Source organism: Nycticebus coucang, chromosome 3 (assembly GCF_027406575.1).
Source record: "Nycticebus coucang isolate mNycCou1 chromosome 3, mNycCou1.pri, whole genome shotgun sequence".
In the NCBI taxonomy this organism is placed as follows: domain Eukaryota; kingdom Metazoa; phylum Chordata; class Mammalia; order Primates; family Lorisidae; genus Nycticebus; species Nycticebus coucang.
This window is the reverse complement of record NC_069782.1, coordinates 107,002,848-107,147,026: the sequence shown is the minus strand read 5'-3', so window position 1 is coordinate 107,147,026 and position 144,179 is coordinate 107,002,848. Positions and strand designations below refer to the sequence as shown.

The window sequence follows — 144,179 nt, the reverse complement described above, 5'->3', positions numbered from 1 at the left end:
CAAAAGAAAAGTATAACATGTAAATCATTCTTCACCAATCTTTCTGCCACAAAATCCTGGAGAAAATTGAAAAAAATAACGAAGCCTACATGGACCAGGTGTGGTAGCTAATACCTATAACACTAGCACTCTGGGAGGCTGAAACGAGGATCCCTTAATCTCAGGAGTTTGAGACCAGCCTGAGCAAAGTGAGACCCTGTCTCTAATAAGAATGGAAAAATTAGGCAGGCCTGGTGGTATGCACCTGTAGTCCCAGCTATTCAGGAGGCTGAGGCAGGAGGATCATTTAAGTCCAGGAGTTTGAGTTTGCTGTCAGCGAGGCTAGGGATCTGACACTTAGCCTGGGTGATAAAGCGAGACTACCTAAATAAATAAAACAAGCATGTATGATCCCTAGAACCTAACCCTAACAATCTAACTTACTGGTAAATGTGTGTGTATACACACGTTCCTTACGGTCAGTCACTTCAAAACATGTACTCTGAATCATTAAGATAAATATATAAAGTATACTAACAGTTTCTCGTGAACTATTAGAACACATTTACCAATTAATTCCCAGTAAATGTTAATATCAGTGTTTCATAAACTGAAATACAAATGCAGGCTTCAAGTGGATAGGAACCTGTGTTGTTCACTACATTATTGTGACTCTCTAGAAACATGACTAGCAGACAGATGGTGCTCAAAAAATGTTTGCTGAATGAATGTTTTTAAAATACAGTCCACTATTCACCAGCCTTTAAGAGAAACTATTAAACTATGCCGTGATTGTCCTGTTTTATTCATTTAATTACCTGGATTTTGACAGAACATCCATGCAGGGCCTTGTGAGCTATACAAATAAGCCTTACATAAGGTCTTTCAGAAGACCTGAAGAACAAACCGCTTGGGGAAATAAGTCAAACAATGTAAGAGTTTGTCATCATACCAAGACTACCCGTCCCCTCCCTCCCGTCACACTCCCATAAAAATAATATGTTCGATATGCAAGAAGCACACCCTTCCCCCATCAGATTGCTGACGTTAACCATTCCCTGTGGATATATTCTTGACCACTGGGATGTTTAAAATTCTGATTCAGGAAGTTAGCACAAGCATTATGTGGGGAAAGAGGCTACTAAATCTCATAGAAGAGTCATAAGGAAAAAATTCCACTGCTGTGGCTCCTGGATGAAGCTACTGGGTAATAGAAAGGGTCCCCAAGCCCCTGTCTCTTGCTTCAACCCAAGCACTTCTACTACCTTGACCTGTGGTACAAGGCTCAGATGAAAGTGGACAATAGGAAACCATGGTGCATCAGCTGTGGCCAAGACTATAAACTTCTGTACACATATTTAGGAGCATGAAGAAAACCGGAGGTAGTGACAGTGGTCCAGCCCCTGAGTCTCCACCCTGAATCTCTGGACCCTAGGACTTCAGTGAGGGCACCAGAACCCTTAATTCTCTTAGTCACAGAATAGATCTGATAATAATAGCACTTCTTCCTACTTCACTATGATGTTAAAATGCTCGAATTATAACCAGTTCTATGAACAAATTTCAATAACCCCAGTATGTTTTTTTTTTACAATTCTCTCCCTTAACTACTTGGCCTTTTGAGTTTCCCAGAAATAGTGGATCTTCTGCAAGGCAAAGGAGCTGAGTCTCTGAAGGCCCCTGGGCAGGTTTTCTGATGCTAAGATACGTGGATCTTTCTTTGAAAGCCTATGATCTCTGTTAGTTGGAGAGATTTGAGGAAGCTCCTCCTGTTCTCCTAACACAACAAGACATCTTTTATATTAAAAATTCCTTTCTTTTGCAATCCTCGTCTTAATAATTGGATTTTTGTGTCATGAGCAACTGGACCAAAATATACCTATTTTGGTAAAATATGTTAAAACAAGTTCAAAGTTGGGAAAATACAATTCAAAGTAAATTATTTTCATTCTTTCATGTTCAATAGGTAACACATTAATCCACTTCTCTAAATTGATACATAACAAGATTATTTCTATATAGGGCTTGTGACTTTCTAATGATCCTCTGTTAATCATATCTTATTAATTCTTGCTACAATAAACAGTGAGGTAGTTAGAACAGAGCAGATCCTACTATTTAAAATAAGAAAAATAAATGAGAAAAGATGAAGAGGCTTATTCAAAATCAAATGCATCTCAGGTCACTAATAATGCAGCACTCTTCCTCTTAGCTCATCCTGCCTGTCTCACAAGGCGAAGCAAACAGCCTTCCTGAGAACATAAGTACAGTCTAACATTTACCACCCACGTGGCCTCCCACCGGCACTGTCAGGGAGGAAGGCAGAAACAGGACATGTGAGACAGCACAAATCCTGGTGCCAACTCAGCCCCAAATCCAATCTAGTACTTCCAAGAATTTCTAACCTACATGTTTCAGGTTAACAAAGAAGAGCTGAGTGTCAAATTTCTGGCACTAATACTATCAATTTAAGACAAACTATAAAGGAGGTTTTACTACAGCGTGATGATTTTTCTTATTTTTGAGATGGAATCTTTCTCTGTTGCCCTGGGTAAAGTGCCGTGGCATCATCACAGCTCACAGTAACCTCCAATTCTTGGGCTAAAGCAATCCTCTTGCCTCAGCCTCCCAAGCAGCTGGGACTACAGGAGCTTGCCACAACACCAGGCTAGTTTTTTCTATTTTTAGTAGAAACTCCTGCTCAGGCTTAAATTCCTGAGCTCAAGCAATCCCCCACCTCAGTGCTAGGATCACAGGTTTGAGCCGCTGTGCCTGGCCTATCACAGCATGATTTTATAATTGTGCTTGAAATGACAGCTATCACATTCTGTGAAACAAGGAGCCAAAAACTTAAAGGCAATGACCTTGTCTTAAATTCAAGACGTAAAATATTACACCAGATAAAGGTATCTATATGTCTACAAAGATAGCAGAGAAAGTTCCACAAAGAAACATTTAATCAAATGAGTGGAGAACAGGTCACCTTGATATACCAGATGGTCCTAGGGTGAGCTTGTTTCATGCAAAGTTAGCCATTTAAAGTCTCAAAGCGCAGAGAAACCAGAATAAATTAGCTCAAAAGAAACCGCTGCAGGCCAAAATGGTTAGCAGAATGCTCATGAGTTAAGACAGAAATAAAATCTAAAAGGAACCCACCCAGGATCCATTTAAAAATACAAAACTCAAAATTCGAATCACTTCCATTGAATAAGTTCCCTACAAATTATTTTCAAAAGGTGTTGCATAGATATTTGCTTCATAGCATGTACGACAATGCACAATTAAATCACAAAGTTCTGAAGTGAAGTGGAAATACAGGAGACCCTCTAAGTTGACCCCTTGAGGGACTGTAACAAACTATAGTCAACACACAGAAGTGGTCGCCATAAGGAACAAGGCCTACTGGACTGGTACGTACATGTGGTACATGTCTGGTCTATGAAAATTAGATCAGCTTAAGGAGGTGGTCAGTATCGGGAGGTGGTCAACTATGGAGGTTCTACTGTATTTTTAAGACCAGAGATGCCAAATGTTGATTAACAAGAATGTAAGAAGTGTAAAATAGGAGTTATTTAAATTACTTTTATAACCATATGCAACTTACTTAAAAAAGAGCTAGCCTTAAGACAACCATAGAATTATAAATTTTTACAGGATCATGTTACAAAACAGGCACACAGAAAGTGCTTTCTATCCAGTATCGTCAGTACATCTCAGTGGAAAGAATGAGAATATCGCCTACAATTACCCTGCTGCTCTCCCAGCGCCATCAAGTTCTCAGATCGGGTAGAAGGAATATAACAGTGCCAAGCCTCTGTCACCTCATTGATAGAGAATACTGCCTCCTTGGGCAGCGCCTGTGGCTCAAAGGAGTACGGTGCCAGCCCCATATGCCAGAGGTGGCTGGTTCAAACCCAGGCCTGGCCAAAAACAGCAAAAAAAAAAAAAAAAAAAAGAATACTGCCTCCTTGAGGACTGCTGGAGGGCACAAAACACTGTAAAAATGTATTTAAGTATATTACTATTTAAAGAAATCTACAAAGATACTACTGTCTTCTTTTTTTTAAACTACCGGAAAAAGGACAACAAAAATACCAAAATGGAATTCTATTCAAAAAGCATTTTCTGAGGAGTTAAAACATGCTCATTATTGTGCTTAGTGGGTATTAAACAAAATCAAGGGGATTCTTCTGTGTCCTTGACATGGAACATTGTCCTGGCTTATAGTAGATGCTCATGAAATACAGGCTGAACGAACTCCCTGAGACATGAATCCTGTTCTTGAGGCCACCCCATCGACATAGTGGGAGGGGAGGACTGTATTTCAGATAAAACATACTCCTTTCTATTTGAGCATGGACTATAACTTCAGCATTTATTTAATATAAATATAGTTGGAACTCTGGAAATTTGCAAAAAATAAGGAAGCCTTTATATAGAGTATCCTGGGATATTTTGGAAAAGCCATTCAGTTTGTCCCACATCCTAATCCTAGTATAATTTGTTCTGCCAACCAAATACCACCTATCACAGAATGAAACGGCAGTTGTCAAGCACCATGCAATGCTAAACTCATGCACTTAGATCACATAATGTTACCCATAATGAAGTACTACATCTTTTACTAATTTTTTTTCACATGAGACCTTCATCTCATACCCACTAGAATGGCTACCATAAACAAATGAACAAATACAAAAATTAGTAAGCATTTGGTAAGGATGTGGAGAAATTACTGTTGATTCAAATGTATTAAAATGGTGCACTTACTATAGAAAACAGCATGGAGATTCCTCAGAAAAATAAAGAATTGCCACATAACCTGACATTTCACTTCTAGGTAAATACTTAAAAGAACTGAAAGCGCCTCAAAGAGATATGTGTATACTCATGTTCACAGCAGCATCACTCCCAATAGCCAGAAAGTAGAAGCAACTCATCTATCCACTGTTGGATGAATGGACTAAATGTGCAGAGAGGTGTGCGTATATGTGCACACACTCACATAATAGGGCATTATTTTGGTTTTTTTGTTTTGTTTTTTGAGGCAGAGTCTTACTCTGTCACCCTGGGTGGCGTGGCATCATAGTTCACAGCAACCTCAAACTCTTGGGCTCTGGTGACCCTCTTGCTTCAGCCTCCCCAGTAGCTGGGACTACAGGCATCTGCCAAAAGACTCGGCTAATTTTTCTATTTTTAGTAGTGATGGGGTCTCGCTCTTGCTCAGGCTGGTTTTGAACTCATGAGCTCAGACAATCCACCTGCCTCGGCCTCACAGAGTACTAGGATTACAGGCATGAGCCACCGTGCTGGCCATTATTTAGTCTTAAAAAAGGAAAGAAATTCTGATACATGCTAAGCATGGGTGAACCCTGAATACATTATGCAAAGTGAAATAAGCCGGTTACAAAGGGAGAATTATTGTATGATTCCACTTACATGAAATACCTAGAGTAGTCAAATTTATAAAGATAAAGTAAATGGGGCTGCCAGGAAGCTGGGATCATAGATGGAAACGGGACATTATTGTGTGATGAGTACAGAGTGACAGTCATTAAGTCAGAGCCACATCGTTTTGCAAGATGAAGAGTTCTAACGATGAGGGTTGACACAGCAACGTGAATGTACTTAATGCCGCTGAACAGCACATTTTAAAATAGTTAAGATCGTGACCTTTATGTTACTTATTTAAAAAGTGCCTGCAAAACCTAATCCAAAATTATATTGTAAAAAAATGTACACTATCTTCAAGATCATTCCTGTGAGTCTATCACATTCACTGCATTCCAATGTGAGTTCTTGAAAAAAGTGAAAAAGGTGGCATTTGCTCCAGGGTGCTTAAAACTGCACATAGCCCCACAACCAATCTTACCCAAGATGGTAACTCTTTCAAGAAACTTTTCGTTAATAGCTAGAACAATTTTGAAAGACTATAATGCTTAGATGTTATAATTATAGAGTTACTACCAATTCAGGGTTGTCTGCAAAAGATAGGATGCCTATTACAATTAAATCTCAGATAAACAACGAATACATTTTTGGTACAAGTATGTCCCACATACCACATAGAATGCACTTACACCACTGAAAAAAAATTGTTTACCTGAGACAAATGGAACTAAGCATCCTGCACTTTTTTTGTGTGTGCTAAACATGGCATGCCCCAATTTCTTAATTTTATCCTGGGTAAAATTATATTTTATACATACCCACAAATACGAAAAGGAAAAGAACCACCCCCTTGTAGTTGAGCTAGATGTTAAGGATAAAAAGAGATTTCCCATTTCCCACTAAGAAGTTAGAAAGGCCCATCTATAAAAGCCTAAATAGGTAAACAAGAGTATTCTTAACTACAAATAAAGAAAACCCAAAATGTGTTACAAATGTTGAATTAAGAAATTAACACATGCAGAACAACAGTTGCTAAAAAATGATTCTTACCACCTTTGAACATCAAGAATGAAACAGTAAAATGACTTAAACATTTATGAAAATTAAAACTCAATCGCTGAAGAAATATCAAAGTCACAGACGCAAGATGGCTCATCGTTCAGAAATATTTCTAATGTATATATTTACACTTTACCACCTTGTCACTTTCCTGTTCCGCTTATAACCTAACTTGTCATACTCAAGCCATCTCCATCTCCTCCCCTCCCTACGCCCTCCTTTCCTTTCCACTGAGCATATAGGTAGACCAGGGACATCTCCAGAGCCTCAAAGAGCAGGTGCAGAGCCTGCAGATTTATACCGACTTGTAACGTACACAACCCTCAGCCCAGTAACTTGTATCAGTGTCCCTTATTCTGAAATGACCCTTAATTTTATTCCCTCCTACTTAGGACAATGCTTCTCTACCTTTGGCCTGGAGGGATTGTTAAAACACAGATTGCTGAGAACCCCTCAGTTTTGTGATACAGCATCTGGGTTAAAGCAAAAAAAAAAAAAAAAAAAAAAAAGAAAAAGAAAAGCATGCCTAGCAAATTTTCAGGTGACACTATACAATCCTGCTCAATATTTGACTTATTCCAAATAACCCCATTTCACCTCCTAAAAAAGAGAGAGAAGAAAGAAAATCAGAAGAGAACCAAAGTTCTCCCCCTCCTCCACAGCAGGATGGACTCGTCATAGGGGCTGGAAATAGCTTGTCAGATTAAGGGTCTAACTTTAAAAACCGGCCTGACCTCGCTCCCAATTACTCAGAGAAAATTAAGATTCTGAGTAGAGAAAGCGCCCTTGAAATGTACTTAGTTAGGAAGTAACTATTCATAGGACCAGGGACCACTAGAATGTGGCATTGATTATAGGGCTTAGGGACACAGCATTCCACGGAGGCCGACCAACGCCCAGGTACAAATAAGCACCAGCTCTAAAGATCTGGGGGGCCATTTTCACATCATTGGCATCAGGGGATGGGCTCTTCTTGCTGCCCGATGCCAAGAATTTCTTAATCATAGGGATATTACTCATTCCTGCTGGATAGAAGTGTAGAGAGAACACAGGGACCCTGTCTTCCCCCAAGGGGAAAAGAAAGGAGGTTCCACACGGGTGCACGTCAGCCAGACTCAGCTTATCATCATCAGGAAAGCTTTGTCCAAGATTCTTTAAAAACTCTTCAAACATAAGAAATGATGCTGTGGCACCTTTGGGGAGGGGGGGCAGCATGGGGACCATTTTTTGCTATGATTGGCTGGTTTTGAGAAAGGGGCTGAGTGGTCAGTCCTGTGTTGTTTCCATGGCAAACAGGTTTTTCTCCTTTAAGGCCCAGATTGAATGGCTTGTATCTGTGAGCCACAGGGCAGGGCACTGTCCTAGAACAGCTTCCTCTCAGCCACATCCACTCTTGGCAAATGTTGACACAGAAGCTGAGTGCTCAATAACTTGACAAACTCCTTTGTTCCAAAAGCCATTCTACAAAAGCATTCTAGTAGGCAGCCACTGACACTGATTTGTGGGCTTCATCTGCCTCTGATTATCCAGTGGTGTTTGTGGTTTCCCTGTCATAAGGAACACTCAATTGTTCAGACTGTACCCTATACACAGCAGTTGGGTGCTCTTGGGTCCCCAATCCCACTCCAACCCACTATAGTCTAGATTCCATTCTCGGGACTCCACTAGAACATTCTTATCAAAGTCATAACCGCCAGGCTTTCAGAGCCAATGGATGCCTTTCAGACCATACCTTAGCCTCTCAGCAGCCTTGGACGGGTGACATACTCCATCCTGAAGCCCTCCCTGTCTAGGTTTCCATTATACTTTCTGCTTTTCCTTGGCTCTCCTCACTTTCTTCAGTTGACTTCTCTTTCCCTCTGGACCTCTGAATGTTAGTGTTTCCTGGGGCTAAGTCACAGCCCTCTTTTATTCCCTCATTATAATTTTCCCCAGGTAATTTTAAACATGCCTAAGGTTATAAACACAATGGCTAGGCTCTGATCTCCCCTTCTAAAATATATAGAGGGTGCCAAAAAAAAAAAAAAAAAAAAAAAAAGTATTACACATTTAAGCAAGAAAAAAACATTAAAATTGTAATACTGAAGTCACATTTGACTTCTGCAATTATAAGTGCTCACAGGTGACTTGTATTAATGTTTGTCTTTTTGTCCTTTGTTATTGCTATATATCGAGTATTAAAATTTTTAATACAGATTTTTTTCTTTCTTAAAATGTGTATACATTTTTTGGCAGCCCCTTTGTATAGTTGTTTATTCAACACCTCCCATATCGTAACACCTTAACTTTCACATACCCAAAACCAACCTCCTAATTTTCCCTCCAAAGCCAGTTCTTCCACCCTCCCTCGCTGTATCCATAAATGACACCACCACCCTCAGAGTTGCTCAAACAAGAAACTTGAATGTCATTCTTGTTTCCTCCCTCTCCTTACACCTTGCTAAAGTACCAACACCTATAGATTTGAACCCGAACATTTAACCCAGATCCACCTCCTTCCTTTACCTCTACCTTAACCTGGTCCAGGCTACTACCTAAGCCCCTGAGTTACTGCAACAGGCCCCTCACTGCCTCCTGCTCCCATTGTTTCCTGCTCACTCGGAGCCAGAGTACCCCTTTCATAAAGCACCATGCCACTCCCTCGTTTCAAACCTTTCTGTGGCCTTCTTTTGTTGGCATAGGCCACTGCTTCGCCGCCCCCTTCCATTGAGTAACAGGGACATATTTACTGGGTACTCTTCATCCAACTAAAGTCAGAATGAGGGTCTGGCCAACCAGCTCTAAATGGGAGCGTTGTGTGGCACTTCTGGGAAGGCCACTGAAAGGGCCTGATCAGCTGGAGAAGGTCCCCATTTTGCCCTTGCAGGTTTCCTCCTCCTGGGCTGCAGCAAGGATGTGATAGCGGAAGCTGTGACAGCCAGGTTAGACCACAACATTGACAGCAGGCAATGGAATAATGAAACAAAAAACACTGAATCAATAATAAGCTGGGTTCCAAATTACCCTGGATTTCCCACCACGTGGCTCCTTTCCTAAATAAGAGAAATAAACATTTACCTTGACTAAACCACTCTTCTTTGGAGTTTTTCAGTTACATGCAGCTAAACCAAAGTGCAAATATACCAACTCTTTACAATCCACCAGGCTGTACGTGATCTGGCTCCTCTTACCTCCCCTATCCCTCACCCAGCTCTCTCTTCTGCTATATATCAGCCCCACTGGCTCCTCTGGATTTCTCCAACAGGCCAAGCACTTTCCCTCCTTGGGGCCTTTGTGTGGGCTCTTCCCTCTCCCCTCCCAGCCCTTCTGTGACTGGCTCTTACTTGTCCATGGGAGCTCAGCTTAAAGGTCCTCTCCTCTCAAAAGTCATTCCTAGCATCCTAATCGAAGGTGGGTCCTCCCAGTTACACTCTATCTAATTCAGCACGCCATTTGTTTTGCCATGGCCCTTTTTGTCTTTATACACATTTTTTTGTCATTGAACTTACAGGAGTACATGTCTAAGTGTTGTGTTCCCCTGTCTGGGCTGTAAGCCACAAGGCCACAAGTGTATGCCTGAGAGTCTCTTGTTAGCCCAGAATCCAGCTAGCCCTGGACACTGGAAATGCAGGAGTATGCTTTGTGAGGCTAAGTCATAAGACATTGAACCTCCCTCTCTCATATCATTCACTGGGACAGAATCCCACTGCCATGCCATGAGGATACACAAGCGGCCCAACGGAAGGGTTCACAGTGTAAACCTATAAAGAAGTCCACCTGGTGAGGAACTATAGCCTCCTGCCAAAGACCAGCACTAACTTGCCACACATACAAATGACTATCTCCCAGTAAAGTCTACAGACAACTGTGGTCCCAGCTGACATCTTGGCAGCACCCTCCTTAGAGATCATGAATTAGAAACGTCCAGCAGAGGTGCTCCTGGATTCCTAACCCATAGAAACTGTGAATCATGAATGTTTATTGCTCTAAGCTATTAAATGTTGGTGTACTTTGCTACTCAACAACAGACAACCATAATATGATAGAATAAAAAATATCTTGTCGGGTGGCGCCTGTGGCTCAAAGGAGTAGGGCGCTGGCCCCATATGCCAGACACAGCCTCAGCCAAAAACTGCAAAAAAAAAAAAAAAAAAAAAAAAAAAAATCTTGTCTCCATCCCCATTTTCTGGCACAGAGGTCCTAAAAAACCTATGAATTCCTGGATGAAAGGGGTGCTAGGTACATCTTATTTTGACATTTGATCTTTGACCCCAACTCCTGACACAGAGCCTCTAATCTCCTGGAACGTCCTGAGTGACAAGAGTATCTTCTGCTCTAAGGGGGTGACTTTTGGTGGGCCCCTCAATGGAGCCTGATCACCAGAAAGACCAACCCATGATAGAAGCTTGGGAAGATAAAAGAGAGATCCATGGGAAGAGGGGATGGGCTGGACATTGAGTTAGTAACTAGTCATGCCTAATAATCCCTAATAAACTACAGCATCTGGAGATTGATAATACATCTATGTGCTGGGATGGGGGTGTACCCCAAAACCATGAAGACAGAAGCTCCTATGCTCAAGATCCTTACATACCTCACTCTAGAACCTCTACAACTGCATGTTCATCTGTCCCTTTTTTATATCCTTTATTAATATAGCAAACCAGTAGATTGTGTTTCCCTGAGTTCTATGAGCCATCCTAGCAAATTAATCAAACCCAAAGAAGAGGATTGGGGAACCCTGATTTATAGCCAGTCAGTCAGAAACACAGGTGACAACCCACTACTTGCAATTGGTGTCTGAAGTAGGGAGAAGTCTTGTGAGACTGAGCACTGAGCCTACAGGACTTGACTCTCACTACAGGTAGACAGTGTCAGAATTGGATTGAACTATAGGACACCTAGTCAATGTCCACTGGAAAACTGGTTGCTAGCGGGGAGAAGTCCCCATACATTCTGGTCACAGGAGTGTATTAAGTGTTAACTATACAAGAAGAAAAAAAGTGTTTTTGTGATAAAACAACTAATACTACCTATACATTTCTGTCACTTCAATTTGGTAAAAAATGTCTTTGCACGTAGATAATGTCTAGCTATCTAAAACCTAGAAAACACAAAAGCATAAATGAGTTCATGTGATAGGATAATCAAATAATTGTTAAAATTTTAAAAACTTCTGTGGCAAGTGTGTATTTGCTCAAAAAAAGTTTGATTTTTTTTAAAGAAGGCAGGCGACGGAAGAAGGCAGGCGACGGAAGAAGGCAGGCGACGGAAGAAGGCAGGCGACGGAAGAAGGCAGGCGACGGAAGAAGGCAGGCGACGGAAGAAGGCAGGCGACGGAAGAAGGCAGGCGACGGAAGAAGGCAGGCGACGGAAGAAGGCAGGCGACGGAAGAAGGAGGGAGGAGGGAGAAGGAAGGAAGAAAAAAAGAAAAAAGAAGGAAGAAGGAAGGAGGAAGGAGGAAGAAGAAAGAAGTAGTAGTTCATGAGAGACTAAACTTTCCCATCCCCTCTTCCACAAGCTGTCAAAACCCAACACTGGGGTCTAACTTCAGAAAAGTTTTGGGATAGGGACCCATGTGTTCAGTGTCAAAGATTTTGAGGACAAAAGCATCTAATAAACTCTAGCCTTGTTTTGCTTGCTTCTCTATTGAAGCCCCTTCCTTCTGCACTGTTCAGGTTACACCCCTTTCTCTTCTCTCATGGGGCTACAAAGGCGGAAGGAGGAATACTCAGAGGACTATTCCTATTAGAAGCCGCAGTTAGAATTAGCATGCTGCAAAGGACCTGATGGCATAAGACACACTGCTTAGGTTGTTTCCACTGCTGAGGTACAGTCGAGTTCAGTTCACCAGGACAGGAAACAACACATGAGTTTGGGCCAAAGCCCTGTGGAGTCATATGTTCAGGAGGAGCCTTACTTCACTCTTAGTTCAAACCGCAGTCCATAGACCTAATGCTCAGACTATGAAAGTTTTTTTTTTTTTTTTAAGTTAAATTTTGTGGCTTCATTCCTATCATAATTTCCCCCTTATTATGGTAAAATTTACCACAGTGAAATAAAATATTTGATTTGATAACTTTTGATAAATGTGTATACCCATGAATAATGCCCGTATTAAGATACTAAAATTTTCTATGCCACAGAAATTTCTCTTGTGCCTCTTTCCAATGAATCTGACCTACGGAGGCCATCATTGTTGTGATTTATAACACCACAGCAATTACAATCTTTAAGAAATTAACATAAATAACATTCTGAATCATGTGGATGACCATGTCACAACAGAGCACTGTACTTAGTTTATGTTCACGATCCAGTTGATATGAGGTAGCAATAGTTCAAAAATTGGTGAGCTGATTACAAAAACAAAAAACAACAACAACAAAAAGATCAAGACCAAATGTGGTGGCTCACGCCTATAATCCCAGCACTTTGGGAAGCCCAGGTAGGAAGATCACTTGAGGCCAGGAGTTTGAGATCAGCCTGGGCAACATAGCAGGACTCTACCTCTAAAAAAAAAAAAAAATTATTTTTAATTAGCCAGGAACAGCAGTGTGCACCTGTAGTCCCAGCAACTTGGGATGCTGAGGCAGGAGGATACCTTGTGTCCAGGAGTTCAAAACCACAGCGAGTTATGATTGTGCCACTGTACTCAAACCAAAACTCTGTCTCTTAAAAAATACAAATAAAAATATCAAAAGCATAAACAATACAATAGTCCTGCTAGCATGGGCATATTGAACTAAAAACAACTCATGCCATAATGGCCAATACCACATTCGCATTGCAATGGCAATTTATTTGCAGTAGCATATCATTATCATTGTTTTGTTTGCATGGAATTTTAAAATCAGTTTTGGATTTTGCATTTGCCCAAGAGGTATGAGCATAAAGCATTCGGGTCAAGTTTTATGCTTTTACATATGTAAGAAACATGAAATAAAAATAATTTAAAACAACACAGTTAAGCTACAGTAATTATTTTTTCTTTTAAAAGGCATCCCCATTACTCAAGTTTGAAAAACATTCCTCTAATCTACGTCTCCAGCCTAAAAGGATCTAGCTATCTCCATCACAAGATACAAGAACTTAAGGGTTTGAAGTCATCACTAAATGTTTCCAGCCAGACTAGCATAATTTCTTCTATCCATCTTCCCAATCTTAAGCCCAATTTAACCCAATATACCCAAAAACATCCAATACCATTCCAGACCATGCAATCCTTCTCTAAATTTGTGCAGCAGACCCACAGATTTGTGTTTCTCTGAGAATTTTTGGCTTTACTTCAACATCTAAATTCTATAACACACACAAAATTAATGATCAATAAATATTTTTCAAATGAATACAAAGTAGTCCTGTAAAAATGAGAAGTCCCAGTGGAAAAACATAGCATATGAAATTTAGGTCCTCAATATCTAAAATTAGACAGGAATGGTGTCTACGTATAGGACAGAGGTTCTTAAACCATCATTCATAAAATACCTGGAATCATATACTAAATTTTGTTCAAAAATACACCCATTTTTGGCTCAGCGCCCGTAGTTTAGTGAGTAGGGCACCAGCCATGAGTTCAAGCCCTGCCTGGGCCTGCTAAACAATGACAACTCCAACCAAAAAATAGCCGGGCATTGTGGCGGGTGGCTATAGTCCCAGTTACTCGGGAGGCTGAGGCAAGAGAATTGCTTAAGCCCAAAGAGTTTGAGGATGCTGTGAGCTGTGATGCCATGGCATTCTACAGAGAGTGACATAGTGAGACTCTGTCTCAAAAAATAAAATAAATATGTGCATTTTTCTCAAGAGGGTTGATAGCTTTCTTCGGATTTCAAATGGAACTCTAGTGCCAAAAGATAGCATGAAGTCATAAAGAGATGTAAAGGTCAATTAGCCGTCATATTTCTCTACATATTTGGGGCAACAATTAAGAGTACAGCCAACAAAAAATTTGAAACATCAAGATAATTTGGGGGGGTGGGGGGGAGACAGATTCCACATTTGAAACAGTAACCTAAAAGTTAAATTGCACCATTTCTTTACCTATACACAGGTTAACCCCAAAAACAAGAATTTTTTTTTCTACATCTATTCATACACTAGATATTTTAAAACTTATAACTACCTCAGTGGGGTGCCTCATACCTATAATCTGAGCACTTCATAGCCTAGCCAAGGAAGGAAGATACCTTGAGCCCAGGAGTTTGAGACCACTTTGAGCAAGAGTGAGACCCTCTCTCTACTAAAAATAGAAAAATTGGCCAGGCATTGAGGCAAGCACCAATAGTCCCAGCTACTAGGGAGGCTGAGGCAGGAGGATTCCTTGAGTTTGAGATTGCTGTGAGCTAGACTCAGGCCATGACACTAACCTGGGCAATAGCATATGACCCTGTTTCAAAAAAAAAATTATGACTACTTCCAAACACAAGAGTTATTTAATTTTAAGGTAAAATAGTCAATACATAAAAATATGATAATAAAGCAAAAGTGGTGCTGTTACAATTTTAAAAAGAAAAATTTCAATTACTGGTTCTACTAAACCAAAGGTAAATAAATCTTTTAATTTGAAAATGTTTTGCTTTTTCCCAATAATATAGAATGAACTGAGAGAAACTGACTTAAAATGCTGTATGGGTCCACATGGGTAGGCCATTACTTTCACATACAAGCTTTATTCCACATTTCCTTCAATCACTATGGGTTTATGCTAATTATAAATTAAATTCCTTTACATGCACTTTCAGTAATGTTTTTCATGACACATAACTTTTGTTATGTAGAAGAATATTTGTAGAAGAATCCATTTCTGTTTCTACATTAATACTCATTAATGGTAAAACGTTAACATAAGTTCTAAACCTCAGGTTAAAATGGTCTCATAACAATCAATAAGGATCATTATTGATCATGTCATTGGTGTCAGGTTGGAAAAGAGACAACTACAGGGGGCACAAAATTTTAAGAACTAAAGACACCCAACTCTGATAAAAGCATGTAAAAGTTGGTTAACAGGCTCAAACATACAGTTAGGTAGAAAGAATAAATTCTAGTGTGCTTTAGCCCAGTAGGATAACTATAGTTAATGATTTATTGTATATTTTTCAAAACAGCTAGAAGATTTGAAATGTTCCAACATAAAGAAATGATGGTTGAAGTGTATCCTAAATACACTGATTATGCATTGCATGCATGTCTCAAAATATCACACGTACCTCATAAACATGTACAATTATCATGTGTTAGCTTTTTTAAGTCTTTTTTGTTTTTACGTATCTGAGGGTGGTGATGTTGCTATCATGTTTGTTAGTGGCTGAGAACAGTTCCCAGGGCAGAGAATGGTCAAGACCAGGGGCCCTCTATGTAAAGGTGAACTTCTCGCCCAGAGAAAACGCATCAGCAATATTCCCGAACAAATTAGAAGGAAGCAGCAGCAGCGTTCTAACCAACTTGTTTCCTCACCGAGCTGACTGATCCCAATTTAATGAGCCACACCCGCAGAGAAGCAGTCAAGTGGAGAAGGTAAGGAAAAAAAAAAAAACTGCATGTCTTTACAGCTGTACCGTGCAAAAACATGCCACTTTTTTCTAGATTTAAATCAGTACATGTTACTCTGCAGAGATATTAGCTTTATAATATATTACGTCACTCAAGTGTTTAAAATTTGCCAAGAGAAAAATTTTTGGTTGAGAGACTGTGATGACAATTTCTTTTATAAAACTGATTTTAAGTGTGTCATTTACTTTTTCTACTCAAAAAAGCCACTTACAACACGGCAACCTTACCGTTCTAGTTCTCAAAGAAATAAGTGTATTTAGAATATCTGAATGCCTGAGATTTGGAAATGTCTGTGGAAGTTTAAAATATTTATGAATGACGAAAGCATCAGGTTTTTCAGTGAAGCATTAAGTTTGGTCTCCAGAGAGTCTCAAATTCCAAGCTGTTTTTCAGAACCTCACCAAAAGACTGAATCCCAAACTAATTCTTTCTTGAAAACAAACAAACAAAAAAAAAGACACACACTACTAGCTTTTCCTTACATGATACTCTTTTCGAATGCCAGACCCTGCTAGATTTTCACTGGTTCTTTGTCACAGAAGCCTAAATTCCATCCTCACGGCCCCAAACCGCCCAGACCGCCCTACTTGCAGACAGAACTTTGCCAAACTAACTTAGTGAAGAAATGGAAATAAGGGTGTTATCTGTGAGCTGCTGGTTTCCGCCTCACAGATGGAGAGCAAATGATGTCAAACACAGGCTTAAAACAAACAAAAAAACACAACGTAACTTTAGTATCATTTTCTTACTCTCCATGTACATAAAAGCAATGATAAAAGCACTAAGAGATGGTTTGACTATTTCAAAACCCTAAGAGAAATTACATAGTAATGTTTAAGGTTGTACAATCCAACAAGAATATAAACTGATAAGGCTTTTGTGAAAATAGTTAGCTTAGTAAAATAGGACATCTCCTGCTGACTGTTAAAACTGGCTTTCACAAAGGAAAAAAATGGAAAAATAAAGGGTGACTTAAGAAAAAAATTAGTGTGCAAGATTTCAAAACATTGAGTCAGGAGAATAAAAATAAAGAGGGTTTGGAAATTTCAAAACCACAAAACCGTAAGTCAAAATAAAAGTATATTGTTTACAAGCAAAACACAAGGCTTATTATCTAGCTTACATACTAATAGGGATTTCTTTTCCTTAGAATTAATATAAAGTGCCTCAAAGTATTTATTCACTAGAATATACATCATATATCATTCCTAAATAAAGTCCACAAAAGCTATCATTGACAATAACAGACTACAGGTAAACATTTTATTCTGCTTTATTCGATATTGATGAAAGTTATTGTACTCATTTATAGATCACTGAATATGAAGAAAAGATTAAAGAGATGACTTAGGTTTTCAAAGTTTCAGAAACATAAAATGATTATTAGAAGTTGAATCAATACAGTTTTGTTAATTTTTTTGCAAGAATGTTGTGGGGGTCCAAAGAAGAAAATAAAGAAAAAAGCCAACCATGTGCTTAATCCAACGTTGGGATTTGGACATGGAAGTAGGTTAAATGGGAGGAGTCTAGGATTGGGTTTGGAAGGGTTCAATGGTTGATCACAGAGAACAGGTTGAACCGAAAAGCAAGGGTGGAGATCACAGAGTGAAGGGTATTGAGGACAAGAGAGATGAGACAGCTGATAAGCAGAATGCCCGGGTGGGGTCACTGCAAGGTCCTCAGCCCTGCGCACAGTTAAAGTGTGGTCTTTGGATCATATGATCGAGTGGGCAACAATCTGAATAAGTTCCACAGAATGCATGTATGATAAATTACCAAACATCATGTATGGACAGGGCAGGCAAAGAACCCAGTGTGGGACATGAAATAAATCAGTCATGTGTGCTTGGGGCCTGAGGATTAGAAACATGATGGCAGAAGAGGGTGGCGTTGAGGACCAGGGACAATGCCATGCAGTGGGTGCTAGCACAGCCCAGGGCCTCTGAGTCACATGAGGCAGAGGGGGACTGGAGAAGATGTCACTGTCGGGGACACACTTTCCCAGTTTTATACCAACCTCAGTTGTGCTTAACCTCAGTCTCCTAGGAAAGGCTATAAATACAAGTGTTCGCAAGAGGCCTCCTCCTCTCTACCTCTTCTTCCTCACACAGTTCTATTACCACGTACAGGTATATGTTTCCCAAATCTAGGTTTCTGGCCTACATTTCTTTTTAAACTCCAAACCACTGGGTGACTCCATTTAGATGTCTTGATGGTGCCCCAAACTCAGCATGACCAAAACTGAAATTATTTTTCACCATCGGCAAGACTCAGCAGGGAGCAGTGGGGAAAAGCCTAATCCCAGGGGCTCCGCCCCTTCCTGGACATGCGTTCTGCAGTAGGTTGTTAATCTACCTCAGTTTCCTCATCTATACAATGGAAGCAAACGGCAGTACCTACCTCACGAGGCCATTGTGAGAATTCAACAATGTAGTATATGTAGGGTACTCAGAACAGTGGCTGGCGCACAGAAAGTTCTTTATCTGGGGAATAACTTGTAATATTTCTCCTCCTCACCTGGCATTCCCTAACTCAGCGAAAGGCCCCAATGCCCAGTCAACAGTCGAAGAAGCCAGAACCTGGACATAATGTTCTGCTTCTCCTCAACTTTCCGACTCTTGCCAATTCTACTCCCTAAGTATCTCCTGAAGATGTTTGCTCCTCCCCATCCTCCCCATTTCTCCTAGTCTAGTTAGGCTATCATCATCTCGTTTCCAAACTGACATAGACATTTTATCTCCTCCTATCTATTTTTCAGATAATAAACTGAGTAGGAATCTAATCATGAGGCTACATTTCTTAAATTCCTTCAGTAGCTTCCCACTGCCTAAGTCCAAAACCATTAATATGACTGGCAAGGCCCTTCATCAGGTGCCTTTGCTAACATGTCCATGTCAATTCTTAACCGCCTTCCACATATGCATAGGTTGTACAACTTTTAGCTCCTGGAAAACACCATGATCTCTTGCACCTACTAGATTTTGCAAGTACTATTTTCTCTTCCTGGAAAACACTCTTCCTTTTCTTCACCTGGATAAATCCTAAGCATGCTTCATTCTCAGCTTAGAGTTCCAAGAAGCCTTCCCTTCCCACCCAGTCCCACCAGTTTTGGGTGCCCCTTCTATGTCCTCCAACAGGATCCTATGTGTCTACCCTCAGAGCAAATACTATGACCTCAGTAACGATGATGGCAGAAAAGGGAAGGAAGGGGAGAGAAGACAGGGACCTAGAAAATGCCCCTAACAGATAACTATTATCATTCCCATGTTCAAAATGAGAAAACAGAAGCTTAGAAAGATTAAATAACTTATGTAAGGTCAAGGTCACAAAGCCAGATTCTGGAAGCCACATTCCTAACACCAACCAGTGGAAGACACATGCAAGTCCAACTCAGATATCCCAAGTTCTAATCCTGATTTTGCCACTTAACTCCCGTCAATTTAAAATAACTTTTCTGAGCCTCATTCTTTACATCGGTTAAATGGTAATCACAATATGCATTTGTTAAGATTATTGATATAAGTGACAACCGAGAATTTCTGGGTCTTAGAAAACGCTCAATAAGTGCTGAAACTATCCAACAGTATCTGGGGACAGCTGTCAGCTTTGACCAAGCACAAGAATTTCTGGCAGGGATAGAGTAGTAAGAGGAGTCATATTAATGGTATCAAATTTGACAATGAATCGGGGGGCTGATTGCACCATCCCCCTCATCAAGTGACACAGTGTATAGTACTCTGTCCTCATCCCCCAAAGGGAAGCTGAACTAAAAATGGGATTCTGAATCTCAGTCCAAGATGTTTCACAAATGGGGTTTCATTTTAGAAACTTAAGAGTGTTCCTTTTTTTTAAATCTCCTCCTTAAAAGCCAGAAAGCTATGAAAAGTCTGTTTTGAATTTATAAAGGGCAAAGCCCACCTGGTGGCTCTCCTTTTATTTTTTCAAAGCTTTACACTCATTTCTTCATTTAGGTACCATAAGCATCAGTCTCATTTTCCCAACTAACATTGACCCCAGAGAATACAAGCAGCCAAGCCAGAACTACACACCGCGTCTTGAATTCTCGTGTCAATATGCCCGTTCATACATGACAATCCCGTAGAGGCATTTCTTTTAATTAAGAAAGGCAAGCAGGCAGGCTGAATTATGTCAGATAAACTTACTCTTTAAAAATCACGAAAATATCATTCTCTAGGAATACTTTTCAGCAATGTGGCCTTAATTTTTGTTTCTGTTTTTGTTGAGTGGACGCCAACCATCAGAACTGTATACCAAGTCATTGTGAAGGATTAAAATAAACGTGCAGTCATGGATGAAGCAAGCAAAGTATTAAATAAAGAGAAAACTAATAATCACTCTCTTGGAAGGGAGAGAAAAGCCGTTTGACATATATGATAATGCTTAATGTTGGTTAATACTCATCCTCTTTATTATACTATAATTCTCTTGGACACAGTATGGCCAGAACAAAAAAGCTCAAGTAAAAGGATGTGGGCACCGTTTCTAATGTCCCTTCCTCAATTATGAGAAAATGCTTGTTAACATTCTGGACTGAGAGTGTTTCAAATCATTTAGATTTTTCTTGGCAAGACTGTTGAAAGCCCTTATGGAGAAATGCAGCTGTTCCATTACTTAGAGAGGCCACAGCTGCCTTAAAAAGAACATAAAGGAAGATCTACCACTTTGAGGAATGGACATGCAAATCATAGTCGTAAGCATATTGTTTGTACTTTTTTTTAATGCAGAAATTCAGAGATGGGTGCTTTTCAGGCAGACCATCTAATCTGCTTATAATGCATAATAACCCAACACCCTTTCAAAAACCCACATAAAGACAAAATGGCCAACAATGTTTGATGTCAAAATGCTTTCATCTCCCTGGACAAAAGGCATTAGTCTTTGAAGCTTTAAAGTATAGTCAAATAATTAGCCTTTACTAAAGATCTGCAATTTGTTCATTACACAAAAATGACCCACACTAATGAAGAGAACATTGGCAAAACTTCAGCTAATCTCTAAAACATTATCGTCAATGCTTTTAAAGGACAATGTTGTTCAATATTGAAAATGGGAATGGAAAATAAGTACCTAGAATGATGACCTGGGAAATTAAAACAGGACTAGGCAAACTCTGAAGAGAGGCTGAGGATTCATTTACAGAAAGTGACAGTTGGAATGGAGAAAACCAGAGAGCCCTGTGCAGGAGAAATATAAAGAACAGAGGAAGATGTCACACTCACCAATTAATTGCATCTGCTCCAAACATACAAAAATGGGAAGCAACATATAAACAGAACAAACTTACAGAGCAACCCTAAAGTAGAGAAAAACATTCTTAATAAAAATTCTCATGAATTCTCCCCAAAATTAACCTATCAATTCAAATTGTTTCCAATTGATATAAAAATGGAATTTTTATGCAAATTAACAAACTGAAATTAAAAATTTTTAGCTAAGAATAGCTAAGATAATTTTGGATAAATATGTATGGGTACATGATTAGATGTCAAAGTGTTTATAGACCATAATGATTAATATGGTCTATATTTCAGGAAACTGAAATAGGGATAAACAGGCCAGTAGAATCAAATAAAACCCCCCAAGACATACCCAAATATATACAGACAGAAACTTGACATGTGACCCCAGTAAAAACTAAAATAAAGAACAAAAAAGGAACACCCAATAGAAAAAAAGATTATACATATGTAATTGAATCCCAACCTCATTCCATAAATATCTATTTCTAATGAATTAAGGATTAAAGCATCTAAAGAAAAACTAGAATATTTTTAGAAATAAAAGAATATATTTGCATTGTTCAAGTAAAAAAGAATCTATCAAGCCAGGCAAAAAAAGCACAACTCAAAATTTTTTTTTTTTTTTAAACAGTGGCAAGCTCTGTCACCCAGCCTAGAGTGCAGTGACACAGAGGCTCACAGCCGTAATCCTGGCACTTTTTTTTTTATTGTTGGGGATTCATTGAGGGTACAATAACCCAGGTTATACTGATTGCATTTATTAGGTAAAGTCCCTCTTGCAATCATGTCTGGCCCCAAGAAGGTGTGGCACACACCAAGGCCCCACTCCTCTCCCTCCTTCCCTCTCTCTGCTTTTCCTCCCCACACCCCCATGACCTTAATTGTCATTAATTGTCCTCATATCAAAATTGAGTACATAGGATTCATGCTTCTCCATTCTTGTGATGCTTTACTAAGAAGGCCAAGGTAGGAGGACTGGTTGAAGCCAGGAGTCTGAGATCAGTCTGTGCAACAGCAAGACCCTGTCTCCACAAAAAATAGAAAATAGCAGCGCATGGTGGTGTGCACCTGTACAAGCTCAGACGATGAAGTTTGCAAACTCATCTTAGAAAAAGTGCTACATACTTCATTGCTGAATGTCACTACAGTCACCTTTGAAGTACTCCCCTGGGGGAGCTATGCACTGACACTAGTGCCTAGTCCATGCTTCAAAGCAATTCTGGAACTCTTATTGGAATGGCCAGCAGAGCTGTTGTCAAAGACTGACAATTTAGTTCACGAACTTGTCCTAGAAAAGTGCTTTGAAGGGTAGACTAGGTGTTGGCATCAGTGCATAGCTTCCCAACAAGAGTCCTTGAAAGGTGACTACAATGATATTCAGCAGTGAGATATGCAACACTTTCTAGAATGAATTCACAAACTTCATTGTCTACCTCCAGAGTCCCAGTTACTTGGGAGGCTGAGGCAGGAGGATTGCTTAAGCCCAGGACTTTGAGGTTTTGCAGTAAACTATGATGACATCACTGCACTCTAGCCCAGGCAACAGAATGACACCCTATCTCAAAAAACAAAATGAACCAAAACAGAACAAAATTAAGTATTTCAACTTTATTTGAAATCATGGAAATATACCAAATAAAGCTGTAGTGAGATTTCACAACAAAAAATTGACAAAAATTTACAAACCTCATGATTTTAAATGGTAAAAGAATACAAAAAAATGTATTTTATACATACTTGGGCCATCCGGAATAGGAGTTAGGTGGTGATAAACTTAATGAATACCAATACTAAGGAGAAAAATCTGTCAATATGCTATAAAGTTAAAGATGTGTGTACCCTGAGATCCAGCAATTCTACTTACTCCTAGTTACATATTCTCGAAAAACTCAACTGCAAGTACCCAAGGAGAGACTTGTCAAGAGTATTCATTGTTATATATAAATGTATATGTTTTATATAAGAAATGTGTATAGTACTTACTATGTGTAAGTTCTTTATAAATATTAAGTCAATTATAATCCTTATAACAAGCTCACGAGTTAGACACTATTATCTATTCTTTATTTCAATTTTGGACCTAATGTACACAATACTAATCACTATCCTTTATTCATAATCTCCTCATAGATGCATGCGTGAACCACTCTTATTACTTTGTTAATTATGTTAATGATATAATAAGCACCCACAAACTTAGTATTCAACAGGAATATTAGGATCTTCACAGTAACCTACATGTACCTATACAGTCACCTGCCCATGATGATGTTTCAGTCAGTGACAGACCTCATATATAACAGTGGTCCGAAGACTGTAATACTGCATTCTCACTATACCTTTTCTAGGTTTATATGTGTTTAAATACACAAATACTTCCTGCCATGGTGTTACAACTGCCGGAAGTCTTCAGTCCAGTAACATGCTGTACAGCAATAATTTTCAACTGGTGTGCCAGGAGAGCTTCTTAGGTATGCCACGAAAATTTTCAAAGATCATTAATTATTTTCAAAAGAAGTTCAAAGCACGGTAAGCATATTCTTTATTTTTACTCTTTTTTTTTTAATCAACATAATTTAAGTGTACTGCGGAAGTTTGACTATAATTTCAAGTGTGCCATGAGATGAGAAAGGTTGGAAACATTGCTGTACAGGTTTGAAGCCCAGGTGCAAGAGCCCATGCCATGTATTTTAGGTATGTAGTAGGCTACCTCAGGTAGGTTCATGCGAGTACATTCTGTGCTGTTCATCTAGTGACACATTTCTCAGAACATGTCTTCATTGTTAAGCCACACATGACTATATATGTTCCAGCCCATCCCTTTTCACTAGTGTATGAATATTTATATTACAATCTAGGGAATGGCAGAAAATATTTGCAAACCACATACCTGATAAGGGATTAACCTCCAAAATAAATAAGAAATTCTTACAACTCAATAGTAAAAAAACTAATAACCTGATGTTAAAATAGGCTAAGGACATGAAGCCAGTCTTCTTCAAAGAAGTGATAGTCAAATCGTCAATGGTATATGAAAAAATGCTTATCAGTAATCAATATGGAAATTCGAAATCAAAACCACAATAAGATACCACCTCACATAAGATAGAAATGCTATTTTCACAAATAGCATTTGTGAAACACTTGTTGATGAGGGTATAAAGAAATTGGAACTCTTACACACTATTAGTTGGAACGTAAAACAGTACAGCAGCTATGGAAAACAGAAAAAAAAAAAAACCTACTACCATATGATCCAGTAATCCCACATGGGTGTTCACCCAAAATATCTGAAATCAAGATCTTGGAGAAATGTTAGCATCCCCATGTTCACTTCAGCACTCTTCACAATAGACAAGATAATAGAAATAATCTAAATGTCCACTGACAAAGACCATGTGGTATTTACATAGAATGGAATACCATGCAGCCTTTAAAAAATAAGGAAATTCTGGGCAGCACCTGTGGCTTAAAGCAGTGGGGCACTGGCCCCATATGCTGGAGGTGGTGGGTTCAGACCCAGCCCCAGCCAAAAAAACTGCAAATAAATAAAAAATAAGGAAATTCTGCAATATGCAACAGCCTTGGTGTGTGCCACACCTTCTGGGGGCAAGACATGATTGCAAGAGGGACCTTACCTAACAAATGCAATCAGTGTAACCTGGCTTATTGTACCCTCAAATCCCCAACGATAAATAAATAAGTTTAAAAATACAAAAATACAAAAATAGGGCGGCGCCTGTGGCTCAGTTGGTAAGGCGCCGGCCCCATATACCGAGGGTGGTGGGTTCAAACCCAGCCCCGGCCAAACTGCAACCAAAAAATAGCCGGGCGTTATGGCGGGCGCCTGTAGTCCCAGCTACTCGGGAGGCTGAGGCAAGAGAATCGCTTAGGCCCAGGAGTTGGAGGTTGCTGTGAGCTGGGTGAGGCCACAGCACTCTACCGAGGGCCATAAAAATGAGACTCTGTCTCTATAAAAAAAAAAAAAAAATTAAAAAATACAAAAATAAAAATAAATAAAATCTACCTAGAGCAGCAGTTCTCAATCTGTGGGTCGCAACCCCTCTGGAGTCGAATGACCCTTTCAGAGGGGTTGCCTTAATACATCCTGCCTATCAGATATTTACATTATGATTCAAAACAGTAGCAAAATTGCAGTTATGAAGGAGCAATGGAAATAATTTTACGGGGGCGGTGCCTGTGGCTCAAAGAGTAGGGCGTTGGCCCCATATACCGGAGGTGGCAGGTTCATACCCAGCCCTGGCCAAAAAAAAACTGCAAAAAAAGAAAATAATTTTATGGTTGGGGTGACCACCACATAAGGAACTGTATTAAAGGGTTGCGGCAAAAGGTTGAGAACCACTGGCCTAGAGGATCAATCTGTCTACTTGTACTGACAATACTCCCTCCAAAAATCTCGGGTGAAAATAACCAAAAGACAGTTAATACAGCCTACTAGTCATATATGACCTACTGCCTCCTTTCTTTTTTTTTCAATTTTCTTATATTTATTTTGTGCTTTCATATTATTTTTACTTGGGGGTCCATGTGGCACAGGTTACCATATACTTTTCAGTGTCTAGGGCCTGCAAAGGTCCCAGGCTGGCCCTGCGGAATCCTTTCCCCCAGAGAGTGGAGGAGAGTGGCACAGGGGCTGAAAGGACGCTTTCCGCACAGCGTCACCCTGACTTCCACAGATCTAGTTCTGCCCAGAGGCAGCAAACTGCAGGTGTCTACCAAGGGTGAAGAGTGAAAATAAAACAGCAGTGACAACTGTCTCAGCGCCCCTTATGTGCTGCTGAATGCTGATGCTGAGAGGCAGGCATGAGACCTCCTGTTTGCAGGTGGGGACTGATGCTAAGGAATGAAAAATGACTCACCTAGTCTACCGCCTCCTTTTATATGATTTAATGAAGATCAACACACTCCAAATCCTCCAGTAGCCGGGCAAGAAAACATAAATATGTGAAGGTTTTGTGCTACAGCATCAGTAGAGGCCGTTACTGAGAGTGTTTCTGCCCCCTTGAAAAGGCAAATTTTAATTTTGTTTAAATATTGTACCGAGCTATCACACAACCTTCAGGCTAAATCTGCCCATAGGCCACTATTTTACAACTCCTGGATTAAACCCATATCAACTGGCTTCAGCATCCAGCAGAACTGTACCAATAACTTCACCCAACAAGTCCATTTGTGTGTGTGTTCTTACTTCTTTTTAGTGGAGATAGAGTCCATTCATGGTGTCTGCCCACAGATCCTTGAGATCAAAGCCAATTCTCCTACACTCCATGGAAGAGCCTTCTAATCTTCTCCAACTCTTAACATGTATGGAAAATACTGGCCTGGGAGCTCTCGTCAACTTTGAGACGGAGAGGATCATTATTTCTGAAACCCACTCCCCATGCTGTGCATAGATTTGGAAATTCTACTCTGTGTGGTTTTAGTAAAACACCTCAAGTTGGCAGAGTATAATACTTGAAGAAGAGAGACTTTGGACTTGAATTGCCTGTGTTGAATCCTTGGTACTACCACTCAAGTGTGTGACTTTGGGCAAATTACTTAATCTTGCCATATCTCAGTTGCCCTATCTATAAAAGATAGAAAAAATAAAACCAGTATTAACTCCATCAAGGTCATTCCAAAGATTAAATAAAAGGACCAACATAAAGCACTTAGAAATGTATCAGGCATCCAGGAAACATTCACTAAATGCTTGCCATTTTTAACTTACTTAAATTACCAGTAGATCAAAAGAAAATTCTTAAAGAACACTTTGCCCTTTAGAGGGGTGACTCTGCTGCTCACAAAAGGTAAAGCAAAATGACCTTTCTTCCCAGGCAAAATATACGTTGGGCTCCTTGACCTTTCAATATAAAATGTCAATTACATCTCTGGCATGGCTAACCACTGCTTTTCTAACACAGCAGTACCAAATACAGTAACTGCATTTTAATCTCTAACCCTAAACCTACATCTGTTCTCTTTCAAGAGTCCAGGTGAGGTTTTTTAAATATTTAAAAATAAGGCAGTGGTTCTGAAACATTTTCTGCCAAAACATATGCACGCACACACAAACATGCACGACAAATTCATTTCCACCAGCAAAAGAGTTCATTCCTATCTCTTAAATAAATTGGGTTATTAAGAATAGATAGCCTCGGCTCTACTCACAACTAGCTAACTTCAAGCCATCAAGTAGGCTGACCAAAGTTATGTGAACCACATTATTAAAGATCCAGGTAAGCATTATTCAATAGAATTAAGACCCAGTGTGTGTTTTACTTTTCCTGACCACATATCATCTTGTGTAAAACATTCCTGTGAAGACATCATACACCCCTTAAGCAGTGTCCCTGCACAAGCAGTACTGGCCCAAGTTGTACTAAGCACAGCAGTCCTGCCTCTGCTGACCTCGAGCTGTTGGCATCTTTTTGTTAGAGGAGACCAAAACAGCCCAAGGTATTATCCCTTTTCTCACCAGCTGCCTCAAAGGAGGGTCTTCAAACTGTGTAACCCACAAGATTCAAGATGACAAACCTAAACATGGATATTTTTCTATACCTGCTAGGGTCTCAGTTTCCATTTCTACACTTTCCCAAAATGTGTAGGAGTTTCACACATTTTCTCATAATTCCTCCTTGCCTGATTTACAAAAAAAAAAAAAAAAAAAAAAAAAAAAAAGAAGGAAGCTTAGCCTCAGAATACAAAAGAAGAAAACTGAAATTTACCATGTTCAGTTTCATAAAGTACAATCAAAGAATCGAGAATCTAATGTGGGATTAACCAATTCTTTTGCAGTTCAGGTAATTTCCAATTCTCTGCTTTGAACAGAGGGAAAGGAGGGCCTAATCCAGGTGTCAGTTGACTGTTGAAAGTGATTTTTGATAACATATTGTTATGTGACTTTCGGCTTTTGGTATGGAAGCAGGTAAAAAAAATGGCACTGTTATAACAAAACTCTTTATTACAATATATTATTCGTGGGAACCGGAATTCTCATGATTACAGCTATAAAAACAGAATTGTTGCTGAACCCCATTTTATTCTGGTAATAATATTCAAATAAGATATAAAAATGTCTCACCTATCTCTAAATAATGCATCTCTAATGTTACTTTTTAAAAACATAATTAGAAAATCTTTTAATATATTTATGCTGCTTAGATTTTGTGCTAATAATTACAATGAGAACTTAATCTGCTTAAAATTTCTTAGCACTTTAAGCTGTATGGTCACAAAAAATTTTTAAATATTTTAAATTTATATACATTTTTATTACCCAGGAGTATAACACACTGATCAATTTTTTAAAACAATGTATATAATAGTGTATTTCCTTAAGAGGTAATTCCTTATAGAAAGAGGAAGGAAATATACATTTAAGGAGAAAAAAAGAAAAATCTTGCAGGTATCTTTTAAATGATGACCAGAGGTCTTAAATTATGTTATTTAAATATCATTGGATACATTTAAAAGAATGAAATAATAGGGTTTTTTTGTTTGTTTGTTTTGTGAGACAGAGTCTCTAGAGTACTATGGTATCATAGCTCACAGCTACCTCCAACTATTGGGCTTCTGCAATTCTCTTGCCTCAGCCTCCCAAGAAGCTGGGACTACAGGTGCCCACCACAATGTCCTGCTATTTTTTTGTTGCAGTTGTTTAGCTGGCCCAGGCCAGGTTCAAACCTGCCACCTTTGGTGTAGGTGGCTGGCGCCATAACCACTGCTCTACAAGCACCGAGCCAAGAGGATCATTTTAAAATAACAATCTTTAACATAAAAAGTATCATTGGGAAAAAAAAAAAAAAAGTATCATTGGAAACATTTAAAAGGAAATGGAAATTTCTTTTTCATAAATAGGAAATCATCATATACAATTTAAATTTAAGGTAAAATGTTAGATATCAACTAAAAACTGTGCAAACAGGCAAACTGATGTTTTCAGAATTCCTTTAGGGGCTATACTGACCTTTTAGGAGATATGAATATCACTCATATAAATATTGTACTCAAATGTTGACATCATCCACTGCCTGGTTTCTGTACCATTATCTCCCTTTCTGTCACCCACTCCTCCTAGTCAGATTTTGGGGGAAATTTTTATAGGGCTTTTTACTTTCTAAATATATATGCATTAAAAAATAATTTGAAATTAAGAAACTAAATACAAGACCAACTCCAAGGCAGGTGGATTACATGAGCTCAGGAGTTCGAAACTAGCCAGAACAAGAGAGAGAGACCTCATCCCTAAAGAAACACCTGGGCATTGTGGCAGTTACCTGTAGTCCCAGCTACTCAGGAGTCTGAGGCAAGAGGATCACTGGAGCCCAAGAGTTTAAGGTTGCTGTGAGCTATGATGCTACAGCCCTCTACCGAGGGTGACAAAGTAAAACTATCTCAAAGAATAAAGAAAAGAAACTACAAATACAGAAGACCTATAGATATTAATGTTATAATTATAATATGGAACTCAGAGCAATAATCTTCCATTTTCTCGCTTAATTTTCATGGTATGTCATGAATTTAAAATGTTCACAAAATTTTAGATGTCTAAAACTTCAGTGATATATAAAATATACTTAACAAATGTAGACTTGAACTGGAAACAGATAAACATGTCTTTTTTTTTGGTACAGACAGAGTCTCACCTTATCACCCTCGGTAGAGTGCCGTGGTGTCACACAGCTCACAGCAACCTCCAAATCCTTGGGCTTAGGCGATTCTCTTGACTCAGCCTCCCGAGTAGCTGGGACTACAGGCGCCCGCCACAACACCCGGCTATTTTTTGGTTGCAGTTTGGCCGGGGCCGGGTTGGAACCCGCCACCCTTGGCATATGGGGCCGGCGCCCTACCCGCTGAGCCACAGGCGCCGCCCTGATAAACTTGTCTTTATGAATTTATAGCAATCCCAATTAAAAATTTTTTTGTGGAGTTAGACAAGCCAGTGCTGAAGTTTGTTTGGAAGAACAAACTTGCAAGAAGCCAGGGAAAGCCTGCAAAAGAAAATGGGCTAGAAGTGGCCAGCTGTAATAACAGATAATAAAACAAAGTCTTTAATATTAAAACAGTCTGGCATTAATAGGCAGAACAAGCAAAATATAAAATCCAGAATTACTTCTAGTTATAAATGCAAATTTAGTATTTGATAAAGATATGTTCTCACTGCAAGGAGGTGGCATTTCAATAACTATGGAAGAATATAAAAGTAGCCCTATTCTTTCAGGGGGGTCCAGCCTGGGTTGGCTGCTGGCTGCATTCAGATTATCTGAGGACTATCTGGCTTATCTGTGGTACTGGATGTTATGAGACATATGCACAGACCTTTTCTTTTGCTAATCAGCTGTCCTTAGTGTTTGCGTATTTAACGTGTGGCCCGAGACAACTCTTACTTTTCCAATGTGCACAGAAAAGCAAAAGAGTCGGACACCCCTGCCTCATGCCATACACAAGATAAACACCAAATGAATCAGAAATTTAAAAGTAAAAAAATGAAACTGTAAAAATATTAGATGATCTCAGTGAATTCCTCTATAACCAAGAAATAGAGAAAACTTTCCTAATTATGATTCAAAAATCTAAAAACAAGAGCTAAATTAGTTACATGGCAAGAGGAATCACCAGAGTGAAATGACAAATCAAAAGGGAAAAAATATGTAACACACATGAAAGGAATCTGTTATATACAAACCATTTTTTTAAAATGGGGGGAACACCAACAATGGTATAGAAAAATGAGCTAGAGCAGTGGTTCTCAACCTTCCTAATGCCACAACCCTTTAATACAGTTCCTGTGGATTGCAACCCACAGGTTTAGAACCACTGGGCTAGAGAAATCAAGTTGACTGAAAAATAAGTGAAAATTGTTCTTAATTATATGAGAAAACACCATTCTGCCTAAGAGAAATGAAAATTAAAACTGCCAGAAATATTACTTTACTCATTAAGTCAGTAAAAATAACATTTGATGACATACTCTAAGGCTGTGAGAAAACAGGCGTTCTCATACATTGGTGAGAATGCAAAATAATACAGTCTCTGTGAAAGAATTTGGCAATACTTGGCAAAATGCCATATTCATTTGCCCTTTGACCCGACATTCCTCTCAAAAGTACACAGACAAAAATCACAAAAAGACATACATCAGCAAAAAAAAAAAAAAAAAAAAAAAAAATCTAGCAGATAATTTATGGCAGGACTATTTATAATAGCATAAAACTGGAAATAATCCAAATTATCATCAAGAAGTGACAAGCTAAATAAAAGTATGGTATAGTATATTCACACAATGACATTTTCTGCAGTTGTGACTTATCTCCAGGATATCTTAAGTATAAAAAGATGCAGTGGAAAGTATGTATAACATCTAAAATGCTGCCATTTTATCTAAAAAAGCAAGATGCAGGTATAAATATATAGCCTATTATATCAAGAACCATGTAAAGTTTAAACCATCGACTTTTTAAATGGTTAATTAAAGCAGAATGGAAGGAACATGGTAGAAAGAATAGACATAATTTATATAATTATAAATTTTAAAGCAGTTTTTTAAAACTAAGAATAAAAGGAAACAAATAGACTTAAGGGTGTGGCCAGCTGGAGACCTTGCCATACAGAGAGGGACTATGCCAAACAGCTTCAAAACACGGAATTTGTATATGCCAAGTGAGATACATGGAAAGGTGAGAATAATTGGGGAAAAAAATGTTTACAGTAATCAGATTATTAGTGGTAGTGTTAGTGAAAAGAAAGGAGAAAGTGGTACTGTAATTTTTTTAGATTATTGAGGGTACCTGGTATGACTAATCAAGAGCATTCTGATTATTTGATATTGATATTTGATATTCTCGTGTTGTCATTCCTCGGATCTTTGAGAAATAGGATTCGTGGTGAGGAAAAAAGGAGACACAGATATAGGACAGGAGAATAGTGATCTCACTCATTTGAAATCTTTCTATAGAACTATGCCAAAAGATGAGCAAACAGTAGATAGAAGGGATTTTCTCTTTACAGAAGCATCTCAACTAAGAAAATAAATCACAGCTTTAGAAAAGAATAAATTCTAGAATCTGAATAGCACCATTCTGCAATTTCTAAACTTTAGTGGATCTGTGACTTTTCAACAGTGGCTAAAATCACAAAGAGAGACAAGTGCAGTCATTATTTTGCCTTCACTTGGAAGAACATACCACAATGTACAAAGAAGTTTAAAAAAAATTTTCCAAGTTTCTGAATCTGATAGAGCTTCTAAACCCATACACCAATATACAGGAAACATGGAGAAAAAAAACAAATTCAATGACAATACTGGGATATAATCAACAGAGGACTCTAGTTCCTTTGACCGAAAAAAAAAAAAAAAAACTGTAAAATAAAAAATAAAAACAAGAGAAAGGGTAACCCACAGATTAAAAAGACTCAGGAGACATATCAACCAATCAATGTGTGAACATTTTTAGGACCCTTATTCAAACAAACAATTAAGAAATAATTAGCTGAGCATTGTGGTTGGCGGCTGAAGTCCTAGCTACTTGGGAGGCCGAGGCAAGATAATCGCTTAAGCCCAAGAGTTTGAGGTTGCTGTGAGCTGTGACACCAGGGCACTCTCCCCAGGGTGACATAGTGAGACGCTGTTTCCAAAAAAAAAAAAGAAATTTTATGATATTGGAATTTACCGAATATTTGATGAATTCCAAAAGGATCAAGGAATTATTAAAGGTTTAGGTGTGATGGAAGTTCAGGTTTAGTACAGGTTTAGGTACCGTGATTAGGATTTTTTTAATCTCTCAGAGATACGAGTGAAATATTTAGGGCTGTTACAAAGCCTTTGATTTGGTTTCACAATAACACAAGAGCAGTAAATGGGTGGGGTACAGATGAAACCAGATTGGTCATGTGTCTGGAATTCTTATGAGTGATGATAGGCAGATGGCAGTTCATTCTAGTACTCTGCTCAATTTTGTATATGCTAAAATTTTTTCACAATGAACAGCTAGCCAAAGCTTTCCGTTTCTAAGCCCAAATACAAAATTTATTTTAACACACATTTCTTGGATCGGAGTTCTCCAGAGCCGTGGTGCTACAGAATTTATAAAGAAAGAAAAAGTGTATGTTTTATTATGAAGTATTTCAAAAATACCAAAAAGTATAATAGAGCCAATGGCTATCTATCTGCCACCTAGTATAAAATATTAAGAATTATGTTTCCCCAACCCCACTCTGCCCACTTCCCCTACCCTCTCCCAAGGTAACCACTGTTCTGAGTAGCCAGTCTTCAAGAAAGCATTCCAACTAACTCCACCACCAGGTGTTCATGCCCTTGTGTGGGCCCCTCCCCTTGAATCAGGGCTGACCTGAACACTTGCTTTTGATTCATAAAATGTAGTGAAACTGATCCTGTGTGACTTCTTAGACCAGGTCATAAGAAGCCTTGGAACTTTCACTCAGGCCTCTGGGAACACTTGCTCCTCAGTTATTCCTGCTTGCAACCCAGCTGCCACGCCGTGACACACACAGACCACACGGAGATGTGCTCTCAACTCTTACACCTAACCGCCTCTCCAAAAGTTAATTCTAAATCACCGGAGAAGTATAAGCCTAATAATGCAGAGGTGGTATCAAAATCAAACCACAGACAATCAAGCCTCCAAGGAGTCTTAAAGTCACCGTATTTTTTTTTTATTTCACATCTCTAAGTTTTCTCTTTTTATACTATCTCAATTTAATACCAGCTAAAATAAAAACCATCAGCCCTCCATGGCATGTTAATCAATGCTTATTGATACTTAGCCTGCGTAAACACTAGTGATCAACATATGCTTACAGCAGGAAAGAAGTGTAGTATAATTACACAAAAAATAAGTCTCCAAGAAACAAAGCTTGTATACTAAAAGGACTTTATCTTGAAACTCAAAAGAGAAAAATAACCCCAGTAAAAGCAATAGATAATGGTGGTAAAGTTAGAGAAACCTAAAGAATTTTAATAACTTTGTCCTCCTGACCTTTTCCAACAAAGAAACTCTGTAAAAAGGAAGTACAAAAATCAAGAAAATAAGTGTGAATGAAAGAAGAATCCAGATGCATCAGTTAACATTCCACTCAGATTTCAAATTCTAATTCGGCCAGGGGTCAGCCAGTAATTTTCTAACACAATAATGTTATCCTAATAGACAATTGCAACATATTTTATTAATAGACCTCCTAGCAATCTCATTTAGGTGCAAACAATTGAAAAATAATCACTTTTTCAAGCTAGAACTATACCACATGTGCTATCTACAGTTTACCTAATGAACCCATAAAATCTTCAGAGTTGGTGGAATGAAAAATGTTAAGGCTCAGACTTTTAATTTTTATTGGAAAAACAAAAGCCAACTGATCTTTTCAAGGACAAAAAATAGTTATCCCAGAAAAGTTAGAAGAATGAATTAATTTAATGAATTAATCAAAATCCCCTGTGTCATTGTTTAATTAAACATCTTTAATGCTTATTTCTTCAATTAAGGTTGATATTTCTCAGAATTTGACCAGGTTAGATTTTTATAAGACAGAGTCTTTTACCTTGTCTGAGTTAAGCAAGACAAGAAGAATTCTTTCTCTAAAAACACCTTAGTTTCTTTCTAGACTTCAATGCCTGCTTTGATTTACGTCTATAGATGGGAACTCAAGTTATTTTACCTTTCTACAACCATTGACTTAAATAATGATATAATGATAACAAGTAGTTGCCACGCGATAGCGGTGGTCAGGCCTGTAATCCTAGCACTCTGGAGCTCAAGGGATCCTCCTGCCTTGAACCCATCTTCCCTAAAAATAGAAAAATTAGCCAGGCTTGTGGCATACACCTGTAGTCCCAGCTACTGGGGAGGCTGAGACAGGAGCATTTCATGAGCCCAGGAGTTTAAGGTTGCTGTGAGCTATGACGTCATATAGCACTCTGCCCAGGGCAACAGAGATGCTATCTCAAAAAAAATAAAAATAAATAGCACCCACTTGTCCAACACAGTGTAACAGGCACTGCATGATTTTTTACACAATATTCATATTTAATTCCCACAATGACCCTATGAAGTAGGCATGATATTATCCCTAATGTAGGAAGTGGGAAATTCAGTGTATAGGAAAACAGAGGTGCTGAGTTATAATGATACCAACTCGAGTGCTGTTTTCCAAAGTCTCTGTCCTTAATTAACCATGACACCAAGTTGTCTCTATAATTTATGATAAGATACCTTACTTAAAGCTCAAAGAACGGCATAGATGTGTTTCCCCCACATACACAAAATACGAAAATACAAAGAACATCAAAACATCTCGGAGTAAGAAGCATCACACACCTGTGACAAGAAAGAGCTACGACCAGTGCCGTTATTAAGGGTAATGAGTAAATCTCTAGTATCATTAGTACCGTTCCAGTTTTGTTTTTTACTAGAGGTTCTTATTTTCTGACCCCATAGGAGATTGAATGCTCACATGTTAGAGTTTAGTATATGATTTGTATATAAAATTGCAGGTATCTGTAGGTGAAAAGTTCGTTTTTTTCTATGGACTTCTCAAAATTGCCACAATTACTGCTATTGTTTCCAGTGGGCAAATTGTTCAAGTTTTTTAGACAATGAACAAATCAAACAATGCACAGAACACCTAATAATGAAAGCACAATAAGCTCTGGTCCGTAAACTAATTTGTACTTGATATTCACTGACATATTTTGAACATAGTTTGATTATATACTTGAAACCAATGCAAATAAAACTGATAGATACACAAACATTATCCCTGGCTTATGTTTCAAAGCTAAGGATAATATATAAATTTATATATGTAAATATTCTTCCACTATAAGTTCTACAAGTTCATAATCAATATTTAATGTAATGCCACTTTTATCCAAAAAAATAAAACCTACACTCTACCCCTAACCTTCCAGTAAGAATCAGTTTTATAAAATCACATCACATAAAATCTAATTTGAGACTACGGCGGTCCAAATACGAAATTATTAGCAAGCTACACAAAACTATTCACTTTTGAAACATATACCCTCAAATGTCAATATGAAACTCTACATTAAAATAGGAACACTTTTAACTATTCACCCAAAATCCCCAGTTTTCAAATTTCAGGATTTAGGAGACTGCTTGACCTTGAGTTAATGTAAACACAAGTATGGGGCAGGTATGTAAAAGTAAAGCCTCAATTCTAAACCTGCTAGTGATTGAAATCAATAATCATCAAGCAAAAACAGGCTGTGTTAATAGGACATGACAGAGTTGCAGGTGCCCTAACTTAGAACAGCCCGGAAAATTTTTCTGAAACTCAACAAAACACAGTTCTGATATACTTAGATAGGATTATAGAATTTAAAACACCAGTTTTTTAAAACTTCAAGTTGATTTTACAATTTCTATGCATACATTTTTTAAAAAGCTATCAATTTATGTTTTGTTATTTTATTTCCTAGTCCTAAACTCCAGCCCAGAAGTTTTATCATATTTACCTCTAACCTTGCCAAGCTACAGACCTTAGTCGTGTCCAGAATTCTAATAACCTCCCACAGTTTAATTTTCCATCTGCCTTCAAAGTTTCTCTGCTGCTATTACAGTGGAAAATCCAACCTGCCTACACAGAAATCCTCTCTTAAAGTAAAAACCCAAAAGAAGAATGCAATTCAAGCACGCCATGCTTTCTGATTGCCAGGGTTACCACACCAAAGGTGGGAAAAACAAAATCCATGGGAAGAATTGGTCAAAACAGAACTTCACAGGAGAAAAATATTTGAGATAAGCCCTGGAGAATGAGTAAGGTTTCAAATGGTAGAGTTAAATTTTTACCTCCAGGAGCCACAACAGTTTTTAGGATAAAGACTGAAGAGAAAGCCTCTCAGGTGCCCCACAGGTGAAGGGAGAAAGCAGCCATCTTGAAATAACTCAGAGCATTCCATTCTTCTTAATAAAGTGTGTCCCCAGGAGAAACTCATTTGCCAGAGCCTAACTGACTTTCGATTTACCAGATCCTAACCCACCTGGGGGAAAACAACCCCCAGTTCCAGCACCTTCTAGTGTTCCTAGAAAGATTGAGAAACACTTGTGGAGGTCACAGCCTGGGGGACAGGCATAGGAGACCTCATCAGTGTGGCCCTGCATGGTAACAGGAGATTGCAAGAGAACAAACTGGGAGCCTCAAATCCTATTTAAGACAGAGTCTCCCAGAAAACCCCAAGGCAACAGGGGAGACAAAAACAGACACAAAAGGAGATTTTAGCCCCTGACACCAAAGTGAACTCTATGGCGGGCGCCTGTAGTCCCAGCTACTCGGGAGGCTGAGGCAAGAGAATCGCTTCAGCCCAGGAGTTGGAGGTTGCTGTGAGCTGTGTGAGGCCACGGCACTCTACCGAGGGCCATAAAGTGAGACTCTGTCTCTACAAAAAATAAAAATAAAAAATAAAAAATAAAATAAAATAAATAAAAACAAAGCTATATCAAATGATAAATAAAACCTAATTTCTAGAAATATAAATACAAAAGCTCCCAAAAAAGACTTGACTTCAGTTTCTTTCACATGATTCATCATGCCTCACTATCAAAAACAAACAAACAAACAAAAAAAAACCTTGTTAGAAATACTAAGAGACATAGCAAGCATCAGCACCAGACTCAGATAGGATAGAGATGTTGGAATTATTAGACTGGGAATTTTTAAACAACTATAATGAATATACGAACAGTCCTATATCAGTCAGAGTTCTCCAAGAGAATATATCTAGATCTAGCCGACATTGAACAACTCTGGGAACAACTCTGGGATTAGGGGGCACCAACTCCCCCACAGTCAAAATTTCACATGTATCTTTTGACTCCCCCCCAAAATTAACTACTAATAGTCTTCTGTTGGCCAGAAGCTTTATCAGTAATGCAAACAGTTAATTAAAACATATTTTGTATGTTATATGTATCATGTACTGTACTTTTACAATAAAGAAAAGGAAATGTTATTAAGAAAATCTTGAAGGAAGGAAAATACATTGGTGGCACTGTACTGTATTTATCAATACTGTAAATGTCCATCATCTGTTTACAAAATCAATTGTCTGTCTGAAATGGTAGGTAACACAGCTGCAGACCTCAAGCTAAAGTACCTATCAAGCAACTCAGCTTTTTCTTGTAATGTCATGATTCTTCTTTGCTTCTTGGGAGTGTTGCTACTGGCACTTTGTATGGGTTCTATAATGTTATTCAAGGTTTATTGATGAAAATCACATGAGAACTACAAGACAGCACTGGGGGTGGAGGCTGGGGAATAATAGGAGGGAACATATGATTAGTTTGCATGATTTGCGTTTCTAAGGTAAAGTCCAAAGTCTGAGTTGTAGTTGAGTCCTTCACCCAGGAAGTGTGCCAGTTACCCCTGCATTGTACCTGATAGGTACAACTGAGCTCCCTTCCCTCACTTTCTTAAATTTAATTCTGTTTTTCTCTCATGTAAGCTGTAGTTGTTGATCTACTATTTTCAGACTAGTACTGAGAATATGAGATGCTTGCTTGTCCATTCTTGAGATAATTTACTTAGGAGAATATTATTCTCCAAATCCATCCAGGTAAATCCAAAATATGCAAAGGTATCTACCCACAAGGAAAAAAAAATTATTTTACTATAAAGACATTTGCACTTGATTGTTTATAGCACCGTAATTCACAATTGCAAAGATGTGGAAACAACCTAAGTGTCCATCAACCCATGAGTGGATTAAGAGATAGCTTTTTATTGGAATACATAGTTGACTGGAGAAGTGAATGGCTCGCATACAAATCATCAGTGCTACACAGCATTTTAAGCATTTGTAACACTTAAGCTCACTGCAATAGCAACGGGAGATGGCTATGAAATCATCACAGTATTACAGTATCACTACGGTTAATTTTAAGCAATTATAATTTATTCAGTAAAGATACTGCATCTTTTACTATAATATTTCCCTCAACTGTGAATGACACCAAGTATGATTCTGTGCTTATGTGCATAAATTTTGATAAATTTTAACATTTTATAATACATTCATTTATATTTTATGGTGGTAAATGATAAAAGAGACTAGTATCTACATATACAAGGTCAGACAATTAAGTTTGAACTCATCCTAGAAAAAGTTCTACATACCTCATTGTTGAATATGAGTATGGGTCATCTTCTAAATACTCCCCTCAGGAAGCTATGCACCAATGCAAGAGGCTAATCCTCCCCTCAGCAGTTTTTGAACTCTTTTTCTGGAATGGCCATCAGAGCTGTCATTATACAGCACAAAAAAACATACAATAATGAACACCACTCACAGCAAGACACCCCACATGTCTAAATGAACATAGCTGTGAGACACTGATATACCAACATAACAAAACCTTACCAAGTTGTTTGCATAGTGCTGCCAACATAGCACATGGTGACAAGTTCATGAATTTGTCAGGTCTCATACAGTAACTCATGAATTTGTCAGGCATTCCACAAAAAGAGTTCCAAACTGCTATGAAGGGTAGATTAGGCACTGGCATCAGTGCATAGCTTCCCGAGGGGAATACTTTGAAGGTGATTGCTGTAGTATTCAGCAGTGAGGTATGTGGGTACTTTTTCTAGGTTAAGTTCACAAACTTAACTGTCACACCTCATATTTTCTGTATTCATATATAACTTTCATATGTAAGTTTTATGATATTTCTAGGCTACACAATTCATCTATGAGTTTTTTCAAATTATCCAAAATCTCAAAGAAAAATTCCCAACATATTTACTTTTAAAAATCCACAAATGAGAGGACCCATATAGTTAATTCAAACCTGTGTTGTTCAATGATGTAGTTTAATAAGGAATTAGCTCATGGAATTATGGAGGTTAAGAAGTTCCACAATCCTTGTCAATGAGCTGGAGACCTGGGGAAAACCATGGTATCATTCAAAGACCAGAACACTGATGATGCAGATTCCAGTCCAACTCTAAAGTTCTGAGACCCAGGAGCACTGAGGGCTGGGGAAGATTGATGTTCCAGCTCAAATAGGCAGAAAGCAAATTTAACCTTCCTCTGCCTTTTTGTCTGACTCAAGCACTCAGTAATTGGATGATGTCCACCTAAATGGGGGAGGGCTACCTGATTTACTCAGTCTACTAACTCAAATGCTAACCTCTTCCAGAAAGATGCTCACTGACATGCCCAGAAATAATGTATAACTAGCTATCTGGGCATCCTATGGCTCAGTCAAGTTGACATATAACTATCACAGGCTCTAATTTAAAAAGTACACAACCTAAAAGAATAGATAGGTAATGTAAGCAGAGAGAAGAAAACTCTAAAAAAGAACCGAAGGAAATATTGAAAATCAAAAATATAACCAAAATGAAGAATGCCTTTAATGGGCTCAGCCACAGACTTAGACGTAGCTGAGAAAAGAAATTGGTGAGTTTCAAATTCTCAGTAAAAACTTCCAAAATAAAATGCAAAGAGCAAAAGGAATTTTTAAATATGGAACAGAATATTGAAAAACTATGAGACAATTACAAAAGATATCATATACATGTAATGGTAATGCCACATGAAGAAAGAGAGAAGGGAAAACAAGAAATAATTTGAGGAAATAATGGCTGCAAATTTTCAAAACTTAATGATAGACACCAAAGAACATATCCAGGAAGTTTGGAGAACACCAGCAGAATAAATACCATAAAATCTATACCTAGGCATATCATATTCAAACCACAAAAAATCAAAGATGATAAAAATCTTGAAAGAAGCTAGAAGAAATAAACATCTTACCTAAAAAGAAACAGATAACATTATATAAGATTTCTCTTCAGAAACTATGCAGCCAAGAAGGCAGTGGCATGAACTATTTAAAATATTGAAAGAAAAAAGCCCATCAACTTACAGTTCTGTTTCCAGCAAAATTATTCTTTACTAGGGAAGAGAAATAATGACTTTATCAGACAAACAAAAATTGAAGGAATCTATCACCAATAGATCTGCCAAGAAAGAAATGTTAAAAGAAGTTCTTCAGAGAAAAGGAAAATGATACAGGTATACAACTTAGATCTACATTAAGAAAGGTAGAGCATAAGAGAAGAATTAAATTAGGGAAAATAAAACCTTTTGCTTTTCTTATTCTTAACTGGTTTAACAGATAAAGAGTGTGTTTAATAACCCTGTTTTCAATAATAGTAACAATGTGATCAGTGATTCTAGCTTATTATTCAGTGATAATAGTTTATCCTGCTGGATTGGTAATTTCTTAGTAATCAATTTCTTATTAATTGATCCGTCAGGATAAATGCAATGAATGACATTGGTGTTATAAGGAATAAGAGAAAGGAAATGAACTTCTCTATTATAAGGCACTTCCCTTACCTATATAATGGTTTAGTGTTATTTGAAAGTAAACTTGGATTAGTTGTAAGTCAATACTGTAAACTCTAGGGAAAACATAAAACCTTTTAAAAATTATTTTTACATATACACGTATTTATTAGGTTTCCATTTTTTTGCCTTCACAAAATTTAAAAGGCTTAAAATTTAATAACAATAACAATGTTTCAGATAAGGCCTAGAAATAAAAACGTTGTAAAGAACCAACGAACATAAATACAATCAGAAAAGGAATCAGATAATTGCTACATAAAACAGTTTTTAGAGTTGTATAATTTATATATGTTAAGCAGAGATAAAATGGAATCATATAAAATGCTCAATTAATACTCAAGTCAAAGAATAAGGACAGCAAATAGAAAATAGTAAAAAATATGGTAGATATTAACCCAACTATATAATTATTTTAAACATAAAATGTTTACATTTACAAATTAAAAAAGTCTCTTTCATAATAAATACAAAAAGACCTAACTATATGTTGTCTACAGGAAAACCACTTTAAATATAAAGATACACATAGATTAAAAGTAAAGGAATGAAGAAAACATATACTATGCTAACATGAATCAAATGAAAACTGATATAGCTAAAGAGGAGCATTACATAATGATAAAAAAGGTCAAAATGTCAAGAAAACATAGCAACTATTTATGTGTATGTGTCTAACAAAAGAATGTCAAAATATGTGAAGCATGAACTAAAAGAATTATAAAAAGAAATACATGAATCCACTGTTACTATAGAGACATTACCAATTTTAAATTAATAACTAATAGATTCAACAAGCAGAAAATTAGTAAAGACATAGTTGAACTGAAGAGCTCCATCAAGCTACTGCGCCTAATTGACATTCATAGAATACTTCATCTAACAACAGCAGAATATATATTCTGCTCAAGCTCACCTGGAATATTCCCCAATATAGACCATTTTCTGAGCCACGAAACATAACTTAACAAATTTAACCAACAGAAATCATACAAAGTGTGTGCTCAGACCACAATGGAATTAAATTAGAAATCAGTAACAAAATGATAACTGGAAAATCTCAACATAATTGGACATTAAACAATACACTTGTAAATAATACATGAGCCAAAGAAGAAGTCTCAAGAGAAATTAAAAATATTTTGAACTAAATAAAAATAAAAATTTGTGGAATACAACAAAAGGAATGCTTAGAGAGAAATTTACAGCACTGGAGACATATTATAAAAGAACAAAGATCTAAAAATCAATAAAACACACTTCCACTTTAAGAAACTAGAAATACAGGCCAGACATAGTGGCTCCTGCCTGTAATCCTAGCACTCTGGGAGGCCAACAGTATATTGCTTGTGCTCAGAAGTTCAAGACCAGCCTGAGCAAGAGCAAGACCCTGTCTCTAAAACTAGCCAGGAGGTATGGTAGGTGCCTGTGGTCTCAACTATTTGGGAGGCTGAGTGAAGCAAAAGGATCTCTTGAGCCCAGGAGTTCGAGGTTGCTGTAAGTTATGACACCAAGGCACTCCACAAAGGGTGAAAAAGTAAGACTCTCAAAACAAACAAACAAACAAAAAAAACTGGCGGCACCTGTGGCTCAAAGGAGTAGGGTGCCATCCCCATATGTCAGAGGTGGTGGGTTCAAACACAGCCCTCGCCAGAAACTGCAAAAAAAAAATCTAGAAAAATAAGAGCAATATGAGTCTAAAGCAAGCAGAAGAGAACAATACAAACTAGAGCAGAAATCAACAAAATTGAAAATAAAAAAATCAATGAAATCAAAAGTAGGGTCTTTGCAAAGATCAATAGAATTTATAAAACCAGGCTAACCAAGAAAAAAGAAGCAGCAAGACACAAATTACTCTTATAAATGAAAGAAAGATTTGGCATGATCTGTTTTTTAAAATTGTCTTCTATTTTTATTTATAAAAATAAATATTCTCTATTTTTTTAGACTTTGGAAGTAAAAAAAGGAAGTTAACTGATGACTCAAATAAATAAATAAATTAATTAATTAATGAAAGAAAGGCCACTGCTACTGATCCCATGGACCTGAAAAGAATAATAAAAGAATATTATGAATAGCTATACACCTATAAATTTTATAACCTAGATAAAATGGATCACTTCCTAAAAGACACCTTGAAATTTACTACAACTCACAGAAGGAAAAATAGGTAATCTGAATAGTCCTTATCTATTAAAGAAATGGAATCAATAATTAATAATCTTCATAAACAGAAAGCATGAGTTCCAAATGCTTCACTGGTGACTTCCACCAAACATTTAATAAGGAGATAACAGCAATTTTGTATAACTTCTTTCAGAAAATAAGAGCAGAGGAAATACTTTTTAACTCATTCTATGAGGCAAGCATTACCCTAAACCAAAACTAGATAAAGAAATTACAAGAAAGAAAAACTATAAACCACTATTTTTCAAGAACAGAGACACAAAAATACTCAACAATATATTAGCAAGTCAAATCCACTAATGTATAAGAACAATCATACATCTTGGCCAAGTGAAATCTATTTTTACTAATTCAGCATTTGAAAATCAATTAATGAGATCCATCACATCAATAGGCTAAAGAAAAAAAAATCATATAATCTTGTCAATAGATACAGTAAAAGTATTTGACAAAATCAATCACTCAACTATGACAAAAACTCTCAGCAGACCAAAAGTAGAAGAGAACTTTCTAAACTTGATAAAGAAAATACTGAAGAACTAACAAAAAAAGCCTCTTAGAACTAATAAGCTATTATAGCATAGGAGGGTTGCAGAATACAAGATCAACTTAATTGCCTTTTTATGTACTGACAATAAGCAACTAAGTTTTGAGATTACATGTGCAACTCCAGTTATATTAGCAATGGAATGAGGGAAAGGGAGGGAGGATGAGAGGAAAGAAGGGAAATAGGCAGGTGGGCAGACTTAGACATAAACCTGTCAAAACATGTACAAGATCTATGTCAGAAAAACAACAAAACTCTAAAGAAAAAAATCAAAGATAAATAAAAGGAGCCATGTTTCATGTTCATGAAAAAAATGACTTATAATTAAGGTGCCAATTCTTTTCAACTTGACCTGGAGACTCAACACATTCTCAATCAAAATTCTAGCAAATTACTTTGTTATGATCTCAACAAACTGATTCTAATCCTTGTATAGAAAGGCAAAGATTCAGAACAGTCAACATTGTATCAGATGTCTGACACTATCCAACTTGAGACTTATTATTAATAAAACTACAGTAATTAAGATAGTGTGGTATTGAGGCCAGAAACAGACCTACACAAACATATTCAAGTGATCTTTGGGAAAGGAACAAAAGCAATTTAATGGAGAAAGGGTAGTCTCTTCAACAAGCAGTGCTAGAAAACTGGACTTCCACAAGCAAAAACATGAGTCTAGGCACACAGAACCTAACACTTTTCTCAAAAAATTAACTCAATTAGATCAACAGACCTAATTGTACAATGCAAAACCATAAAACTTCTGCAAGGTAACAGGAGAAAGTCTAGGAGATCTCAGGATTGGTGATGAGTTTTTAGATACAATACCAAAGGTACAATCTATGAAAAAAACTGTGTGAGACTCTATTAACATTAAAAACTTAAGAAAGATCATTTAGCATAAAAGGACAAGCCACAGGCTAGGAGAAAAGTATTTGCAAAGTACAAATCTAATAAAGGGTTTGTATCCCAATTATACAAAGAATTTCTCAAACTAAACAATAAGAAAAAACCCAATTTAAAAATGAGCAAATGATCTGAATTGAATAAGCACCTCACCAAAAAGGATAAACAGATGGCAAATAAGCAGATAAAACAAAAAAGTGCTCAACATCATATACCATTAAAGCAGTGGTTCTCAACCTTCCTAATGCTGCGGCCCTTTAATTCCAAAGGGGTCACGACCCACAGGTTGAGAACCCCTGCATTAGAGAACTGCAAATTTTATTTATTTATTGTTTTTGGTGAGACAGTCTCACTTTGTCACCCTTGGTAGAGTGCCATGGTGTGATTGCTCACATCAAGCTCAAACTCTTGGGCTCAAGTGATCCTCTTGCCTCAGTTTTTCATTTTTAGTCGAGACGGAGTCCTCATTCTTGCTCAGGCTGAGCTCCACCTGCCTCGGCCTCCCAGAGTGCTAAGATTACAGGCACGAGCCATGGCACCCAGCCTAGAGAACTGCAGATTTTTAAAGGGAGACACCACTACACACCTATTAGGATGGATAAAATCCCAAGCACTGACAACAGCAAGTGCTAATCAGAATGTGGAACAACAAGAACTCTGCAGCATTTCTGGTACGAATGCAAAATGGCAAAAGCACATTGGAAGACAGTAAATTTTTTCTTACAAAGTTAAATATACTCTGTCCTTATGATCACTCAGTTGAGTCTGTGATATTCACCTAAGTTAAAAATTACATCAATACAAAAATCTGCACATGTATGTTTATAACAGTTTTAGTATATTTATAACTGCCAAAACATAGAAGGGACCAAGATGTCTTCAATAGGTAAAGGGATAAACAAACTATGGTGCATCAGGCCACAAAAAGGCACGGAGGAGCCTTTGATAAGTATTGTTATGTGAAGGAAACCTGTCTGAAATGGGTACATATTGCATTATCCCAACTATACTGCATTCTAGAAAAGGCAAAAACTATAGAGACAGAAAAAAGATCAGTGATTACTAAGGGTTTGGCAGGGAGCAGATAAATAGGTGGGACACGGGGTTTTTAGGGCAGTGAAATTATTCAGTATGATATTGTCATAGAAGATACAGACGTTGTATATTTGCCAAGACCCACAGAACTGTACAACACAAAAGTCGAACACTATAATGTATCGATATGCACTCATCAATTGTAACAAACATACCGCTCTATATAAAATATTAATAATGGGAAACCGTGAAGCGTGCATACGGTTAAGGAAGGGGTATAACTGGGAGCACTCCGTACTTTCCATTCAATTTTTCTGTAAATTTAGAACTGCTCTGGAAGATAAAGTCTATGATTTACAAATTCTATTTTTTACATATATATGCGCAAATAGGTATGTGTGTGTATAAATTCACATTGTAAAACACTTGAAAGCAAAAATGGTATTTAGCATTGTAAATCCAGTACACAGCAGAATACCTAGCACCCAAAGGTATGTTAGTGTCCGATACATTAAAGGAATAATGCATGAAGGAACACAAGATCTAAAAATACACACATACACACACAGTATCTGGTAGTGAGAGAAACACAAATCCAAGAAAGTTTCACAAAACAGATGACATTCAAAGACGGGGCATAAAGTGTGTCACATTGTTCCCTGGCAGGTAAGGGTGAGAAGAATAACAAAGAAGAACCAGTGTAACGAAAGCACAGGACAGGGGACAGGGTGTATTTAGACAAAGGCAGGAGGAGTAACTTTTAGAGCCTTTTTGTTAATATTTCCTTCTAAAACCAGAATAAAAAGTGATTTTAGAGTGTGGAGCCTGTGGCTCAAGGGAGTAGGGCACCGGCCCCATATGCCAGAGGTGGCAGGTTCAAACCCAGCCCCGACCAAAAACCGCAAAAAGGGGGGAAAAAAGTTATTTTAGATATGACAAATAACTATATCGATAGTTTATAAAGTTTATTCTTAAATGGTAGGATTTATATATTTGTGACTCTGTTCTAGGATGAATATTATGATTTTTATTTTCATGATGTTTCTTTTCCTTTTTAATTCCACTTTGCAATGCCTTTTGGCCAAAAAATATTAAGGTTCTAATCTGAAGATCACAGGTTTGAAATTTGAGGGCCAGGCTGACCAAATTAGATTGGCTCTATTCCTTTACAAAAATGACTATCCCTTGTTAAAAAAACAAAACAAAACAATAAACTTGTATATACAAATTAAGATAAATCTAGCTCCAACGCTATAAAATGAATTTCAAGTGGATACCTTTCACTGATAGTAATATTATACTCTCATCTGAAGAATAATGCACTCTTGCTACATATAATAACATGCCCAAGTTTTTCTTATGCACCTATATCAGACTAATAGGTGTAATACTGTGACTATTTCATGAAAATGATAATCTGTATCAAGAATCATTAACATCTTACATCATAACAATTTTATTTCAATACCAAAATTCAAGAAAAAGTTAGAAAACGTCACTCCAATATAGAGTTTACTTTTTAAAATTAATTTTCTTGCTGTCTCTAAGGAAAAACTGATTAAGGGGAAACAAATGTGTAGGGGGAAAATGATGGCTGCAATCTAAGTATTGTTTCTCATAAATAAAGCAAGCATTTGAGAAACAAATTTGTGTAATGTATATGATTAAGCATTAGTAAGGAAGAAAATTTCAAATGTAATAAGAACAATTTTTCCTGGCCAGGCACAGGGGCTCACACCTGTAATCCTAGCACTCTGGGAGGCCAAGGCAGAGGATCACTTGAACTCAGGAGCTTAAGACCAGTCTCAGAAAGAGCCAGACCCTGTCTCTACTAAAAATACAAAAATTAGCTAGGCATTTTCGGGGCCACCTGCAGTCCCAGCTATTTGGGAGGCTGAGGGAGGTTGATCACTTGAGCCCAGAAGTTTGAGGTTGCTGTGAGCTAGGCTGATTGTGAAAGCACGCTAGCCTGGGCAACAGAGTGAGTGAGTGAGACTGTCTCAAAACAAAACAAAAACAATGATTTTTAATGAAACTCTAGCCAGAAAAGTCTCAATCTTCCACTCAAGTCATGGATTACCTTCTATTTTCTTTCATAATCTCACATCCATCAATATTAAAAGGGAAAATTTCACAGTGAAGATTTCCATGTTGATCTCCATTTGATAACAGATTACACAACCGTCACCAGAAACACAAAAGTGTAGCTCTGAAACCTGAGTAACTGGCTTCATAGGACAAATAAGAAGAGCAGAGAAACACTAATAACTTCTTATCCAGCCAGTGATTTATAAGGCTGTCAGGTTATTAGTTCCTTCTCAATATCCCTTAAGGATCTTTTTTAAAAGCCAGTGTTCCATAGTTTATTTTTATATTGACCAAATTTTTATAAAAACAAAATAAAGCAATGTGGGGCTACTTGTCACCAATCACATTGGTTAAGGTAAAGAAAAAACATAATAATACTGTGCTGTGGAAAGTTCAAAAAGTGGGTCATCTTTTACAGTGTTTGTGAGATAGAAATTGTTATAACCTATTAAAAGAAAAATGTGGCTGCACTCAAAAAATAAAGAACGCATAAAAATGTTCACACCCTTTGTGCATGTTGCACATAATCCCAAAAGCGTTCTGAGAATGAGGTGTTACTGATCCACTCAGTCTTTAGTGCAATGGCAAAGAGCCTAGTGTGGCTACAGCCCCATCGCAACATCTTTAGCTGGAAGCAGGCTTTTATTGAGCATGGATTACTTATGCAATAAAAAAATAAGAAATATATTTAAAACTTTTTAAGCATAGCAAGAAAAATGAACCAAACACTAAGCTTTACAATTTAGTGCTGCAACAAACCATCCATTTTCCAGATAAGACAATTAGGAGTCAACAAACTCTAGTAATGAAAACTCAGAGTTGTCTGATTCTGAAAGCTCTTCACCTTCATTACTACTCTACAGAAAATATTCACAAAGAAATGTTTGAAAGTTACTGAGAGATCGACAGATTTACATCAACTGGATGAGATTTACCTCGTCAAAAGCAAAACATTAGGCAAATTAAATTTAACAAAGTTTATTTGAACAAAGAATAATTCATGAATCAGGCAGCACTCAAAACTAGAGGAGGGTCAGAGAGCTACACCCAGCAATATTAGCAGGCAATATTTATACACAAAAAAAGGAACCAACATACAGGAAACACTTAACTGGTTATAGCTTGGCATTTACCTTATTTAAACATGGTGTGATCAGGCATTTTACTCCCATGGACATGGTCCGATCAGGTAACAACCTGAGACTGGCTGAGACACAACTATTTGTTACAAGAATGCACTCTTAGTTGCATTGCAGTTTGTTTACATACTAGGTTAGGTTGCAGCTTGCTACATATAAAGGCAGCTTTAGGCTGAATTAATTTAATAGCATTTTTTGTTTGTTTATTTTGGAAGTTAGGGATTGTTTTTTTACTTGACTATGATTCTGATTTTTCACTAGTAACCTTTTTTTTGCAATTAAAAAACCCATTATTTAAAAAAAATTGAACTTTAATTAAAGGCAAAGCAATAATTGAAAATGGAGGCGGCGCCTGTGGCTCAGAGGAGTAGGCGCCAGCCTCATATGCCAGAGGTGGCGGGTTCAAACCCAGCCCCAGTCAAAAACTACAAAAAAAAAAAAAGAAAATGGAACCAGTCATATGCATGTGAATGTTTATACCAACACAATTCACAATCGCAAAGATGTGGAAAAAATCCACATGCCCTTCAACACATGAATGGATTAATAAATTGTGGTACATATATACCATGGAATACTATTTAGCCATAAAAAGAGTAAATTTTGTATCTTTTGTAATAACCTGGGTGGATTTGAAGAACATTCTCCCAAGTGAAGTATCACAAGAATGGAAAAACAAGCACCACACGTACTTAGCATTTAATCGGAACTTGCGGATTAACAACTACATGCTCACACGGCAGGAAAACTCAAATTCAAATAAGAGGGGAAAGAGTTGGGTAAATTCCCTCCCAATAGGCACATTGCAGGGGTATATTACACGCTTCCTGGGTGAAAGGCACAACTACAACCCGTACTTTATCCTTACAAAAGCAAAGTGCAACCTAATCATATGTACCCACATATTAAACTGAATTTTAAAAAATTAAATTAAAAAATTAAAAGTATATAGGTAGTATATATGTATCCCCCCCCAAAAAAATCATACATCTAGATTCTAAAGGATAATGTACATGCAGCCAACTTTTTTAAGATATAATAGGATACTATGCACCTTCCAATTCCATGAAGAATAATGATACTTTGAGTATCATTATAGAATTTAATGTGTATTGTATTACATTCTAATTCTGGAAAAAAAATTGATAGTGCTATATGCACATGTCCCTAGTCTGCAAAAGGCAAAACTAACTAGGAACTAAATTTTTAAATCATACCAAATCAAGTATGCTGTTTTGTAAACATTTTAAAAAGAAAAAGATGTTACTATGTGTAAAATTTTACTTGGAACTCCAGAAACCAATCCAAATTTTATTTAACTTGGAACATCTGTCCCATATAGTAATTATGTGAGGGTCCCTTTGATTAAGCCTAGTGATAACAGAGTTGATCTGTTAAGAAAAAATACTTAAACTATATAAAATTAACAGTGTGTTGTTTGGTTTTGCTCAACTTCACATCTGGAGGGTTGACTTAGCCATACTTCCTGGTTCATGGCACATTATTTTCTTTCTCCTTTCATTCCTTTTATCACTAAAGCCCACTCACATGCACTGGGTCCCACAGACAGCCATTCTAATGTACTTAACCAATATCTTTACATAAGGGTTCTTATAAAACATGCACTGTGCTAGGCTTACAAATTTTTGACCCTTATAAATGATTTAGTGTTTGTATCCCTCACACTGTCATCTTTTTTTATCAAGGACTACATTCTTAAAATCTTTTCATGCTCCTTTCGGTTAGCTAATCCATTGCTTCCACTGCCATGAACAATCCTAGGATGTGCACCTACCATTTCCCCTCTCCCTGCCATGGTTGCTCCGGTAACTCCCATTCTTTTCTACCACCACACAGCAGTGAGCAACCTTGGATAGAGACTCCTCTTGGGGACATCTGGGACACATTCCTGTATCCACCTGCAGGAATGAAATTGCTGGGTCACAGAGTGAATGCCAGATTGCTCTCCAGAGCAGCTGCCCCCGTCTACACTTCCACCACCATTTCCTGTTTATTTCCTTCCCCTTCCCTCACTGGGCTTTGCCCATTTTCTATGATCCATGAACAAGTCTACTCATTGAATCTTGCTTTTCAATAAAATGAGGCTATCTACTTCAACTGCCTTATTGTGAGAAACAAATTCCAAGGAATTACCTGAGTACCTTTAAAAACACACAAGTGGTTACTTAAAAATGTCATCGATGTTTTTTCCTTACAATGATTATATCTAATTATCTTCTCCCCATCCTACCCTCCCCTCAAAATGAAAGGAGGTAAGTGAATGAGTGTGAAGCTTAAAGAAAAGAAAATTTCTCCTAACATTAAGGGAGACTGAAACACAAGGGGGAAAATAATTTTTTCTTCTGTATTTGCCCATCAATGCTTTTATTTAATCAAATACAGAACTTCTGTAAGCTGAACACCCAAGGAACTGCAACAAACTGGTCAATCTATGGAGGTGGTCCACATAAGGAACTAGGCCTACTGTGCTGATACATACATGTGGTGCATGTTCAGCCTACAAAGATTAGGTCAACTTAGCAAGGTGGTCAAGAGGGAGGTGGTCAACTGGGGAAGTTATACTGCCTTTTATTAAGTACTGACTATGTACCTGGCACTCTATAAGTACTGAAATACAAAAATTTGAACAGCAAATATGCACATAGTACATGACCAAATTTTCCATCTATGCCTTAAGTTTTGTAAATTTTATTCCTAAATGTAATTCTTTCAAAGATGATAGCTTCTGATATCATAGAATAACAGCTATTTATTGAGCACCTACTATGTCAGTGTTTCCTATTGATGGGCACCTGTAGTCTCAGCTACTGGAGAGGCTGAGGCAAGAAAATCACTTGAGTCCAAAAGTTTGAGGTTTCTGTGAGCTACAATGCCATGGCACTCCACCCAGGGTGACAGAATGAGACTCTGTCTGAAAAGAAAAAAAAAGAAGAAGAAAAGAAAAGAGAAAGGAGAAAAGGAAAAGAAAAAAACAGAAAAGAAAAGGAAAGAAAGTGAGACGCTTTTAAAAATGTATAGTTTTCCTTTTGCATGTTTTCTTTTATAAGCTTGTATTTAACATCATTTTTTTCAAAATTAACTTTTTATCAATAGTTAGTCACATTTTCAAAAATTCTTAGATTAAGTAAATACAAAAGGAACAATTTCCCCAATGGACTTTACCATACCATCCTGATCTAAAATCACTCATTCCCTAGAGATATGAGGTAAGACCTCCTATACCAGTGGTTCTCAACCCATGGTCTCGACCCCTTTCTAACAATGAAAATCCATTACAGCATTAGGAAGGTTGAGAACCACACTCCTATACAATTAAGTAATATCCTTTGACACTAAAATTTACTCCTCGGTGTTTACACTCCTCCCCACAAAAAATAAAAGGACAACAAGAATTTGTACAAAAATGTTCTTAGCATCTTTATTTATCATTCCAAAAGCTCAAAACAACTCAAATTTCTGATGAACAAATTAATAAACTATGGCGTAGCCATACCATGAAATATTACTTAGCAATAAAAAAGAATAATCTATTAATACTACAACAGCATGGATGACTATCAAAAATATTACACTCAGTGAAAGAATATTACAAAAGAAAACATATAGGCAAAACTAATCTATGGTGAAAGAAATCAGAACAGTGGTTTCCTGGAGGGCTAAAAGGAATTTAATTGGGAACAAACACAAGCGAACTTCTCAGAGTTGTCAAGATATTCTATTGTGATGGGGCATAAGATTTCTCAAAACTTATCACATTATACATTTAAATTCTGTGAGTTTTATTATATTACATTAGGCTTCAATAAACATAATTAATAAACATGCAGAGACACCAACACATACACAAGAGAAAGAAGAATCTATTATGCTGAACCTGACATCCTCAGAAACATGCTCTTACAAATCACGTCCCATCATCCTAATATCAAATACTCCATTACAGACCTCTGTTCTCTCATATCTACTCCAGATATTTGAAAATCCACTTGGTATTGATTTTGTTCACAGTGGAAAAAGAGACATAATCAACCATCTCCATAGAAGAGTCTTTCCTCTATTAAAAGTTCCTTAAAACAGCCTATTAAACGATGACATTTTGAAGAGTGAGAACTAGTTACTTATCTGTGCTTTCCTGTGCATGCCTGATATCTGGTGTCAAGTATATTTTGGATAAATTACTAATTGACCTAAAAAATAAGAATCAGTGCATTTCACTGTAAGTGATGTGCTCACCAAATCTGTTGGGAAGAACCTTCTCTTCCCAACCCCATGTTCGCTTTCTGTTAGTAACTTGAAATCAGCCATAATGGAAATATTTACACCACAGAAATGGGCAAATGCTACAAATCAGGGCTTAAAAAAAAAGAAAAAAGTCATTTCATCAACACCACTAACCACTAACAATATCAAGAAAGAAAGAACCGCTACCTCAAGGACACACAGAGGCCAAGCAGTTATCCCAACTGCTCACCACCTACTGCGTGAACTTTCTCCAGCCTTTCATGCAAATCCCTTTTCTTTGGTTAGTGTTTGATTACCAGCCCAAACTCACTGAGGTTTTCCCTTGAAACTAATTTGTTGTGGTCTAACATGACATCAATTGTGAAAAGCACAAGTGCTTTAAAATCAGATTTTTGGGGAAAAAGGAATAATTTTTTAAAAAACAAATAAACTTAAAAAAATTCCCAACATTTGGAAAATCATCCTCACATTAGAAATGCCAAGGCGAGTGAAGAAATGCTTCTTAGGAGCAAAGATATACATCACTTTATTACCAATTACCTATACCAATTACCTATACCAATTACAGCACTTAAAAACATTGTTTTAAACACTGTTATAGCTGGAATAAACCTTAGAAATAGTTTATTCCAACTCTCTCCACTTTCCAGAGGAGAAACAGAAATCAAAGAGGTGACAGGGATGCAGGATAACACGAGTGAGTTAGATGCAGAATGAAGACTTCATTCCTTGACACCTGATTTCATTCGCATTGCTCTTACCTTCAAGCAAGTAGATAGGGGTTCCAATCCATTTTCAGTTCTCACCAAATTGCAACTTGCATGGTCTTTCCCAAGCTTGGTTTCATCATGTATGTATAAAATGGGTGGGGTGATATATTAACCCCACAGCTTATTGTGCATTATATAGCATCTACTGTGAGGGGCACAAGAAATGATGGCTGTTATTATTACTAGGCAATCCAATTATATTTTCAAGATGAGTATTTCTTATCTATATAGTTGGATTATGAACTTGAGAGTAAAAGCCAAATTCTTTAGTTTATGTCTATGCCTATGATTTTTTATATAATAGAAGCCAAAAAGTTTGTGTTTAGATCACTGAAACCGCTCTTAAGCCTGAACACCAGGTCCTTCTCTTCCAGGGGTCCTCAAACTTTTTAAACAGGGGGCCAGTTCACTGTCCCTTTGACTGTTGGAGGGCCAGACTATAGTTTACAAAAAAAAAAAAGACTATGAACAAATTCCTATGCACACTGCACATATCTTATTTTGAAGTAAAAAAACAAAATGGGAACAAATACAATCACACAGCCACATGTGGCCCACGGGCTGTAGTTTGAGGACCCCTATTTGATCTTTCATTCAACAAACATGAATTGGCCTTATGTTTGAAGCTAAAGGACAACACTGCAGTCACAGCGCTGCTTTTGGCCAGATTTCCTGTAAAGTGCCATAACATGAAAAGAAGGAGGAAGGACAGAAGCCCCTCACTCATACAGCAGATCCCTAGCATCAAGTCTTGGCATTCTCCAGAGAAACTACAAAGCCCAGAAATGTAGTTAGATGATAAAGAGACAAAATAGTTACTAATGAGTCACCGTAGTTATCTGCAAAACAATTTGGGAGACAGCCTTTCCACTTCAGCAACACAGTTCTTTATTCTACAATGGCACTTAAATTAACCTGGGTTCTGCCTCTTTCCCCCACCAGGCTGGGTCCAAAATGTACATTAAGGCCCATTTTGTAATATTTCTTTTTTCTTAATGTTATCTAAGTAGTAACTAAGTACCATCTGATCAAATAAATACCAAAATAATATGGCTCATATTTTAAAGTTATAATTCCAAACATTAGATTATTTTATCTCTAATTATTAATACACATTGTCAAATACTAGAGACAGTTTATTCTGAGAAAAATACTACCTTCTACTCAAAACTGAAAACATAATTTTCATGTGATGAACTTTCCTCTTGCCCATCTTAAGATACTTGGCAATTAATCTATATAGGACCTTCTCACGAGAGGAAATTCAGGAGTAATTACCATAAAACATGAAAGAAAGACCAGGCCCAGTGGCTCACACTTGTAATCCTAGCCCTCTGGGAGGCCAAGGAAAAAGGATCAGTTGAGCTCAGAAGTTTAAGACCAGTCTGAACAAGAGCAAGACAGGGCCTCAAAAAAATAAAAATTAGCCAGGCACAGTGGCATACACCTATAGTCCCAGCTACTTGGGAGGCTGAGGCAGGAGAACTGCTTAAGCCCAAGAGTGTGAGGTTGCAGTGACCTATGATCATGTCCTTATACTCTATCAAGAGCAACAGAGCCAAATGATGTAAAAATCAAAGAACTGGTTCTACAGTATTATAGTACCACTGACCTCACTTCCCATGGTCAAGCAGGAGCCTGATTAGTTTCTGGAAAAATCTATTTAGAACCGACAAATCCATTGAAATATTTAGTTTGCCCACTTTCAAACATGTAAAGACATATGTCCAGGGTATATTTCAACCATAAATATAAATTTTGGAAGAGTCCAAACAGGAAAAAAGGTACATTGTCCTCAAATAAATACTGCGTTTAACACTAATAAAATTTCCAATCTAAAACTACCAATAGTGGGCCTTCTAGTATTTAAAAAACATATCTAGTAGAAAGCTGACCAACAATCAAAATACCTTTAAAAATTATATCATGGGCTTGGCATCCATAGCTCAGTAGTTAAGGCGCCAGCCACATTCACCGGGGCTGGTGGGTTTGAACCCAGCCTGGGCCTGCTAAACAACAATGATAACAATAACCAAAAAATAGCTGAGTGTTGTGGCGGGTAACTGTAGTCCCAGCTACTTGGGAGGCTGAGGCAAGAGAATCGCTTAAGCCCAAGAGTTTGAGGTCCTTATGAGCTGTGACACCATGGCACTCTACCAAGGGCAACAAAGTAAGACTCTGTCTCAAAAAAAAAAGTATATCATGGATAGATGCCAATTAAAAAACTTCAGTTGTTTTCACGTGTTGACACTAGATAAAAATTTAAAATGATAATTAAGGGCTGGGTGCAGTGGCTGATGCCTGTAATCATGGCATTCTGAGAGGCCTAGGCAGGTGGATTGTCCTGGGCTCACAGGTTTGAGACCAGCTTGAGCAAGAGCAAAACCCCATTTCTAAAAATAGCCAGGTGTTGTGGCAGGTGCCTGTAGTCCCAGCTACTTGGGAGGGTGAGGTAAGAGTATCACTGGAGCCCAAGAGTTTCAGGTTGCTATGAGCTATGAAGCCACAGCACTCTACCAACAGTGACAAAGTGAGACTCTGTCTCAAAAAAAAAAAAACCCAGATAATTGAATGGCTATATTCTTCCAGGTACCTTAGCATTAAGCCAGCATCACCCTGGCACACACATTTGAAGATGGAAGGGTAGAGGTATGTGAACAACACCCCAGTCAATACATACAGGGAAAAGTTACTTCTGATCTGATTAAGCCACTATTATAGTAACCTTGATCTTTTCAGAAGTGTAAACTTTAATAATGTTAAGTTTGAGGAAGTTGTAGCAAGCCTAAGCATTTCAGTTAAAAACCATTAAGTGCTCTAACTCGGAATAATTTTTATGTAAAAGCATCAGGTAGTTGGTCTCATCAATTTCAGGTAGTCAGTTCATTCAAAAAGGTAAAAGTACCATTGATGTGGGCTAAAATTTTACATAATCTCCAGTTGGGATTATACAGATTTCCTGTAATTACAATAACATAGTCTACAAAGAGATACAAACATTTTGTGCATTAAAAAAATCAGTAACTTTTAAATAAAGAAGTAACTAATTAGAGATCAACCTGGGAAAAACCACTGAGAGTCCAGAACAATTATATTCTTTTCAATTACCAAAATCTTAGTCTAGAATTAGACGCACTCACTTGCTCTCAGCGGTCTCAAACTGTGGGTCGCGACCCCTTTGTAACAATGAAAATACATCCTGCATATCAGATATTTACATGACGATTCATAACAGTAGCAAAATTACAGTTATGAAGTGGTAACGAAAATAATTTTATGGTTGGGGGTCACCACAACATGAAGAACTGTATTAAAGGGTTGCGACATTAGGAAGGTTGAGAAGCACTGCTCTATAAATTCATGAACACTGTAACAGGGAGAAAAGAAAATTAGGTATCAAAAAAAGGAAAACTACAGTCGTAATATAACCACCACCACAAAAATGCAAACAGATTCAGAATCCACTGTTCCCTTGGATTCCAAAACACACCAGCAGTAGCAGTCTTTACATTGTCTGAAGGACACTGAGCCACATTCTGTGCTATGGAGGTAACACATCACTGTGCAGATTACGAAACATATTTATTCATGCCTTAACAAAAAGAACACTGAGAACCACCATAAATAACAGTCTCCCTACAGTGCAGACACATAACTCACTTATTTACCTTCCAGTGATTTGAGAATAAAGAAATTGGTGCTCTAGATATCAGCAACTGAGTTGGAGATAGTCAACGGATTGTTTCGTCCCAGTTTTTGTTTCATCTCAGTCAGTTTTTGTTTCAGAACCATGGTTTTAACTTTAGGTTCACTTTCACTATAGAAATTTTGCTTCCTTAAAGATGAACTGGTTTGAGCACAAGTCAGCAGATTACACAGCAGTCTGAATTGCTAAAGCAGCAATCCATGTCCACTCAGCCTGTCTCCCTCTGGTCTTCCTACTAAAGGCTGTCCGCAGGGGCCAACTCTCCTGGAATAAGGTCTGGCATAACCCTACGTGACTCCTCTGTGCTTTCAGGAGGAAGTAACCTCTTCCAAAATTAAGCAAGCCACACTTATTCTCAAACAAACAAAATCAAAACTCAGCATCAAGGCAGCAATAAAAACCACCAACTGACTTGGTCAAGATTTAAGAATCTTCTTTATGTGTGTTTCAAGAGCAATTCTGTATCATTTGAACTAGGTGAACTATTGTTTTCAAAAACGTAGAGTATTTTTTCCTAAAATAGATAAGGCATGCATATGATTTTTTTAAATGTCCCAAAAGATACATAAAAGGCAAGTTTCCATTCTGGTTCATTCTCCCCACCTCTCTCTGGCCCCTTTATGGGGACAACTATCGTTTCTCTGGTACCCCGTCCAGAGGCATTATACGCGCACAAACCCAAGAGAACGTTTTAGGCCAATTATCCTGTATTGTTTATACACACTGTGGCGGCTCAAAAATTACTACTAAACGCCTCCGGGCTTAAAGGTGACACTCAGAGGAGACTTATCTCGATGCCGTGGTTTTGCTCATCCAGCAGCCGGTTTTTACTCCGGATTTTACTTGCATGCCTTTAGATGGGGGAGCCGCAAACCCACCAAGCCACCCCCTGGCACTACCACTAAAGCCTCCCTGCTCTGTACTTTCACCTGTAAAATATATTGTATATATTCATTGGGTTAAACGAAGTATCCCGACTCACCTCCAAAAATGGAAGAGAAAAAAAAAAGGAAGGAAGAAAGAAAAGCCTAACTCTGAAGGTAACTTTCAGAACCAGGTGCTTTCCTCCTGGCCACACGGTGTCCGTAGGAGGGGCTCAGCCTGGCACGGAGCTGGAGGGGCGAGCCACGATCAGAGGCGCCCCCAGACCAGAGACAGAGGCGAGGGCGCCCTGACACCTGGGTCCCACTTTTCTTTTTGTAGACAAATGTTTCCAAGTAGAAGTCCCAAGTCCTCGGGATGCTCGGCGGCTGAGGCATATTCCCAGCTCGTGCCTCCGCCCCGGGCCGCCACTTCAGCCCCGCACGGTCCCTCAGGACTAGGGTCCCCCCCCTGCTGCCCTCCCAGCCAGGATGGCACCCCCGGAGGGCAGGCCTCCAGGCAGCGCCCCTGCGATCCCCGGGGCTCCCGGGGTCCCCACCCCGGGCCTCCGCTCCGCCCGGTCCCCGCGCGCCCGGGCAGGGTAGGAAGCCACAGGTAGGGGGGCGGCGCGGCGCTCACCTGCGCGGCGGAGGAGGCGCTGGAGGAGGCCATGTTGTGGGACTGCCGCCGCCGCTCCTTCCAGGTACTCCGCGCCCCGCCGCGTCCCTCTCCTCCTGCCCCCGGAACGTGGGACTTGTCGGGGGAAAGTTCGGCCGCGGCTCCGGAACGCCGAGCGCGGCCCCGCTATGCCCGCCCCGCGCGGCGTCTCCTCCCCCTGCCGCGTCCGCTGCGCCCGCCAGGTGTCCGCGCCCGGCCCAGGTGCAGGCGCCGAGCCCCGAGCTGCCGCCGCGCTCCCCTCCCCCCCGCCACCCCTACCACCCCGCCCGCGGCCGGGTCGCTGGGCCCCGGGAGGAGAGGGAGGGCCGCTCCTGTGCCCTCCCAGCTGCTGAATAGAGACAGCTCCATCAGCCATCCCCATAATACAATAAAGTCATATTCTTGGATCAATGGATGATTATTAGAGCTTAAGCGAATAAATCATCGTTAGGCAATTTTGCTTTAGCTTTATTATTATTATTATTATTATTAATTGGAGCGCTCAATCTACGTAGAAACAATGCTTGCCAGGCACACAGCTTCAAAACAATGTCTACAGCGTCCCTTCCACCCCACCCAGGTCCCCGCAGCACTCAGATTATTTCAGCTCTATGCCCAATTAAAAAATGAAACCCTGGGCTGTCCGGGGTGTGTGAGGTAGGCAGTGAGGCTGATCCGGCAAGGGGACAGGGAGCAGGACCTCTGAGTGTCCTTGTTTCCAGGAGCTCATATGACAAGGCTTTGCAGCGCTCCTGTCCTGGATGAGGCCGGCAGGTTGGCTGGATATCAGGCCCCTACAGAAACCATTCCAGTTGGGCGAGGGGTGAAAGGAGCAAGGCAACTGCGGTCATACAGTGTGTCCCCAAAGGAAGGCCTCTCACCGGAGTCAGGGGAGATGCCCTTAGTAGGTGCGCAGAGCAGGGGGATAGGGGGGTCATTGGGTTACTGCTAATCTCACAGCGGGAAATGTATTCCCTTTTCGGTCCTCCTGTGTACAAGGAGGAAGTATTCTCTCTCAAAAAGTAGTTAAACTCTTTTTTTTTTTTTTCTCACTTTACTGCCTTCATTAGAGTGCTATGATGTCACAGGACTCACAGCAACCTCTAGCTCTAGGGCTTCAGCGATTCTCCTGCCTCAGCCTCCCGAGCAGCTGGGACTACAGGCGCCTGCCACAACGCCCGGCTATTTTTTTGTTGTTGCAGTTTGGCCGGCGCTGGGTTTGAACTCACCACCCTCGGCATATGGGGCCGGCGCCCTACTCACTGAGCCACAGGCGCCGCCCTAAACTCTTTTTATAACAGAAAGTAGGCCCCAGGCTCAAAGCCCTAGGTAAGCACAGGTATCTAACTAGGATTTATCACATTGTTTCCTTTTCAACTTAGTTCATTGTTTATTGTTACTGTTAACTTTCTATTTATGGCAACGTGGGAAAGCGGTTTTCTATTTATGGTAGGGATGTAAAGGTTCTTTTTTACAAGTACATATAAGTTTTAAAAAATGTTTTAAGAAGAGTGATAGTTTAGGTAGGACTGGTTTTACACTAAAATTATTAAAGTTAGGTAGAGAATGACTAAGTATGGGCAACTGACAACGTTTTCCCAACAAGTAACCACTAAAAAAGGGAATAACTCCATAGCCAGAGAACACTGCCGTGAGTTAGTTATGCCGTATAACACCTTGCTCATTTCTCTATAATGGAATAAAGCTGAATATAACATGTACTGAGCACTAGCTCTGTGTTGGACCCTCGGCTAAGCACCTTATTCATATTATCTCATTTAGTCATCACAAAACCTTTGCAAAACAAGCAACAAGATCTGGAGATTGAGTCTCAGAAACATTATTTAGCCCTGGTTACAAACTAATACGGCAGCCATGACTCTAGGCAGGCATGCTGAACTGAAGTTTTTATAGACCACTTCAGAAGTTAGCAAGTCCATAAACTCTCTCATAAATCATGTTAAACTCTGTGTACGGTTTCATGTGGAGAAGGTATATAGCTTCCATCCACTTTTTAAGAGGATCTGTGTCCCCTAAAAGTTGGAGAACCATTTTTATCTTCATCTACAACACTGTCCTTTGGATTTTAAAATCCATTGGGGCAAAGGCCCTATCTTCTTGTACCATCCCCCCCCCCACACACACACACACATCCTCTGTTCTAGCCTGGATTTTTATCCCCTCAGGCACTCAGAGGAATTGGCTGTGCTAAAATTGAATGTGTAGAGTAGGCAAGACAGACTGCAAGAAACTGGTGCAGGTGGCAGGGAAAGAGCATCACCTTGGTAAACCCTGCATGCACCCAGAGGTATATTACCAGTCAGCTCCCTGGCACCAGGACAGCCACAAGAGCCACCTTAAACAAAAGTCAGGCAGCCAACCAGGTAGACAATAGAGGGAGAAAGAACTCTGCAGAAAGCACAAGAAACAGTACCTGGGAGGCAAACCCTAAAGAGGCGCTTCCCTGCAGAGCCATGCCAGTCCAGTCTGTTTATCTGGAGTCTGTTTCTGAGAAACGCTTGTGTTTAGGAGCGTTAGAGGCACTTCTTCCCCTCCTCCAGAGGCAGGCTGCAACATAGCTGTAAAAGCTGACCGCAAGCAGGAGCTCCAAGTCTGGCAGCACCTCTCCTACCATTAAAAACTAAAACTAAACCTAAGACACACCTGTGTGGCCTGTGATTGCATCTACTGTTGACCTCCTTTTCTCTGTCTCTCCTGGCACACCCAAGTATCTTAAAAGAATAGCAGTCAACACTGGAGTCCCTACGTCCTCATTTCACACTCCTTTATTCGTAATATTCAGGCCTCTGCCTTTCCTCAGCTACCCTGTTTTCCCTAAAATAAGACACTGTCTTATATTAAGGTGTGCTCCCAAAGATGCGCTAGGTCTTATTTTCAGGGGACGTCTTATCTTTCCTGTGAGTAGGTCTTATTTTCGGAGGATGTCTAATTTTCGGGAAAATGGGGTATTAAAACTGGTCTTCTCAAAGCATGGTTGACCTCCTGTTTGCCACATCTACTAAACACGTTTCCAGATTGCATCTCAGTTCTCTCAATGACACTTGATGTGGTTGACCATTACCTTGCCCTTCCACATCATCCAGGATTATAGCTCACTCTTCCTCACTCCTCACATCATGCACTGTCTCTCTCTGTGATCTCATTCACATGATAAAGTTGCAGCTATCATGTAATGACTCCCATCTCTAAGTAAAAACAAATCCAACTCAAGACAATGTCCTGGTTCCCAAACACAGTTTTATCTCATCCCAAATGGGGCACATCATTTATTTCCTATCTCCAAAGCCAACAGAATCCCGTACTCTACCAAAGCTCCCTGGTACTGGCACCACCAAGCAGCACAGACCTCAAAGCCGGGAGAGGAAACTCTGCCCTCGAACTCCCAGTCCAATCAGACAATGAATCCTAAATAATTCTTTACAATATGCTCTCTTATACATTTCTCTGCATCCCAGCTTTGACCCTCTAATTGCTGGGATTTACTGAGCAATTACTATGTAACAAATCACGCCACTTGCATTCTCACATCTCTCACCAGACAACTACAATAGCTCCCTAATTTCGTGTGGCACGTCAGCTCTGTTTTCCAGAGTTATAATTTGTTAAGTTTCAAATCTGTTCGCATGACTATACTGTGTTAAAACTTCGTAGCTTACTCTATTTTTCAGAATCTGGATTGCTTTGAGCACAGGGTCCTGTCCGTGCCCCCCTCTGGATCTCAGGTGCACACCGTTGGCAGTTCCATCTCCATCCCTTCCTCCTGCCTCCGCACTCCACACTCAGCCAGTCTGAAGTCCTTGCACTTCCCCCAGACCCCAAGGCCATAATCTTCCCACAGGCCATTGCTTCTGCCTACAGAGTCCTCCTCCCTATCCTCCCGGGGGTCCTTTGCTTCCTCCATCTTCTCTGTCTGGTTAACTTCCACTCATCTACCAAGATTCTGTTCAGAAAACACATCTTCCCGGAAGCCTTCTCTGCTCCCCTTCCTGTTAAAGCGTGGCTCATTGCCCTTTTGGGGTTCTTCCAAACACCCTGAAGCACATCTGTAGTTCTTCCGGAGAATATGTTCACGAACATTATTTTGCAATTTAGAAATCTAAAAAAAAAAAAAATGATAAAAACCAAACACCGGAAGAGAATTAGTATAAGGCTATTTATAATCTTTATTTCCATTAAGTGTGACTAGTTATATGTGTTAATTATGGGGTACTACCCTCAGACACCCCAGACCCTTTTACAGGTAGTATGTGATATACTTTGTATACCATATTACCATGTAAAAATTCAGAATTCTGAACACATCTGTCTTCAAGGGTTTACATAAGGGATACAGACCTGTACCACTATTGTTTTCCTTATCTGAGTTCCATTTTAATCCTAAACTTCTTGATGTCTTGTCTTCATATTTTTAATGTCCAAATACCCCTTATTTAATGCAGTCTCTAGCTCATTAGAGGTTTGCTGAGTAAAGGAAGGGTATATTTATGAACTTGGACTGTATTTCATAGAAATTATTCCCAAGGTCGAAACCCGACACTTCCCCTTGCTTCACAAATGACTGTCCCTCCTCTGGGCTACACTATACCTTGCATGCACATCAAATTTCTTCCTGTATAATAATTTTTTCCCATCTGTCCCTCCAGCGAGACTAAGCAGGTTGAGAGGGAAGATGAGGATGTCTTTATCTTTGTATGGCTGGGTTTGCAGTGCAGAACACAATGTCAGGCACCTGATGCACTACAAACCTGTTTTGTCAAATGATGGAAGATAGAAAGAAAGAGGGGAGGGCAGCATCTGTGGCTCAAGGAGTAGGGTGCCGGAGGTGGCAGGTTCAAACCTGGCCCCAGCCAAAAACTGCAAAAAATAAGAATAATAATAAAATAAAATAAAAATAAAGATGTTTAAAAAAAATTATAAAAAGAAAGAAAGAGGGGAGCAAGAAAGGGAGAAAAGGACAATTTTTAAAAGGTGAAAGAAGTCTGCTCAAATGAGACTTAGCTTCCATTTAAAGTATTCCAACAGTGTATTTGAAATCCAATTATTTCATCATATCTGTCATATTCTTGCATCACTTTAATTAAGGTAATGTTTTTATTTAAATTAATTTACTTTTTATCCAGACATATTTACTTTTAAAATAAATTTTAACAGCTGAGTGTGGTGGCTCACACCTGTAATCCTAGCACTCTGGGAGGCCAAGGTGGGTGGATTGCCTGAGCTCAGGAGTTCGAGACCAGCCTGAGCAAGAGCAAGACCCCATCTCTAAAAATAGTTGGGCATTGTGGCAGGTGCCTGTAGTCCTGGCTCTCGGGAGGCTGAGGCAAGAGGATCACTTGAGCCCAAGGCTTTGACATTGCTATGAGCTATGATGCCACAGCATTCTACCAGGGGTGACAAAGTGAGACTGCCTCCGCCAAAATAAAATAAAATAAAAATAAAACAAAATAAATTTTATCTTAGCATCTTAGGGAAAAATCACTTTCATATGCATAGCATACATAGGAAGAAAACAAAATATTGTTATAAATTTTTCATTTTAATTTATATCCTGACTGATAGATACAAAGGAAAGTTAGTAAGTGTTCAAGGGGCATGAAAACCAAAACCAGATACAAATTTTCTCCTTGATCTTAATGAAAAAGAACCAGAAAGGTAATAACATATTATGTGATTCCATATGCTTTAATCCCCTGTCCTTCGCCCACTGAACGTTATCTCAGGAACCACTGGCAGAAGGTGACTGTATGAATTTTCTTCTCTCTTTTTCCTTCATTTCTTTCTTCTTCATTGATGACATTTCCCCATGACTACAATGAGAAACTCTATTCTGTCCAGAATAGTTGCTACTATAATTAAACTCTAACGATTATGTTTAAATAGTAGGAACTTTGTTTTTTGAGACAGAGTCTCAAGCTGTCGTCCTTGGTAGAGTGCCATGATGTCACAGCTCACAGCAACCTCAAATTCTTGGGCTTATGCGATTCTCTTGCCTCAGCCTCCCAAGTAGCTGGGACTATAGGCACCTGCCACAATGCTGGGCTATTTTTTATGGAGTTCTCATTTAGTTGGAGTTCTCATTGTTTTAGCTGGCCCAGGCTGGATTGAACTCGAGAGCCTCAGTGTATGTGGCACGCGCCCTACCCACTGAGCTACGGGCACCACCCTAAATAGTAGGAATTTTTAATCCGGCCATTGGCAAGAAAGAAAAGCCATTTTCTCACACGTGTCTATGAAATCTTCAATAAACAAGGAAATAAGAGTTAACACAGAAAGTTTCAGTCTGTGAGAAATATTGTTTAAAGTTCAGATAATGGTTAGCAAATGTGTGTTTCTTTCATAAAATAAGTAAATAATAGAAAAGCATTTCTCAAGTAGAAGAAATATATTTGGTTACCACTAATCATGGGGACTGTAATAGTATGCAAAAATATGTCCCTTAATTTGTAAAATTTTATGAAGGAAAACAGCTAACCAAGCACAAAGTTGAACCAAAATGTTTTCTCTCCTGTGGCTTGTGGCCCTTCCCCTCAAATATGGTCTCAACTGGGCAGAAACTCATACTCCTAAATCCACAATAAAGATCATGGTTTAGTAATATTTTTATGAAGGTCAAGTGGAATGAGAGTATAATGTTTATTTATTTAGTTTTGCAAACCCGTGTAGAATGTGGTTAAGTAACTTATTTTAGTATCTATTTCCAGTTCTTAATCCCTTAAGTTTTAAAAATATTTGAAAGGAAATAGAGATTATTCTGATATCGCCAAATACTGTATTACTCAACATATTTGAGATAACTAATTGTTGATTTTAAAAATCTAATCACAGAGTAGTTTATGAAATGGAATAATAAACATAGCAGAGCTATAGAAAAAAATCAGTGCAATTTGTTCTACTTTATCTCTACATTTTGATTATAACTTTTTATCATTTCTTTTTATTTGCTTTGGTTCGGGATTTCAAGAACATTAATTGATGGTAATAGGAATAATAGTAATATTGATCCTTAAAAATATACCTCAAAAGTTAACCTAAAGCAAAACTAATTAGCAATAAGAAATAAACTGGCAACTTTAGGGAACTGATTAATAAGGAAAAGCAAACTTCCTTTATTACTCGTGTCTGAATTCCCAGTGAAATGAACTGTGTCAGCTCTAGTTGGAGGTACTTAGGAAAGAGAAACTGTTTTGTCCATTAGCCTGGCATCTAGGACACAGGGGAAAAGGATTGGAAGAAGGGGACATCTTGAGAACAAAATCTGGGAGATAAAGAGCGCCAGACTTTCAATTAAAATATTTTCTTCCTTGGGTGGCACCTGTGGCTCAAAAGAGTAGGGCACTGGCCCCAGACACCGGAGGTGGCGGGTTCAAACCCAGCCCTGGCCAAAAACTGCAAAAAAAAATTTTTTTTTTCTTCCTTCCCACATACTCCTAGTTCTCTCTTGCTTCACTCTTTACTCTCCTCTATTGTAAATCTGATAAATGAGAATCAGGCCCTTTTAATTCACAAACATTTTTATCTTTGTTCTGAACAAAGGGAAAAAAATAATCATGAAGCTACTTGACCTCCCCTGAGCGCACTTTGATTCTAGTACTACTAGTAGAACTGCCTGTTTTAGTCTTTGTGTTTTATAAGTTTCTCATGGCCTTGTGTGGGACTTCTTCACCTAGGAACTCTAATCCTACGCTACTGATGTGATATAAAACCTTGAACTTCAAACTTGGATTTAAAAATTCAAACTGGAAAGTAAATTTAGAAAATTAAATGTAATGAAAATGGAAACAGACCGACACAACTCCCTGAGATGATGTGCAAATCAGCTCCACCCTCCAGGAGTCCCAAGAATGTTTGGTTTCTTGGACCACCTATAACTGATGGTTTTATTTCACTACACTCTTCCCTTTGTGCACTGCTTCAAGTACAGAATATAGCTTGCTTAAATTTCACATTGGAAGTTTTGGAAGCCCATATGAAATTCTTGTGCATACTCTTAGAGTGCTGATAAAACCGTTCTTAGGGACCCCAACTTAGTAAAAATTGATAACTAGAAAAACAATCTCACATTCTTCAGCCCCCCGTGGTCCCTTCTTTTTACGTGGTCATTGCTTTCTGCTCTGAACGGTTTTGTCTGCATGGATGAACTCTATCTTATTGATGATTCTTCCAATGTATTGATATATCTCTTTTCCATTACTTACCCTCTCTTACACTAAGTGTATGCATCTAGAATAAATTATTTTAATAAAACTGTTGATTAATATAATGGAAATATAGGAGCACTATATCAATATTACATTATACTATTGCTCGGTTTATGTGACAGGGACATTTGAAGTTTATTTCAAATACTTCCTTTTCGTAATTATGTCTTTATGGCTGGGGCCTTCTCTTTAGCAGAGAAATAAGAGTGTGTTACACACCTTTAATGTTCCTTTGAATGGTCTGTCCCCTCGGGGTACATCTTGTCTCTCTTACATTTCTTCCTCTCTTCATTACAATCTACACTGGGGGTCAGCAAACTAGGAGCTCTGCTTTCATCTTATTTCATCCCCAGAACAAAGCTCTGGGAGGACATTATACCCTGTTTATGGGTGAAGAAATTAAGGGGCAGCAAGCTGATTTGACCAGCTTCACCTAGCTAGTGAGTCAAGTCGCCTGGCGTCTGTGATGGCCCCACGTGCTGTGCTGCCGTTACATCCTGACTTGCCCCTTGCTTCCCTTCCTCCTCCCTGCGAGTCACTCTCCTCATGGCATTAAGAAGGAACTTTCAAAAATGTAAATTGGATCACATGACTTCCCCCACTTTAAAACCCTGCAATGGCTTGTGTTGCCTTGGACTTAAAACTAGACTCCCTACCCTGCTATAAAGCCTGACGTTGTCTAGCCCCTGCCTGCCTCTCTGACCTCATCTTTTGCCCTATTGCACTTCTCCTGCAGGTCCCAGCCACACCAGCCTGAGTTCTGTCTGAGACAGGCCTGGTCCTCCCTGGCCCCTGCATAGGAAGATCCTTCTGCCCAGAGCACCTTCCCTTCCCTTCCCCTTCCCGCAGGTCTTCCCCATGCACTTTCTTTGTTCTTTAGGTCTCGGCCTCCAAGTGGCTTCCACCACCACCACCCTCATTCCCACCAGCCTTTCCTGATCCTCCAGCCCAGGGTTTGTCATCACTGCTTTCCTTGCACAGTGCTTATTTAAATGTGCCCTTTCTGGTCTATTGGTCCTGGCCTGTCTCCCCCACTGGAATGGAAGCAGGAATCTCTTTTCTCATTATATTGACTCAGCGTATTTAATAGTGGTTGACATATAGTTAAGGACTCAAGAATTATAAACATCTGCTGCATGTTTACTAACAAAACTCTCACGCTCTTCACCAGGTCTCCTAGGAGTAGCTGAAGCCACTTCCCATGAGACACATCATAGCATCTGGTTGGGGGAGCATTTAGTTTGTGGTGTTCCATTTACATCTCTCGAACTTACATTCCCAGGAACATAGCAAACAAAAACAAAACATACCAACTATGGCCAGTTAGTAATTCAATTACCAGACATGATGTACCTCAGTGAGTAGGGCGCCAGCCATACACAGAGGTTGGCAGGTGCGAGCCTAGCCTGGGCCTGCTAAACAACAATGACATCTCCAACCAAAAAAAAGCTGAGTGTTGTGGCAGACACCTGTGGTCCCGGCTGCTTGGGAGGCTGAGGCAAGAAAATCTCTTGAGCCCAGGAGTTTGAGGTTGCAGTGAGCTGTGACACCATGGCACTCTACTGAGGGCAACATAGTGAGATTGTCTCAAAAATAAATAAATAAATAAATAAATAAATAAATAAATAAATAAATAAATAAAAGAGATTGTTCTCCGTTCAAAGGACAATAGCCTTGAAAGCGATAGCCCCACCTCGATGTGGCTAAAATTCAGTCATTTAGATAAGCAGCCTTGCAGAACTGATTTAGCTTTTAGAGTGCCACTGTTGAAAGATCTCATTTAAAAAACAAAAAAAGTACCAAAGAGATCTATGACTAAATTTTTTAAAAAATAAAAAGAAAATAATAATAATAATGAAACTTGTGGTCTAGAAAGGAAACAACTTTTATTTCACACACATTCAGGGGAAATCAACAGAATTTTTCCCATAATTATGCCCTGTCTTGAATAAGGCCATATGTGTTTCTGTAAACATAAAAGTTTTTTAAAGTGTATTACTTTGCCTTCCCCTTGCCTTTAAAGTATATTACTTTTGGATCACTCCCTGAGGACTCAAGTGTTAAACACTCAGGACAGTTAATAAATACTCCAATGTCTTAGGTATAAAAGAAGGGTTTGGGGGACTATTGAAGTGATTGACTTCAAAGCAAGTAAAAGGATTCTGAATTCGAGCCTGTTAAAAGAAATGATAAGTGTTTGTCCTTCATGGCTAAAGAGTATGGCTATGGTAAAAGGCCAGGATCAGAATTTAGAACAGCTACTTTAAGGCCCTGGACAAATCACTTCAACTTTTTCAACCCCAGTTTCCTTATCCACTAAAAGTAAACAAAAAGACTGAACTATGTGACTGTTAGGGTCTCCTCTGGTGCTGACATTCTATGATGTCACTGAGAATTTAATCCCAGAAGGCAAAAGATAAGCCTGCAATTCAGTTAAATAAGCCACATGGCCATTAACATCATTGGTACAAGAAATATGAAAAAGACCAACAGTATTATATAGAGATGTTTGGACCAGCAGTCTCTGCTCACTTACTTGTTCATCCTTTCATTGAATAATATATTTCTGAATTTTTATGGTCATTTTACTGGACACTGTGTGAGGACTAAAACTAGGGATATATGCGAAACATTCAATACATTCTGAGCTTCCTAAACAGAAGGGAAGAAGAGTGTCAGTCTTGGAGTATGTTTTCCGGATTCTAGTCCAGACTTTCTGGGTACCTTCATGGAACTTTTCTTCTCTTTCTTTTCTTATATTTTAGAGACAAGGTCTCACTCTGTTGCCTGGGTTAGAGTGCAGTGGTGTCATCATAGCTCACTGCAACCTCCAACTCCTGGACTCAAGCAATCCTTCTGCTTCAGCCTCCAGAATATCTGGGACTACAGGCAGACACCACCATGTTGGGCTAATTTTTCTTATCTATTTATTTTTTTTTTTGTAAGAGACAGGGTCTTGCTATGTTGTTCTTCAACCCCTGCCTGCAAGTGATCTTTCTGTCTCAGCCTTTGAAAATACTAAGATTATAGGCAGGAGCCTCCAGACCAGGCCATGGGATTTTTTAAGGACTTGGTTTTGTTATCTGTGCTCAAGATTTTTGATCACTTCCTGAGGATGCTGGAATTGCTGACAGACATCTGGGTAGATGTCTGGTAGATATCTGGGTAGATGCTGGGTAGACAGACATTTGAATACAAAGCCTAACTCATGCTTCACACTGAGCAGAAACCACCCACAGTGCCAGGATGGAACATGTCTAATCTAAAAGATCTGCTCAACTTCCTTCTCAAGGAAATGAAGAGTTAGATGCATGCTTCCTAGAACTAAAACTTGGGGATGTGAGGGCATTGAGGATACACTGGGCAGTGCAGGTCAGCATTTATAAGACTGTTTCTGATTAGACACTGCACAGAAAACTTGAAATGCTGAGAAATCTTAGAACTCATGTAAGAAAGAAAATTGATAGTGGTTTTCCCAAATTAGAGAATAAACTTACATGACATTGTCAATAATGAATATGAAGCCAAAATAAATATTCCTAAGCCTATGGAATTGCTCCAGGTAGATTATGGACCCAAACATATAATAATAATAATAATAATATAAGCTAACATTAGCACCTTCCCTATGCCAAACACTATGCTAACTGCTGGGAGGTGCCTTTTCTCTTAATTAGAAGCAATATAGAAAAATGAAAAGACCTTGGCATCAGGAATATCAGTTTGAATCTGGACTCCTATTGATTGCCTGTATGATTTGGGGCAAAATAGTACAATTCTCTGAGCCTCAATTAACTTATGCATAAGAAGATATTACAATAATTCCTACTTTGTATTCTTGTTGTAGCAATTAGATATACTATGTGTAAAACACACTCCACTTAGTAGGCCATCCATAGATATTATTGTTGTTAAAATTATTATTATCACCATCGATCTCTGGGAGAGTCTGGAGAAAATATCAGCTGCCAGAGACAATTAGGCCAAAGAATGTTTGAAAACATTATGGACACAGCCTGTGTTTGGAGGTGATGGTGGACCACTGTGACTAACAGGACAAATGCATGATCCTGACCCCCTTGCAATAGCAACAGAAATATCCTCCCATGGCCTGGATGAAGCAATATGTATCCAGCCGTACACTGGTCTTGGCAGGAATTCAGGAACCGAGGAGATAGGCTTGGACAGGTACTCTCCATCACCCAGACAGCTGCCTCCCAACCCTAGGCCCTATTCACATGGTGCCTTGTGCACAGCTGGCAGTGAATGCATAATAACTTTTAGGAAACATCAACAATGTGTCAAGCCTTGTGCTAAACTCATTATCTACTAAGGCAAAGTGCCTGTCAGAGATATCACGATTTGAGTAAATAATCATGAAACTCTTTAAGATCTAAGGAAAAGCAGCCTTGGTTACCTGTGATGGATGACTCATGCCTGTAATCCTAGCACCTTGGGGGGCAAAGGTGGATTGCTTGAGGCCAAGAGTTTGAGACCAGCCTGGGCAACATACGGAGACCCCATCTCCACAGAAGAAAAAAGAAAGAAAAGAAAAATTAGCTGGGTACGGTGGCATGCACCTATTGTCCCAGCTACTTGGGAGGCTGTGGCAGGAGGATCTCTCAAGCCTGGCAGTTGGAGGTTGCAGTTAACTATGATGGTGCCACTGCACTCCAGCCTGGGCAATAGAGGGAGACTCTGTCTCAAAAATAAATAAATAAATGAATAATAAAGAAATGCAGGCTTAAGGGCAGGCAATGTAGTTCATTGGAACAGGAGCCCCATTTGGCCTACCTCCAATTTAGCAACTCCAGCCATCTCTGTTGAAAACTTCTGCTTTGGGAACCAGGAGAGTGTCATAAAGTTCTAAGCTTGATGTATGACTTTTTCATAGCTGTGTAACAAATGACCAGACACTTGACAGCTTTAAAAAAAAAAACCAAAAACCCACAAATGTATTGTTTAGTTCTGGAGGTCAGAAGTTAGACATGTGTCTTACAGAGCTACAATCAGGATGTCAGCAGGACAGGTTCCTTTACGCGACATTAGGGTGGGACTCTGCTCCTTGACTTTTCAGCTTCTAGAGCTGGTCTCCTTTCTTGGCTTGTGGACTCACATCACATTGCCTGTTCTCCCCCTGCTGCTGTTGTCAGACAGCCTTCATCTCTTCTGTCCTCTCTGCCTCCCTGTTAGAAGGTACTTCATTTGATTACATTTAGGGTCTGTCTAGCTAGTCCAGAATAACCTTCCCATTTCAAAATCTTTTTAAGATTCATCTTTTAATCATTTAAGATTTAATGACATCTGCAAAATTCCCTTATCATAAAAGATAACATTCTCAGGTCCTGGGAATTGGGATCTGAGTATCTTTGGGCTTACTAGCCTACTGTCCTTGGTGTGTTAAAAGATACATGAACGGCCTCATTCTGAGGAGTGATGCAGAAGACGCATATGAGCAGAGCCTTTGGAGCAGGTCAGCCGTGTTCCAACAGCAGGGCCAGGATCCCATCAGTGTTCCTACTCACGGAAGTGTTTTTAGAATCACAGAGCTGCAAAGTTTCAGGTTACAAAGTCAGTGTACACAAGTCAGTAGCCTTCACACATGCCAATAACAGTCAAGTTGAGAATCAAAGATACAATACCCTTCAAAGTATCATCACAGAAAATTAAATTTATAAAAAAAAAAAAGAATCATAGCACTGAAAGATGCCTTGGAGAATAAGTCTAAGTCCCTTATCTTCTAAGTACTTTGAAAATGCTTAAAAGACTATTTGCAAAATGCCATGAGGTGACTTGCCCAGTTTATTCAACAAGACTAGAGCCCAGGTGTTCATTCTCATGCTCTTTCCTTGATTTTCTTATAGAGCTCTGAATGTAATTATTAGTGAGTAAATATCCATAGGTTTCTAAGTAAGCAAATATTCTCTCTTTCATGGAAAGACTGTGGCAAAACATTCCTCTCCAAGCCAGTGTAGCTGGAAATTCACTCATATGACAGCAGAACAACTGAAGTGTATGAGTTGTAATGCTACGTATCTTTATTTGAGCCCAGGTACTTCGTTTGATGAGGTCTGGAGACCTTCTCACAACATCTCAAGCTCAGCTGGCATTGCTGGCAAGCTAGGAACTAACTGGGCTGGGCAGAGTGGCTCATACCTTTAATCCTACTGTTTCCCCGAAAATAAGACAGTGTCTTATTTTAAGGTGTGCTCCCAAAGATGCACTAGGTCTTATTTTCAGGGGACGTCTTATCTATCCTGTAAGTAGGTCTTATTTTCAGAGGATGTCTTATTTTCAAGGAAACAGGGTAGCACTATGGGAGGCCAAGAAAGGAGAATTGATTGAGCTCAGGTGTTTGAGACCAGCCTGAGCAAGAGCCAGCCCATGTCTCTAAAAATAGCTGGGTGGTGGCTCAGCAGCCATAGCTCTGTGGTTAGGGTGCTGGTCACATATGCCAGGGCTGGGAGGTTTGAACCCAGCAGGGGTCAGCTAAACAACAATTATGGCTACAACAAAAAAAATAGCCAAGTGTTGTGGCGGGCACCTGTGGTCCCAGCTACTTGGGAGGGTGAGGCAAGAGAATCCTTAAACTCAAGAGTTTGAGGTTGCTGTGAGCTGTGATGCCATGGCACTCTACCGAGGGTGACATAGTGAGACTCTGTCATAAATAAATAAATTAAATAAATAAATAAATCTGGACATTGTAGCTAGCACCTGTACTCCCAGCTACTTGGGAGGCTGAGGCGAGAGAATTGCTTAAGCCCAAGACTTTGAGTTTGAGGTTGCTGCGAGCTATGACCCGTCACAGCACTCAACCAAGGATGACATAGTGAGACTGTTTGAAAAAAGAAAAAAAAATGGAACTAGTCAAGAAACATAGATCTTTTTTGGAAAAGGGGGGAAATAAGCCAGTAATTCTGCACTAGAGAGGCACCCTACCTCAATCAGATTCACCTGGAGGTCTTTTTCCTCTGACATTACTCCCTATGGAGTGGTGTCTAGAATAGAAAAGTCGCCTGAAACTTGTTAAAAGTGCAATTTATTGGGCCTCACTGGAGACCAGATTAGAAGTTTTGGGTCAGGGCCCAGCAATCTGTTTCAGTAGGCCCTCCAGGTGATTTGATGTAAGCTAAAGTGTGAGAACCACTTTCTTAAGGTAGGGCCAGGCTTCTCTGGATGTAGGGAGTCAGCATGAAAAAGGAAAAAGTATGACCAGGGCAGGCTTCCCAAGTGGAGAAGGTTGTGGAAATGGTTGTGGTTAAGGATGTGTTTTCTTCTCATGTGTGTTTGGGTGGAGAACCCTGACAATGACTGATAGGGACAAAAAGAATTGACCAGAAGCTCACTAATAAAAGGCTGGGAGAACTGCATAATACTGTGTAATATATTCAGGAAGATTCAGGAGTGTGGTTTGGGGTGACTACAAGGAGAATGATTTCAATCAACATGCCAGAGAGGCTTAGAGAAAAAATATATCTCGCTTCTCAATAACCCAGAGACCCAAAAAATAAAAATAAAATAAATTAAAATTAAAATTAAAAAATAATAATAAATATCTTGGGCCAGATCGGGTGGTGAAAGTGGCAGCCGGTGGCTCCGGGGAGTGGATCCTGCAAGTTCACCCCTGAACCTTTTCTCCCGTTTCCTTTCCATCCTCCCTGAGTCTTCTAAATCCACGTAGTGAGGAAACGTTCCCGCCATCATGGGGGGCGGAGACCTGAATGTGAAGATGAGCTGGCACCCACAGACCCTCCGCAATGCTGAGAAAGTGTGGAAGGTTGAGGCCTGAGGCTGAGCGGAGGAAGATGGAGGAGCTTCCGCGGGAGCTGTGGGAGGGCAGGGCGGGGAAGAGACACAGCGCTCCGCGGAGGACGTCGGAGCTGTCAAGAAAAAAGAAGAAAAATCGGACTGGATGTACCAGGGTCCCGGTGGGGTGGTGAATCGTGATGGGTACCTGCTGGGGCGGCCCACTGACAAATACGTTTTTGAGAAGATGGAAGAGGAGGCAGGCTGTTCTTCTGAGACAGGCGTCCTCCCAGAATCTACCTTCGCCCCAGCAGGTGCCAATTCTCTGCTAGACTTGGCCAGCAAAGTCCGAGAGGACCCACTCTTTATCATCAAGAAGGAGGAGGAGGCGGAAAAAAGGGAGGTATTAAATAATCCTGTGAAAATGAAGAAAATCAAAGAATTGTTGCAAATGAGTCTGAAAAAAAAAAGAGAAGAAGAAAAAGAAAGATAAGAAAAAGAAGCTCAACAAACACAAGCCCAGAAGCTCGAGCAGCGACCGTTCCAACCGTGAGGATGTGCATGGCCAGGGGAGATCTCAGAAGAAGACAGCAAATTCCTCTTCCATTGTGTCTAAAGTCCCTGGATATGACTTACAGGTTAGGAACTCTGACCATTACCAGGGACTACAGGATCCTCCAAAGTCTGAGCAAAAGCGAGTGCATGGGATAAAGAACCAGTGCAGGTCCAGAAGCTCCTCCCTCTCACCCACCAGACAGACCAGCAAGAAGAGCACCAGGAAGCAGTCCGGGACAGGAGGTCTCCACCCCCAGGGAGAAGGTGACGGTCCCCCAGACCTAGCAAACAACATAATTCTAAGGTGAACAGGAGAGAGGCCATGATGAAAGCCCATCACCCAAAACTGAGGTCTGCCAAAGGCGGCACACTTCAGGATACACCAGAAAACTCTCTGCAGAGGAACTAGAGCAAAAATGGCAAGAAATGATGGGCAATGAATGCCAAGTGGCGGGAGGAAGAGAGACGGAACACCCTGCAGGGGGCCCTGGGGATGAGGAGCGGGAGGAAGAGAGACCGAACACCCTGCAGGGGGCGCTGGGGATGAGGAGCGGGAGGAAGAGAGACGGAACACCCTGCAGGGGTCCCTGGGGATGAGGAGTGGGAGGAAGAGAGACCGAACACCCTGCAGGGGGCGCTGGGGATGAGGAGCGGGAGGAAGAGAGACCGAACACCCTGCAGGGGGCGCTGGGGATGAGGAGCGGGAGGAAGAGAGACCGAACACCCTGCAGGGGGCCCTGGGGATGAGGAGCGGGAGGAAGAGAGACCGAACACCCTGCAGGGGGCCCTGGGGATGAGGAGCGGGAGGAAGAGAGACCGAATACCCTGCAGGGGGGCTGGGGATGAGGAGCGGGAGGAAGAGAGACGGAACACCCTGCAGGGGGCGCTGGGGATGAGGAGCGGGAGGAAGAGAGACCGAACACCCTGCAGGGGGCCCTGGGGATGAGGAGCGGGAGGAAGAGAGACCGAACACCCTGCAGGGGGCCCTGGGGATGAGGAGCGGGAGGAAGAGAGACCGAACACCCTGCAGGGGGCCCTGGGGATGAGGAGCGGGAGGAAGAGAGACCGAATACCCTGCAGGGGCGCTGGGGATGAGGAGCGGGAGGAAGAGAGACGGAACACCCTGCAGGGGGCGCTGGGGATGAGGAGCGGGAGGAAGAGAGACCGAACACCCTGCAGGGGGCGCTGGGGATGAGGAGCGGGAGGAAGAGAGACTGAACAACCTGCAGAGGGTGCTGAGGATGAGGAGCGCGAGCAGTGGCTGGAGAAGCTGGACTCCGGGAGGAGAATTTACCCACCGCATGAAGCGAGAGAGGCGTCTACTTCCCCCCGGAGGACAGGTGAAGCAGAATCTCGACTCTCTACAGCTCACTTCCTTTGAGAACCAGTGTCATTTGCTTTATGGGACTCTTAGTAATGTTTGCTGGGTGCCAAGTGGGTTTTGACTGTTTTTCTGGGTGGGCAGTGAACCATCTTGGTGTGAGGATGGAGGCTGCTCCCTGGTGTTGTACTATTTTTCATGCTACTTTTCTCTCATCTTTGTGGCCAGACTGGACCTTTCAGAAACCTCTCTCCAGAGTTACCCAGATAGATTGTGCTTACTGGGATAGATGAACATTCAATTGATGTAGTAGATAATGTGACAGAACAATGTCAGGGCAGAGCCAAAGGGATGACAGAGAACATGGAAGAGAAAACAACCCAAAAAGCCCTAAATGAACTATGACTTCAAACTTTGGAACTGTAAAAGTGTAATGTATATATGTACAAATGTAAATTTTTTATGTGCTTTTCAAAAAAGTTAGTGTAAAAATATTAGTTTTGTAAGAAAAAAAGTATCTTGGAACAAAAGAGTACGGAAAGGAAGACAGATTCCTAGCAGTAAAATTACTATTTTTTTTTTGAGACAGAGTCTCACTCTGTCACTCTGGGTAGAAGACCGTGACATTATAGCTCACAGCAACCTCAAACTCTTGGGCTCAAGTGATTCTCAGCCTCCCAAGTAAGTGGGACTACAGGCATCTGCCACAATGTTGGGATAGTTTTTTTCTATCTTTAGTATAGGCTGGGTCTCATTCTTGCTCAGGCTGGTCTTGAAATCCTGAGTTCAGGTGATCCAACCACATCAGCCTCCCAAAGTGCTCAGATTACAGGTATGAGAAACTGCGCCTGGCCTACCAGCAAAATTATTAAAAAAGAACTTGGCAACTTTTTGGGTGACAGCAGCAGAAATTTGTCAAACTGGTGAAAAAAACATTCAGGAGCCTTCTGTTGGAACCCGCCTTGAGTTCAGTTTAGTTATGGTGGGGTGTGACGTGCAGTGGGAGAAGTTCTTTTTCCTCTAGGTCAAGGTGTGAAATGTGCAGATGAGATACAGTAGGCTTCAAACTTATCAGAAAGCAGAGATTCCTCCTTACTCCTGATGGAACATGGATCTAGAGAAGCAGTTCTTGACTGGGGGCTACTTGATCCCCACGGCATGTTTGTCAAGCCTAGAGACATTTTTGATTGTCACATCCTGCAGGGGTGCCACTGGTGTCTAGTGAGTAGAGGCCACAGACACTGCTAAACATCCTGCAGTACACAGGGACAGCTCTCCCTCCACAAGAATTATCTAGCTCCACCGCCAAACTATAAAGCTCCTGCACAACAGGCTGGGTACGGTGGCTCAGGCCTGTAATCCTAGCAACTCTGGGAGGCCGAGGTGGGTGGATTGCCTGAGCTCATGGATTTAAGATCAGCCTGAGACAGAATGAGACCCTCTCTCTAAAAATAGCCAGGAGATGTGGCGGATGCCTGTAGTCCCAGCTACTTGGGAGGGTGAGGCAAGAGAATTGCTTAAGCCCAAAAGTTTGAGGTTGCTGTGAGCTATGATGCCACAGCACTCTACTAGGGGCAACAAAGTGAGACTCTGTCTCAAAAAATAAAATAAAATAAAATAAAACTCCTTCACAACAAAGGAAACAATCAACAGAGTGAAGAGACAACCTACAAGATGGGGGAAAGTATTTGCAAACTATGCATCTGACAAAAGGTTAATATTAAGAATACATACGAAAAACTACTCAATAGCAAAAAAAAAAACAAAAAAAACAAATAATCCAATTAAAAATGGACAAATGACCTGAATAGACTTTTCTCCAAAAATGATACACAAATGGCCAACAGGCATACAGAAAAATGCTCAACATTACTCATCAACAGGGAAATGCAAGTCAAAATCACATTAAGATATCATGTCACTCCTGTTAGAATAGCTGTTGTAAAAATGGTAAGAAACAACAAATGCTTGTGAGGGAAAAAGGAGAACATTCATACACTATTGGTGGGAACATAAAGTATTATAGTATAGCCATATGGAAAACAGTAAGTGGATTCCTCGAAAAACTAAAAATAGGGTTACCATATGATACAGCAATCCCATGACTGGGCATTTATCAAAAGAAAACCAGTATGTCACTGCCCTCCTGTGTTTATTGTAATACTATTCACAATAGCCAAGATGTGGAATCAACCACATCTAAATGGCCATCAGTGGATGAATAGATAAATAAAATGTAGTATAAATACACAATGGAATACTATTCAGCCACAAAAAAGAATGCTATCATGTCATTTGAGGCAGCATGGATGAGCTTGGAAAACATCATGTTAGGTGAAAGCCAGGCACAGAAAGGAGGTGCCTGGTGATCTCACTCGTTTATGGAAACTGAAAAAAGCTGATCTCATGGACGGATAGAGCAGAACAGTCATTAGCAGTAGCCAAGGAGAGTAGGGGGCAGGGACAGAGAGGAACAGATTGTTCAACAGACAGAAAATTATAGTTAGATAGGAGGAACACATTCTGGTGTTCTGTTGCACAGGAGGGTAACTAGAGCTAACAGTGTTGTATTGTGTATTCAAAATAATTAGAAGAGAGAATTTTTGAGTGTTTTCACCACAAAGAAACAACTAACACATGTTTAAGGCAATGGATATACATAAGTACTAAATACCCTGATTTGATCATTACACAGAGTATATACATATGGAAACATCACAGTATAAATGCATACAATTATTTTGTATCCATTAAAAATAATGGAAAACTTAAAAAAAAAAAAAAGAAAAGAGTTATGCAACTCCAAATGTCCACAGTACTGAGGTCAGGAAACCTTGGTCTATGTGAAGTCTGCCAGTCCCATCTCCATCACAGAGAGATCATTCTTCTTAGCAAAAACCTCATGTCAGCAGAAGTTGTACCTTTGAGTGTTCAGACTGAGTCCAGGTGACTGAGGAGCATAATTTTAGAGGTTGGGAGATCTGGGGATGGTGACAGAGACAAAATGAAAACTCATGGCTGAATTCAAAAGAAGAGAAAATCAATTCAATAGGTCAGATGTGCCAACGATCCCCAAGATTCTTCATCTAAAGAACATCCAGTCACCTTATCCCAGCTCTTTCCCCATGTGTGGGCAAGGATTGTCTTCACATCACCAATTCCAGCCTTGCAAGGGGTGGTACCAGAGGATACATATAGCTTTGGGATGGGAAATGTACTATTTAACCAACCACTCTGAACATCAAACACAAATTACACCCATCCTGAATCACCAGTACTGCTTTGTCATTGAACTTGCAGAAGGAATACCTATTCATTATAAAAGAAGCCCTGTAATGAACTTCTCTATGACCTTGTATGATGAGAGATCCAAGAGGCTAGTATTTTGCATTTAACGTGTGCCAACAATACATGCACTGTTTATTAAACAAGGATCTATCCACTTCCTGTCCCAGATTGCCCAAGGGTATCAGCTGTTCAATCAAGAGAGATTTCAAAACAATTCACTAAAGGCATAGAAGAAATAAATATCTGATTTTACCCATTTCATTGGCACCTTTTCCCCAAATTGTTCATATTTAAACATAATTCTCCCATACATACCTTTTTCTTTTCTTGTCCATTTAATTAGATAGTGAGAATGTCAAGCTTCCTTTGCAGGTCAAATATGAGTTTATTGGAGTGCTCTGTTAATTTTGACTGCTCTTCTGATTAGAGTTGGTAACAATTCTAAGTTTTTCTTGTTTTTTAACCTGAATTAATAATTGCCTTTGATTTAATTAGCTTCTAATTAATTACTCTACTCTTTCAAGCAAAGTGGTTGACATAAAGAAATTTGGGGGGTTTGGTTTTCAATATGTAAGCTGATCAGGTTTTAAAAAGGGCTTTATTAAATTAAAAAAGAAGAAATCAATATGAAAGCTGAAATTAAGGCAGCTTTTTTTTTTTTAAAGGATTCTTGGGCAGGAGTGGGAGTTCATGCCTGTAATCCTAGAACTCTAGGAGGCCAAAGACTGGCGGAGGTGGGTGGATTGCTTGAGGTCAGTAGTTTGAGACCATCCTGAGCAAGAAGGAGTAAGACCCCAGTAGAAAAACTACCCAGGCATAGTGGTGGGCGCCTGTAGTCCTAGCTACTCAGGAGGTTGAGGCAAAATGATCTCTTTAGCCCAAGAGTTAGAGGTTGCTGTGAGCAATGATGCATATAGTGAAACACTGTCTCCAAAAACAAAAGAAAGGCCAGGCACAGTGGCCCAGGCCTGTAATCCTAGCACTCTGGGAGGCCAAAGCAGGTGGATTGCCTGAGCTGTGGACTTCAAGACCAGCCTGAGCCAGAGCCAAACCTCGTCTCTAGAAAAAAAGCTGGACATTGTGGCAAGCGCCTGTGGTCTCAGCTACTTGGGAGGCTCAGGCAAGAGAATCGCTTGAGCCCACGAGTTTGAGGTTGCTGTGAGCTGTGATGCCATAGCACTCTACCCAGGGTGACAAAGTGAGACTCTGTCAAAAAAAAAAAAAAAATTAAAAAATTGGATGATTTGGCCAAATAAACCTGTCTCTCTTTTAGGGCATTTTCCCTGGGTCTTCACCTGGTCATCTCCTAGAGAACTTGTGATAATTCTGCTTTGGCCTCTGGGCACCATGAAAGGTGAGCCCAGTCGCTTCTCTTGTTTTTAAGATATTTTTAGAATTAGAAAGAAGATGTCATATGTTTATGACAAGAGCTAAAATTCTATCTGGAATATTTTTCAAAAAGACATATTTTAAAGCTTGTTAATTTTTTCCCAGTCACTGGGTAATGAGTCATAATAAGGAAATTACTCTGACTCTGCACAAGGCTACTGGAGTCAGTGAAAGGAAGTTATGTACCTAAGCCAACCCAGAGGGGACTGACCTAGTCACAATTACTGCAATTACTGTTAAGAAGGTCAGAAAACAAAGATGTGATCTGGAACAAGATTTAGTGTTCCCCTAAACAGAACTGCTCCTTTTTACTTTCATCTTGCACACTCACACAGGCGTGCCCTTTTCTTTGTGCACAGTTCCTAAATCCTCCTTCTGGCTACTTTAATTGACCCATCCACATAGAAATGATTAGGAATCTTAGCAGAACATTCTTTTCTCAAATTTTTAATTGACAAAATAGACCTTGCTTGACTTCAGGCTCCTGTTAAAAGTCTTACCTGGTTTATTCTCCTCCAGCCCACTCTGTACTGTGAGCCTCATTTTTACCCATTCTTTAAAACACAGCATGGTCACCACCACCTCCTGTGGGAAGACTTCCAGGATATTCCATCCCTGCTGGGGAGAGCTGTTTTTTCCTCTGGGCTCTCTGGCCTTCTATTTTGGAAAGGTGTTGGTGAGGTATACCCACTCTCCAGCCTCTTGCTCCAGCCTATGAATTTCTTACAATCATGAACTGAGTTTTCGTCTTTGTATAGCCAGTGCCTAGGACACACCGTGCTGTATGCTAGGCACTTAATATGAGTGCTATCACTTTTCCTTGGCAGGCTTGGTGATAGAATAAAAAATTAACCCTCAATTACAAAGTATAGGAATGCATGATGACCAAAAGCATGGGATTCAGAGTAGCACGTCTAGACTGTTACTCCTGATAGACAACATAGAAGGGAATCAGCAGGTATGGTTAGGAATGGTCATGCCACCCTAGAGAACATCCAGAGAGCTGCTAAAGCTGAATAACTTTACCGGCTTAAACAAATTCATTCATTCATTCATCCAACGGACAGTAGGTTGTGTGCTCAAGTCAGGCTCTGAGCACAAAGATTAAAGAGAGCACCAGGGGTGCATATAGTTATAACAAAGTGAGATAAAGGCTCCCATGGAACTTTACCCTATAGTGATGTCAGTCATAAACTCCAGGGCCGGGCTATCTAGGTTCATGACCCATAGCACTGATCATACCCACACGACCTGGGCTTGGTGATATGATCTCCCTAAACCTCACCTGTAGAATGGAAATAGAGTAACTCCTATCTCATGATGTTGTTCTGATGATTAAATTATATGATGCTTGTGAATTACTTACAATGATGCTGGGGACGTGATAGACATTAAACACCAGCCAACAGAAGCACATGTGGAAAGGCGTCCTAAGGCATGAGCAGACAGTGAGGAAAAGGAGAGTGTTCTTAAAATTGTATTAATACATAAAAAAAAAATAGCTGAGCTGCATTAGAAAACAAAAGTTAAATAAAAATCACTTGTATTCTCCAATTAACATTTTGATGTACTATTCAATAATTTTTTATTTGCATATATAGAGATCATACTATTTGGTATCACATTTCCCCATTATTCCTGTTAATAAATGTGCATTGACATCATGACCCTTAACAACTCCAGGTACCCACTAAACAAGTCCACATCACTGTGCTTACTCAGTTGCCTGTCAGGGTTATTTTCCTTTATTCGACTAGAAACTACACTGTAATGACCTTTTGTCTCTCTTTCTCTGTCCATTGTCTGATTATCGATTATATGATCATTTCTTTCTGAACTGTTTCCAGAGGTAACAAATACTCAGCAACGGTTAACAAGTTTTATTTCAATAGACAAAAGATTTGTACATTTCTAATAGCAAAACAGTATCCAAAATCATAATTAAGATATCTTACTAACACCCCATCTCCATTCACCCTGTGTTCTTCTTCTCGTTAGCCCGGGAAACCATTTTAGTTAGGTTCTTATGACACTTTTTAGTGTTACTATGAAAATACTAGCAAATACTCTATATTTGAGCAAATACTCAAATACTCCCATTTCTTACACAAAAGCAAGCATAGAATACTCACTGTTCTGCACCTCAATTTATTTCCATGTAACGATTTATTGACGATGATATCATTTTTGTACATAAAAAATTCTCTCTTCCTACCTCCCTTAAACATTACTTTTTAAAATATAGTAGTAGTATAGGATTACATTTTGAGGAGATACAGTTTATTTAACTAGTTCCTTACAGGTGTCAGCTCCCTCCTCTAACCCACTGAATAGGTTTAGATGGATTTGACCCTGCTCATTTTACCTTGTTATTCCCCCAGTTAAGTAGATAGGATCTCTTGCTCTTCCAGGAACAAAGGTTTGGTGCTGCCTTGAATAATTGCTCCACCTGAGACGAAGGATAAGGGTGGACATTCTGCTTCAGTGTTGCCCCACTCGTAATCCTATCCCATGCAACTGTTGGGCCCGCCCGAGAAAGGAGGGACTGCTATGTCAGTCCGGGACTTCCGGGACCCCTCAGGTGGGCTTTCCCAGAGGGAGCAGCAGACGCAGATGGAAGTGAAGACACCTCTTGTGCAGCATCCTTTATCTCCCAAGAGCCATTCCCCAGACTGGGCCAATGAAAGGAAACAACCTGAGAGAGTCAGGGAGGAAGGGAAGTGAGTTTCTCTCTCCCTGCTCCTGGAGACAGACTCGTTCCATTTTATAATAAAGAGTTGCTTATGTGAGAGTGTTTCCTGCCTGTTGTCACTCTGGTGTAATGGGCTTGCTGGTGATTTTCCCCTCCTATGGAGCGAGGGACCTGGGATAATAGAACCAGGAGGCTGGACTTGGCACTTTGCCGTGTCAGGTCATTCTTCAGCCAAGAGCACATCAAGAACTGAGGGCACACTGCCACCCTGCCACCCCCTCACCTCGAAATGGCAAGGACAGGAAGAGCAAGACAAAAGCAAACAGCCTGGATTGTACCCAACCTGTGTTAGATGATGAGGGTCTTTCTCAAGTCCAGGTCCTTGATTTATGGGGTTTCCTCCCAAACAGCAATATGCAAACTGACTAAAGAGACACTTCCCACCACATGCTATATTAGTTTACACCGACTCTAACCAAAAACAGCAGGGAAAATCCAGGTGTGTAGTAAGAGAAAGCTCTACTAAGCACAGGGCTGAGGTAATCCTGTATGTATGTACGTAAACCATTTTCTTCCCCTCCATAACTTTGCCTTCTGTTTGTAGCACAGACCCCTCCCAGTGTCATCCACTGACTTTGTTCTACGGAGGTCTGAGTTATCCAGGATCCCTAATTATTGTTTATTTCATTTGCATACAGATTTTCTTACGATGGTTTATTGCCACAAGAGGATGATGGTATTGCCAGGTCAGAAAAAACTGGATAATGGATGATGGAACTTAATCTAATAGCTTTTTTTCCAGTCCTAGTTTTTGCTTCTCACTCTGCAAGGCTACTTTGTCTCATGTTCTGATTGACTTTCAAGTTTCTTTCTTTTTTTTTGAGACAGAGTCTCACTATGTTGCCCTGGGTAGAGTGCCGTAGTATCACAGCTCACAGCAACCTCCAACTTTTGGGCCGAAGCAATTCTCTTGCATCAGCCTCCCAAGTAGCTGGGAATACAGGCGCCCACCACAATGCCTATTATTTTTGGTTGCAGTTGTCATTGTTGTTTAGCAGGTACAGGCTGGGCTTGAACCCGCCAGCCTTGGTGTATATGGCTGGTGCCCTACTCACTGAGCTACGGATGCCAAGCAGACTTTCAAGTTTCTCTTGAAATTACTGAATTTATTGCTTCCATTTCTACAAGCTAAACTTGAGGCAGTTTTTCCCCCACTTAGCCAGATCATTGCTGACCCTTCTTACCTAAAGAGTAGATCAAGTAGGTAGATATCTCAAACAGAGAATGCAATGTGATGTGCTTGAAGAATCCCAAGTTGTTTGAACTCGGTGTTTGAAAAGCATGGAGAATTATCAAAAGATGATGGCTCAGATATTGTCAAGAAGGTGGAATTGTATGCTGATAAGTTAAGGCTTTATTATCTCCATTATGAAGAGTTACTGAATCGTTTTCAGGAAAGTAATGATTGCACTGTGGAGACGGTTGATTTAGCAGTGGCTGTGGAAAGTTCAACCAGTTCAATCAGTTACTGAAATGGTAGACTTAAGAAATGATGAGAGGCAGCACCTGTGGCTCAAAGAGTAGGGCACCAGACCCATATACCGGGGGCGGAAGGTTCAAGCCTGACCCTGGCCAACACTGCAAAAAAAAAAAAAAAAGAAAGAAATGATGAGAGCCTAACACAGGTGAGTAACAGGGATAACGGAAAGAAGAAAAAGGTAGAATGGGCATGTTGAATTAGGTGGGGCTGGGGAGAAAATAATGATCAGTCAAGATCAACATTGGGATTTCTGCAGTGGGTAACAATGGTAACAGTTACTAAGATGCAGAGACTGTGTTGGTGGGAGAAGGTATTGAAGGAGAAGCTGCAAGTGGGAATTTCAGGTGGAGAAGTCCAGTATGTAATAAGCCTGGAACTCAGAGGGAGGTGAGGGTTGGAAATATGCATTTGGACATCATCATCATGTAGGTGGTAGCTGTAACCTTGGGGCTCAGTGACATGATGCAAAGAAAGAGAATAGAGTGAGAAGAAAATGCCTAGAACAAAACCTTATGACCTAAGGTGGAGAGAAAAGAAATCGGCCAATGAAGGAGGCTGGGAAGTAGAAATTAATGGTAAGAGGGAAACCATGAAAGAGGGTGGCATTGGAAAGAATGCATCTTTTAAAAGAGTTTCAAGAGAAAAAGTTTTGCCAACAATAGTGAGTGCCTCATAGAGGTCACAACAATAGTGAGTGCCTCATAGACCACATAAAATATCATATGTGTGTATATATGCATAGAAAATAAGTACTTTTGGTCGGACTTTTCTGTATATTTGAACCAGTTTTTTTTTTTTGAGACAGAGTGTCACTATATCGCTCTCAGTAGAGTGCTGTAGCATCATAGCTCACAGCAACCTCAAACTCTTGGGCTTAAGCGATTTTCTTGCCTCAGCCTCCCAAGTAGCTGGGACTACAGGAGCCTGCCGCAACACCTGGCTGGTTTTTGGTTGTAGTTGTCACTGTTGTTTGGCAGATTTGAACCTGCCAGCTCTGATGTATGTGGCTGGCGCCCTAGCTACTGAGCTACAGGCGCTGAGCCTGAACCAAGTAATTTTTATTTCTGTAGAACTTAATGAACTTAAATTCTTTTGAAATTCTCCTATAGCCTAACTATTGTCAATCTTTGTTAAACTGTCAAGGTATGTTTGTAGTAGATGTGTAAGTAGCATTCTTGTGCCACCCTTGGTCCAATGTATCACTCTTACAGGTTATTTCACTATGAAAGTACTTTTGTTGGATCCTTACCAAGTGCTGGACCCTATCCTGGTCCCTATGGATGCAAGATAAACAGTCTCTGTCTCCAGCTTCACATGGTTTGCATTCTTGTCATCTTAAATGAAACAACTAGAAGTTACAAGGAGACTGGGAAGAAACACTGGACCAAGAGTTGTGTAAGTGAAAAGCAGAGAAAACAGCAGGGGCAGACTCGTCTTATACAGTTTCTCCCCCGTGATACTCCTGGGCTCAATTATACAGTCTAAGGAACATTTTCATTAAAAGCAGCCTCACACTGCCAGCGATAGAGGGAGGAATAATCTATCTGGCTTTTCTAGTGCTTGCCTTAGGACTCATCATACTTCCTCAACACCCAGTAAGGAATGAACGTTGGTTTTTCCCAGCAAATGAAGCAGGTACTACATTCAGGAGGTAGGATTTCATAGGCTAAAATAGCCAGATACCTATGTATAAAGAAAAATAATAAATAGTTACAGATTTTCCTAGAAGCAAAATAAAACTAAGACATATGCCAAATAAGAAAAAGAAAGAAATATTGACAGTATGAAAAAAAAAAAACTATTTTAAAAAGAAAAAAGCACGTGGAAAATGTGTTATGGACAATACAACAGATAGGATAAATAAAACATAGTACATGGGATAAATATTATGAGGATCCAGCTGAGGAAATGAACATAATGGAAGATGAGATTGAGAAAATCTCAACAAAGGAAAAAGCAAGGCCAGGCAGGAGGATCACTTAAGCCCATATCTAGGCAGCAGTGGGCTATAATGGCACCACTGAAATGTATCCTGGGCAACAGAGTGAGACCCTATCTCTCTCTCCACCGCAAAAAAAAAAAAAAAAAAAAAAGAAGAAGAAGAAGAATGAGGGAGAAAAAGGAAAAAAGAAAACATAAAAGTAAAGCTTGGTGATATTGAAGAGTATGATTGCTTGAGGTCAGGAATTAGAGACCAGCCTGAGCAAAGCAAGAGTACCTCTTTATTAAAATTAGAAAAATTAGCTGGACCTGTGGTGTGCAGCTGAGGCTGAAGCCGGAGGACTGCTTGAGCCAAGGAATTTGGGGTTGCTGGAAGAGAAGGCATTGGCACTCTAGGTGACGGATGGAGACTGTTCCAGAAAGAAAACAAAAGAAAAAAGGTGGTCATTACATGATTAAAAGTTGAATCCACCGAGAAGATACAGGAAAACGAAATGTGGACGTACAAAGCAAAGAGCCTTAAGAATAGGAAGTAAACGGTGATGGAACTACAAGTAGAAATTGATCAATCCAACTATTACAAGAAGGGATATGAGCACATTTGTCTTAACTATGGATATGTGGGGCTGTCAGAAATGCACCAGTAACAAAGAAAACTGAACCACACAATAAATGAGCCTAAATTTAGTGAACATGAATCATGCGCCAGGCCAGGGAAAGCAAACATCAACAAATTTCAAAGTTTAAACGTCATAAAGAATATGTTCTTTGTATTAAGTTTTAAAATTTTTAAATGATAAAGGGTCCCTGTATATTTACAAGTTTTAAAAACATAATCCTAAATAATTCTGGATTAAAGAAAAAAACTATACTGGAAATTTAAAAATAAAGAGAACATTATAGGAGCCTCTGTTTAGAAGGTTGCAGGAAGAGGTACTGAATCTATCCTCCCACCTCGAACAATCCTAAAAAATAATAAAATAGACAAAACATAGGAAACAACACTTCTCAACACACTGGACATCAGACACCTTAGGACAGTGATCCATGAGAGATGAGAATTGAAACCTAACGATTATCCCAGTTTACTGTCTTGAGAGTGTGATGTGGGGGCGGGGGACCCGGCCCGAGTCCAGCAGGATCCCTGAGTTGATGAGGCAAAGCTGAGAACTCAGGGAGACAAACCAGAAGACCAGCATTAATAGGACAGAGTCCTGGAGAGGAGAGGGGTACACAGAGGACCTGATGATGCAAAGATGGTCTCCCTTGAGGATTCACTTGAATAAACAACAGCGCAGGAGAAGAACCACTGTGATGGTTAATTTCATGTGTCAGCTTGACGGAGCCATGAAGTACCCAGACATTTGGTCAAATATTATTCTGGGTATGGGCACAATGGCTCACACCTATAATCCTCACACTATGGGAGTCTGAGGTGGGAGGACTGCTTGAAATCAGGAGTTCTAACCAGCCGAAGCAAGACTGAGACCTCATCTCTCCTAAAAATGGAAAAATTACTTGGGTGTCTGGCATACACCTTTAGTTCCAGTTACTTGTGAGGCTGAGGCAGGAGGGTTGCTCGAGCCCAAGAGTCTGAGGTTGCTAAGATGATGATGTCACTACACTTTACCTGTGGCAAGAGAACGAGAGTCTGTCTCTAAATAAATTTTAAAAATAACATAACATAACATAAAATAATAAAATAGTAACATTATTCTGGGTGGGTCTGTGAGAGCGCTTTTTTTGGTGAGATTAACATGTAAATCACTAGATTTAGTAAGGCAGACTGCACTTCTTAGGGTGGGAGGGCCTTATCCAATTGGTCAAAGGCCTGATTAAAACAAAAAGGCTAGGGGCGGCACCTGTGGCTCAGTGAGCAGGGTGCCGGCCTCATATACCGAGGGTTACGGGTTCAAACCCAGCCGCAGCCAAACTGCAACAACAACAACAAAAAAATAGTCGGGCGTTGTGGCGGGCGCCTGTAGTCCCAGCTACTTGGGAGGCTGAGGCAGGAGAATCGCCTAAGCCCAGGAGTTGGAGGTTGCTGTGAGCTGTGTGATGCCACGGCACTCTACTGAGGGCAATAAAGTGAAACTCTATCTCTACAAAAAACAAAAAAACAAAAAAACAAAAAGGCTGAGTAAGAGGAAATTGCCCCTGCCTGACTGCTTGAGCTGGAATATCAATCTTCTCCTGCCTTTGACTTGAACTGAAACATCAGTTCCTCTTGGGTTTGGAGCCTGCCCACAGCCTTTCAGATTGGAGCTTAAGCCATTGGCTCTCCTAGGCCTGTAGGATGCTGGCTACAGATCCTGGGATGATGTCTCAGCCTCCAGAATCATGGAAGCCGATTCCCTATAATGTACGTGGGTGCGCGTGCACACACACACATACACACACATCCTATTGGGTCTGTTTCTCTGGAGAACCCCGACTCATACAACCATCCAAAAGATTAAAGGGAATAGTACCTGTTATTCACTTAGGCCTAGACACGGCGTCTGCTTCCACATGCCACACTAGAAAACCTCATAATTTCTGGATCAACACAAAGAGTACCCACAAGGGTCTTGCCTTGGTCGTAAGGAATAATTAGCTCTAGACTAAACACAGCTCTGGTCCTATCTAACAAATCATAAAAGTAGGACTGGAAAGGAACTTATCTGCATCTCAGAACAAAGTTCAGAAATATTTATAGAAATATAAAAGTACCCAGCCTACAACAAAGTAAAAATATTAAATGATAATGTTCGAGACGGTAAAAATTACCAAGCATGCAGGGAAGCAGGAAATACAACCAATAATAAGGAGAAAAAAAGCAATTACAAAATAAGTAGAACTAGCAAGTACATAAGAATTAGCAATGATATCTATTTATTTATTTATGTCATTTTTTTTTTTTTTGTAGGCAGGTTGAGTATCGGGGCATTATCATAGCTCGCTGAAACCTCAAACTCCTGGGTACCAACAATCCTCCTGCCTCGGCCTTCTGAGTAGCTGAGACTACTATATCTGGCTATTTTTTTCTATTTTTGGTAGAGATAATAATCTAAAACTCCTGAGCTCAAGCAATCCTTCCACCTCCGCCTTCCAGAGTGCTAGGATTACAGGCATGAGCCACTATATCTGGCCAATGATATTTAATTGTAATTTAATTTAATTGTAATTTAATTTTAATTGTTTTCATTATATCCAAATGTTCAAAAGTTGAAACCCTATATAGCAAAGCTTATACAGTACAGCAAAAATAACATTATGAGGGACACTTTAGATATTAACCCTATATTAGGAAAGACAAAATACTAAAAATTAATGTGGAGGAGGAGAGAGTGAATACTAATACTTAAAAGCAGAAATCAGACTGGGGACAGTGGCTCATGCCTGAAATCCTAGCACTCTGGGAAGCCGAGGCAGGTGGATTGCCTGAGCTCAGGAATCAGAGACCAGCCTGAGCAAGAGCAAGACCCTGTCTCTACTAAAAATAGAAAAACTGGCTGGTGGTGCAATGGGTGCCTATAGTCCCAGCTACTTGGAAGGCTGAGGCAAGAGGATTGTTTAAGCCCAAGAGTTTGAGGTTGCTGTGAGCTGTGATGCCATGGCACTGTACCCAGGGCAACAGAGTGAGACTCTTGTCTCAAAAATAAATAAATAAATAAATAAATAAATAAATAAATAAATAAATAGCAGAAACCAATGAAATATAAAACAAAGATGCAATAGAGAATGTGAAAAAGCCAAACATTGGTTTCTCAAAAACAAACAAACAAAACAAATAAACTTCTGGTAAGACTGTAGCATAAAAGTGACAAATAAATAGAATTATAAATTAAAACAATCTATTGACCTACTGGAGATGTAAAATGTAACCAAAGAATACTATTATTATCTATCTGCCAACAGTTTGAAAAGCTGGAACCAATGGCCCAATTTCTTTAAAAAATACATACACCTTAATAACCAAATGCTGGCACAAGGCCCACTCCCAAGCTCATTCACTAGAAGAATTGTTCATTGCTGGCTCCTGGCAAAAGACTTGCCAGTTCTTCACCTAAATGACCTCTCCTATGTGTCCTAATGGCCTGGCAGCTGGGGGAAGAGAATTAAGATCCACTTCATGAGCAAAAAATATTAAAGAATTTGTGAACATACCTTTAAAATGGTAAGATTTAAAAATAACCAATTAAATGAAGAAAGCAACCTTAATCATGTCACTCTCAACAGAATAGAATGTGATGTGCACAACGTCATTTTTTTTTTTTTTTCTGAGACAGAGTCTCACTTTCCTGTCCCTGGTAGGATGCCGTGGCATCATAGCTCACAGCAACCTCAAATTCTTGGGGACAAGCAATCCTCTTGCCTTAGCCTCCTGAGTAGCTGGGATTACAGGTGCCCAACACAACACCCAAGTTAGAGTCTCGATCTGACTTTTTAGAGTCAGGGTCTCGCTGTTTCTCCGGCTGGTCTTGGACTCCCGAGCTCAGGTGATCACCTGCCTTGGAACTTCCAGAGTGCTAGGATTACAGGCGTGAGCCACCTAGCCCAGCCGTCAGTGCTATTCTTAATAAGTATCCTTCTCAACAGTGTTTAACATGAATTAAGTCAAGTCTCTAGCCAAGCATAACATACAAAATACAAATACAGGGATATTGGAACAAGTTAAAGGACACCAAGAAGAAACAATCAGATAAATGTGCCACGTGGGAACAATCTCAGAACAATTGGCTGAAAGTAATATCGTAAAAACATAACAAAAGACAGAGGACTGTTAAAATAGACTAAGGAGATATCACAAATACAATTAATATAATATATCTTGACTATGTCTCAGATTTTATTTCTTCTAAAAATCTAAAAGACATTTTTGGGAAAATTATGGATCTTTGAATTTGGATAGTCTATTAGAAGTATGATGGGATTAGTGTTATTTTCTTTAGGTGTTATGATGGCATCTGGGTTAGGCAGGAAAATTACATTCTTAAGAAATGCGCAGTGAAGCATTTAGGGGAGAGTCGTGATGCCTGCAATTATTTTAAAATGGTTCAGGAAGGGGGAAGAGAGAGAGAACAGAAAAAGAGGGAAGGAGGAAGAAGGGGAGAAAGAAAGGATGAGATAAGAGAAAAGAAGAAGCAGCAGCAAAATTGGTAAAGTGATAACAGGCACTGGGGAAGGGTATATGGATTTTATTGCTAGTACTTTTTCAAACCCTACAACTATTTTGTAGATTTAAAATTCTAAAAATCTATTCAGGAGGCTGAGGCAGGAGAACCACTTGAACCCAAGAGTTGAGGTGGCTGTGAGCAAGACCGAGCCTCGGCACTCTAGCCTGTGAGTACATCTTTAAAATGAAAAGATGTACACACCTATGGTGCATTGTGCAAGGGTACATGTCAAATCCACTAAGTGTAGAGTATAAATGTCTTAACCCGATAACTAAGAAGTGCAGTGAAGGCTATGTTAACCAGTTTGATCAAAGTATTTCAAACTGTATATAAAACCAGCACATTGTACCCCATAAATGCATTCATGTATGCAGCTATGATGTAATAAAAAATTGAAAAAAATGAAAAGACTTGATTAGAATTTACCAATTAAATGAAGTGGGCAACCTGAATCATGTCACTCTCATAAATAAATAAACAAACAAATAAATAAATACATAAGAAAAACAAGAATAAAGTAACATAAATGTATTGAAAAATAAACATTTAAAAATAAAAATTGAGGGCACTTTTAGAAACTATACAGATAAGACAGAGCTAAATAAAAGTATAAGCAAAAGAATGATGATGACTCAGGATGGCAGCAGTTGCCTGGGGTAGGATGCAGGTGGAATAAGATGTTGTCCAGAGGCTGGGCGCAGAGGCTCACGCCTGTAATCCTAACACTCTGGGAGGCCAAGGTGGGTGGCTTGCTTGAGCTCAGGAGTTTGAGACCATCCTGAGTTGGAGCAAGACCCTGTCTCTAAAAAATACATGGGCATTGTGGTGGGAGCCTGTAGTCCCAGCTACTTGGGAGGCTGAGGCAAAAGGATGGCTTGAGCCCAAGAGTTTGACGTTGCTGTGTGTGAGCTATGACACCACGGTACTCTACCAAGGGTAATGAAGTGAGACTCTGTCTTAAAAAAAAAAAAATTTCAAGAGAAGCACACATGCAAGTTATTGTTAATAACTTATTCTAGTTGTTATGTTGGGTTTTGGTTTCATGGGTGCTGATTACATAATTATCATGAATTAATAATTATAGAAATAAGCATGTCCATAAATGCACCAATGACGAGGGTGTGTCATGAACTGAGGATTACATTATTCCACTTCTGTGTTCTTAAGCCACCTCCCCACCCCTTACTCCCACAAAAACACTGAAAATAAACAATTATATATCTTGAGTAGAAAATTCTAAGCGATGAGAGAAAAGCAGGACTTGTAGCTTAGAGAACAAGCTCTGAATTTCTTTGTCCATTTCATCTGAAGCTAATAATTGTTGTGTTCCAAGAATAATGAACAACTATTTTAAATACTCTATTATTAGCCAATGATTCAATCTTTTTCAATCACATTCTTTTTTAAAGAAAATGATACATTTCTGCTGTTCTTTAAAGAAACACTGGTGAGAATGAAATTCTTATTAAGATATTCAGTATAAGAGTACTAAATATATAATTCCTATTTACCAAAATTAGTGTTAATAATATTTCAAATAATTCATCATCTTGATGGAGTGCCGTGTATTTATTTTATTGCAAGTAAGAGGGTATTGCATACTAGTAGAGAAGCTGGGCTTTGGAGTCAGAAAAATCATGTGTTCAAGTATCCATTCTACCCTTCATTAGCTGTCTGACATGGAACAAATAACTAAAACTCTCTAGATGTCAGTTACGTCATCTGAAGCTGACTGTGCACTAATAGAATTATTGTGTCTTTAGAGATAGTCCAATTAAAATTATTAGTGCAGTACTTGGCACAATTCTAAGGGCTATAATAGGTAGCTATCATTACCATGTTGAAACATTTAAAATGATTTACTTTATCTACCCATCCATACACATACTATATTAATATATGATTTCCTACTTACTGATAAAGTTATACTTTTTATTATCAGAAGCTTAAATAACAAAACAAATTTTAGTTAAGTACAGGTAGCTCTGAAAATGGGAGAATGTAAACATTTTCCTTAACACTCTCTTCCTTATTCATTAGACGATCTCTAAGCCTCCATCAATGCCATTTTATTATTCTGTAATTCTATGATTATTACTGCCTTTGAAAGCACAGTGGAACCTCCATAGTCGACCACCTCCTTACACCTCCTTAATGGGATCTGATTGCCACAGACCAGACACGCACCACATGTAGGTTTTCAGTACAGTAGGCCTAGTCCCTTATGTTGCAAACCTCCACATGTTGACCAGTTTGTTACAGTACTTTGGGTGGTCAAATTACTATATTTAGAAAGCATTAAAACAAAGATGACCTTATTTTTAGTTTATGGTTCTGTTGTGTTTTTAAAGGTGGAAGATGTTCAACTCTTGAGGCACTTTCATGACTGCACAAGCTTCCCAAGCTTCTGCCTCCTGCAGTAGGATGTGCTCAGCAGCACACAGCACGTCTGGAATATGAACAGATTCCATTTTAGGTTTCTGTTGGATCTGCTGGCCCCTCTCCCTCCGTTCCTTAAGATTTTGAGGAAGGTACAAGATGGACATGCCAAATCTGAAAATCTGAAATCCAAACTGCTCCAAAATTTGAAGCTTTTTGAGCACTGAAAGGACACTCGGCAGAAGTGCTCATGGGAGCATTTCAAATTTTGGATTTTCAGATTAGGGACATTGAACTCATATAAGTTCCCAAATCTAAACACATCCAGTCCAAAATCTTTTTGGTCCCAAGAATTTTGGATGTGGATATTCAACCTAAACGTGTTAAATTAAAAAAAAAAATACTGTAACTTATTCCAGAGACATTTTGATTGTAGATATATTAACAAATGTACCATGGAAGTCTTGATTTAGGCCAGCCTGATCTGTCCCTCCTTCCCTCCTGCTCTTCCTTCCTTCCTTTTATTTAATTTATCATTATTATTTTTTGAGACAAAGTCTCACTTTGTTGCCCTTAATAGAGTGCCATGGCATCTTTAGCTCACAGCAACCTCAAACTCTTGGGCTCAAGCGATCCTCCTGCCTCAGCCTCCCAAGTAACTGGGACTATAGGTGCCTGCCACAAAACCCAGCTATTTTTTTTAGAGAGGGGGTCTTGCTCTAGCTTAGGCTGGTCTCAACTCATGAGCTCAAGCAATCCACCCACCTCAGCCTCCCAGAGTGCTGGGATTACAGATTTGAGCCACTCACCACACCCAGCCTTTTTCTTTTAATAACATTAGATATTTGAAGAAAGTTACTCTCATTAAAGTTTTAATATTTAGTAATTTTTGGACTATGAAGGATCTAAAGGTATCAGTTAAGTGGTAAAATCTTAAAATTGTAAGTAAAATACTACTGGCAGTATATTTCTCTTTTTGTGTGTGGTCATTGTAAAAAACAACATAAAACTGGTTGGAAGAATCATTTCTCAATGATCACACCAAGAGAACAATCTTGTGTCTATTTACTTTCAGTATAAATTCACACTTTTCAAACATGCAATCACTGTGTGTGCATGTGGGTGTGTGGTACTTGATTTTAAGGGAAATAACACAAAACATTTTTAACTACTTCTCTATTACAAATTAGGTTGGCTATAAATTTTTATTAGTGCAGAAAATGTTGTAATGATCTTTTTAAAGTACATGACTTTTATTCATATAGAATTATTTCCCAAGGATAAACTAATAGTAAAAGAAATACTAATTAAAAAGTAACCCAAATAGTATGGGCATTACAGCTCTTTATTACCATATTACTTTCCAAAAGGGTGTGTGTGTGTGCTGTGTATTCTAAAATATAGCTCTGTGTGTGTGTGTATTGATATTATCTGTAAATGAGTATTCCAAAGAAATGTTTTTCAGATTAAATTACTAAACCAGCTTAAATTACATCAGAATTAACTTTTAACTTTTACCAATCTTTGTTTTCTCTTTTCTCTTTCCCCATAATAAGTAAAAAAAAATGGGATGCAATCCCCAGAATTCAATGTAAAAGAAGAGTTTCAATTCAAGGTCATGATGAGCTATAGATTATAGTAAAATGGCTAAATGCCATCTAGTTTTCTTCAAAAAATGGATATCTTGAATTTACTAAATTGTCTAGAGCTACAACTCACTAAGTATACTTGTCATATTTTTCCTAGCTGTGAAATAACTACATTTTGCAACCATTACAAAATATAGACAAGAAGAAAAATACTTGGCTCCTAGCAGGTAGAGAAGATAGCTTCAGCTACGTGTATTTTGCCAATTTGTCTCTACTGCCCTCTAGTGGAATCACAGCCAAATAGCTTCACAGCATTTCCTCCAGATTAAACACACACACACACACACACGCGCGCGCGCGCGCGCGCGCGCGCTCTCTCTCTCTCTCTCTCTTCTTGATTTAAGCTTTCCAGAGTTGATTCTAGCCTTAAATATTAGGAACTTCTGGAGGAAATTGCCTTTTTTTTTTGAGATAGAGTCTGACTTTGTAGCCCTGGGTAGAGTGCCGTGTTGTCATAGCTCACAGCAACCTCAAATTTGGGGGCACAAGCAATCCTATTGCCTCAGCCTCCCAAATAGCTGAGACTACCAATGCCAGCCACAACATCTGGCTATTCTTAAAGATGGGTTCTCGCTCTTGCTCAGGTTGGTCTTGAACTCCTGCGCCCAAGCAATCCACCTGCCTCAGCCTCCCAGAGCACTAGGATTGCAGGCATGAGTCACCAAACTTGGCCTAGGAAATTGCCTTTAAACTGGCATTCTTGCTCCTCTGTCTTCCCACAATAATCCTTTCTGAAAGTACTGTGAAATTAATCTGTACAAAGGGGAAAAAATGATCCTATCACTCTCCTGTTCAATCAAACAAAAAGAACCTTCTACTTGAAGCACTGCTGGTAAACTCCCCCCATGGTGGCTTCCAGAGCTCTTTGTGAAAAGCCACGATGTGGATCCAATTGTCCTTTCCCCATTTCTATGCCCTTTACTCCATGTTTCTTCCTATCCTACCCTCTGGTCAAATTTTGCCCCATGCTTTCTTCTTTCTGTCTAGAATGCCACCTATCTAGCTATTTTCACCCCACCAATTTCCTTTTTCCATTTTTACTACTAAAATTAGTAAAATGTGCTCATGTTTCAAAAGTGCCCTTTGTTCAGCTTTTACAAACTCCTTTCATCAGTCCCATGCAAGCCAGGCACTTCATGACACTGCACTGTTGCATATGCCGCTGCCTTCACCTGGATGTTCCACCCAGGCCCGCTCCTGTCAATTCTCAATTAAATAATAACACTATCTTTCCTTCCACGCACGATCACACCACGAATGCAGCCTCCCCTAGAGCTCTTTATTTCTCTTAGGTGACCTCTTGGGAATTTATGGAAGTTTCTGTTCCACTGCCCACCACCAGAGCTATTTTTGAGAGAGACAGATGATGTGAAGAAGTCATGTGTGAAGTGCTTACTTCAGGCTAGCCACTGATCTAAGTAAATGTCATGTTACCTGGATGACCTTATTTTATGATGAAAACACCACAGCTGGGTACTATTATGATCATCATTTGAGTAGCTGAAGTGCAGAGAAATGGAGTGACTTGTCCAAAGTCAGAGATGAAATAAGAGCAGTAGCCAAGTTTTTAAAAGGATTTGCACTCAGGTTGTCTCTGGACCCTGAGCTTTTGACTAGCCTGATGGCACATCCATTCCAGAAAAGCTCTTTGTCAGGATAGCACAGCCATGCTGGCAATTTTGGTTTGTAGTATGGTCTGTCAGTATCTGCGCAAGTGTCTAACAAGGAAGAAAAAAACAAAACAAAACTGTGCTTTGGCACTGGCTGTAGAAGGAATCCCAGGGGTAGGAAGAAGTTTTTGGTTTTTGTTTGCTTAATAAAAAGTCAACTTTCTTCTTTATATATATTTTCTTTTTATATATTTTCCCATCTAGACTCTGAAGCTTTGGGGCGCAGCCTGGCATCTTATTCTTGTTTGCATACCCTTTATTTAAGCTAGGGCTTGGGACTAGCTTGGGAAAGGCGCGATAACATCAAATGTTGTTGAAATACCTGATGGAATCTTTTCCTTTTTGTCTCACTTGGAGGTGACATGTTTTTAATTTGTACCTGAAAAACACTTGGCTCAAAAAACCAGCTGAAGGGGCCGCTCCTGTGGCTCAAAAGAGTAGGGTGCTGGCCCCATATGCCAGAGGTGGTGGGTTCAAACCCAGCCCTGGCCAAAACTGCAAAAAATATAATAACAATAATAATGATGATGATGATAATAATTTAAAAACCAGCTGAAGGAAGATAATTTGCATAAAAGAAATATAATAATTTATTGTTTTTTTTTTTTCCTTGGCCCTTTCTCTCTGGCTCAGTGAGGACAGATAGTCTAGTTCATCCTTATATGTTTAGGGGCCCTCAATTAATTGCCAGGCAAACAGAAACTGACACAGGTTTGAGTGTTTATGTGTTACTCCGTGTTGCATACTTCAGCACGTCACTGATACCACCATGCATAGCAAACAGCCAGATAATTGATGTTTACAAGGATGTCTTAGGGTCCCATAAGACTCTGAAGTGACTGTCTCATTTTTGAGGAAAGAATAAATTATGTTCCAGATCATTTTAGGAATAAGAGGCTGTTATTACTGTTTTGCTCTTTGAAATTTGTTAATTATAGTAAACATTTACAATGAACCAAAATATCTCTTAATGTAAAAACGTGCGGCCTGTCCCATTCCAGAGGACAGTGTACTGAGTTAAACTAGACCTTCATTTGTTTAACATCAGAAAATGAGCTTTTAGATTAATTGCATCACTTGGTTGTTAGAGATCTAATCAAAATCCTTTCGTTCATTGGACTGACTTTACAAAGGTAAAGACTTAAAGAATTATTTCTCACTATACGTTTTTAGCTTTGGCAGAAGGGTCTATCTTAGGCATAAGCAATAGTGTGATATAATTTAAGAGACATCAAGAATCCAGAAAAATATGAAGTCCAGACAATTGAGTTTGTAAACTCGCCCTAGAAAAAGTGCTACAACCTCATTGCTGAATATCCCTATGGTCACCTTTGAAGGGGAAGCTAGACACTGAGGCCAGCAGCTAGCTCACCTTTGGAAGCAATTTTGTAACTCTTTTTCTGGAATGACCATCAGAGCCCTCTTCCTAGGGCACACAAAAACAAGCAGCAACAATAATGAACACCACTCAGGAAGATATCTAAGACATTGCCACATGTTGATACAAACACAGCTGTGAGACACTGATTCACTAAGGTTATAAAACCTTACTGAGCGGTTTGCACAGCACTGTACCATGCAAATGCTTGAACCTGGGTCAGTTTCACTCACCAAAAAAGAAGCATGAAAGCACATGGTGGCTGGATATTGATAGATGGCAATTTGGAATAATTCAAAAGTGGTTTTAACTATTAGGATTTAGTTTCCTTTCAAGTTTTAGGTTCAAGGCCTAAATATTCTTGGTGTGTTAAGAATTTCAGAATCTGGCCTGGTGCAGTGGCTCATGCCTGTAATCCTAGCACTCTGGGAGACCAAAGCAGCTGAATAGCCTCAGGAGTTAGAGACCAGCCTGAGCAAGAGTGAGATCCCATCTCTACTAAAAATAGAAAATTAGCTGGGTGTTGTGCTGGGTGCCTGTAGTCCTAGCTACTTAGGAAGCTGAGGCAAGAGGATCACTTAAGCCCAAGAGTTTGAGGTTACTGTGAGCTGTGACTCCATGGCACTCTACCCAGGGTGACAGTACAGTAAGGCTCTGCTTCACAAAGAAAGAAAGGAAAGAAGGAAGGGAGGGAGGGAGGAAGGGAGGAAGGAAGGAGAGAGAAAGAGAAAGAAAGAGACAGAGAGAAAAGAGAGAGAAAGAAAGGAAGGAAGGAAGAAAGGGAGGGAGGGAGGAAGGGAGGAAGAAAGGGGAGAGATAAGAGAAAGAAAGAGAGAGAGAGAAAGGAAAGAAGGAAGGAAGGAAGGAAGGAAGAAAAAAAGATTTCTAGGATATTTTGATAAACAGAACAGACTAACACATTTAGTTCGGGATTAGTGGTATCTAATTGTTTATCCACAGTGCCACCATGTTATTGCCGTCAATCTTAACTGTAGGCATAGCTCTCAGGAATCCTCCTTCTCCCTGCTCAGTGGACTCTTCCTGATCTGTGGAAGGGAAGGGTTGGGGTCAAAGGTCTTTATTTGAACCAGAAGTCAGTAGGTAGTGGGCAACAGAGGAGGAGCTGGACTGTGGAAAGTCAGTTGTATAAAGATGGGATTTTGGTTTTCATCATTACGTCATCTAAACTAAACTCTTCTGGTGTTAGGGAGATACTCATTCACACAGCATAAATAATTATAAAAGCATAAGATAATTTTTGGAACCTGGAATATTTGGAATCATGCAAATTAGAATTAGCCATAATTCCGATGTTTATTGACCAGAAACTTCAGCAGAAGTACCAAACACTTGTGTGTGAAAGAAATGACAAATATTTTCTCAAAGTGAGAACAAAAATTCTAAAAATGTACAAGTCATAACCAGTAATGAGGTAGAAGGCTAAAAAGACTATTTTGAAGACTGCGCCTGTGGATCAAAGGAGTAGGGCCCTGACCCCATATACTGGAAGTGGTGGATTTAAGCCTGGCCCTGGCCAAAAACTGAAAAAAAAAAAAAAAAAGACTATTTTGAAATGATTGATCATCAAAAAACAGTTTGAAGCAATTCCCTTTATGGTGAAGGAAAGATTGAATTATCTTTTTTTCTCTATATAGAAAATATTATAAAATTGTGTCATATAAAGAAGAAAAGATTTAAGAGCTTGTCAGGTGATTAAGATATGATTCCAGGGTGGTGCCTTTGGCTCAGTGGATAGGGCACCGGCCCCATATACCGAGGGTGATGGGTTCAAACCTGGCCTCAGCCAGCTAAAACAGCAGTGGCAACTACAACAAAAAATAGCCGGGCAGGCACCATGTAGTCCCAGCCAATCCAGAGGCTGAGGCAAGAGTATTGCTTAAGCCCAAGAGTTGGAGGTTACTGAGGGGGACAGAGTGAGACTTTGTCTCAAAAAATAAATAAATAAACAAAATATGATTCCAAAAAATGTAGCCCCCCAAAAGGTAGGACAAAAAAGCATTATAAAGGTATGTCAGACAATTAATAAAAATATTATTTCATGTGAATTTTGTGATTTATGTAATTTTATAACTTTCAAAATTCTATAATTTCAATTTCTTATTCTCAATATATATTCCTCATCACACTTAAATACATACATATATATATTTTTGCGGGGGGGGCACCATGGGAAGCATTTAAGCATTTTTTTCTTTTTTTCCTTTTTTTTTTTTGAGACAGAGTCTCACTTTGCTGCCATGGTAGAGTGCCATGGCGTCACAGCTCATAGCAACCTCAAACTCCTGGGCTCGAGTGATTCTCTTGACTCAGCCTCCCAAGTAGCTGGGACTACAGGTGCTCACCACAGTGCCTGGCTATTTTTCCTTCTTTTTTTTTGTGGTTTTTGGCCAGGGCTAGGTTTGAACCCGCCACCTTCGGCATATGGGACTGGCGCCCTACTCCTTGAGCCACAGGCGCCGCCCAGTGCCCGACTATTTTTTAGAGACAGGATCTTACTCTTGCTCAGGCTGATCTTGAACTCCTGAGCTCAGGCTCGGAAAGTGTTAGGATTACAGGCATGAGCCACCACTGCACCTGGCCATTTTTTTTTTTTTTTTTTCTTATAAAGAGTCTCTTCTTCAGTTCATTCCTGTGACTATAAAAAATACCTTTGACTGGGTAATTTTTAACAACAGAAATTTATTTCTCACAGTTCTGCAGGCTGGGAAGTTCAAGATCGAGGTAATGGCAGATTTGGTATCTGGTGAGGACTATTCTCTGTGTCCAAGATGGTGCCATCTTGCTGTATCCTCACCTGACAGGAGGGCAAAAAGGACAGACTCCATGTTCTCATTTGGAAAAAGACATGAGGAGAGATCAGGCGGCTCTCTGAAGCCCTTGTTGAAAGGATGGAAATCTTGGGACTTAATCACCTCCCCAAAGCCCCACTTCATAATACCATCAACTTGGAATTTAAGTTCCAACACAAGAATTTTGGAGAGACAGGTACATTCAAACCATAGCAATCCCCAGGTGATGTATGTTTCAGGCCTTATGGAACCTGCACCTACCCTTGGCTGTATTCAGCTATGTGGATGTCCTATGGTCCCACACAACCAACATGCCCAAAATGACATTCCAGGACCTACAGGTGCCCCTTAGCCTCTCTCCAGAACAGTAGTGTTCCCAGTCTGTTGCAAAGCCACCTACTCAAGTCAACTCTGATGACCCTCTCTATTCACCAAAGTCCCAGCTCTTAAAACTATTTCACCACTTTCTCGTCTTGAAACTGATGGTACCTCCCCTAGCTCTGCACTTGTTGGCCTGCTGCCGAGCCCTGCACTGTAGTCTTGGCTCTGATGCTACCTCCCCTCCCCTCTCAGTGACTTTTCCTTTCTAACTCCACATACAACCATGTCATTCCCCTACTCACGTTTCTTTCAATTCCATCCTCTAATCCAAATCCTTTAGCGTGACCCTGAACAACCCCTCAAGATAGAGTTATTACTTAACTCCCAGCCTAGCTTAATTTTTCTGATTCTTGCTCCAGCCCCCACACTCCATGTATGATCAATAAAACATAATATAGTCCCGTTTGGGGGTAACGAAATTAATTTCAGTCACAAACACACCTTGTTCTTTATTGTTGATGTTTCAAGAAGTTCTCCCCATTCATTGGTTGCTTGGCAAACTATTTATTCTTCAAGACTTGGTCCAGAGGCCACCTCTGCTGTGAAGCCTTGCCTGACCCCCTCATCACTATGCTCCGCACACAGCAGCCTTCTCCATGTTGCACTGTAAGCTTTGCTCCCCACTTAGGTGGAAGATCCCCATCAGCTCACCCAGTGTCTTCATCTTACTGGTCCTGAGCTGGATTAATGAATCTGTCCTCCCTACTCCATGCCCAGTTCTTGAAAAATCTAGTTAGAGACTGAGGTGGAGTAACACACATGTATTTTAAGAATGAATATAAGTGGGGTATGGTGGCTCATGCATGAATTTGTAAACCTAGCACTCTGGGAGGCTGGGGTGAGTGGATTGCTTGAGTTCAGGAGTATTAGACCAGCCTGAGCAAAATGTGGAGAGAAGGGAACACTTCTACACTGCTGGTGGAATTGCAAACTCATACAGCCATTTTGGAGAGAAGTATGGAGAAACCTCAAAAATCTAAAAGTTGACCTTCCATTTGACCCTGCAATCCCATTACTAAGGATCTACCCAGAAGAACAAAAATCATTTTACCACAAAGACATTTGCACTAGAATGTTTATTGTCGCTCAATTCATAATTGCCAAGTCATGGAAGCAACCTAAGTGCCCATCAACCCATGAATGGATCAATAAACTGTGATATATGTATACCAGGGAGCATTATTCAGCCATTAAAAGATATGAAGACTTTACATCTTTTACATTTGCCTGGATGGAGTTGAAATACATTTTTCTTAGTAAAGTATTGCAAGAATGGAAAGATAAATATCCAATGTACTCCATACTAATATGAAATCAATATATAAACAATTACATGCTCATAAGGACAATACAACACTAATATAGTCCAATTTGGGGGAAGGACATTTGGAAGAAGGAGGGAGGGCATGAGGCGGGATCTCATCTAATGTGCACATTGTGAGGGTGTATAACACAGCCCTGGGTGAGCGGCTCTTCTACAAATGGAACTTTACCCTGGAAGTGAGAACAATGTAACCTAAAAATTGTACCCTCATATTAATTTGAAAAAATAAAAAAAAAACTCAAAAAAGAAAGAAAGAAAAACTAGCTGGGCATTGTGGCAGGCACCTGTAGTCCCTGTTATTCAGGAGGCTGAGACAAGAGGATCACTTGAGCCCAGGAGTTTGAGGTTGCTGTGAGTTATGATGCCATAGCACACTACCCAGGGTGACAAAAACAAAGAAAACAACAACAACAACAACAAAAAACAAAACAAAAAAAGAGAGAGAAATTTTTTTCAATGCATGTGTACAAAATATTAACAGTGATCTTTCTATCTTTTATTGGGAGCAGGAGAGTTAGGCCACAGAGGTTGTATGTGACAAACTTTTATTATCTGAATTTTACATTTTGAACTATTTAACATTTTTAACAAAATTTGAAAAAAGTCTTACGTTTGTAATCTGAAAAATGTCCAATGGTAATGATAGTTTAGCATTTTCAGTTGTGATTGAAAAATCTTGAGTCTATATAGCTTAAATTTTTCTACATTTAAAAAGAAGAAAATCAGCCTACAACAGTGTTTCTCAAACCTTTTTTTAATCTCACAGCATGCTTGAACCTATAATTTAACTCCCATGGCACACTTAAATTATGTTAATAAATAAAAAAAAAGAGTAAAATGACACTAGATTGTTATTGCAGCTCAATTTACAATCGCCACAACCTAAATGCCCACCAACTGTTCACAAGCTTGGTACATGTATACTATGGAATACTATTCAGCCATTAAAAAAGATAGAGACTTTACATCTTTTGTATTAACATGGATGGAGTTGAAACAGATTCTTTTTTTAGTAAAGAATCATAAGAATGGAGGAGCAAGAATCGAATGCTCTCAGTACTAACATGAAACCAGTAGACAATCTAATACATGCCTACATAAGAGAAAAACTCAATTCAAGGTGAGGGACAAGGGAATGAGGGAGCGGGGAGAGGGGAGGAAGGAAGGGGATGTGGGTGCTCCCACTTAATGGACACAATGTTAGGATGTATGGCACACTTCTTAGGGGCAGGACACAATTATAAGAGGGACTTTACCTAACAAATGCAAACCTTATAACCAAATTCTTTGTACCCGCAAATTAACCTTAAACAAAATAAAAAAAAACTTAAAAAAATAAAAAAAGAATATATTTAATTCTGCTTTGACTGTCTTTCAAAAACAATTTAATTAATGATCTTTAAAAATTTTTCACAGCACACCTAAGATCCTCTCATGGCATACCAGTTGAAAATCACTGCCCTGTGCCCTAGGATGGAGGTACCCTGAATTCCCTGGGCATACTATCTGGCCTCTGTGATTTACTCATGTAATTACTCCTGCTTGGAAGCCCACTCTACAATTCTTTACCCAGTGTTTGTTCAAATGTCACTTACTTTGTTAGCAGTAATAATTTCCTACTCTGTGTTCTCATCTTAGAATGTAAATTACAACTTAAATACTAGAAAAGAATTCTAAAGAATCACTGGGCTCCCCCACCCTCACCATCTCTAGTAGGAATTGTATCTTCCTCATTTTTGTGTCTGTAAATCACAATGTTGCATGTCAGATACACTGCATAGACCCTGGCCCAAAGTGTTATCAACTGTCTCTGCTAAGATGATGCCTTCAATTTATAACAACACCTGAAACTTTAAAAAGGAAGATAATGGAGTTAAATTGAAAAACAGCATTACAGCTGTGAAAGCTCGTGGTCTTCTTTATGTTGAATGTAAAATGGATATAATGCATTAGTTGGTGTTTTTTAGATGGTATAAATTGAATTCCTTGCTTCAGCCTCTCAGAATGAATATTCATTCATTAAAATAGTACCCTAAGCTGCCACAGAACAACTTGTATCTCTATAGCACTTCTCTGGGGGGAAATTTTCACTTAAAAAGCAAATTTTGGATTATAAAAGTAAATTTTAAAAGTTATTAGATTCAGGCAGGAGTTCTCAAACCTCCACCACCACTATGAATCCCAAATCCCCTGTCACCTAGAAGCAAAAAGTTGTCAAGAACGAGCAGTCATGCAAGATGATGGATGTGGTGGCTTGTTGTGTAAAAAAGTGTTCTACACTTACATGCATGCGATGTACTAGTTCTGCTCCTTATGCTAACCTGGGTCTTCTAATACACAGATTGGGCATGGCAATCTGTTATATGTCCTGTTAGGGTCAGTGCAACCTGAAATTCTTAATCCAAGGACTCATTATTTCCAGGTCTGTTTTACTGGTATGTGTGTGTTTGTTTTTTAAGGATTAAAAATGACATTTAAGCACAGAAATCTCTCTGAAGGATACGGTGGAGGGCAATCTCTTTTTTTCTCCTCAGAGAAAAGTAAATTTTTGTGTTTTAAAGAACATTTAAGGCCAGGCGTGGTAGCTTACGCCTGTAATCCTAGCACTGTGAGAGGCCAAGGCGAGAGGATTGCTTGAGGTCAGGAGTTGGAGACCAGCCTAGGCAAAGCAAGACCTCCTCTCTACAAAAATAGAAAAATTAGCGGGGAGCCTGCAGTCACAGATACCAGGGAGACTGAGGTAGATTGCTTAAACCCAGGAGTTCAAGGCCAGTTTGGGCAACATAGAGAGAAGAGCCCCCTTAAAAAAAAAAAAAGAAAAGAAAAGAAAAAAAAAATATATATGTACATTATATGTGTATATTTATGTTTTTAAAATTCTGTGAAAATATTTTAATATTTAAAAATTGTTTTCAAAATTTCAATAAACAAAAAAATTAAAATTTAAAAATGAAGTCAAAACAAAACACAGCTATATATATCATGTATATTATCATAAGTTTTTCTCTAGATTGTTGAGGCTGTCTTTTGAGTGTTCTATTTTCTCCTTAAGGAAACAAATGTGTGTCCATCCCACACATCGCTCATTTAGGAAAATATATACGCCTAACCTTAAGTATTAGAAGTAAAAGTAATGGAATCTCGATGGAAATGCAACATCACTTTTTTGCGGAGCTATTTGACCACAGTACCAGGAGAAAAAAAATAAAAAGAAAAACAGAACAGCAGACTCTCAGTGACTAGAACCAGTAGGACGACGCTTTCCTGGGATGAAAGAGAGCGCTTGCGCAGAGACTAAGTTTGCGCCCTCCCGCTTGCTTTTTCTCCAGCCGCCGTTTCCTCTTTCTTTCGCGCTCTAGTCTCCCGGGAGCCGCAGACCAAGCCTCGCTGGGCTCTGATTGGCTCCTTTGAAAGTCTACTGGTTACCTGATTGGTGAGTCCGGGACCCTTTAGCGCGGTGAGTTTGAAACTGCTCACACTTAGCTTCAAAGCTGGCTCCTGGAAGTTGAGAGAGTAGCGACGCTAAGGTGGTAGCTGCCGCCGCGACCGCCGCGGGATAAGCCGGGTAGAGTTGCTGAGGTCAGAGTCATAGGAGCCTGTGGGCGGGCATGGGGGCCTTGGAGGGCGAGTATCGAGCAGCGTGGTGGTTTCAGAAGGCCAGGCTGGGGAGCAGGGGTCTCCGTGGGTAAAGCCTGGCCTCTGGAGGGTGGGCAGGGTCTTCACTTGGGCCCAGGACCGGGGCCTGCGAGCTACGCCGGTTCTGGCTTCCGAAGAGCCTCGGGGAGCCCAGCTTGGCGGGGTTGCACGGGCGCGTGCAAGGACTGCCCAAGCCTCGGAGTTGCGGCCTAGGGTCGAGGACGGCTGTTCTCTGGAAGAGGCCACCTACCTGACTGAGGCGGCTTTCAGGTCGAGCTGGAAGGAGAATCCGTGCGCGGGTTCAATCGTGCTGAGCTCCCGCCGGCACCAGACTCGGTCCTAGGCCCGCCCCCTGAGCGTTCCTCGCTCCAGCTCCCGGGTGGAAAACAGGCCTGTTCCGGGGCCAGGTACCGGCGCCGGTCCCTAAACCCAGGCTGCCCGGGGGAAACGATCCGATGAACTTGTGGGACTCCTCGGGCTTGTCTTAGTGTTTTTGTTTTATAATTGCTGGTTGTTCAATACTATGGAATTGGCAAAAAGTAAAAAGCTGAGAAATGCCGAGAGATGGAAACATGTGGTTTAATATCCTTTAGTCATTTTTAATCTAATACTGAAGTTGCTAGTGTGCACGTCTTGTGACCTTTAAAGACATGAAGGTCTCTGTGGTTAGGGAGGTGAAACCATTGGTATTTTACATCTCTCAGCTCGTGGTACAGAGCCCCAGGAGACATTCAAAAGGCATTCTACAGCAGCATCCTTTATTTAAAATTGTTTACAACCGAGAAATGGCGTAATGGAACACAACTTTGAAATTGTGTTAAATTTTAGCTATTCGAAGTGAGCTCCGCAATTGCTTTAGGTATATTAAGTCTATTTATCGAGGAAAAAAGTGTCCTAATTTTCTACTGCCATTTTGTAAAGGTGTAACTTTTTAAGATTTACACTCATGAACAGTATGGTGCAATTTTATTCATTTAAAATGACTTACCTCTCTTTCCTTATGGATTGATTTTTCATTGAGGATGAATGTAAGAGAAATTCTTAAGGGTCAGTTAGAGTGGACTTCATAATGATTTTTTTATAGTGATGAGGTGTGTTAGAAAAATGAAGGTAATTATACGTGGCTTTCTGAAGTTACCTTGGCAAACTTACCATCTGAGGAAGTCTTGAATCTCTGGTTGTCAGTACTTTTTCACCATTCTTTGTGATTCAAGTATATAGTTTTTTTTTTACTCAGTTCTTGGCATTGTATAGAGTATAATTAGAATTTTATCTGTAGGTTTGCATTTTCCATTCTTTTCTTTTGGGGTCCTTAGTGATAATTCCTACTCTTACAAAAAGTACCTTGAAAATCTGAGCATGTTTGTCTCTGTGACTAAAAAAAAAACAAAGGAGAAAGATTGAAACTTTCAATTTGAGCAACTGTAAACAGTTTTATGTTTTTGCTGTTTTAAACAAAATTGTTCAGATGGCTGAACAATCTGACCACAATTTAGTTCTTGCCTCATGTCTTTAAAAAATAGTATTTTGAATCCTAGAAGTATCATCCAATAGTACAAATTCAGATAACATTATTTGTTGAAATACTTGGTTAGTTTCATCACAAGCTGGTACTACTTAAAAGTTTTACATAAAAAACATAATTCCGTTTTTTTTTGGGGGGGGGGAGAATAGATTAGTTGAAGTTCAACCCTTAAATTTGATGAAAGGAAGCTAAATACTACACTAGTGTAGAATATACAAATGTTTCCAATGTTTTAGAAGGTAAGAATGATGGAAAAGTCTTACTGCAGGAATCCTGTCCTTACCCTTGTAAATATTGCTTTAATATAACTAATATTTATGGAATATTTAGCACTCCAGTAGACCCTGCAGAAAATTGCTTTACATGTATTATCTTATTAATACTTAAAATTGTCCTTTGAGTTACTACCATGCAATCAAATCAGTTTTTCCCCTCATTTTAGGATCTGCCAGACTTATTGATTAACTATGGAGGATTATACCAAAATAGAGAAAATTGGAGAGGGTAAGTGATTTTAATATTATAGGTTTTAAAAATGATTTAACAATGAATGCTACAACTTTTATAACACATGTATTTATTAAAATTCAGTCTTTAAGAGATCTTTTACTAATGTGCATTAAACTGTGTTCTTTACATAATAACTCAAACACAAAATTGTTTACATTTTCAAGAGAATTGAAATTCTTCTGACTCCCTGGTAACCCTTTCTTTCACTGTCCAGTGCCCCACCTTGCCATCTTAACATTCTTCTGATATTAAACACTTAAAGCATTACTTGTATTTTGAAAACACTATTGATAACCTGTATTTTTTTTTTTTTTTTTTTGGCCGGGGCTGGGTTTGAACCCGCCACCTCCAGCATATGGGACCGGCACCCTACTCCTTGAGCCACAGGTGCCACCCGATAACCTGTATTAATATTATATATTAGAGGGAAGAGGTTAGGGCAGTAGAATTATGCTAATTTTATAATATATTTTGGTCTCTTACAATTATTGTTAGGAAAGTAAATATTTTTATCAAAACTTTGTAGGCAAGTTACAGTAATTGGTTATTGAACTAATTTAAATAAAATTTCTGTTTAGTTACCCTAAGTATAAATGACCTGTCATGTGTACATATTTAAGCTATTCTAAAACCATAACTTATATAAATTATTATTCATTCCCTTTCTGTAGGACTTTAAAGAATATTTAGATCTCTGTGGCATAAATGAGGGGTAACAATATCCTTTTGTCTGTCCCTTTCTCTAGAAATAAATGCTAAAACTTAACACAAAGATGATTTGCTAATAAAAGTACAGTTTACAGGGCTGGCTGCTGTAGATTTCTTGAGCTCACGAGTTCCAGACCAGCCTGAGCAAGAGTGAGACCCCATCTTTAAAAAAATAGCCAGGCGCTGTAGCAGTAGCCTATAGTCCCAGCTACATGGGAGGCCAAGGCAAGAGAATTGCTTGAACCAAGAGTTTGAGGTTGCTGTGAGCTATGACTCCACGGCACTCTACCAAGTGTGACAAAGTGAAACTTCTGTCTCCAAAAAAAAAAAAAAAAAAAAAGTCCAGTTTATGTAAGTCCTATTTGAAGAACATTTTTTTTTTTTTTTTTTTTGTAGAGACAGAGTCTCACTGTACCGCCCTCGGGTAGAGTGCCGTGGCGTCACACGGCTCACAGCAACCTCTTAACTCTTGGGCTTACGCGATTCTCCTGCCTCAGCCTCCGGAGCAGCTGGGACTACAGGCGCCCGCCACAACGCCCGGCTATTTTTTGGTTGCAGTTTGGCCGGGGCTGGGTTTGAACCCGCCACCCTCGGCATATGGGGCTGGCGCCCTACTCACTGAGCCACAGGCGCCGCCCCTATTTGAAGAACATTTTTATTTATATATTTAGTGTTCACTTGACAAAGAATATTAAAAAGCAAAGGGAGGAATACTGGTAGGATTTAGTAATAAAGGAATGACAAGTTGTAGGATTCTTTTTTTTAAATAGCTTTCAATTAAATACCTCTATATCCTTCAACTATTTAATTTTGGTGCTGAATTAATGAATACATTTGATTAGGGCTGTCATAGTAGCTCATGCCTATAAGCCTAGCACTCTGGGAGGTCAAAGTAGGAGGATTTCTTGAGCTCGGGAATTTGAGACCAGCCTGAGTAGAGGGAGGCCCTGTCTCTACTAAAAATAGTTGGGTATAGTGGTACATGCCTGTAGTCCCAGCTACTCAGGAAGCTAAGGCAGGAGGACTGCTTGACCCCAAGAGTTCCTTAGAAGTTGCTGTGAGCTAGGCTGAGACCATGACACTCTAGTCTGGATAACATTAAGACTTTTTTTTTTTTTTTTTTTTTTTTTAAGACAGAGTCTCAAGCTCCCCAGAGTCTGGGGAGAGTACTGTGGCACCACAGCTCACAGCAACATCAACTCTTGGGCTCAAGCTATCCTCTTACCTCAGTTTTTCTAATTTTAGGAGAGATGGGGGTCTTGATCTTGCTCAGGCTGGTCTTGAACCTGGGAGCTCAAGCAATCCACCCACCTCAGCCTCTAGGAGTGCTAGGATCACAGGTGTGAGCCATGGCACCCACCAGGACCATCTAAAAAAGAACTTTGATTAGCATGTCTAATGCTTTGTAGTGTGTGTTTCTTAAATCTCTAGACAATTCCCCCACCTCCACCCCCACAGGGATTTCTCATGCATCTTTAGAGAATTTAATGGATGCTAGTTTTAGTTTGGAATAGAAGGAGGCAGTCTTAAAGTATAAATATATTTTTCTTTAAAACAATAGAACTCTAAACATAACAGGAGAGTAATGGTTTAATTCCTGAGAAAGGTAATTTAATTGCTTCTAAAATAGAAGCAGAGTGTAATTCTAAATTTAGTCTATTATACACATATAGGGGAATCATAAGACCTTAATCTTTTTTTTTTTTTTTTTGAGACAGAGCCTCAAGCTGTTGCCCTGGGTAGAATGTCGTGGCATCACAGCTCATGGCAACCTCCAACTCCTGGGCTCAAGTGATTCTCTTACCTCTGCCTCCCAAGTAGCTGGGACTACAGGCACCTACCACAAAGCCCAGCTATTTTTTGGTTGTAGTTCTCGTTTGGCAGGCCTGGGCTGGATTCGAACCTACCAGCTCTGGTGTATGTGGCTGGCGCCTTAGCTGCTTGAGCTACAGGTGCCGAGGCAGACCCCAGTCTTTATTTATAGCAGTGTGACAGTGGCAAACCTTTAACTTCTTTGGATATTAGTTCCTGCCTCTGCAAATGGGGATAATTGGACTGACCACAAAAGATATGATTATACAATGAGAAAATATATGAAAAGTTTTTGAGTAAGTGCTTTAACTTAGAAAACCCACTGGTTCCATAACTATCTCTTTACATGATAGAACCCTTGCCAGCCTTGTCCAATGACAACTCTAATTTGGATTTCTTTGACATCTGCAGATGAGCCCTGCTATTTGGCCTATGGGCCTGTGGCAGTGGCTGTTCTTTCTACCCTTTACTTTTCATCTCCTGCACTAGTTCAAGACTATTTCATGGTCCCTTTGCTTCATCCTTAATATCCTTTTAAATTTCTATGCAGTGAGCTTCTTGAGAGCTGGGAGTTTTGTCTTATTCACAACTATTTGCCCACTGCCTGGCAAGAGCACCCAGGCCACAGGTGATAACTCAAATAGTTCATAATATCTGTTTCTTACATGATTTTTTGAACTCTTATTCTCTTTCTGGCTTATATGTATTGTTTTGAATTATTTGTTGGATATTGGCTTTTTTTTTTTTTTTTTTGAGATGGAGTCTTATTTTGTCACCCTCAGCAGAGTCCGTTGGCATCATAGTTCATAGCAACCTTCAACTCAGGTTATCCACTCACCTCGGCCTTCCTGACTGCTCAGATTACAGATGTGAGCCCCCATGCCTGGACTTGGATATTGTTTTTGAAAAATTGATTCGAAAATCATCATGACATTTTCCATACAGCATTTTCTTTTGTTTTTGTCAGGTATCTGGTCAAAGTCTAGTATTAAAATACTCATTTGAAAGTTATATTCTTGCCCTCAACTTTTTATTTTGAATGTTTCCAAATCAACAGATAAGTCGAAAGATTTATACAATGAATGTGTAATATTTTTACCAATATGTTGGTGTTTTGTCATATTTATTTTATTATCTATTTATTAGCATTTTGTGTTTATTTGGGGGGCACATTTTAATTGTAGTTATTTATGGGACACAGTTTGATATTTCAGTTCATATATATGTTGTGAAATCAGGGTAGTTATCTATTTATTAGCATTTTGTGTTTATTTGGGGGGCACATTTTAATTGTTATTTATGGGACACAGTTTGATATTTCAGTTCATATATATGTTGTGAAATCAGGGTAGTTAGCTCTGTGGTCCCCAACTCACAGGCCACACAGCCTGCATGACTTTGTTAGGAACCCGGATGCCTAGCAGGAGGTGTGAAGCTTCATCTGTATTTACAGCTGCTCCTCATTGATTGGGTCACTGCCTGGCCTCTGCTTCCTATCAGATAAGCAGTGGTAGGTGGTATTATATTCTCATAGGATCATGAGATTCCTACTGTAAACTGAGCAAGCAAGGCATTAGGTTACCTGCTCCTTATAAGTGAAATGCCTGGTGATTTGAAATGGAGATGTAATGCACTTGAATGTTTGACTCATCCCCAACCCTCCCCACCCCCCAGCAGTGGAAAAATTTTCTTCCATGAAAGCAGTCCCGGGTGCCAAAAAGTTGGGGACCACTGAGTTAGCACATCCATTGCCTTGTGCCATTTTTATCATTTTTAAGTGGGGAGAACACTCAATTGTTTTGCATTTGAGCCATCTGAATTAAGTTGTAGAGATGTTCTATACCCGCAAATACTCCTACACATATATTTTGAAGATCCACCCAATGTCATGTCTTCATTTGGCAGTTAATGCCTCAATCTTTTCTAATCCAGAAAAATCCTTGCTTTTTTTTTTTTTGATAACCTAAATCATTTTTTAAATATGTGTAGACTTTTCTTTAAATATTACAAAGTTGTCTGTTTTCTTCTGAATTATAAAAATCTGAGGGTTGTTATGCTAGTATTTGAACTTCTTCCTGCCTTAAGAAAATGTCTTTTTGATTCATACATAGTGGCTATATTCAGATGGCTTACATTTAGTAGGCATTTTATAAATATTTGTCAAGTGAAAGTTTTCTGCTGAAGGGCCTCCATTACCTGACCATATCCAACATTTTTCCTTCATTTCCTGGGATAAGTGTTCTGTTAGTCTTAGATTGATGTCCTTCCAGGGGGTTCTGTATTATGATTACTTTTACTTCTACATATAATACTATTAAGCTAATTTTTCTTTTATCTCCTTAGTCATTTAGTAAGCTACTTAAAATATTTCTATATTTAGACTGCTTATTCATTTCAAAGCACATACCATATTTTTCACGAATAATTTTTGGTGATTAACTAGTAGATGGATTCTACTTTGTTTAAATCATATTCCTATAGTCCTGTGAGAAATCATAATGGTTCTCCATTACTGAGCATCTACCCAGAAGAAAAAAAATCGTTTTATCATAAGGACATTTGCATTAGACTGCTTATCACAGCTCAATTTACAATTGCCAAATTGTGGAAACAATCCAAATGCCCACCAATCCAGGAATGGTTTAACAAACTATGGTATATTCAGTAACTAAAAAAGATGGTGACTTTACATTTTTTGCAGTAACCTGGATGGAGTTGAAACACACTCTTCTTAGTAAAGCATCACAAGAATGGAGAAGCAAGAATCCCATGTACTCAATTCTGATATAGGACAATTGATGCTAATACATGGTGGGGGGTAGGAGAATGAGGGAATAGAGAAAGGGAAGGAGGGGGTTGGGGGTCTCAGTGTGTGACACCCCTTGGGGGCAGGAGACAATTATAAGAGGGACTTAACAAATACAAGCGATGTAACCTGATTCTTTGTACCATCAATGATTCCCCAACAATAAAAAAAAGACAAATCATAATGGTTCAAAAAGAGTCAGAAAAAAGAGTACTTTGATCTCCAACATTCAATTCAATAAATAATGAGTGTTGGCCATCAGTCAATTGTTACTAATTATGAAAATTATTTACTACTGGATGAGATAGTACCCTTGAGGGAGAGGAAAGAATACTAGGAAAAAAATTAGTTATAAATTTACCATTAACTGCGTTTGGTATTATGCAAATAACTAATCTTCCTGAGCCTGCTGTAACTGTGTGCCAGTTGAGTGTACTGTTGGCATACATACACTTTTTATACTGAAACATGTAAAGAGTATTTACATTTTTACAGAAGGTTAACCTACTTTAAAGGAGCCACAGGGCTCCTTTAAATGAACAGTAGTTCATTCCTAATCCTAGCACTCTGGGAGGCCAAGGTGGGAGGATTTCTTGAGGTCAGGAGTTCCAGATAACTGTGAGCAAGAGCAAGACCCCATCTCTACTAAAAGTAAAAACATTAGCTGGGTCTTATGAATCTTGCCTGTAGTCCCAGTTACTCAGGGACTCCTGAAGCAAGATTTCTTGAGCCCTGGAGTTCAAGTAAGCTGTGATGGTGCCAACTCCAGCCTGAGTGACAGAGGAAGACTTTGTCTCAAAACAAACTAAAAGAACCTTCATGTACAGGGTGGATATAAAGTTTGTGTTCAATTTAAAATAGTTTAACATTGTAAATTGCACATGAACTTTATACATACCCTTTATTGGAATAAAGCTTATGTAACATTAGTAACTAGTCTTTCTTTATTGCTGTTTCTATTCCCTGTGTCTACCTCTTCCTCTCCTGCTATCCCTTATATTGACACTGTGGATATGAGCCTTTCCTAGTATGTAGCAGATACTGTGCTCTTTATTATTAGGTTTAATGTTTACTTTCCTTTTTTTTTTTTTGAGACGTCGCCCTTGGTAGAGTGCTGTGGCATCACAGCTCACAGCAATATCAAATTTTTTGGCTTAAGTGATTCTCTTGCCTCAGCCTCCCAAGTAGCTGGGACTACTGGCGCCTGCCACAACGCCTGGCTATTTTTTTGTTGTAGTTGTCGTTGTTTAGCATGCCTGGCCGGGTTTGAACCCACCAGCCCTGGTGTATGTGGCTGGCACCCTAACCGCTGAGCTATAGGCACCGAGCCCTTAGGTTTAATGTTTAATAAAAGCAGATGGTCTTTATCTCCATTATTTTGTGGATGAAGATTGTTGATTATGTATTTTAAGATACATATGAAAATGTTTTAAAAAGCATAAACACTGTATATAGAATTTTCTAAAAGTGTCAAGGTGACTTTTTCAGTAGTATTTCCAGAGCCCTAATCTTCACACTGTATCTTATCCCTACTTTATTGTTGGGTAAAAGACTTGTCAGGAAGTAAATTTCAACTTGCAAAAGAACCATTTTCTTCTCTAAAATGTGCTGGAACATTAATGGTCATTTAAATGTATGGGAAACTTGTAATGACTACATGAATTTTATTTCTAAACCATATACATGATAAGTTGTAGTTATTTAGTTTCTGTTTGAAAGCAAAGAGGGCATAATTATGAGTAAGATAATTCCCATCTGGCCACAGCAGACATTTCTATCTCATGTGACACCTAATGGAAGTCAATCATTTAAAAAAACTTAGTTCGTGGGGTGTGTCACATAGCAGATTATTTACTTTGTTTCAGGTACCTATGGAGTTGTGTATAAGGGTAGACACAAAACTACAGGTCAAGTGGTAGCCATGAAGAAAATCAGACTAGAAAGTGAAGAGGAAGGGGTTCCTAGCACTGCAATTCGGGAAATTTCTCTATTAAAAGAACTTCGTCATCCAAATATAGTCAGGTATGGTATAATGTCTGATGTTAACTGTTTTCCTCATACTATTTCAAATGTGAATTTCAATGTGGAAATTTTTACATTTGTTTACTTGCTGAATTGAACACAGCCCTACTATGTTGTCAATTGAAAATGCTGGGCATAGGTAAAAGAAAACAGGCTGTTAGAGGAGCTTGGTGGAGTAGGCTAGTGTTTGGGGCTAGAAAAGCAAGGTAAAGGGGCCATGGGAAAAAGGACAACTTTATCACAGAGCTTTCTCAACTGTCCCACTCTTGGAGCTCTAGTCCCTAATGGCCCCTTAATCAGAGGCCGAAGATGGGTAGCCAGGTTAGATGAAAGAGTTTTTCTTTATAAATATTTGGATTTGTATTTTGGGGCAATTGTCTTCCTAATATTCAAAGTTAGAATTTAATTGTATTTTGCTGGCTCTGGAGATAGGGAGTAGCTCTATCTCTAAGGTCAGATACTACTTTAAAACTTATTTTTATAATTTAACTTCAATGAAAAGACAAAGTGAGCAGGTAGTAGCCAACCTAGATAGTTCTAAAATTTTAGTTTTTTGTTAAGGTTTTCTCTATTAGGGAACTACCATCTCTTTCCCCACTTTTTATTATAGCCACTGGGAAATTTGTGGAAGTAGTTTTAATTTGTGAAAGAGTCAAAAATGTTTGGTGGATTTCTTTTTCATGGAATTGTTTTATTTTTCAGTCTTCAAGATGTGCTTATGCAGGATTCCAGGTTATATCTCATCTTTGAATTTCTTTCCATGGACCTCAAGAAATATTTGGATTCTATCCCTCCTGGTCAGTTCATGGATTCTTCACTTGTTAAGGTAAGAAGCTTACCTGATTTTATTATTTAAGCACTATGAATGTAAAGGGTCTATTCTGTTAAGAGTCTGTGTTTTGTTGGGGGGACCTGTGCTTGCAAAAGGTGTTAGAAAGTAAAATGGGGGCCAGGCCTTGGTCGCTTTTGAAGTACTCCCCTTGGCAAAGCTATGCACCAAGCAAGGCCAGTGCTTAGTCCAAGCAGTTTTGGAACTCTTTCTGGAATGGCCATCAGAGCTGTCATCGTAGGTACAAGGTCTGACAATTAAGTTTGCAAAGTTGCCACCATTTGCTCATGCTGGCAGCACTGTATAAACAACTTAACTTTCATAACCGTGGTGTGTCAGTAACTCACAGCTGAGTTCATGTCAACGTGTGGCAGTGTCTTGTTGAGTGGTGTTCATTATTGTTGCATGTTTTTGTGTGCTGTATGACTACAGCTCTGATGATCATTCCAGAAAGAGTTCCAAAATTGCTTTGAAAGGTAACCTGTTATCAGTGCATAGTTTCCCAGGGGCAGTACTTCAAAGGTGACCATAATGATATTGAGCAATGAGGTATTTAGCACTTTTTCTAGAATGAGTTCTTGAACTTAATTGTTAGACCTCCTATTAAAGCAATAGCATGACAGTATTTTTCTGGTCATTTTTGTCGGTCCTCGAATCCACACATACTTTTTTGTGTTTAATTTTTGATGAATTAAGATTGATTTTGAAAAAAAACAAAGATTGATTTTGGCTTAAAATCTGGGGTGCAGATTTAAATATTAAAAAACAATTTTTTTTACCAATTGTCTAGCCAGTCCTGATTTCATGTACACATAATCCCTGGCTTATGATGGTTTGCCTTACGGTTTTTCAACTATAGAATGGTATAAAAGTGGTATGTATTCAGTAGGAAGCGTACTTGTAGTATCCATACAACTATTCTTTTTTTCATTTTTGGTATGCTAATCAATAAACTGCATGAGGTAGTTAAGACTTTATTATGAAACGACCTGTGTTAGAGGATGTTGCCCAACTATAGGTTAATATTCTTAAGTGTTTTAAGTGTGTCTAAGGTGGGCTAGGCTAAGCTATGATGTTTGGTAGGTTATATAAAAAGCATTTTTGACTTATAACATTTTTAAATTACAATGGGTTTACCAAGATATAACCCATCATAATTTGAGGAGCATCTGTACTATATTTCAGTTTCAAACTTTGTTAGTATTTTCCTTTGTATACTTTACGTTTTTATAATATCCATGTTACCTTAAATGTCAGTTACATTGCCTTTGGCAACAAGTGTCTTGTAAGGGATGTGTCTCTGAACTATTAAGCAGCATCTTATGATAATTGTATCCATTTAAATATATAAGTATCTTCCATACCATCTTTTTTGGAATCAGACCAGCTTTTCCAAAGAGGAATTGAATGTGTCAGATGAAAGACAGAAAAGATCAACCTTATTCAAGATAGAAATAGAGTTGTCATAAATATATAGAAGAAAATTCAAGAAACTTTTATATAGAAAAAAATTAATGTGGAACTTAAGGATCAGGGACTAAAACTAAGTAAAAGACTAAATGAGTTAACGTGGAAATAGATATGTAACTAATTTTTTTCTTAGATATGTAAACATGACATTGTATGAAAATGGGCCTCCCACCCGCAAATGGTATTATAAAATGCCCTGAAAGTTTTGGTTATATTATTTCTCTGCACCGTCATTTCTTATATATTTGAAACAAATCAATTATTTAGGAAATCATATGTGTTATAGTTAAGTTTCTAACTTATGTATCTTTTTTTCAGAGTTATTTATACCAAATCCTCCAGGGGATTGTGTTTTGTCACTCTAGAAGAGTTCTTCACCGGGACTTAAAACCTCAAAATCTCCTGATTGATGACAAAGGAACAATTAAACTGGCTGATTTTGGCCTTGCCAGAGCTTTTGGAATACCCATTCGGGTATATACACATGAGGTAAGTATGTGTTTTTTAGTGCTTTTGAATGTGTGTGATTACTGAATTATTTAATTTATTCTTTGTTGAGTAAAGAAAGAAATAATAAATATTGCCTCTCAGCTCCAAATTCACCCTTCATTGTATACTATGTGAAAAGAACCGATTCTTTCAAATATTTTTTTTTGACGGCTGCTGTGTGGCTAAGGTTGTCAACAGAGGGTAATGGAAAGGCATTGTAAGAGGAAAGTGTTTTTCTTTATCATAGTTTTTTTTCTTTTTTTTTAAATTTAAAAATATTAAGGGAATACAAGTGTTTTTGTTACATGGGTTGCTTTTATAATGCTGAAGTCAGGGCTATTAGTGAATAAATAGTGTTCATTGCACCTGTTAGGTAGGTTTTTGCCCCTCCCTTACCCTTCTTGATTTCCAATGACCTTTATTTCTTTCTGTGTCCACTGATTAGTTCCAAATTATTAGTACATGTTGTGTTTGTTTTTCCATTCCTGAGATACTTCATCCTTGTTGTAGTTTTAAATATTCTCATTTCTTCCTGTCAATCTCATTCCTATTTCCTGTTATAGTTTAATTCTCTATATTAAATCCTCCCATTCAAATCATCATGTGGTCTGTCTCCTGATTGGACCCTCTCTGATAACATAATCAAATTGATTAAAAGAGGTTTTTTGCTTAAGGAATATCTCTGATATATTGAGAAATTACTGAATATAATTGTTTTGTTGGTGTTGTATTGCTGTTGTGGCATTTTGTTTTGTGTTTGTGGAAGGAAAGGGAACATTGTATAGGATTATTGGAAAGTATTCCGTAGAGTTATCTACTCTTGAACCCTATACTAACGAATGCGAATGCTCATCTGGTTAGATGTCTTGACTTCTTGTCCTCCCTTTGTCATTTTTCTTATGGCTATTCAAACAAATTAAGATTAATTGGTTCTTCTTGGCTTAAATGCTATTGACCTTATTAGCTTTCCTTAGTGGTGCTTTTCTTACCATTATGATAGAATAAGTATACCAAAATGGTTGGTGATTTCTAGACCATTATTAAACTGTTATTTGCCTATTTGTGTTTCTTTCATAATTTTAAAAAGTTTTAATTAAGTTGCACCATAATTGTACATGTTTATGGGCTATAGGGTAATATTTATATACACATGTACAGTGAATGATGATTAAATCAGAGTGATTTGCATTACCTCAGATGTTTATTTGTACTGAAAACATTCAAAATTCTCTCTTCTGGCTATTTGAAAATACACAATAAATTATTGTTAACTATAGTAAATTTCACAGTGCTATAAAATGATTGAACTTTTCTAGTTTATAGTTGTATCTTGTGTACATTAATCAACCTCTTCCTATCTTACCCTTGAGTGATTATTATTTTACGCTTCTTCATTGAGATCAACCTTTTTTTTTTGTAGAGACAGAGTCTCACTGTACCACCCTCGGGTAGAGTGCCGTGGCGTCACACGGCTCACAGCAACCTCTAACTCTTGGGCTTACGCGATCCTCTTGCCTCAGCCTCCCGAGCAGCTGGGACTACAGGCGCCCGCCACAACGCCCGGCTATTTTTTTGTTGCAGTTTGGCCGGGGCTGGGTTTGAACCCGCCACCCTCAGCATATGGGGCCGGCGCCCTACTCACTGAGCCACAGGCGCGGCCCGAGAATCAACCTTTTTTTAAAAAAATTTATTTTTATTATTAAATCATAGCTGTGTACATTAATGCGATCATGGGGCACCATACGCTGGTTTTACAGACCGTTTGACACATTTTCATCACTCTGGTTAACATAGCCTTCCTGGCATTTTCTTAGTTATTGTGTTAAGACATTTACATTCTACATTTACTAAGTTTCACATATACCCTTGTAAGATGCACCGCAGGTGTAATCCCACCAATCACCCTCCCTCTGCCCACCTCCCCCCTCCCTCCCCTCCGTTTCCCCCTTCCCCCTATTCTTCCGTTATAACTGGGGTATAGCTTTCATGTGAAAGCCATAAATTAGTTTCATAGTAGGGCTGAGTACATTCGATACTTTTTCTTCCATTCTTGAGATACTTTACTAAGAATATGTTCCAGCTCCATCCATGTAAATATGAAAGAGGTAAAGTCTCCATCTTTCTTTAAGGCTGCATAATATTCCATGGTGTACATATACCACAATTTATTAATCCATTCATGGATCAATGTGCTCTTGGGCTTTTTCTATGACTTAGCAATTATGAATTGGGCTGCAATAAACATTCTGGTACAAATATCTAGATCAACCTTTTTAGCTTCATTGAGAACATGTGGTATTTCTCTGTGTGTGCCTGGATGTTGTCAGGAATGACATGATTTCATTCCTTTTTATAGCTGAATACTATTCCATTGGGTATATATACCACATTTTCTTTATGTATTCATTTGTTGATGTAAACTTAGGTTTGATTCTGTATGTCGGCTATTGTAATTAGTGCTGTAATAAGCATGAGAGTGATTAGTGCTGCAATAATTATCTCTTTGTGGGTGGCTCCTGTGGCTCAAAGGAGTAGGTTGCCAGCCCCATGTATTGGAGGTGGCGGGTTCAAACCCGGCCCTGGCCAAAAACAGCAAAAAAAAAAAAAAAATTGACAATTGTTTTTTTGTTTTGCATGTGTACCCAGTGTGGGATTGTGGATCATACAATAGTTCTGTTTTTAGTTTTTTGAGTAACTTCCATACAGTTTTTCATAGTGGCTATGCTAATTTACATTCCCATCAACAGTGTATAGGAGTTGTCCTTCCTTTCTGCTCATCCTTGCTAGCATTTGTTATTTTTTGTCTTTTGATATAACCATTCCTAACTGGGATGTGATATCTCATTGTGGTTTTGATTTGCATTTCCCTGATGATTAGTAATGTCGAGTACTTTTGGCACATGCTTTTTGGCACATACGTATGTCATTGTTTGAGAAATGTCTATTCGGATCATTTGCCCATTTTTCATTGGATCATTTGGTTTTTTGCTGAAGAGTTGAGTTCCTTGTATATTTTGGATATTAATTCCTTGTCAGATGAATAATTTGCAAACATTTTCTTTTAATCTACAGGTATCTCCTCACTGTTGTTTCCTTTGCTGTGCAGAAACTGTTCATAATCCCATTAATATAAATCCCATTTGCCTATTTTTGTTTTTGAGGTCTTACCATAATTTTTTGACCCAGGTCAACATCCTGAAGTGTTTCCCCTTTGTTTTCTTCTAACAGTTTCATAGTTTCAGGTCATAACAGTTAAGCCTTGAATCCCCTTCCAGGTGAGAGATAGGGGTCTAGTTTTATTCTTCGGTATATGCATATTGAGTTTTTCCAGCACCATTTTTGAAGAAATTGGCCTTTTCCCCAATGTATGTTTTTAGTAGTTTGGTCAAAAATCACTTGGCTTTAAATATGTGGATTTATTTACTTTTGAGTTTTTTATTCTGTTGCATTGGTCTATGTTTGTATTAATGCAGGTACGATGCTGTTTGGGTTGCTATAGCTTTATACTACAGTATATTTTGAAGTCATAGTGTGACTCCAGCTTTGTTGTTTTTGTTCAGCATTGCTTTGACTATTCATTTTAGCAGCATTAATTTTTCCAGTTCTTGAACATGGGTTATCTTTCCATTTTTTTCATCAATGTTTCATTGTAGAGATTGTGCATCTTCCTTAACTCTATTCCTAGGTATTTTATTTATTTTTGTAACTATGGTAAGTGGGATTGCTTTTTTGATTCCCTTTTTTTATACCTTTTCTGGTGTATAGAAAGGCTATTGGTTTTTGTATGTTGATTTTGAGTTTATGTCCTGCAACTTTGTTAAAATAGTTTATTTGAAGTTCTAAGGGTCTTTTTTTTTTTTTTTTTTTGGTACAGTTTTTCTATATATGAGATCTCTGTCCATGGAGACAATTTGACTGACATATTTCTAATCTGATTGCCCTTTATTTCTTTCTCATGTTTCTTATATATTTTATAATGACAAAAATCATTTATCATTTTAACATATAAACATACCTGTACTTTGTACATTATCACCCCAAATCTGTTGTTTTTTTTTTTTTTGGTGGGGAGAGATAAGGCTCTGTTTAACCCTTTTGATCCTATCACTTTAGTGATTTGAAAAGCAAGAAAAGATTTATGTTTTTAGCTGACTTTTTCTTTGATGAATTGACCTTAGAAATTCATCTTTGATTTTGTGTACTTAATCAACTAAAAAAGTATTATCAGTGGCAATCATACAGCTTTCTATTGTTTTAAATTTAGGTAATTTAGTGTATCACGTTTATTCAATGTAAAAATTTGCTTTGTAATAGGTAGTAACACTCTGGTACAGATCCCCAGAAGTATTGCTGGGGTCAGCTCGGTACTCGACTCCAGTTGACATTTGGAGTATAGGCACCATATTTGCAGAATTAGCAACTAAGAAACCACTTTTCCATGGGGATTCAGAAATTGATCAACTCTTCAGGATTTTCAGGTATTTTTGTTTTATACCTAAGCTACTCAAAACTTTTAAGTTAAATAATAAAGGCAACATATGTGTTACAATGAGATTATATTCATGCTTTAACTAAGAATTTGTTTTTCTATGGTTTTTAGAGCTTTGGGCACTCCCAATAATGAAGTGTGGCCAGAAGTGGAATCTTTACAGGACTATAAGAACACATTTCCCAAGTGGAAACCAGGAAGTCTAGCATCCCATGTTAAAAACTTGGATGAAAATGGCTTAGATTTGCTCTCGGTAAGGAGTGTCCTTTATGTTGATTTTAACATCATTGATGATTCTGAATAATTTTAATACTTTCTTTTACCTAGGAATTAGGAAGAAAGCAACATTTATTGAGCTTGGTGTCTGTTGTATTACTTATATACCTAGCTCCCGTTTAGGTATCAAGAAACACTAGTGGTTTTGAGAGGAGGATTTACCATTAGTACGGTTTTTTTGGTTTGTTTTTGTTTTTAAAGACAGGTAGCTATGAACACAGGAGAGTCTAGGGTTAATCACGTTTTTATTATTTATAAGTTGCTGAATTGTAGTTTCCTTTCCAACTTTTTTGTCTCTATTAGTTTATTCTAAAACATGTTTTCCTTACTGCTTGGTATTTTTAGTTATTAAAGTTATTTGCTTCATGAAGTCCATTTTTCAGTTTGTACCTAGTTTCTTCATCAGAAAGATTAGAAGGACTAATGTAGTTAAAAATCTTTCCCCTCTGTTTTTTTTTTTTTTTTTTTTTTATAGAGACAGTGTCTCACTTTATGGCCCTCGGTAGAGTGCCGTGGCCTCACACAGCTCACAGCAACCTCCAACTCCTGGGCTTAAGCGATTCTCTTGCCTCAGCCTCCCAGGTAGCTGGGACTACAGGCGCTGCCACAACACCCGGCTATCTTTCCCCTCTTTAATTGGTGTTCTCTATTAACACTTTTTTCCCTTATAAACATGAAAAATTAAAATCTGTTAGGGTAAAAAAGAAATTATGCTAGGCCTGCTTCAAGAAGCTTGTTTTAGAATAGTATTGAAATTTTTGAGATTTTAGAAGGAACCAATTTTATGAATTCTAGTAAATAAAGTTTTATCAGGTTTAAACAAAGAAAAAAATTTATTGTATCATCAAACACATCTTTTGATTGACCTTTAGGCATCTTTCACAATTTAGTAATCATTGTACCACCAAATTAAGCTCAGATTTCCGAAAAATCAAATACTGTAAATAAGATTTTTCAGTGTAGCCATACTTGACATCTTGCACTATGTAATTCTTTGATCTGGCCCTGCCTGCTGCGTTTTAGCATGCTTAGCAGCATCACCACCCTGTACCCCTGTACCCTGTAGATCCCAGTGCACTCTCCCCAGTTACGACAACCAGAGAAGTCTTATTAAAAGTCCACTGAGGCACAGAATCTGTACCAGTTGAGAACCATTACCATGAATCATAAATTAGACTTGGTTTCAATTTTGAGCTTTATTATTCCTAAGCTGTATGAACTTGGGCAAGTTACTTCCCCTAAGCCTCAATGTTTTCATTTGTAAAATGGGACTATTATCTACCCTCTGTTGCGAGGATTAAGCAGCATGATGTTTGCAAAGCACTTCATATAGCGCTGAATACATTGGCATTCAAATGTAACTGGTTAGTAAAAGTATCTCTAGTTGATTTCGTTTTCTTTAAGCTTAACATTTCTTTAAGATGAATGTTAAACTTTATCTAGCTTTTTCTGGTGTTGTGTAAATTAAATTTAATACCAAGTTATCTGGCCATAATTCATTTAGTGACTTATTTTTAGCTATGTTTACAACTTACTGTGCTGTGGATTTTTTGTTTGTTTTTCTTTTGAAACTTGTTGGAAGCTACATCAGAAACCACTATAACTAATTGCTACCATTTCAAGAGTGTTGTAAATAACTCATATGGCCATTCATTCTCAAAGTAAATATAATTAACTCGATATCTTTTCTAAATTTGTCTTGATTTTAAAGCTATCTCTGGATTCTTGTATCTTAACATCAGATGACAAAAAGGTTTTTGAGATATCTATGATTTATGGAGTAGATTATTCTAGATTTAGAGCAGTGGCTCTCAACCTTCTTAATGCCACAACTCTTTAATACAGTTCCTTTGGGTCGCGACTCACAGGTTGAGAACCGCTGATCTCTAGAGGGTAAAATGTGGTTTCATGTTATTTATGTTATTTCAACCATTTATGTGGTTTCATGTTAAACTAATGGAAATGTTCATCTAGTGGAATTTTACTCTGATTATTAGTTTTGCTTTATTGGTAGAAAACTTATGGCTTTATGGAGTTTTAAAAAATGATTAATTTCCTAAATAATTTTTTTCCTCTTTTTCTAGAAAATGTTAGTCTATGATCCTGCCAAACGAATTTCTGGCAAAATGGCATTGAATCATCCATATTTTAATGATTTGGACAATCAGATTAAGAAGATGTAACTTTCTGACAAAAAGTTTCCACGTTCCAGATAGTTGTATTTTTACTGTTAACTCTATTTTTGTCTTGTATATTTTTCTTTTCTTTGTTGTAAAACTTATGCTGTACTTCATCTTCTAATTTCAAAAATATAACTTAAAAATGTAAATATTCTATATGAATTTAAATATAATTTGTATATGCGTGTAGATCTCACTGTAACAACCGTTTGTTACTATAATAAAACTATAATTCTGGTATTGATGTCAGGAATTGGGAAAAATTTGAGCTAGCTTAAATCATCCTAATCTTCATGACATGTTGTCCTATTTTCCTGCAGTCAGAGAACTACTAAGGTAGGAAAGTGTGCTAAGGTCAAGTTTCATAATGCTTTGAAGTATTTTATGCTCTGCTTGTTTAAATTTTCATGTCCGTTTTTTTGCCAGATAGTAACTATACAGTCTGCCTAAAGGTGAATATTTTTCTAGTGATATTTCAATTTATGACCTAAATGTTTTAGGATTCAGGATGAGAACACAATACATATTTTCAAAATGATGCTGAATTTACAGGAGTTTTCAGTAACTTATAAAACTAACATTAGAGCATGCCAGAGCTTGCTAAGTTTTACAATTAAAGATCAAGGGATAGCCACAGCAGGGTAAAACAGTTTTGAAAATTTATGAACCATTCTATTTTTAGGTAGGTTATGAAAGCATTTTGTCTAAGTGAATTCTTATGGCTTGATCAGAAGTAATAACTGTAGGAAAGTGTTGCTTGTCTTGGCTTTCAAGTGTGAGTTAAAAATAATTGCAAATTTTGACAGTGTTAGTAGCCTTCTGAAAAGGTTCTAATATACAGGCATTTAGTTAAAATCACTAGCTTTGGGAATTGAATTGTTTAATAATGCTGCACATTGTAATTCTTACTGATTAGCAGCCTAATTTATTTACCACAATCAAGAGAAATACAAAGTAGTTTTATTGCTTTTTTTTTTTTTTAGTGTATATCTATTTCTACCCATAACTCCTATTATTTTTCCTCTTGGTTGCCTATGCCTAGAATGTGGACATTCCTCTGTTATTGTTACCTATGGCTAGAATGGATATTCCTGTGTTATTGATTTTTTTTTTTACACTCGGTTGGTTGGGTATGTAACGAGTGCTTTATCTAATCCATTTTGTCTTGGAAATTTTGCACTCCATAGCGTAGGTTCCTTTCTTTGACAGTGGACTGGTGAGATAACAAACACGGTTTGGTTGCCTTGCTCCAGGGTCTTTGGTAAAAGCCAGACAGGTGTAAGAGAATGTGAAAGCTATAGATGGAAGTCATTTGGGGTCATATTATAAAGGGTTATGTAAGATTTCTTGCTAGGAATTTGGTAAATGAAAGGTCATACAATGATTTGATATGTTGCAGTGGCGTATTTTTCGTACCTATATAAAGTGACATTGAACTAGATCTGTTTTTCAAATTGTGAATTGCATTCCTTAGTGGTTCAGGACCAGCATTAAACACCAACTCACCTCCATCCCCAAGTAAAATAGAAACTGTCAGTGTATCCTCTATAATTAATTATACATTAGTGGGTGGCACAAATGTTTGGGGCATTATAGATAGGGCAGGAGCAACACACAACTTCGCTGTGTTTGCTCCATGAAGTCTAATTGTTTGAAAAGTCGGTAATGCATCGATTTAGAAATGACGTGGTAGACCAGGGAAATGACATTGATGATAGAACAGTCATCAGTTGCTGTAATGAGTGACCTACTTTTGATCCTGTTAACAACTTAAGTGACTAGGTGAAAAGTTACTGAATTAAGTCCTTATCTCATGCATATATTTTTAGATTAGTGTGCACAGTGATGCTTCTGACAAATTTCATTTTTAAAATGCAGCTTGACTCTAGGCCAGTGTTTCTTAAGTCTATTAAGTACTAGAAACATGGAGCTAACTCTGTCACTACCCTAAACAATTCTGACTTTAAAAATTTGGAAATGTATCCCAGGCATCTATTTTTTAAGAAGCTCCCCACGCTGATTTTGACGAAGCCAGTTATCGGTGGTGAGTTTGACAATTTTGGGCTTATATCTAGTTTTAGCTATTTGAAGGCTTCTGTACTTTTTTTTTTTTTTTTTTGCAGTTTTTGGCTGGGGCTGGGTTTGAACCCATCACCTCCAGCATATGGGGCTGGCACCCTACTCCTTTGAGCTACAGGCACCGCCCTATTCTGTACTCTTTTAGTAGGGGTATATTTCATGTGTAGTCACTACTATAATAAGACTTTCATATACTTGAGCCCAACACTGTGATGACTGCTCTGAAGAGAAAATCTTTAATGTTATCCCTGGTCTCTAGAAGAGGGTTTTAAAATTTTTTTTTAATTTGAACAATAGGCTGTAATGATGCGGAGAATTTAATATATAATGTACAACAAAATTTTACTAATTTATGTGGGTGTGGCATATGTAAATTAAAGTTTTGAAAAAAACTATCTTAGAATTGAGTTAATAAAACAACCCAGTGGAAGGTTTATTGGGGAGTGAAATTAACAGGCTAAAATAATTTTTAATTAGTAAAATGATATTGTAAAGGGTGTTTTTTAATTTCAGATTAACATGAGGGTACAAATTTTTAGGTAACAGTGTTTTCACTTTTTTTTTTTTTTTTTTGAGGCAAAGTCTCACTTTGTAACCCTTGGTAGAGTGCTTGGGTGTCACAGCTCACAGCAACCTCAAATTTGGGCTTAAGCAATTCTCTTGCCTCAACTTCCCAAATAGCTGGGACTACAGGCGCCCACCACAATGCTGAGTTTTGTTTGTTTTTTTTTTTTTTTAAGAGATGGGGATCTCGCTCTGACTCAGGCTGGTCTTGAACTTGTGAGCTCAGGCAATCTACCCACCTTGGCCTCTCAAGCGCTGGGATTACAGGTATAAGCCACCATGCTTGGCCTGTTTTCACTTCTAAAGTTGTTAAATTATTTGAGAAGTAGCGGGGCGTTGTGTTGGGTGCCTGTAGTCCCAGCTACTTGGGAGGCTGAGGCAAGAGAATCACTTAAGCCCAGGAGTTGGAGGTTGCTGTGAGCTGTGACACCAGAGTACTCTACCGAGGACAACATAATGAGACTCTGTCTCAAAAAGTAAATGAATAAATACATATTTGAGAAGACTAGAAAGCACTATCGTATGGAACAGGTTTTTTTTTTTCTTACATTAGTTCCTTTAGCAAAGGATCAGTGTCATTCATGTTTCAGTAGTTGCCATATTTAACCTGGAGTCAGTGGGGCTTCATAGCACTATAGAATCATTCTGTGTTGTGAATAGGCAGAGATATGGAGTAAAGAAAGTAGGGAGCATTGTTTAAATGGGTTTGGGACAAGACGGCTAAAGTCATGAATGACAAAAGGGAAAAAGAAGGACCCTGAAGAGGGAAAGCTATTTCAGACTTACATAGGTCCCAGGAGAAGACAAAAGTGGGATAGTAATTCTGAGTTTAGTCTGGGGAAAGAGGTGACATTTAATGATGTATTTGGAGCTAAGAGTAGTCATCAGTCCCACGTCTGAGCGTGACTACCAAGTTTTGAAGACCCCTTACAAGATTCAGGAGAATTGTATGGGGAGTCACAGACTTGGTTGAGAAGGAAAAAGGCCTCACAAGCAATAAGCAGCATTTCTTTAGAATGCTGAAGGTCAGTAGTCCTTGGATTAGGGTCTCTTGAAGATCTTGTTTAGAATAGATAGGTGGGCCTGGTGTGGCCTGGAAAATGCTTTCCTAACAAGTTTCCAGATAATGATGCTGATGGTTTCGGGACTATGCTTTGAGAATCACTATGAAGGTGGTTCTCAGAATTCTAGAGAGCTGAAGAGCAGCTCAACTATTTGGTCAACTTGTCCAGTTGTAGAGGAAGCACAGAGGTACTGAGGGAAAAACTGACCTAAGGTCAGGCCTGCATGGACAGGTTGAACTGGAATTGGAACCTAAATCTTACATTGTCATTGTTGGGAAAATTGTCATAATGTTGAGATTCTATGCTTTAGAGCCAGATGTTTAGGATTTGGTTCCCTGCTGTGCCTTTTATGTCTGTTGCCTTGATCAAATCCCTGTCTTATTTCAGCGGTTGTCCAGTGGAGGTCATAAATACCGTTTTGTAGGATTGTTGTGTGGCTTGGAGGGAGGGTTGCTAGGTGCCTGTATATATAGGACATGTCCTGCCTTTGTCAGGATGGCCTAAATGTCCTGTCCTCAGTCTTTCAATACGTTACAAAAATTAGGCAGTTAGAGCTATTTTTCTGCCATAGTAATTTGCACTTAAATCCATTAAATGGAAAGTAAAGTTCTCGGTACATGGCAATATTTTTTTCTTTGAACTCTCATAGCACTTTTTTTCTCATTTTTATAACACTTGTGTCTCTCATCACACAGGCACATTTATTTTTCTCCGTTACTGAACTGGAAGTCCAATGAGAGCAGGGGCCGTGTCTTGTTCCTTCATCTTTACTGTCATGGTCGTCTTTACAGTTGTCCAAAGATAGGGGCATCACACCTTTAATAATAATAGCTACTAATATTCCACATCTATGAACAATAATTATATTTTCTTTTTTCACAGCAACTTAGTGAAGGAAATGGGTATCGCTGTATAGACAATGAAAGTGAAGTGCGTAGATTAGAGCGTAAGTGACTTGGTGAAGGTCATGAGGCTAATAAATGCCAGAGCAAGGGACTGCAGACCTTTCTGACTTCAGACTATTCTCTTTCCATGGCATGATGTTGGTTTCCTAAATGGAACAAGTATTTAGTTTCAAGGCTTAAGAGGAAAGAACTAAAGAAACAAGCAAATGTTAAATCCAGTACTACAAGCCTACAGGCCTCTCATTAGCACTGAGGCTCCTGACAGATTATCACATTCTTCTACTTCAAAGTTGAAAGGACCACAGTTACCAAAGTAAGGTACAATTTTGAGTCCAGCAGTGTTTCCTATCCCACTTAGGTAGCAATATCTTCTTTTATTTTCAACTGCTGCATATGGTCCTAATACCAACTGATATAGTCAATAGCAATACCAAGGCGATTGGATAAATACTTTTAAAGAAACCTTAACTCGTGTAGTTATGAATCTTTTCATAATTAAATATTACTGTTTATACTGCGTACGTTATGAAACTGATGTAAGTGTATTGTATGCCTGTTGACCTTTCAAAGGACCTACAAACTTGAGTGTTTCTATATGGCTCCTACTCTTTACCAGTCAGTAAGGAATCTGTAAATTACAGATTTCTATGTGCAGTCATTCCTTTCCTTGAGGGAGAATTTACAAAACCATGCTATATTTCTTTATTAAGGAAATAATGCAATAAAAGAAGAATGTATTTGGAGAATTTATTTGCTAATGATTATTAGTACTTTATAAGGAGCTTTATAGTAATTAAGTCCTGTAAAATTTCAATAGAAGCTTCCTGTACTTATAAAAGTGCATTCAACTGGCTCGGCACCTGTAGCACAGTGGTTTCAGTGCCAGCCACATACACTGGGGTGGGCAGGTTCAAGCCTGGCCTGGGCCTGCTAAAACAACAATGACAACTGCAACAATGACAAAAAAATAGCTGGGTGTTGTGGCAAGCTCCTGTAGTCCCAGGTACTCGGGAGGCTGAGGCTAAAGAATCGCTTAAGCCCAAGGGTTGGAGGTTGCTGTGAGCTGTGATGCCACAGCACTACTCAAGGCGACATAGTGAGGCTCTGTCTCCAAAAAAAAAAAAAATGCTCTCAACTATAAAACCACAAGAATAATTATGCTCTTCTTTCTAACATAGAAAGAAAAGATACATTTCCCAACAGAACACAGTCATTTGTCTCAGTGGTTTTGGTATCATGACAAATATATTTAAATGAAAGAAAATATAAATGTGTTCTTCATGAAGTGGGAAACAGAGCATTTGCTCCATCTTAAATCTTGCTAGACTCTGAAAAGTTTTAGAAATGTGCTTTAGCTTCTCATTTAAAATACTTCTCATGCACAAGCACTAATGGGAAATGGCTCAAAACATAAAAAGATTGCAATTTCCCAGCTGAACACAAAATGCTACATTTTTGACCAATCAACATCAATCTAGAGCCCTTGAACTGAATGACAAATACAGTGTCTGGGAGCTCTTAATAACCCAGGCTAACAGGTCATGGTGTGAACAACCCCAAAGAACAAACCCCTCACCACCCCCACCCTCTGCTGGCCTAAAATTGGGTGTTCATGGTGTAACTTACCTGTTTTGGGAAATAAATCTCATTTCCTAGCTAGTGAAATCATAAAATATTACAATTGAATCAATGTTGAATGTCATTTGGTTCAATCTCTGCTTTCCCAATGAGGAGCCTGTAGGTCTTTGGCAACAGAGTGAGAAATAGAAAGTAGGTTTTCTGACTTACTATTTAAAAAATATTTCATAAAACATTATTTCTACTCTATTTAAAATTGGCTCAGATAGAGCAGTAGGAATCAATAATGGAGTCGCAGAAGAAATGTATTTAGAAGATAAAACATTCAGGCAGGAGAGAACCCAAATGACTGGTATAGAGAAAATACAAGTAAGTCAAAGGAAGTTGCACGGAATGGGTTTTCTGTTCCTTTCAATTAATTAGAAGTGAAAGTATCTAGAGAGCAAGCATATTGTAATGCTGGATGTGGGGCAACTATTTCCCTACCTCCCTTCAGAGGATAATTGGAGATTTAACTCAAATACTGCAGGTATTTTGAAATACCCATATTTCAAATAAAGCAACAACCAAAAACACATTTTATCCAACTGCAGTTTAATTAAAAGTGTGTACCAGATAACAAAGGTATTGTGATAGTTATCATTACATATTCAAGGTCTCTGGCACTGAAATATCTAATATATGTATAAAAAGGAAAAAGGCAAAGGATCAACTGCATCTCTTTTATCCTTTTTCAAGAGAATTATCTCATATTACCATGTTTGGAATAATTCCTAGCATGGCCAAAAAGCAAAGAATAAACAACAATAATTCATTGTGCCTAATGTCATAAAATAAAAGGATTATTCACAAACGGAAAACTGGACTTCCAAGCAGATGTTTATTTAAATACAAACAGCAACTCCTACTTTTCTTGTTATCTCCAATTATGTGATGCAACCTTTTTACCAGAAGTGCCTTTTAAAAACAGCCTTCCAGAGAGTGAATAAACAATACTATATTTGGCTAACAGCTGCTTTTGGAAAATGAGAGGTCAGCAAAACTGAATGTTGTTTAAAGAAAACTAATTATCCAGCTACCTTTGACATAGATCAGAGTAACTAAAGCACTTCCTGATTTGCACTGAAATGTTTTGTCTAGGATTTAAATATTAGGCATTAGTCAGATATTTCACTTCTTCCATCATTTGCCATGTGGATCAAATGCGCTTAAAGACCGATTCCTGTGCTTGGTGGCGCTGCCAATGCCTCTTTATATTTTCTGGAGCTGTACAAAGCTCTGGCATCTGCTTGTTCACCGTCCACTGCGTATGGTGCTGAGCGTAAAACAATGCATTTATGGCCACATTAAAATCTAGATAACATGATAATACAGTATGGTTGCATTTGTAGGCATTTAATTATGAAAATGTAAATTATGTAAAGTTTATGAGTAATGTCTCATTATATGTGTACAATTTGAAATACTGCAAATACCCCCAGTTTTTGAAAACTAATTTCAAGATTGGCAAGCCAGATAAGTGGTAAACTGGCTTATGCAATTGCTACACAGCACTTTGGCTGGTAAAGAGAAACACCTGCCCCTCTGCTGGGTTCGTGTGCGTCAGCCTGTGGTTTCCCTGGAGGTACCTGTGGCCATGACTCTCTACTTGTTATAACATTTGCCGTTCTTGTAATTTGAAAATCTTTATATTCTGAAACAATCTCATCTGAGGAGTCGTTAAGGGAGAGTGCTACCGCTAAAAAGTGGGCCTGACAATTGGGAATTTCTGAACAAACTTGAGATGTGTTTTTAACGTCACAAAGAAGGCCAAACAACTCCCCTGGTACATTTTAGAGCGAGTACGCCATAAAACGTTAGTAATGTAACTTACTGTGTACATTACTAACACAACTTACTGTGTTAGTAATGTACACAGCTATGATTTAATTAAAAAAAAAAGAAATGAGTATAATTGTGATGGATGTGTTACTTAGTTCAATGTAAGCATTTTACATTGTATATTGAAGCAGTACCCTGAACCCCATAAATGCATCAACGTACAAAGTTATGATTTAATAAAAAAAAAAATTATATCTCCCCCCCAAAAAAAAATGTTAGTAGCAATCTTGAGAAAATAAAAAGCTGCATTAAAGCACAAATGTGGTACAATAGTTACAGATATCAAGGAAAAGACTCTGTTTAATACTCCTGTGGCAAAATCTGTATTGAATTATGCAAATTCTTCAACAGCATATCCTCTATAAAATCTGGTATGTGATTTTCATGTTATTAGAAAACGATTCTGGGGCAAGCACAGATTTAATGGTTCTGTAAATATTTGTTTATAGTAAGTATTGAGCACCTATTAATGGGCCAGACATTGTGCTTGGAGGTGAGGACATAGTTCTGAACTAAATAGACAATAGTTCCTTCCTTGGTGTGGCTATATCCCCTTAAGAGGGAAGGCAGATTATAAGCAAGCAAATAAATGTAATGAGATTTTAGAATGTGACTCTTCCTGCCTCAGATGAGACAGGCCGGTAGAGATACTGTCAGAATTCCTTACCTAGTAGGCAAGGGCAGAAGTGCTAGCTCGGCTGAACACAAGGCTTCCCAGAGATATAGTCACCACTCCTGAGATTGGTTTGCATGTTCTAATTGAGGTCTACTTTGACATCCTGTTCCTTGTCCCATACTCTACTTATGTTAAGACCATAAATAACTTAGAGTAATAATGGTAAGAGGTAAATCAATCTAATTAACATAGTTAATTACAAAATAGTTGAGTTAAAAAATCCAAGCCCAACAAAAACTATGCTGTAAGGGTCTTGACTTCCTCTGTTAAACTGACAATTAAAACAGTAATCTATAGAATAAAAACAGAACTGGCCCAGAACTAAGGGCTGCCACCGGTCCTCACGCTTAGAGGTGGATATTCCCCAGGCCAACTTTAAAAAACTTTCTCTTCGTAAAGGAAAAAAAAAGAAAACCTTTCTGTTTGTGTCTTGACTCTTCCTTTTCCCTCATCCTCTCATCTCTGCCAGTTACAGGGAAAAAAACATATGGTGTAGTTAAGGGTTGGTCCCCAACAGCATATTTGTAAGGCAATGACCCTTAAGAATCTTTCCCACAGCTCTTAGCCCCAGGATAGGCTGCATAATTTGAGGGCAGGTTCAGTGTGAAAAGTGCGGAACCTCTTGTTCAAAAGTTACTAAGAAATTCTAGACAGTGGCAGCAGAGTATTAAACCAAGTGTAGGGCCCTTCTAGGTGCACAGGTCACACACCCAGGAAACTGGCCCTGCTTGAATCCTTCAGCCAAAGAAAGAAAATGAGGGGGAGAAGGGACATTTGAGGCCGGGTTTGGTGGCTCTTGCCTGTAATGCTAGCACTCTGTGAGGCCAAGAATGGTGGACTGCCTGAACTCATGAGTTGGAGACCAGCCTGAGCCAGAGTGAGACCTCGTCTCTAAAAAATAGCCCAGTATTGTGGCAGGTGTCTGTAGTCCCAGCTACTTGGGAGGCTGAGGCAAAAGAATCGCTTAAATTCAAGAGTTAGAGGTTGCTGTGAGCTGTGACGCTACTGAGGGTGTCAAAGTGACTGTCTCAAAAAAAAGAGAGAAGGGAGATTTGGAGGAGGGTGAATTTGGAGGGCTACTGTCCCCTATGGGGAATGGTTCAGAGGGAACCCCTGAGTAGCTCAGAAACACTGTGGTGAGAGACAGAACAAGTGCCTGCTTGGATCCTGAGCAAACTAAAACCAACTGTGACTGGGAGTGTAACTCCTCCCGTGAAATCTACAGGACAGTGAGGACAGCGCCACCATGATGGGACTTGCCTGCATGTCCCGAGGTGCCTGGGCAAGGGTTGATTGTTTGCCTACCCAGATTGGGGCCAAGAGGGAGAGAAAGTTGGAGAGGGGCTGTCTCGGGCCAGTGTGCCCTTGACAGTCACAAGCCCTGCCTTCAAAACAATGACAACGGAGTCTCTTCCTACCACTTAGAGTAGCCAGCATCACATCACTCATAATCCTCCAAGCACCTTTGTAAAGTTAAAATTTAATGTACAGGGTGTCCATAAAGTTCACGTGCAAGTAAAAGTAGACAACAACATACTTTAAATTGCATATGAGCTTTATGACCACTCTGTATTATTTTAGATACATTAGAAATATTTTAGATACATTAGAAATAACTATACATTGCATCCGTGTATCCATCATCCAGCTTCATTATTATTACATTTGAAACCCTTATCATATCTGTCCCTGATCAAATCCCCTTTCCCCACTCAAATAAAGATTTCTTTATGTCTTTACATTCTTCAACTTTTACAATCTGTCATCATCCTATTGCATATGAATTGTATTACAAGATATATTTTGAAATTTGTTTTGTTTGGCTCCACTTTGTGAGATTTCTCCATGTTGATAAATGTAGCTATAGTTCATTTGCTTTCACTGCTGAAGGGTATTTCATTGGATGCCTCAACTATAAGTCATCCATCTCTTCTCCTGCAGATAGGCGCTTGTTTCTCGTGCATTGTTTTTATGAACAGGGGGGCTATCAATTTTACTACATATGTCCCCATTTGCTCATGTACAAGGTTTTTTGTTTGTTTTGCAGATCTGAGCCTCACCCTTCCCCTGTTTTCTGCATTTCAGGGAGCAGACCCACGTAGGTTGCCTTTCCCAGCCATGCTTCTGGATGTAGCCCCCGGGATGCCCTGGTGGGAGAGTGCGAGGGAGAGGGAAGAGAGAAGCCTGAGAGCTGTGTCCCCCTCTCCGTCTCAATGTCACTGCGCACCTGTAGTGCCCACTGGGCAGGCCCACCTTGGTTCTGGCTTTCTCCCAGAAACTCCACTTAACTCGGGGACTTCTGTAGCCCCACATCCTTTTGTTTTAGACTCTTTGTGGCTTCCTGAAGTTGCTCATCCCTGGTCACCTCACTGTTTACTGTTTGATGTCTCCATTCTTCAATATTGGGATAATTTATTCCTTGGATTAAAGTCCCATGTTTCAATATTTGGAAAGATTTTTCTTGGTTGCATCCTAATGAGTAGGTTTTGCACATCATCAACACCAAACGGCTTTTCAAAGTCCCAGGCTAGTCTACCGGCAGTATGTGAGTTCTCAAAGTGATAGTCTTTACCAATACTAGGTATTGCCAGACTTGTTAGGTTTTGCCAATCTGATGGATCTCAAACAGTATTTCACTGAAGTTTTAGTTTTTCTGTCTTGAGACTGAGGGTTTTTTAAATATATTGTCGACCATTCAGTTTCTCCCTTTCGTGAATTTGTTTGCCCACTTTTTGATTGTTTGGTTCTTTTTGATTTATAGGAATTGCTTATGTCTACATATAAATCCTTTGTTCATTATATATGAGGCAAATATCTTCTCCCATTTTTTTTTTTTTTTTAAGAGACAGGGTCTCACTTTGCTGCCCAGGCTGGAGTGCAGCAACCTTGTAATAGCTCACTCTAGCCTCAAACTCCTGGGCTCAAGCTAGCTTCCTACCTCGGTCTCCCAAAGTGCTGGGATTACAGGCATGAGCCATCACACCTGCCACCTTCTCTCATTTTTTGTCTTGTCATTTTTCTTTTCTTTCTTTTTTTTTTTTTTTTGGTTTTTTTGGCTGGGGCTGGGTTTGAACCCGCCACCTCCAGCCTATGGGACTGGCGCCCTACTCCTTGAGCCACAGGCGCTGCCCTGTCTTGTCATTTTTCAATGGTATCTTTCGTAGACAAAAGTTTCTAATTTTGGTGTGTTTCTCACATAAGTTTAACATTTCCCACAGGGGCACAGAACATTGCTGATGAGACAGGATCCACCAGTCAGTGGACGCGTGCAGAGGACTGGTTCACAGCTGACTAGCCAAGGAACCCTATGTCAGCATTTCTCTCCAGTGTAGACGGCCGGACTCACTCAGGCTGCATTTCCTGCAGAACCTCTCCAGGAGACTTCAGGGTGTGTGGCTTCCCTGGGAACACCATCTCCCAGGCTCTTCGGGCCCAACTGTGTTTCAGACTTAGTTGAAGTTAAGCCTATCAGTATAAATTGTTACTTTCGGTTTATAGAGCCTGGCTTGGAAAGTTTATAGGTAGGGCAAGTCCCTGAAATGTAACCAGCTCTGTTCAATGTGGCCAACTGGCAGCCAAGAGCCACGCTGGGCTGGAGCAGAGAATACTCTGGCACTGTATGGCCAGAGCCCAGTGCTGCCATGGGAAGCAGATAAATCCAAGCACGACTCCCCAGCAGGCCGAGGGATGAATTTAGGACCAGCCTGATGCTTTGTAGCTGCATGGGCCTGTCCATTCATCTCTCCACTGGCAGTGGCAGCCTCTAGCATCAGCCCACTGTGAGGACAGACTCTGCAGAACAAAGGTCAGGAGATTGTATAACACGCATGTTTTACAATAGTTCATCCTTGTCTATGCTTTTTAAAAAATGCAAACAATAGAACATACACAAGTCTTGCTTCTTTTTTGTCCTTGTCAGCTGAGTTCTCACTTCTCATCTTTGCATTTATACAAATGCAAGGACATTTTAGTGTATGTTGTTATGATTCTCTGTTTTTACACAAAAGGAGCATAGTATATAAGCAAGTTTTTGTAAACTATGGATTTAAGAGATGTTTGATCAAGAATTGTCAAGTCCAGTTTTAATTTAATGTAGTATTTTCTATGAATTGACTGTCATTTGGGTAATTTCTTCTTTACCTTCTAAAAATAGTCTTCAAATTTTCTGTTTATTTATTTATTTATTTATTTGAGACAGGGTCTCACTATGTCACCCTCACTGCAACCTCTAACTCCTGGGCTTAAGCGATTCTCTTGCCTCAGCCTCCCAAGTAGCTGGGACCACAGGCGCCCGCCACAATGCCCGGCTATTTTTTGTTGCAATTGTCATTGTCGTTTAGCTGGCCCGGGCTGGGTTTGAACCCTCCAGCCTCAATGTGGCTGGAGCCGTCACCACTGTGCTATGGGCACTGAGCCAAGTTTTTAAGTTTTCTTACAAAAGTCTGTGGTTAGCCATGAGTCCAAGACAGAAGTAAAACTGGCATATAAACAAGATTTTTTTTTAATATTTCAGAATCAGAAAAAAGTTTATATGTGCTTATTAAAGAAAATTTGGAGAAAAGCATAAAAAAGGAAAAAGATTTAAGAGTAATCCTACTACCCGAACATATATAATAATAACTATGACAGTGCTTAGGACTCTGATACTTTATAACCAATACATCAAATGTCCCAAGAAAACATATACAATTAATATTTTAAGCTATAAAATGGAAAAGCATTAATTTGTCATGAAATAACAAACATTCACCATTACCAAGTTCATTGCTGACAACAATATGGGGTGTTGACGTGAACTCTTTCTATATTTTATTTTGACCTGTTTCTGCATATTCCCTATTTTATTTTTTAAAGGAATCTTTTTTTTTTAATTTTTTTAAAAAGGAATCTTAAATAGAGGCACATATGGAATGTGTGACTGTTGTAAGGAATTATATCACCTCTTTACTGAGTTTAAGATATTTCAACAAGTATGTATTTACTACTTTATAATATACACAGTATAGTTACATTTGTTCTAGTACCACAGTTCACAAAAGTCTTTTTGGCTCTTCTCAATGTCCATTGGAAGGAGGTTGTACTATTGTCATTGCCTGGATGAAAAGACTGAGGACCACAGAGGTTCGGCACCTCGTCCAAGGCCATCCGGCTAGTTTCGGTTAGGGGTTTAGACCTTGGGTCTATTTTTCATTCCATCAGACCATAGGGAGGACAAAAGAAAGAAGAAAGACCCTACATTCCCTGCCTTCTTTAAGCTCTCAGTGGAGTTGATGAGACAAGTCCCCAAACCATCAGACACTCAGACAAGAAAAAGATTTAGCTGAATAGAGGTAAACACTTCCACTCCCATCAACTTTACGTGTGCACCATTTTGCCAATTTCCACCACTTCTCTCTCTCTCTTTTTTTTTTTTCTCTTCTTTTTGTTGGTCTTCTTTAGACCTACACATGTCGCACCTGTCTAGACCTCGAAGGCCTTTGAAGGAGACCTCCTGATGAAAAGTGAAGAAGAATTTTAGCTGAGTTCTGCTCCTGGGAGTTGAAGATGGTAGGCAAGGCAGAAGTTGTGCATTGTACCTGTGATGGCGATTTTTCACTGACAGGTGAGAATTGCATCTTAATTGTGTTTTTTCCTGTGGCTAAAAATGTTTTTTACATATTTAATCACTTGTTCATTCATGTTTGAATTAAACAGGCATCACTGAGGGCCCAGCATGTCCCCTAGGGGACCCTGCTAGCCCTGGAGGAAGACAAGATAAATAAAACATGCCTTATCCACTTAAGAAGCTCCATTTTCTCATCATTCTCCTGATGTGAGCAACAGATTTCAAGTGCAGCATTATTAGATAATATGCAATCCACACTTTTAACCAAGACACCTGGGGACAGTTCTGTAACAGCCAAGAATTTTTCATCTCTCCTTGAAACCACAATAACTCTTCATAAGTCAAGGTCTCTGTTCTACAACCAGGATTTAAGGCAGTGGTGTCCAACATGAGGTGAACAAGAAGATGCACGTGGAGCACCAGAGGAAAATACTCTATGTGCCTTAATATTCCTTTTAGTGGGTCCTTTTAATGTTTCTGTTATTGGGACTGTGTTAATATCATGTATAATATGTCAGTGCAGAAGTATACAATGTATATGCTTTATGAATAAATATATATCCATATGTTACGCTGTGTGTTTAATAGCATTCTGTTGATTGCTTAGTAGTAAACTCTAAATTCTTTAAGATAGGCAATTAAGAATTTAGAGTTTACTACTCTAAAGCCACAGCAACACTGTCTCTTCTTTCTGAACAGTTTATAAAACTCTGCCAAAAGTTTCCTTTGGGAAACTTTCCAAAGTCATTGAGTTGAGATTTGGCCTGATGACTGAGGAGAGAATTATACAAGGTTTCTAGAAAGGTACAGTTCAAATGAGGTCTGTAGGCTGTGCCAACTCTTCTTTCTAACACAGAGGAAGGATAGATTTCTTCTTACCTGGATATGCCCCTTCCCTCCTGTCAGGATCCAGAGTTCTAAGAACTTGCTTTTTTCCCTTATACTTGGACAGCCTTTTGTTGTCGTTGTTGGGCTCTTCTCCCAGTTACTTCCCAATCGTTGTCCCCACTAAGTACCATAATTCATCACTGCCCCTGGAGGCTTTGCTCCTCTTCTGGCTGGAGTTAGAGGAGCTCAACAGTTGGGGCCCTGAGTTCCTGTCTCTTGCGCCGCCAGACATTTCCATTTGGCTACAAATGTCCAGCAGAGTCCCCCACTTGTTAATTCTGGAGCAAGCCCCACCAACTTCACAGATAAATGTGACTTCTTCTCATTAACCTAGTGTCTGTGTGCCAAACACTCTTTGCCTACTTTCTTGCCCCCAAATTATTTCTGTAATATCTCAGTTGATTTTTAGACTGCAGATTATTTTTCATTTTCATCTTAAGTGTTGTCATCTTTTTCTCCATTCTGCTCCTCCCCACACATCAATGGAATCACTGATAGCTTCTGCAAAATGTAGGTTGTGTTTCACTAAAACAAATCCTAATTCCATGTTAATTCAAAAAGTGCTTAGGTAGGGAAAGTAGATTATGATTAAACTGTAAGATCTTTTTTTGGAGACAGAACCTTCCTCTGTTGCCCAGAGTACAGTGTTATGGTGTCAGCCTCGCTCACAGCAACCTCAAACTCCTGGGTTCAAGTGATCCTCCTGCCTCACCCTCCTGAGTAGCTGGGATTATAGGTTCCTGCCACAATGCCCAGCTAATTTTTCTATTTTTAGTAGAGACAGGGTCTCACACTTGCTCAAGCTGATATCAAACGCCGGAGCTCAGGCGATCCTCCTGCCTTGGCCCTCCAGATTACATGCACGAGCCACTGTGACTGGTCATAAATGCTGAAAAGATCTTTAACGATAGATTCTTTTTTGTATGCTTGATGTGTGACCAGGTTCATAAAACATCTCAATTTTGTACAAATGT

The 144,179-nt window shown here is 39.0% G+C and overlaps 1 protein-coding gene, 1 long non-coding RNA gene and 1 pseudogene across 4 annotated transcripts; all 3 read left to right on the top strand.

Annotated features, from left to right (window-relative positions):
* The first annotated feature begins 75,693 nt into the window (after positions 1–75,693).
* On the top strand, positions 75,694–108,643 carry LOC128581082 (pre-mRNA-splicing factor CWC25 homolog; annotated as a pseudogene).
* On the top strand, positions 108,584–128,219 carry CDK1 (cyclin dependent kinase 1). 3 transcript variants are annotated; one of them, XM_053585813.1, is made up of 8 exons: positions 108,584–108,670; positions 110,817–110,878; positions 118,076–118,232; positions 118,935–119,058; positions 120,850–121,020; positions 125,335–125,498; positions 125,621–125,762; positions 127,870–128,219. In XM_053585813.1, exons 2-8 carry the CDS (start codon positions 110,842–110,844, stop codon positions 127,966–127,968), a joined length of 894 nt encoding a protein of 297 aa, XP_053441788.1. In that variant the 5' UTR covers positions 108,584–108,670; positions 110,817–110,841; the 3' UTR covers positions 127,969–128,219. The 3 variants fall into 3 exon arrangements, with proteins under 3 accessions (XP_053441788.1, XP_053441787.1, XP_053441789.1); XM_053585812.1 differs by lacking the exon at positions 108,584–108,670 and adding an exon at positions 108,704–108,792; XM_053585814.1 differs by lacking the exon at positions 108,584–108,670 and adding an exon at positions 109,692–109,708.
* Positions 128,220–139,820: 11,601 nt separating this feature from the next.
* On the top strand, positions 139,821–142,811 carry LOC128582173 (uncharacterized). The gene is made up of 3 exons (XR_008378999.1): positions 139,821–140,100; positions 142,152–142,314; positions 142,407–142,811. It is a non-coding gene; the product is annotated as an uncharacterized LOC128582173 (long non-coding RNA).
* The last annotated feature ends 1,368 nt before the right edge of the window (positions 142,812–144,179 follow it).

What these genes read in the sequence shown, in the direction of transcription:
- CDK1 (XM_053585813.1), top strand. Translation starts at nt 110,842, where the DNA reads ATGGAGGATTATACCAAAATAGAGAAAATTGGAGAGG. An exon ending in TTCGGGTATATACACATGAG is followed by an intron (nt 121,021 to 125,334) that starts GTAAGTATGTGT and finishes GCTTTGTAATAG; the next exon opens with GTAGTAACACTCTGGTACAG. An exon ending in ATGGCTTAGATTTGCTCTCG is followed by an intron (nt 125,763 to 127,869) that starts GTAAGGAGTGTC and finishes CTCTTTTTCTAG; the next exon opens with AAAATGTTAGTCTATGATCC.